At 43.1% G+C, this 103111-nt stretch overlaps 1 protein-coding gene across 3 annotated transcripts; it reads left to right on the top strand.

The window, feature by feature from the left end:
- Window positions 1-30758: 30758 nt before the first annotated feature.
- Window positions 30759-98017, top strand: morc3a (MORC family CW-type zinc finger 3a). Of its 3 annotated transcripts, XR_013499921.1 has the most exons (20): window positions 30759-30986; window positions 32284-32356; window positions 47815-47947; window positions 50051-50265; window positions 51145-51289; window positions 53357-53510; window positions 54705-54833; window positions 56258-56377; window positions 56494-56591; window positions 58109-58216; window positions 61310-61438; window positions 63983-64057; window positions 66779-66833; window positions 67278-67343; window positions 68330-68428; window positions 71794-72020; window positions 78437-79319; window positions 82831-82955; window positions 87313-87555; window positions 97395-98017. XR_013499921.1 is itself a non-coding variant. In XM_078232770.1 (19 exons), exons 1-19 carry the CDS (start codon window positions 30879-30881, stop codon window positions 87452-87454), a joined length of 3084 nt encoding a protein of 1027 aa, XP_078088896.1. In that variant the 5' UTR covers window positions 30759-30878; the 3' UTR covers window positions 87455-88522. The 3 variants fall into 3 exon arrangements, 2 of the variants coding, with proteins under 2 accessions (XP_078088896.1, XP_078088897.1); XM_078232770.1 differs by lacking the exon at window positions 97395-98017 and having other exon boundaries at window positions 87313-88522; XM_078232771.1 differs by lacking the exon at window positions 97395-98017 and having other exon boundaries at window positions 30771-30986; window positions 50051-50278; window positions 51158-51289; window positions 87313-88522.
- The last annotated feature ends 5094 nt before the right edge of the window (window positions 98018-103111 follow it).

The following is a 103111-nucleotide window of genomic DNA, read 5'->3' as shown; positions in this document are numbered from 1 at the left end:
TTTCCCAGTAAAACAATCTATGTTGTTGTGGGAAATCACCACTCGGAGTCCAACTTAAAGATTCAACATGCAGTTTATTGGACAAAGCTTTGGGAGAAGCGCTTGGCACTCCGCAGTGCACGCAGCCAACTTCTCAATTTGGAGTGGCGGCTAACCGTTTTTTATACACTTTAATCATAGACATCAGTGGTTATCTCGTCATTAGCTTTGGGTGGTTACATGCATTAGCCAATTGGGCTCCCTAGCAACAATTAGCTTCCAATCACATTCCTTTTAAAACAACCATTAACAAAAGGGGAACTTATTGTTTCGGTTCCGCTTTTTCTTAAGCTAAGCTGACCATCTGGATCTCAAAGTCTGTTTTTTTGTCGTTCAGTCGTTTTTTGATACACTACCAGGATGTTCTTTGCTAACCACAACATAAGTGCTGGGTGCAGCTAGCCCTGCACGTATTAACTCTCAAAGGTCACAGTTCCAATTTTTACTCCAACAGTCCCAAAGGTCACAGTCTTAATCTTTAGCAGTCCCATCACTCAGGCTGACGTCCGCCCGACAATAGGTCAAAGTTAAAGGCATGACCCCAAACCATAATAATCTTGTAAATGTCACAATTGTCTGCATTAACATTGAATAATATGAGGACTTGTTAAAAGGTGAGACTACAAAAGAGCGTGCAGAAGGAATTAAGCTCCATGAAATGGGCTCACCATTTGAGGTCCAGTTTTGAAAAAGCTTAATTTTGGAGCATATTTTAATTCCTTTGTAGGGAATTTAAGAGGAAGTTCTCCTCCACGTGTATTTTGGCATGCTCTCTCTAACAAACCTTTTTAAGCTAAGCAGAAAAGACCATTTGTAAACATGCATATGCTTTGGCTAAATTTTAAATGTATTTAGATTATAAATGGTGGCCAATATTTTTTTTAAATGGCCCTCAGTTTACAACCATATGGGCCAGTCCAAATCCCTACTGAATTTTTTTTAACCCTGTGCACTGGATGTGTTTGGTGCAGTGGAACATGGGAACAAGACTGTGCCATTCAGCCCTTCAACGTCTTCTGCAATTCAATTAACTACTAGCTCATCTGTGTTTTGACTCCGATTACTCACATGGATAAGTTTAAGTTTATTTATTAGTCACAAGTAAGCTTACATTCAACACTGCAATGAAGTTACTGTGAAAATCCCCTAGTTGCCACATTCTGGTGTCTGTTGCGGTACACTGAGGGAGAATTTAGCATGGCCAGTGCACCTAACCAGCACATCTTTCGGACTGTGGGAGAAAACTGGAGTACCCGGAGAAAACCCATGCAGACATGGAGAGAATGTGCAGACTCCACACAGACAGTGACCCACACCGGGAATCTAATCCGGGCCCCTGGCGCTGTGAGGCAGCAGTGCTAACCACTGTGCCACCGCGCCGCTCCCATTTCATATCTTTTGGCTCACCTAACAAAAATATTTTAGAATTTCAACTGACCTGACCTCAACAGGCTTTTGGGAGATTCCATTATTCTTGGTGTGAAGATGTGCTTCCTAACATCTGTCCTGAGTGGCCTAGTTCGAATTTATCTTTGCTCAGGACTTGCCCAGAAGAGAGAATAGATTTTTGCTATCGACCATATCAAATACTTGTAATTATCTTAAATTCTTTAATTACACCAATCCAGAAACCAGAAAATTGCCAGCAATATTCAGCAGGTTTGGCAGCGTCTGCAGAGAGAGAAACAAGAGTTAACGTTTCAGGTCTGTGTCTTTTCATCAGAACTGAGAAAAGTTAAGAGATGTGATGCGTAGAAACTAGAAGCGGGAGTGGGCCTTTAAGCCTGCTCCGCCATTCATTTTGATTATGGCTGATCATATTCATTATTCTGATACCCCCTCCCTCCCATATCCCTTGATCTCGTTAGCCCCAAGAACTATATCTAATTTCTTCTTGAATTCTCACATTTTGGCCTCAACTACTTTGTGGAAGTGAATTCCACAACTTCGCCACTCTCTGGGTGAAGAAATTTCTTGTCACCTCAGTCCTAAAAGATTTACTCCTTATCCTCAATTTATGACCCCTGGTTCTGAACTCCGCCACCAGTGGGAACATTCTTTCTGAACCTACCCTGTCTAATCCTGTTAAAATTTTATAAGTTTCTATGAAATCCCCCCCTCACTCTTCTAAATTCCAGTGAATATAATCCTAACTGTCTCTCCTCATATGACAGACCTGCCATCCCAGGAATCATTCTGGTAAACCTTTGCTGTACTCCCTCTATAGCGAGGACATCCTTCCTCAGATAAGGACACTGAAACTGCGCACAATAGTCCAGGTGTGGTCTCACCAATGGTCTATACAATTGCAGTAAAACATCCCTATTTCTAAACTCAAATCCTCATGCTATCAAGGTCAGCATACCATTTGCCGCCTTTAATAAAAGCAAAATACTGCGGATGCTGGAATCTGAAACAAAAACACAAAATGCAGGAAAATCTCAGCAGGTCAGACAGCACCTGTGGAGAGAGAATAGAGCCAATGTTTCGATTCTGGATGACTCTTCATCAGAGCCAAGAGCGGAAGGTTGGCTCCACCACTCTCTCCAGCTTCACACTGAATCGGTACAATTCATTGCTAATAATTACGTGACATTTAGTCTTAGCTTTTAAGAACTTGCAAATTGCATTGTTTGAAAATTGATTAAAGGGAAGCCACACTTAATTCCAGGCAAAAAATCATGCCAGTGAAAGAGAATGCAGCAACTGCAGCTGCAGAGAACACCGGTCTTTCTGCAAGCCAAACCGCTGGAAATACTCAGCAAATTGGGCAACATCTGTAAAGAGAAACAGTCAACACTTCAATGAAGTGCACGTGCGCAACTCCATTGAGAGGGCTCACCCTTGGGCCCAGACTCTAGGGTGCCCACTGGAGAGGAAACTACAAGTAAGGACTGCCTGAGGAAGCACGTAACTTCCAAAGCTTAGAGCTTGAAACAGATTTGGATCTGATGTTTTGCTCTGTAGTCAGCGAGGATCGGGAGCTACTTTCAGGTGGCCTGATCAATAGCAGCAGCTGCTGCCTGGGAAGACAATGTACATGCTCTGGAGCAACATGCTTCAACAGGCCCTGCCTTGGGCTCCAAGAATAGGAGGCCAGAACTGGGCCTGCCTGTGTAAACACTGGCATATTGTTGCTGTTTGTGTACCTATTACTTGCCTTGTGTAGCCTGGAGGCAAGCACTCATACCTTTAAAAGTGTGTTGCGTTGCCTCTCTGGCCACTTGAAAGTAGACCCTGTTTCTTGGTGTCTCCCAAATGAGGCCTCAGTACACATTTGAGAGTTCCCTAAGTTAGTGACGAACGTCCCCTTTCATCTCCTTCCCAACCCCCCTCATAACGAGGAAAGTAATGTCCAGTGCAGACATACAGCAGTGCATACCACCTACAAGATGCAGTGCAGCAACTTGCCAAACCTCCTTTGACAGCACCTTCCAAACTTGCTGTATCTACCACCTGGAAAGGCAAGGGTCTCGGATCATGGGACCAGCAAATTCCCTGCCAGTCACTCACCATCCTTGTGGAAAACTACATTATGATTCCTTCACTGTCACTAGATCATAATCCTGGAACTTCCTCCCAAATAACACTGCATGCTACCTGCACCCCATGTGGCACGGAGGCACACTGGTCATGGGGTGGCACGGTGACACAGTGGTTAGCACTGTTGCCTCACAGCGCCAGGGACGTGGGTTCGATTCCCGGCTTGGGTCACTGTGTGGAGTTTGCACCTTCTCACCGTGTCCGCGTGGGTTTCCTCCGGGTGCTCTGGTTTCCTCCCACGGTCTGAAAGACATGCTGGTTAGGTGCATTGACCCGAACAGGTGCCGGAGTGTGGCGACTAGAGGAATTTCACAGTAACCTCATTGCAGTGTTAATGTAAGCCTTACTTGTGACTAAGAAATAAATAAACTTTTACTTTACTTAAGCACTGCAGATGTTAAAGAAGGTGGCTCATTTCATCACCAGCTTCTCAAAGGCAATTATGTTCGGCCAACAAATATTGGCCTTGGGAGCACATCTCGCGTACCGTGAAAAAAAATAGATTCAGCAGATGGACAAACTAAAATCAAGAAAAGTGCTGATTATCTTAATATTTTAATTGGATATACCATACAGGATGATATATCTGGAACAGTTTGAGACTAAGAAAATAAAGCTAAGCAAACAAAAGCCATTTATGTTCTGTGGTTCTGCAGAGTTAAAAATGGAGGGAAGGATAAAAATTTTAAAAGAAGAAATGATGGAGCTGAATAGAGCCAGACTGAATGTGAGAAAAGAGGAGTGCAGATGTCAATTGAAAGCTTTCACTTCCAGCTCACCAATTTAATTTCAATTTTAGAAAACCAAACAGCACATATGAACTTAGCAACAACACAAGCGTCAGAGCAGGATCGACAGGAGTGTCATGGAAAGGAGCTGAAAAGGGAAATAGACAATTTAAAACCACAGTTAGAAGATGCAAGAGATTCTCCGAGGAAGAGTAAGAAAGGAATGTCAGGGGCAGGGAGGAATCCTTGGGTGGTCACTTGGGTGGAAGAATGTTTATGAACAAGAAAGAATTTATATAGCACCTTTCATGGCCATAGTGGGTTAGAAAATGTTGTGCAACCAGTGAAGTACATTCGATATTGTCAGAAATGTGGCAGCCAAGCTACAAAGAGCAATGTGACGATAACCAGATAATCTATTTTTTATAATCACAGAATCCCTACAGTACAGAAGGAGGCCATTCAGCCCATCAAGCCTGCACCGAAACAATCTCATCCAGGCCCTATCACCCTAACCCCACGTATTTACCCTGCTAATCCCCCTGACACTAAGGGGCAATTTAGCATAGCCAATCAACCTAACTTGCATATCTCTGGACTGTGGGAGGAAACCAACACAGACATGGGGAGAATGTCCACACAGTCAACCAAGGCCAGAATTGAACCCTGGTGTTGTGAACCAGCAGTGCTAACCATTGTATCACCGTGCTGCCCACTAATAATGGTTGAGGGATAAATATTAGCCAGGACTTGGGGATTCAATCTTCAGCTTGTCTTCAATATAGTGCTGTGAAACCTTTCACATCTATTGACAGTTTCTCAGTTTAATATTTCATCCGGAAGAAGCATGTGTGACAATATAGTGCAGGAGTGTCAGCGCTGATCTTGGCGCTTAAGTCCTGGGTGGAATTTGAGCCTGCAACCTTGCGGCTGGTGTTGAGGCACAGCTGACACAAAAGGCAGTAGTGGCAGTAACTTGAAGAAGTTGTGGTTTTGAAGATGATGAGACTAGGGAACATTAAGAGGTTGCTGTGTATCCCTACCGAATGATCCTCTGAAGAGAACACAGAAACAGATAGGTGTTACTGGACAGTCGAGACTAATTGGCAATCTCTCACCCAGTGTCACAATTTCTTATATCATATTATCCTTCCTCATCAGGGTGGGCCTGATACTTGGTACAGCACAACAGCCCTGTTGACCACCCGGTCCATGTCCACTAACCCCTTTAGGGTACCCCCTTGACAAGTTGTTAAGATGTGTAACTCGAGGTGATGGCATGAGAGGTGAAGTTGGAGATTAGGAGGGACACATTAGAGCTTACTCACACATTCAGTATCTTTATTCAGTCTCATCCTGTGATGATATTGTGCCTTTACGAAATAAATTTGTGTCATGTTTCTTGCGAGAGGACTGTTTTATATTTCAGCTCTGATTCCTTAAGTTTATTTTTGTGGTACAAATAAGCTTACATTAACACTGCAATGAAGTTACTGTGAAAATCCCCTGGTCGCCACTCTCCGGGGCCTGTTCAGGTACACTGAGGGAAACATTAGCATAACCAATTCACCTAACCAGCACGTCTTTCAAACTGTAGGAGGAAACCAGGGCAACCGGAAGAAACCCATGCAGACACGGAGAGAACGTGCAGACTCCACATAGATTCCGGTGCTGACTATCTGAAAACAGCAAGCCATATGCTGAGCATGCAGAAGAATAATTCTCCTGATTATTGGGGTGTTTGATTTAATCTAAATTGATGCAGTTTTGTTACTTTTAGGGTTGTCCCCTGGAGTTTCAGAGTGGGGTTTAATTAGGTTAATTGACAAGAGGGAGTTACATGAATCGGTGGAAGAAGGCTTACAGAGAGACAAACAGATAGTTGCTGTTTGAATTTGATCGGCACTGCTCTTTTTCTCTCTAACTCTCTCTGGAAACTGAAGTCTGGGACCTGCTAGAAAATCAATATCTCTCTGCAGAAGTCTGCAAAAGGCAGGAGGTATTTTCTCCCTCTCTCTGGAGTTCTGCTGTCTGAAGACAGGTCTTTCTCTGGAGGCTGCTGTTTAAGAGTCAGAAGACTGGTATCTCTCTCTATCTCTGTCCCGAGTTGTTAAAAGGCTGGAGGACTAGCAATTCATGTAAGCCTGTGTGTTTTACTGACTGATTCTGAGAGGAGTTTATGTCTGTGGGGAATATTGCTTAAATTGGAACTAATAGAGATGGCCAGCAGTTAAGAATTGTACCTTGTGATGTTTAAGCATTTCAATTGGCAAAGGTTATGCTAATTATTTTTGTTATAGTTAAACTGTATTGTTAAATAAAGTTTATTTTAATAAAAGCTTCCTAATGAGTCAATAGAATCACACCCGGAGCGAAACACCTTAGGCTCACCCTAATCCCAAAATCAAAAACAGCCGGGGTCCGGGCTAACTTCATTATATACCATGGAGTTTCTAATCTGATCCCTAACAATCCTAAACTTGGAGATCCAGATCTTAAGTGCATACCATTGTATAAGTTTTAAGTTAAAGTTTTAGTTTATTTATTAGTGTCACAAGTAGGCTTACATTAACACTGCAATGAAGTTACTGTAAAAATCCCATAGTCGCCACACTCCGGTGCCTGTTCGGGTACACTGAGGGGAATTTAGCATGGCCAATGCACCTAATCAGCACGTCTTTCATCTGTGGGGGAAAACCAGAGATCCCAGAGGAAACCCATATAGACACTGGGAGAACGAGCAGACTCCGCACAGACAGTGACCCAAGCCTGGAATTGAACCCAGGTCCCTGGCATTGTGAGGCAGCAGTGCGAACCACTGTGCCGCCCCCAAATCCCAGAATTCAATTTCCAGAGAGAGAGAGAGAAAAAGAACTGCTCCGATCAAATTCAAACAGCAACTATCTGGTGGTGTGGTATGAGTCTGCCATTCAGAGCCTGGTTGGAACCAGTGGCCTTCACCACCATCACTAATTCTCAATCTGTGAAGAATGCCATTTTTGTAGTGCTGGAAATCAGTCAGATAGATGTTTATGATGTGAGCAAAAGCAACAAGAGAATCCACAGACATTCAAGCAAGGATTGCATGGACTAGTTGGTATTTCCCACCCACTGGGCCCAGTAGGGACTAATCATGGCAGTCAGGAGAAATTTAAGAAGTTCTCTCTTTCTAAGTTTAGCTTAAAAGTTAATACCATCCTGGGAGTAGCTGTAATATAAACAGTACTTGGGCCACAATCATAGCTGCTGTACATTAGGTACACCAGAATGTACAAGCCTTTTGGACCTGGACGGGGGAACATCAAGTCCCTATGGCCAAGGGTCTGTTCTTTAATGGGGTTAGTAGGCGTGGCAGGGGACAGGATAGTCAGCAGGGCTATGGCGCTGCACCACGGAACAGAAATCACCCTGGTGATATTGGATTTTAACTGTGCGAAACTCTGACACTAGGTTGATAGACTGCCAAAGTGCACTTGCTTGATCGAGGATCAAAGGTGGTTCTGGACTGCAGTTCAACCCTTCTTCCGGCTACCTTACACATTAGTCCCTGGCAAGTCAAAAATTGGACCCTGTAGTATCGTAAATTAAAGGCTTCACGTGACCTAAATGAAGGTTTACCAGCTAGCCAGCAGGTCCAGAAGCCATAATTATGAGCATGGTTAGGCTGACTCATTCTATCCAGTGGGATGATGAAGGGATACCCAATGTGTTGTCTCCAGGTCACACACACAGGAACTTTGGTATGGTACACATGGGAGAAGCCCTTTCTAAGCTTCCCTTCCATTTGTATAAAAGACAAATAAGGGAGAACATTTAAGCTTTCTATAACTATTAGAATGCCATGGTTCACCAGTGCAAGCTGCTCCAGTACAGCTACGACCTGGCATCTACCTGGCAATGTGAAAAGTTGCCCAGGAATGTCCTGTACACAAAAAGCAGGAGAAATTCAACCCAACCAATTGCTGCCCCTTCAGTAAAATCATGGAAGGAGTCATCAACAGTGCTATCAAGCAGCACTTGCTTAACAATAACCTACTTACTGAAGCTCAATTTGTGTTCTGCTCAGGTCACTTAGCTCCTGACCTCATTATAACCTTGGTTCAAACATGTACAAAAGAGCTGAACTCTGAGAGTGACTGCCTTTGATATCAAGGCAGTACTGGACCAAGTGTGGTACCAAGGAGCACCAGCAAACCTGGGTCAATGGGAACCAGGGGGAAAACTCTCCACTGATTGGAATCATACTTGGTGTAAGATGTTTGTGGTGGTTGAAGGTCAATCATCTCAGTTCCAGGACATCACTGCAGGAGTTCCTCAGGTTAGTGTCTTAGGCCCAAACATCTTCAGCTTCTTCACCAATGACTTTCCTTCCATCATAAGGTCAGAAGTGGAGATGTTTACTGATGATTGCACAATGTTCAGCATATGCGGCTCCTCAGATGCTGAAGCAGTCCATGACTGAATGCAGCAAGGCCTAGACAATATTCAGGTTTGGGCTGACAAGTGGCAAGTAACATTCATGCTACACAATGTGTCAGGCAATGACCATATCTAACAAGAGAGAATATAACCATCACTCCTTGACATTCAATCGCATTAGCATCGCTTAATCTCCTGCCATCAACAGCCTGGAAGTTACCATTGACCTGAAGCTGAACTGGACGAGCCATCTAAATATTGTGGCTACACGAGCAGGTCAGAGGCTCAGAATCCTGTGGCGAGTAACTCACCTCCTGACTCCCTAAAGCCTGTCCACCATCTACAAGGCACAAGTCAGGAGTGTGATGGTATATTCTCCACTTAGCTGGACGAACGCAGCTCTAGCAGCTCTTAAAAAGATCACCATCCAGAATAAAGCAGCCCACTTGACTGGTATCCCTTCCACAAACATTCACACCCTCCAACACCAATGGTGACAGTAGTGTGTTGATGCGCGATTGATTCACACGGGAGGCTAGGACGTACCCGGGAATAAAGGCTTTTATTCACAACAAGATTGGAGCACACCACTTAACAATACTATCCCAGACTAAGGGCTACTAGGAAGTAGCAGTGACCTTTATACTCCTGTAAGAAGGCGGAGCCGAACGGAGTGTACCACATAAACAATGATAACAGGTGGAACACCCCAACCCTAACCCCAACAGTAACAAGAGTAACATATGTACAAGTACCCATAGTGATAACCATCTATGGTTCACCACATGTGTACCATCCACAAGAAGCAATGCAGGAACTCACCAAGGCTCCTTAGGCAGCACCTTCCATGCCCACAACCACTACCATCTGGAAGGACAAGGGCAGCAGACACATGGGAATGCCACTACTGCCACTCTAAGTCACTCATTGTTCTGATTTGGAAATATATTACTATTCCTTCATTGTTGCTGGGTTAAAATCCTGGAACTCCATTCCCAACAGCACTATACCTACACCACAAGTACTGCAGAAGTTGAAGAAGGCAGTTCATCACCACCTTCTCAAGGGCAAATAGGGATTAGCCAGCAACCTCAATACCCCATAAATGAATTTAAAAAAGCATAATCGCAAGTCCTGAATGACAAGTTCTGAACTAACAAATTCTTAAAGTCTTATTGTTAAGTTCATTTTCAGGAGACTTCTTACGTTCTTGATACAAAGGCAAACACCAACTGTTGTCCGATTCAAAAGTACTTTATTTGTCTTACATGCAAGCTGGCAAACCTTTGCTATGTAACTTCCACTCAGTGTTGGGAGTCAGCTAGCAAAAGTGCCCCGAAGCAGGGACAGTCCCCTTTTTATACCATTCGTGTGTTTATGACATTCTTTATTAATGCATAATTCGGGGCGTGATTAACAATTCCGCCAACTAGCCAATTAGGTTCCGCAGCAACACTTAGCCACAATTAGCTTCCAATCACATTCTTTCCAAACAGCCGTTAACTAAGCCCATTACTCATAGTTTTTTGTTCCTCTTTTCTTAACCGACCTCAGACTATCTGTATGTGAGGTCATAGCTTGCAGACCTGGGGTGGTTAACCACAAAAGTGGACTTAGGTAGAATGTTTGTAAGATTTTGTTTAATATAGCATTGTTTCACCTTAAAGCAGAAGTGGGGTTCACCGCATTTTTCGAGCCAAGAATAAGCATGCTTGTTTCATACCATGTTGCAAAGTCAGCTTGCCCTGAAAGATTTTGCTTAAGCCTGCAGATTTTCCAAGACCCTCAGAGTCGGCCTGCAATAGTAACATTTTAATATCTCATTATGATATCATCTTGCTGGGAAGGACCAGATAGTTCATATTCCTCAGAACAAATTCCTGGTCATGTTCATTTGAGCTCAACCATGTATTTAATCAAATACAGATGGGTTAATTCCAGCTGTACTGGCTTTTGCAACTGGAAATTATTTCCCGTTGTTGTAAATCTGAAGAATCTACACTTGGGACGTTTATTTACTAAAGGTTCACTAGTTGGAAGAGAGTAGCTTTGTCATCTATTTTATATATAACAATTTTGAGGTTGAATTGACCCACTAGGTATGTTATAAGTAGCTATCGGGTACTAATCATTATTTTTAGCGAATGGAACGTCCCTAAGTCAAGCAATTTCTTCTGGTCTTACTGTATTGAGGATGGATTGAATTCCCCTGAGTCTGTGGATTGGACACTCCTCTATGATGTGGTGCACAGTTTGCTCTCTCCTACAGGGACATAGGGAGCTGGCACTAATGCCCCATCTGTGGAGGTTGGCCAAGCAGTGACTTGAGCCTGTTGATGGTGGACCACTCTTTCCTTGGAAGGTTGAAACCAAGCAGCTGTTGGGTTGGGTTGATGACCAGGTACTTAGTTGTTGTATCCAATGATTCCCATTCATTTCTCCAGGCGGAATTTGTGGTGAAGTCCTGTGTGGGAGGGTTTTTCTAGACCGACCTTCTTGATGGAGTCACACCTTGGGTGGGCTAAATAGATGAGTATAAAGTGTCAGGTTGGGGACATTGCAAACTCCTATCATTTTGTTGCAAGTCAGCAGATATGTGAAGGAGTGATGTTTGCCAGGACAGGGAGCCATGGGTGTGGTGTTGAGAAAAGTGTTCCAGTATTGATACATATGATGGCATTCAGCTGGGTATCAGCTCTGTGAGTGTGCAATGATTTTGACTGAACTATGAGAGCACAAGTACTCAGGTTTGGAGGGTGGTAGCAGCAAGTCACGTTGAGCCGGCTAGTTTGGCAATAAAGTTGTTTCCAGACTTTACCTTGGCTGTAGTTGTGTTTGGATGTTCCTGAAAAGTCAATGTTCTCTCTAAGGTCACTCCGAGGTATGTTGGAGTTGGCTGGTGCTTTAACTTCTAGCCATTTGGAATCAGCATTCATGCTTCACCCCCCCCCCCACCAGCCCCCCCGCCCCGTCCCCCCACTCCCAGGGGGGAGCTAATGATCCGACCAGCTGACTAAATTCCAAAGGGTGCCTCATGAGAAGAGTCCACACAAGGAATCCTCGTGAAAGTCCCAAAGCTGAAGGAAACTAATCATTGATCCAATTTATATAATACAAACAGAACAATACTGGAAATACTCGGCAGGTCATGTTCTTTGGAGAGAGGAAAACAATGTTTTGCTGTCAGCCATGGCTCACTTGACAATACTCTCGTTTCTGTGTCAGAGGGCTCTGGGGTCAAGTCCTAATCCTGTGATTGTGTACAACAATTCATGCTGATTCTCCAGAGTCAGTACTGAGGGATTGCTTCACTGTCAAAGCTTATCATCATTCAGATGAGACGTGAAACTGAGGCCCCATTGTCTGTTCAAGTGAACGTGGAAGATCACATGGAACTATTTTGAAGAACAACAGTGGGGTTATCCCTGGTTTCCTTGCCAATATTTATCCCTCAATCACCATCATGTAAAACAACAGATCAGCTGGTCATTGTCATGTTGCTGATTGTGGGAGTTTGCTGAGTGTAAAATCGACTGCCATGTTTCCTACATTACAGCAATAACTACACTTCAGTAAAAAGTACTTCATTGGATGCCAATAACTCATGAAAAATGCTCATAAATGCAAGTCTTTTTTTAACCTTTCCAGCCAGTGTGTCTTTCGGCACGGTGGACAGCTTCTCTGCCTCTGAGTCAGAAGCTCTGTGTTCGGGTCCCACTCCAGGATTTGGTGGCATTAGAAGATGCATTCATACAGTGGTCAGCTGGTTATCAGCCTGTATATCATTCCAATATGCCAATGGCAGGCAGTAAAAACGGGAGACTTTCCTGGTCAGCCATCCTTGATGCAGAGTTAAAGTTAAAGTTTATTTAAAGTTGATTTATTAGTCACAAGTAGGTTTACAATCACACTGCAATGAAGTTACTATGAAATTCCCCTTGAGTGGCGGCCCTCCAGTTCTTCCAGGAAAAGGAAACCAGCCGTGTTAACAGACATAAGTGTGTGCTTTGTCTGCCTCATGTGCTACTAAACATGGGTGTAGACTGGTTGGTCACATGGATGCTGGGATGACGTGGGTACATAAGGGGTCATGTGTCGGCAGTGCAAGCATTCTCCCTGGAGCGCGGGCAGGCACACAGCTTTTAAGAGCTGCTTAAAGTTAACAATAAACCTTTATTGATCTAAGACCTTGGTCGCCAGTCATTGCAACCCAGTATTTCTACACTGGGTCAGGAGTTGGCAGAATGGTACAGGAACTTTGCCACATTTGCCTCTTGTGTTCGATGAAAACATCGAGGACAATTGGACAACGTTTGAGAAAGAGTGGCATATCTACCGCGATGCCAGTCTACGAAATAAGTCCAAGAAGGTACTTTGTTAAACTTGGCGGGCCAGAGGTTTTTGAGAAATTTGCATCTTTTGTTTTTCAGGTGGAGGAAGAGAAGGAGGACCCCGAGATATTGCTAAAAAGGTTTGGTTACGGAAGCATGCCAATAAAGAACAGACACCACCAACCAAAAATATAATACCACCAAAGTTTAATACCACCAACCAAAAAGTTGATGAATCAATTCAGTCCTACAAAGCAACTCTAAAAATCCAGGCAAAGCAATGTGTGGTTGGGACCCTCACTGACGAGCTTGTGCAAGATCACATTGCGTTTGGGTCCATGGTGATGTGTCTGCAAGCAGCTCCTTCACCAGAAAGATCTAGTGTTGCAATCAGCCATCAGCATCTTTATGCTGAATGAGCAATCAGAGAAAAGCAGCAAGGTGTTCGGACAGGAAACGGAGGTGTTTGCAGGACAGGACACGCCCTGCCCCAACTGCGGTGGCTATCATTCACAGAACAGAACTGCATGTTTGGCAAAATGTGACAAATGAAATCATTTTGTGAGACGCTGCAGGTCTATGCCATCAGTCACATTGCTGCCAGCCACCTTACCAAGGTTCAAAATCATAGAATTCCTACAGTGCAGGAGGAGGCCATTTGGCCCATCAGGTTTACACTTGACTCTTTGAAAGAGCATCTAACCAGCACCACCACACACATACACCCCCCCCCCCCCCCCCCCCCCACCCAACCCCGTTCCCTGGTCTGGTGTTGTACAATGTAATAACACGATGCATGTCTTTGTTTAGTCCTTGACAGTTAAAGCTCAACCCTGATAAATGCCGATTCAGGGTCAACAAAGTTCTCTTCATGGTCACTTGCCCATAGCTGATGGTATGAAGCCAGATCCAGGTGGTGGTTATACGACAAGATATCCATTCCTGTGCACAAGCATGCCTTGCAGTGCTTTCTTGGTATAACAAATTATCAATCCAAGTTCATTCCATGCCACGGTTAGGTTCCCGGGTCCCTTTGTCAGTTCCTCACCCAAGATGTCAAATGGTGTTGACAGGAGCACCATACTGCTGCGTTCAGCAATCTCAAACAGGCACACTCAGCCCCACAATAATTCAATGTTCGAGCACATGTACTCCTATCAGATGCCTGATAGATGCAGCAGATGCCTCCCATCACGGGCTCGGCGCAGACTGCATCCAGAATGGCAGACCAGTATTCTTTACATTAAAGGCCCTCACTGACACTGAGGCTCAGATTATCTCAAGGGATTATCTCTCCTCAAGGGAGCTTCCCCACAAACTTCACACATTCTTCACCATGAGAGATGAACTAACCGTACTATGACGCACTGATAATGTGTGGGCGGCAATTCGTCATCCCCATCTCTCTGCAGAGGAACCTGTAGCCTAATGGGTATTCATAACTCATGTTATACCCAGATTGAGAAGGAACTCTGGCTTAGTTTTCACTTGTCAGAAATCCCATGACTTCATATATAGTTGGCCCAGAAGTGTTGAAACTGATCATCAGCCACTCATAACTATTGTCAAAAAGCCTCTTCACAATGTGTCTGCACAGCTGCAGCACACGATGCTCAAGCTGCAGTGATTACAACCTCAGTGACGTCTACAAACGTGGTAAGGAGCTGTACCTGGCTAATGCCCTTTTTCCAGAGCTTTCTAGCCCACCACTGTCCAGGCAGATCGCGAGGAGAACATTGACATCATGACTAGAGAGGTACTTTCCCCTTGTCAAAGTCAGGAACTCAAAGATGTTCCACAGGCAGATCTCACATGCAGATAGCTTCTCGATGTCATCATGAAAAGCTGACCTGAGTCCTCAAGGGAGCTTCCTCACAAGCTTCGCACGTTCTTCTCCCTGAGAGATGAACTAACCATACAAGACGGACTGATACAGTATGGCCGGCTAGTCGTCATCCCTACCTCTCTGCAGAGGTACCTGTAGTCTGATGGATATTCGTAAAGACACCAGCAAAGTGAAGACACCAGCAAAGCCTGATGGTCAAAAGGGCTAACTCTGTATCAGGCTAAGGACTGTGGGAGCAGCAAAGAACAGGATGTGCAGCTATGGAACAAACACAAAAATCGACTGGACATTGGCTATGACTTCAGCAGTGATTGTCGTGTTCCTGATAGAATTATGACCTCTGACAGAGGCACGACTCTTCAGTATTCGTGACCAAAAAGACAGTGATTAATTAGTCCCTGTCCTGTGAGTACGTGACTGGAAGCATGATCAGCGATAGCAAGATCGGTGTAAGAAGACGAAACAAAGAGGCATCAGCAGCAGTAACCTGGGATCAACCACTGTAGGAGCAGCAAGACCCTGAGTCTGGGACTCAGAGACATCAAAACAAAGCCCTCGGGAGCGAATCTGATCAGTTTGTCTTGCCACGGGTAGTATCTTTAAGTCCAAGTCATGAGTTTGGATATTTCGTGAAGTTTTGATACCTTTCGAATACTTTGTGTACAACAAAGTAGGTCAGAGGTTAGTTACCAAAAGAGAAAATGCTGGAAAATCTCAGCAGGTCTGGCAGCATCTGTAAGGAGAGAAAAGAGCTGACGTTTCGAGTCCAGATGATCCTTTGTCAAAGCTAAAAGGCATAGAAAGTGGGAGATATTTATACTGCAGGGTGAGGGAATGAAAGATGAGTCATAGCCACAGAATCCAGGGGAAAAGACTGCTAATGGCAGTCCACAGAGAGAACAAGGGGTGTGAATGGCCAAACGGCTGAGATGCTAAAATCAGAAGGTAAGCGGCGGCAGATGAAGATGTTGTTTGGGGGGGAGGGGGGTGGAATGGATGGGACAGAGGTAAAATTTAGAAAAGGGGGAGAAAAGGTAAGGGAAGGGGGATAAAATAGGGGGAAAGAATGGGGGGGGGAAGAAAAATGAAGAAAGACAATAAAGAAATAAAAGGTCGAGAACAGTAAAAAATTAAGTAAAATAGGATGAAAACAAAGGGGTCGAGGTGGCGTAGAGCTGATCATCTGAAGTTGTTGAATTTGATGTTGAGACTGGAAGGCTGTAAAGTGCCCAGCCGGAAGATGAGATGTTGTTCCTCCAGTCCAGCAGCCACAGTAATCTGTTTTTATTCAGAGGTTAGTTACTTTGTGTATAACAAAGTAAGCCAGAGGTTAAATACTATGTCATGGACTAATCTACAAGTGGTCTTCGTTTATAAAAAAGTTGGGGGAGGGAGAAGGGGACACAATGGGAAATTCATCAGCTAAAACAGCCGTGTTTAGCACAATCTTCTCAGCCTTTTGGCCAAGATCAAGTGTACTATTGACATTCTGCACTTGGTTGAAGTCATAAAGTTACATTGTGGCTTCGTTTGAAGCAATTTTTAAAAGCGGCATCTCAGCCTTTTGGCTAAGATGCAAATGAGATCAAACCTTAGAACATAGAACATAGAACATTACAGCGCAGAACAGGCCCTTCGGCCCACGATGTTGCACCGACCAGTTAAAAAAAAAACTGTGACCCTCCAACCTAAACCAATTTCTTTTCGTCCATGAACCTATCTACGGATCTCTTAAACGCCCCCAAACTAGGCGCATTTACTACTGATGCTGGCAGGGCATTCCAATCCCTCACCACCCTCTGGGTAAAGAACCTACCCCTGACATCGGTTCTATAACTACCCCCCCTCAATTTAAAGCCATGCCCCCTCGTGCTGGATTTCTCCATCAGAGGAAAAAGGCTATCACTATCCACCCTATCTAAACCTCTAATCATCTTATATGTTTCAATAAGATCCCCTCTTAGCCGCCGCCTTTCCAGCGAAAACAATCCCAAATCCCTCAGCCTCTCCTCATAGGATCTCCCCTCCATACCAGGCAACATCCTGGTAAACCTCCTCTGCACCCTCTCCAAAGCCTCCACATCCTTCCTGTAATGTGGGGACCAGAACTGCACACAGTACTCCAAGTGCGGCCGCACCAGAGTTGTGTACAGTTGCAACATAACGCTACGACTCCTAAATTCAATCCCCCTACCAATAAACGCCAAGACACCATATGCCTTCTTAACAACCTTATCTACTTGATTCCCAACTTTCAGGGATCTATGCACACATACACCTAGATCCCTCTGCTCCTCCACACTATTCAAAGTCCTCCCGTTAGCCCTATACTCAACACATCTGTTATTCCTACCAAAGTGAATTACCTCACACTTCTCCGCATTAAACTCCATCCGCCACCTCTCGGCCCAACTTTGCAACCTGTCTAAGTCTTCCTGCAAACTACGACACCCTTCCTCACTGTCTACCACACCACCGACTTTGGTGTCATCAGCAAATTTGCTAATCCACCCAACTATACCCTCATCCAGATCATTAATACCATTAATTGGAAAAGGTGCAATGCCTGCTCCATTCAGCTTGGATCATGTAGATCAAGCCCAAGACAGGAGGTGAGAGGCCTGTCTTGTCAGCTTGGATCTGGAATGTCTCACTTGATGAGACTCTGAATTGGACTTTGATTGGATTGAATTGGATATATAAACAAAAAAAAACAATGTAAGTAGAAGCCTGATCAATTTTGATGTTCTAAATAGTTTGCATCCAAGTGACTGTTCTCGCACACTGTTACACCTCAGTATTATACCTTTTTAATTATTTTATGTGATGGGCTGGGTTGGCCTACATTTATTGCCCATCTCTAATTGCCCTGCAGGCCATTTCAGAAGGCATTTGAGAGTCAACCATATTGCTGTGGCTCTGGAGTCACAGGTAGGCCAGACCAGGTAAAGACGGCAGATTTGCTTCCCGAAAGGACATTAGTGAACCAGATGGGTTTTTGCGACAATTGACAATGGTTTCATGGTCATCATTAGATTCTAATTCCAGATTTTCATTGAGATCAAATTTCAACATCTGCCGTGGGATGATTTGAATCAGCGTCCCCAAAATATTACCCTGGGTCGCTGTATTACAAGTCCAGTGACAAAACCACTATGCCATTGCCTTTCTCAACTTCCAATTGTCTCAACTTAAATGAGGAAAATGGGGTGGGCAGCGCGGTGGCACAGTGGTTAGCACTGCTACCTCACAGCGCCAGGGACCTGGGTTTGATTCCTGGCTTGGGTCACTTCTGAGTGGAGTTTGCACGTTCTCCCTGTGTCTGCATGGGTTTCCTCCGGGTGCTCCGGTTTCCTCCCACAGTCTGAAAGACGTGCTGGTTAGGTGCATTGACCCGAACAAGTGCCAAAGTGTGGCGACTAGGGGAATTTCACAGTAACTTCATTGCAATGTTAATGTAAGCCTTACTTGTTACTAATAAACTTAAAAAAATTTACTTTGAATATGTGGAACAGGTGGAAACATAAATGCTGGGATAAAAAGGAAACACAAGGTGGTTAGCACTCAGAGCGTCAGGGACTCAGGTTCAAATCCCGCCTCAGGTCACTGTCTGTGTGGAGTTCGCACATTCTCCCCTTGTCTGCGTGGGTTTCCTCTGGTACCCCAGTTTCCTCCCACTGTCCAAAGATGTGGAGGTTAGGTTGATTTGCCCCTTAGTTTCAGAGGGACTAACTGGGTAAATATGTGAGGTTATGGGGATGGGACCTGAGTGGGATTGTTGTTGCTGCAGACTTGATGGGCCGAATGGCCTTCTTCTGTAGGTATTGTAAGGGAAATTGTACTGGATATTGTATGAGTTAGGTATGGAATTCAGATTCATAGGTCTTAGTGAAATGATAAAGTAGATTTAGGTCTTAGTGAAATGATAAAGCAGATTTAGGTGAGTAGTGAGATGGGTATGTAACCAATGTAACCTAAAGTAACCTCGTGTGACCTAACGTAATCAAACCTAGAATGGATGACCTAATGTAATCAAGTATAGTTGATATGATCAAAGCAGAGGAAGCAGAGAAGTAGTATAGCAGTCACTAATTAACGAAAGCAAACAATAGTCACTTGGGAGAACAATGAATACTGCTCAGTGGTTCAACTTAATGTTGGTCCATAACAAAAAGAGAGAATAAAGTGAGCATGTTTTTTCTAACACATTCGGCCTAAGTCAGCAAAACCACGATTATTGTACAAGCAGAGAAGTTTACATAAGGGCAAGAATTATAACCACCATGGTTTAAGAAACAAAGAGAGGAAACAGGGGGCGACCAATCGCGAATAAAACAGATAAAGAGTCAACTAAAAACAATGGTGGCCAAAGGAAGGTCAGGCTGTAAAGTAAGATAAGATTCAAGGTCGGGCTGTAAAAGTAAGATAAGAATCTTGAGATATGGAGCTGAAATGTACATAAAAAGACTGTAAGCCTGAGGGCTCGTCGGATTGTTCCGGACATCCCGACTTTATTCTGTTGTGCTGGGAAATAAAGTCTACTGCTTGGAAGATCGCTGCTCAGACTCTCTGTTTTAATCGATGTGAATAAATTGTCGTCCTGGGGAACCACGACAAAATTGGTGCTGCGAGCAGGGTTGGTGAGAGATCGCCCAGAAAAGCATCTGGAAGGAGTGGCGGAGACGGTGGTCCGACCGGAACCGAGAAGTCCCCAGCCGGCCTTCTGTCAACAAGGTAAGCAGACTTGCATGCATGTAAATCCTTGTTGTCAGAAAGGGGTTTCCTCGAGGCCCGGTGCGCCCGGCTCTCTGCTGGTCCTGGATCTCCCCAACCCAAAAAGATATCCTGCACAGGTAAAACCAAATTGTGTAAAAATTTTGAGAGACTGAGTCTGATCCGAAGAGCAGAATTTTTGCATGCAAAAGCGCGCTGCGAATACTGTATTGTCTGTGAATGGGTAAAAAGTGAGACGGGAAAAAGGCTGAAAGCTGAAGTAATGCAATTAGGTTAAGTCGAGCAGTCCAAACCTACCCAGGACCTCGGGTAAGGGACGTCAACCGAGAGGGAGAGAGATCAGCGAGAGATCGCTCCAGGACCTAATACAGTAGCCAAAAGCACAGGAGTGGATTTTAACCACAGGAAAGGGGAGTAGCAGCTAGAATAGAGGAAGTAAAAGACCAATTTGAACAAACTGGTCTGAGACAACAGCGTGAAGGACAGAAATAAGAGAGAGAGTCGGAATATAGGTAGGGTAATAACTAACAACTTGAAAAATTACCCTGACAAAACTGCCTGGTGACAAGATTGAAAATAACTAATCTTTGAATAATAACAAAAACGGAAGCAACACTGGATTAGAAAAAGATTACACACATAATTAACTTAGAGGAGATAAAGAATGAGTGGCCGTATGTAAATTGGGAAAGAGTAGTCGATAGGAATTGGATAGACGAAATAAAATTGGAAACCCTAGAGAAATTAATAAAGGGATCTGACCAATACAGGATTCTTATACGCATAGACGAGCAAGTGAAAACCTACTACCCTCTGGCCCGGGAAAGGAAGATAGTGCCGGGACAGGGGACTACGGGGAAGTGGATATCAGGACCCCGGTTAGAATTACAGATATTGGCAAAAGAAATCCAAAGAAAAGGTAAACAGGAGATTGAGCACGGAAAAACAATACAGCAAGTAATAATCACTGTAATACCTAACTCTGACAGACTAAGTGACAAAAATTGTGACAGTGATCCAAAAAGACGAGTAATGGCGCACCAAGTTAAGACACCAGTGGAGATATTAGGGGATAAGTTCCCAGCCCTTAGGGGAGATATAGAACACGTCTCTAAAAAGTGGGCCAAAAGAACAAGTAAGACCAATACACAGTGGCCGGAGGAAGGCACATGGAGCATAGAGAGGTGTGAGGACCAGAAGGGAATGATAAAGAACTATAAAATTAAGGATAGATCGAGCAAAAGAAGGGAGAAGCGAGAAAAGGAGTTAGAGATATTAGCACTATTCAAACAAGAAGGGAAAGAGAGAAGAGGGGTATGGAGGGGAGATAGGATGCAGATGCCAGTGCAACTTCAGGAAAAAGCAAAATTGGAAGATCCAAACGTAGCCCCACCCCCATACTTAGAGAAACAGAGCTCCACGGGACTGTACCCAGTTATATCAGGCACAATGAATTTTGAGGGAGAATATGACATAGAACAGATGACGAAGGAGGAAAGGGCACAAAGGGAGAGAGAAAAGAAACAAGATATAGAGGAAGCGGCTAGGAAAATAGAAGAGGATTTGGATGGGCTGAGCCAAAAGAAAAAGGAGTTGGAGGAAGAAGTAAATGTGGTAGAACTTTTGGAATGGGCAAAGAAGGTAATGAAAAAGGAAAAAGAACGAGAAGAGGGAGGAAAGAATGTTAGAAAAGAATATGAGGGGAAAACAGGAGATGATCCTCACGAGTGTGGAAGTGAGACATCACAGGGAAAAGTAGAAGAAAAGAGAGTCAGAGTGAGCAGAGAGGAAAGAGAAAGGAGCGGAGAAGGAATATGCTGGGAAGTGTGCAGAGAGCCAGACAGACAACAATGGGGGAAAGGGTGGAGGTGGACGCACCCAGAGAAAAGTAGGATGGAAGAAGAAAGTAGTGAAGACGAAGAGAGCCAATCGGTGTTAGGGGAGCAAAGAAAATCAATGCGGGAAAGGCACCCACCCGTAAAATTTCCAGCTATAAATAGGAAAGGGAAAAGGGTATTCCCGGTGATTCTGAAGGGTGGCAGACCGCAGTATATCCCTTGGTCAGGTCAGGATTTGCCCAATTTAATTAATGAATTACCCAATATTTTGGATGGAGCCGGAAGGTGGATTGGACAGTTGGAGGCAGGAATGGTGGGAAAAAGGATGGCACTGGGCGACGTCAAAGCTCTCCTGACACAGGTGCTAGGGATGGACCAAATGGCAGAAGTAATGAGACGTGCTCGTATCCCGACCGCAGCTTATGACCCAGCGGTGGATGGGATACTAATGGACCAGTACCGCCAAGACATCTGGCAGGCACTGCGGGATATGTACCCCAATCGAATGGATGTAAAAACCCTAAAGGGAGAGCCACTGGGTGAGGAGGAGAATGCAGCTGTGTATGTGGAGAATCAATTAAAAAGGTGGAGAAGGGACACGGAGAGGGACATTCTAACAGACCCACTGACCAACTCCATGTTCCGGGCTGCAATCCTAGAGGGCTTGCCAGCCCCAGCTAAGACAAGGCTGGAGGAAGTGGTGGGCTTGGACTCAAAAAATTACCGAGAATTTGTGGATTATGTTGCCCATGCAGTAGAGAGACATCGCAAAGATGAAAAGAATGCAGACAAACAGCTGAAGGAGGTACAACGTAAACTCCTTCAGGCACAGTTGGAGGAGATCAAAAGCAAGGATAAACTGAAGGCAAAAGAGGATCTCGCACCCAGAAAAATAGCACCAATGATGGTGGAGCAAAAGCCAGAGGAAATACCTGCACTAATCAAAGGGGGGAGCGGAGATGGAGGCCAGCCCGTCATAACCTATAACATTTCTGCTTTCCCACTGTCCATGAATCCAGGAGCCTATAGCCTAAATTATCAAAACCCATACACCCTGCAAAGTCAGACTGACTGGAATAAAAATGGGAAAGGACAGGGAGGTGGTAGGCCACCCTATCAGAATCAGAGAGGACAGGGACAGGTCAATTATCAGACTCCGAGACAGGGACCATTGCCTGGCCCTTCAGGTGGGTGTTGGGGGTGCGGGGAGGCAGGGCACATAAAAAGGAATTGCCCGCGAAATTTTCCCAGACAGGGAGAAAACCAGCAGCAGACAGGCCAACAACTGATCCAAGGGTCGCCAAACAGCATCCCGATGTTTCAGGGGCCGGTAAACCATCAGAATTCCCCATAGGGAGGCCCAGAGAACCCCGAAATGGTAGGACAGTACGTACAAATAACAGAAACTGCAGAGCAGGAACCTATAGTTAACGTTAGAGTAGGAGGGATCGAGGTCCCCATGATGATAGACACCGGCGCCACATGTACGTGCATACAAACGAAATATGCGGATCACTTACCATTGTCAAACCAGTTTGTAAAAACTGTGGGGTTCTCGGGGAAAGTAACATTAGCTCGAATGACGATGCCGGTGCCTGTTACCATTGGAAATAAGACAACCCATGTACCTATTTTAGTATGTGATAAAACTCCTTTAAATCTATTGGGAAGGGATGCAATCCTAGGTTTAGGACTGAAATTAGAATGCACTGAACAAGGAATTGATTTGATGGGAATGTATCCACTTGAAATACCAGGAAAGGAAGGGGTTAATGTATATTGGTTGGGAGATATAGAGGAACAAGTTAAAAAACAGATATGGGAAGTTTGGGGAAAACTTATAAACACCTGGGTTCCACAAGCCAAATGGCCAAGAACAGAATTACACAGTACAATGATATTTGATGAAGGACAGGAACCTGAGATACAGGAGAAATGGGAAAGGGAGGCGGGACGAGAACAGGAAATAAAGTCAGGAAGTATTTTAATCGGACTAGAGGGAGTGGCCCTCACAATTGTTAGGAACGAATGGGTTAACAAATGGTTCTCTGTATCTGGGGCGGAGCCATATGTCACATTGAAAGTGAATCCGGGATATAGATCAAAAGACCTAGGACCAATGGTGTTGAGAGCACAAGACTTAGAATTTGTCCAGACAGACAATGTAGATATTTGGACGTCCAGCAATGGACAAATGACGAAAATAATTTCGGATGTTAGGATGCTTGGGAAACCAAAGCAGATAACAATAGGAGTGCAAATTGAGAAACAGGAACTGGAGTGGAGAGAGAGGTTAGAGCAGGATTTGAACTCCCTCCCGCAGGAGTTGTGGTCCAGACAGGACACGGATGTAGGGAGGGTCAAAAACGCTAATCCAGTTGAAGTCAGATTAAAGACAGGACGCCAGGGGCCGTATAGGCCGCAATACCCAATCAAGACAGAAGCAATTGAAGGAATTAGAGGAACGATTAAGGGATTGATAGAAGCAGGGGTATTAAAGGAAACCCGGAGCAGGTGTAATACACCGCTACTACCAGTAAAAAAGGCGGACGGAGAAAAATGGAGATTGGTGCATGACCTAAGGGCAATTAATGAGGTAGTGGAAGATATGCCGGTAGAAGTTCCAAACCCTTATACCTTGTTGACAAATATACCACCTGAAAGTAGATGGTTTACTGTAATAGACCTATGTTCGGCATTTTTTAGTGTGCCACTAGCTCAAGAAAGTCAGTATCTCTTTGCATTTACGTTCGAGGGGAAACAATACACATACAATAGGATGCCCCAAGGATTTAAACATTCCCCACATGTATTCAATCAGGTGTTGAGAGCAGATTTAGAAGGAATACAGTTGGAAGGAACACTGATACAATATGTGGATGATTTATTATTATGCACAGAAACACAAGAACAGTGCAGGAAGGATAGTTTAAAACTATTGGAAAGACTAGCAGAAGGGGGCCATAAAGTTTCCAGGAAAAAGCTGCAGCTGTGCCAGAAAAAGGTAGAATACTTGGGAAGAGAAATATCAGCAGGACAGAAGGAGATAGCTTCACAGCAAATAGAAGCAGTACTGCAAGTTCCGAAACCACGGACGGTGGGACAAATGATGACATTTTTGGGAATGACAGGATTCAGTTCAGAATGGGTGGAAAGCTATGCCGAAAAAACGCAGGCACTACGAAAGATAATGAAGGAGGCAGGGTGTGACGAATTAAAAGCCAAACTAAAATGGGATAAAGATGCCTCAGACGCATTTGAAAACGTGAAAAGAGAAATGGCACAGGCACCAGCCTTGGCTTTACCGACCTATGACAAGCCCTTTGACTTATTTGTGAGTAACAGAGAAGCCGGATTTGCTACAGCAATGTTAATGCAGGAAAATTGCAAGGGTAGACGAAGGCAGGCTGTAGCATATTACAGTACCAAGCTAGACGACGTAGCGATGGGATACCCTCCGTGCTATCAAGGCCTGGCAGCAGCTTGGTGGGCGTACGAAAAGGCAGCCACGGTCACAATGGGATATCCGATAAACATACATGTATACCATAAGGTAGCGGAATTGATTGAGCAAGGAAAATTTGTGCTGACACCTGCTAGGATCCATCATTATCGAATGCTAACCACATTTCCAGATATCACGATAATAAAATGCAACAGAGTAAATCCAGCTGATTACATGCCATTACCTCATGAAGGAGAAGAACATGAATGCTTAAGAGAAGCAAAAACATTTATGAAACTGAGAAAAGATTTAAGAGCAGAGGGACTAGTGACAGAAGGGAAAAGGATACTGTATGTAGATGGCTCATGTTACAGGGATCACTTAGGAAACCACGCAGGCTATGCCATAGTCGAACAAAGACCAGGAGGACTTGAAGTTATAGAAGCAGAGAAATGTGAACAGCCCTGTTCGACCCAATTAGCAGAGCTTAAAGCATTGACCAGAGCATGTGAGCTAGCAAACGGGGAAGCAGTGGAAATTTATACTGATTCGGCCTATGCCCACGGGGTCTGCCATCTGTTCGGGGCAATATGGAAGCAAAGGGGATTTATGAAAAGCGGAGGAGGACCAATACAACACGAAGGTCAAATCAGGGCTTTAATAAGGGCCATGATGGGTCCAAGGGAATTAGCAATAATTAAGTGTCAGGCGCATAAAAAGGGAGCAGACAGCGTCACACAGGGAAACACCAAAGCCGACAAGGCAGCTAAAAAAGCGTCAGGATGCATTGAGGCTACGATAGCCCCAGTAGAAATAGCAAGGCCACACCCAGGGCCAGGTACGGGGGATATCGAACCTCATATCACATTAGAAGATGTGGCACAGTTACAGGAGGAAACCTCTGTAGCTGAAAAGGCAGTGTGGAAAGATAGAGGAGCACTACGGGGACAACAGGACAGGATATGGAGAAATGGGGAGGGATTAGTCATAGCACCCACATCATTACTAACCGTACTAATTAGCGAAGCGCATGGAGTGGACCACTGTGCAAGAGGAGAAGTGGCGAGAAAGATCAAGAAGGAAGGATTCTGGTCACCATACCTGCAAAACTCGATTGACTACATACTAAGTCAGTGTGAGGTGTGTGCTCAGAATAACATCAGGAAGGGCATTACTGCCCCAATAGGGCATATACCCATTCCTGAAGGACCATTTAAACATCTATGCATGGACTATGTGGATATGGGAAAGGTGGTGAGGGGGAAAAGATACATGTTAGTGATTATTGATAGATTCAGCAGATGGATAGAAGCAACGCCATCCAAAGATCAAGGATCTGGAACGGTGATTAACTTCCTGTCAAAAGAAATTATCCCAAGATTTGGCATACCCACGCAATTAAGTTCAGACAATGGATCTGCTTTTATAGGAAGGGCACTGAGAGAGACACTCTCGGCACTCCGAATAAAGCAGAAGTTTGGATGCGTATATCATCCTCAATCCCAAGGAATGGTGGAGAGAGCAAACGGGACCCTTAAGGCTAAAATAAGCAAAATTTGCAGCGAGACAGGGAAAAACTGGATAGATGCTCTGCCATTGGCTCTAATGCAATACAGAAGTCAGGAAAACAGAATCACACATTTGAGCCCACATGAAATGATGACAGGAAGAGTAATGCCGGTACCTAAGATCAGGGGATCAGGAGGTCCTACGCTAGAATGTTTAGATCAAAGCACAAAAGAATATATGCAACAATTAACTGTTATACATAGAACTATATTTGAACAGGAAAAAGCCAAGGAGGAGGAGAATCCGGTAACAGAACATCAGATCAAGCCTGGAGATCGAGTATACATCAGAAAGTTCCGGAGACGTTGGAACGAACCGAGACGAGAAGGACCGTTTGAAGTCACCAAAGTGTCTCCCACGGCGTCGCAAGTAGAAGGCAGTACACTGTGGTATCACTTGAACCATTGTACCAGAACGGTACCAGGGGTGGGGGAGAGAAGGGAAATTGAAGAAGTACACAGAGTGGATAGAAGTGATAGCGAGGAAGAAATAGAAATACACGGGGAGAATCGTGGGGAGGAGGAACAGAGCCAAGGAAGAACAAAAAGAATAGAGGATGATGAAAGTAGTTCTGTACATGAGCTGGCTGATGATACAAATGCCCAGCCTGAGCCTATTAGTCAAGGTGCCGAGGGAGGTGAGGACAGGGAAGGGGCCCCATTCCCCACCTGGGACTTGGAAACTATTTCCCTTAGGGACTTCCGTGACCCATAGAAAAGGAGAATGGGATACAGAAGACATGAGGGTGCAGAATCAGGAAGATAGAGTATTAAGACGAACAAAACGTGAGCGACTAGTGAGCACAAATACTATTTGGGAGAAAGCGCAGAAAAACAAATGGTGGAAATGGGCTGAGTATACAGGTCGGAGAAACAGTGATGGGAAAGAGTGTGTGGTATGTGCATCAGAGAAACCTAACACCCAAGTAACCGATATACCATGGGGATCAGGAGACTGTGGAACCAGGCAACAAAGCTGGAGAAAGGAAAATTGCCGTCCATATACCACATATATACGGAATTATACGATAGGGAATCGGAACTACTCGTATGAGAAGATAAACTGTTCCGGATCCGCATGTGCTAACCTTTGTAAAGGTGAGCCGCCGTTGTGTCAATACCACTGCATCCTGTTTGCTGGGGTAAAAAGAGACATCCAAGAAGCCATCTACAATGTAACCCACAAATGTCCAAAGTGGCCAAAAACGGCAATGGACGCTGTCCCAAAGGAATGGAGGGTAGAGCCCGACTTACGAATCCAAGATTGCTATTGGAGGAGAAGCAGAACAGGAATTAGTATGGGAGAATACGCAGGGGAGTGTGTAAGGATTTGGAATACAACCGACATCCGTAGGCTGATCATGCCAATCAAAGGGGGAACGCCACCCCCTCCTTATGTATTAGACTTTCAAGTAGAACAACTGGCCGATCTCTGGTGGCTTTGTGGCCCGGAGAAAGGACTATTGGCAAAATTACCACAGAATTGGAAGGGACTATGTGCCCGAGTTATGCTTGCCCAGAGCACTGTGATACTACCGGTGGAAAGAGAAATTAAATCACAAAGAATTAAGAGGGCATATACCCCTGACCCTACGATAAAATTGGACGCAATCGGACAGCCCCGCGGCATCCCGAATGAGTTCAAAGCTAGGAACGAAATAGCTGCAGGGTTTGAATCCCTCTTTGTTTGGATCACACCCAGCAAGAATACTGAGTGGATCAATTACATCTATTATAATCAGCAGAGGTTTATTAATTATACGAATGATGCCCTGGAGGCCTTAGGAGAGCAGTTGGATGCGACCAGCAAAATGGCGTGGCAAAATCGACAGGCGTTAGATTGGCTCCTGGCAGAGAAAGGAGGAGTGTGTGTTATGTTTGGGGATCAGTGTTGCACATTTATCCCTAATAACACTAATCCAGAAGGGTCATTTACACAAGCCATGAATAAGTTGAAGAATCTTAGGAAAGAAGTGAAAGAAAATGCTGGGTTTGGGCATGAGGTATGGAGTTGGCTGGACAGAATGTTAGGAAGATGGGGGGCATGGTTTGCCAAAGCTGGAGCTGTAGCAATCACAACAATGATCATTCTGGGATTGATATTTTGTTGTTTTCTACCCGCCCTGAGATCCTTCCTTACCAGAGTGGCAGCGCGGCAGATGGTGACACGGGTGATAAGCAGCTCACGCTCAAGAGAAAAAACAGAGGAATGGGAAAACCTTGAGCCGCCCCCGCTGAGTGGATTTACAATGACCTTGGTCGAAGTTGAAACTCGTCACTCTGTAAAATAACTACAATAGTGGAAGATCGCCTTGTGACAACGATAGCACCTTGCTGAAGTCCGCGGGAGACCAGGAGAACTTAGTCTGTACACAGGAATCAGTCTTTTTCCCTTCCCTAGACAAGGGTGGGAAGGTTTTTGGCTGATGACTGTCAGGAGCAGGCAATCTGGAGGAGCGACCCAAGAATCAGAACCTGGATAGACAAATTATGATAAAGTTAGAATAGGGACATTGATCCCTGACCAAAATATTCGGCTCCTCCACATCTCCTGCAAAGAGTGATTAAAATAAAATGCAAATGGGATCGAGCGAGGGGATTATTTGAGCTTGATAATTGGGATGAGGCTAGGGGATAGCCTCAAAGGGGGGACATGTAAGGGAAATTGTACTGGATATTGTATGAGTTAGGTATGGAATTCAGATTCATAGGTCTTAGTGAAATGATAAAGTAGATTTAGGTCTTAGTGAAATGATAAAGCAGATTTAGGTGAGTAGTGAGATGGGTATGTAACCAATGTAACCTAAAGTAACCTCGTGTGACCTAACGTAATCAAACCTAGAATGGATGACCTAATGTAATCAAGTATAGTTGATATGATCAAAGCAGAGGAAGCAGAGAAGTAGTATAGCAGTCACTAATTAACGAAAGCAAACAATAGTCACTTGGGAGAACAATGAATACTGCTCAGTGGTTCAACTTAATGTTGGTCCATAACAAAAAGAGAGAATAAAGTGAGCATGTTTTTTCTAACACATTCGGCCTAAGTCAGCAAAACCACGATTATTGTACAAGCAGAGAAGTTTACATAAGGGCAAGAATTATAACCACCATGGTTTAAGAAACAAAGAGAGGAAACAGGGGGCGACCAATCGCGAATAAAACAGATAAAGAGTCAACTAAAAACAATGGTGGCCAAAGGAAGGTCAGGCTGTAAAGTAAGATAAGATTCAAGGTCGGGCTGTAAAAGTAAGATAAGAATCTTGAGATATGGAGCTGAAATGTACATAAAAAGACTGTAAGCCTGAGGGCTCGTCGGATTGTTCCGGACATCCCGACTTTATTCTGTTGTGCTGGGAAATAAAGTCTACTGCTTGGAAGATCGCTGCTCAGACTCTCTGTTTTAATCGATGTGAATAAATTGTCGTCCTGGGGAACCACGACAGTATTCTATGATAAGTGGTCAGAAGCGTGGGAGTTCACCCCTTTAGAGCGCGGGCAGAAACACAATGTGCAAGAGTTCTCAGAATTAACAAACCTTTATTGTTCTCTAGATTCTTGGTTGCCTGTTAATGATACCCAGTACTTCTACAATGGAAATTTAAGTCAAATACCTGTGCGGCACGGTGGCACAGTGGTTAGCATTACTGCCTCACAGCGCCAGGGATCTAGGTTTTATTCCCGGCTTGGGTCACTGTCTGTGTGGAGTCTGCACATTCTCCCCGTGTTTGCGTGGGTTTCCTCCAGGTGCTCCAGTTTCTTCCCACAAGACGTGCTGGTTAGGTCCATTGGCCGTGCTAAATTCTCCCTCAGTGTACCCGAACAGGTGCCGCAGTGTGGTGACTAGGGGATTTTCACCGTAACTTCATTGCAGTGTTAATGTAAGCCTACTTATAATAAAACTTAAACCCAAATATTGTGCCTGCTCTGTCCAGGGCATCCACAATTAAAAAAATAACCTATAGTGAACCACAGGAGAGATGTTTTTTTCTCCCAAATATGTTGAATCTGGAGGATTATTACCCTGATGCTGACACACAGCACTGCACAGTAAGAAGTCCTACAACACCAGGTTAAAGTCCAACAGGTTTATTTGGTAGCAAATGCCATGACACCGGAAGTTGCCGGCGGACTGAGCAACTGGGGAGACCGACAGGAAGTTGCCGGGGGACTGAGCAATTGGGGAGACCGACAAGAAGTTGCCGGGGGACTGAGCAGCCGGTGGACCGGAATTAGCCGGGGAATCACACAGCTGGTGGGCGTGGCTAGTGCCGGAAGTGCGTCACGGGCGGGCGGGCTGAGTGTGGGTTGAGGCTGAGCGGGGGGAGCTGGAGATTGTAAACAGTGCGGGGCGGGGTGTTCGCCCCGTCTCCACAGCAGCGACAAGATGGCCTCGCTCTCTCTGCGGAGCGGCAGCGCGAGCAGCAGCGCGGGGCTGGGGCTCGGACTGGGACTGGGACTCGGACTGGGAATGCAGGAGATCCCTCTGAGCGCGGTGAGTATGTCGCTGGCGCCGGAGGGGGAACCTCACCCAGCCGGACTGAGGGGGACAGGGTTAGTGTCTGAGGGGGACTGGAGGGACAGGGTTAATGTCTGAGGGGGACTGGAGGGACAGGGTTAATGTCTGAGGGAGGGGGACTGGAGGGACAGGGTTAGTGTCTGAGGGAGGGGGACTGGAGGGACAGGGTTAGTGTCTGAGGGAGGGGAGAGGGACAGGGTTAGTCTGAGGGAGGGGGACTGGAGGGACAGGGTTAGTGTCTGAGGGAGGGGGACTGGAGGGACAGGGTTAGTGTCTGAGGGAGGGGGACTGGAGGGACAGGGTTAGTGTCTGAGTGAGGGGGACTGGAGGGAGGAGGGTCAGTGTCTGAGGGGGACTGGAGGGACTGGGTTAATGTCTGAGTGAGGGGGACTGGAGGGAGGAGGGTCAGTGTCTGAGTGAGGGGGACTGGAGGGAGGAGGGTCAGTGTCTGAGTGAGGGGGACTGGTTACTTTGAGTGTGGGGCACTGGATTTGAGGAGGATTAGTATCCTGAGTGAAGGGTCTGAAGTTTGCATCCTGTGTGGGCAATGGGTGGGAGGAAGGTTATTGTTCTGAGTGAGGTGTTGAAGTGGAAACTTTCCTGCTTCTTGACTGTGATAGAAAAACTCAACAAAGTTTGTTCCGACAAAACAGCTAGTATTTATTTACGAAAGACTGCATGCAGTTTTAGCTGAAAACTTGAGTTCAGAGAGCAGCTGGTACAACTTGCTAATTCCTCCTCAAGCTCATAGAAAGAAACAGTTCAGTATTTATCCATAATCATTATCAGTTTGCGTGACCAGAGCTTATTCAGGAATTCGATCAGTAATACAATCATAAGCAATGTCATTAATCATGGCGCAACTTGCTGACCCCCTAGAACTCTTTGTCTCAACATTCATACCCTTATCTTGTCCTTTGATGTATCAGAAAAGGGTTGGTGACTCCTTCATCCCTGACTATATCTTGTCTTACTCATACAGCCCTCTGGTATGAGGAGTCAATCTTATCAGGCCTTAGAGGTCAGGCATTTTGGAATAGCTTGGTCAGCCGTTCTTGTATTGTACCAAATAGTTGACCAATTTTCCCATCATGCTATTCCTTAGTTCGTACAACTTCACAGAGGGGGCTGGAGGAGCAGGGTTATATCCTGAATGAGGGGGGCTGGAGTGGGTAGGGAAGTGATATTTTAGGGATTTGTTGATTACACTGTCTGCAGTTTGATGATCTTGTGCAGCTCAGTAGCTCACTCTATTATTTTCATTTGCACACAGATGAGCCCCAAGTTCCTGCATACCAACTCCACCAGTCACACTTGGCCTTTCAGTGCAATGGCAGAGCTGATAGGTAAGTGTGCTGGGTCCCAGTCACTTGTATTTCACGCATGTTTGTGTTTGTTCCGTTTTATCTTGAACAACTGATTTTAAAAAAATATTATACTCTCTGTTCAAGTTCTCTCAAATGCTAATGTATGAGGATCAGGGTCTCTTCGAAATGAGCAGCTTGCTTTTTTAAACCTCTGGATTTTTATCATTTATTTTATACACTTGACCTTGTCTTGTAAATGGAAATTCAAGTGATAGGTGTGGTAATTAACAATATTAAGAGCAGCAGCAAGTATTTAAATCAGTTTGATGGTTACATATTGCCAAGCTTGAGTTCAAACTGCTTGGATTGCGGTAGGGAGAGGTAGCTTTTCCTATAAGTGAGTTGTCAAGATTTATCTTGCAGAATGCAAGTTACAGCAACTTTTCACTATGTAGTAGATTCCACAGCTCTGATGCTGATTTTCCATTTTATTTCTGATTCGACTTTCAGTTTCATTTCTGATTCTATGCTTGTTAACTCATGCCTGCTGATCTCTGACCTTGTGGGTTTCAATTGATGGAGAACCCCTCCCTTAAACACCTGCTCTCTGAAAGGGATTATGCCGAATTCAAAGGCACAATATTCATACACTATGTATGCAGTGCATTTCAGCAGCATGTGTTTTAATGTTTTGAGCACAAAAAGTACTTTTAACTGTATATCTCAGGGATGACCTAAGGGTTGATTTGACACTAGTTTGCAAATAGTTGCTTGGTAATATAGAACAGAATAGAGACGTACTGTTGAAGTTTTTTATTTTGCTTTGATCAGGACAGATGCAAGATTGTCAAATTTCAAAGGGAGTGACAATCTATACTGTATGAGAAAAGGATGCTGATTGGTTGGCAAGTCAATTCCGATTGGTCAGAGAGTTGCCATGGCAAATGCACCAGGGAACTATTGCTCCTTTGTTTTATTTAATTCAATAGGGGTGCAATGCCTGGACATGTTTGCCTGCAGGGAACAGATCCTTATCTAAGGTTCCTAGTTGTAATCTTATGAAACTGGACAAACAACCCACAGTGTTCTGTTCATGAAGGGGTGATTTCTCAGGATGTGCAGCTACATTTTGCTAGATGTACTCCTTAGCTTGTTGCTGAACCCAAGAATTTGGAGTAGGAGTACACCGTTCGCTCCTCGTGTCTGCGCTGCCATTTGATAAGATCACAACTGATCTGACTGTGGCTTCCAGTACACCTTCCTGTCTGCCCCCATAACCTTTACCTTGCTTGCTGATCCAACTCATCAATGACCACAGACTGAGAGAAATCTAACTCCCCCTCCTCCCCCACAAAAACAGACACACACACGCACTAATCTCCAATGCGTACAGGCCCAACCTGCAAATCATGACTGTACGTTCTCTAAACTGCTTCTAATGCCCTTTTCTACTTCTATTCTCCATTCCTCTTGCAATAAACGGCAACATTGCACTTGCCTTCCCAATTATTGCTTCATTCATTTACGGGATGTGGGGGTTGCTGGCTCGGCCAGCATTTATTACCCATCTCTAGTTGCCTTTGAGAAGGTGGTGTTGAACTGCCTTGCTGCACCGTCATCCCATGTTTTATGATTCAGATACTGGGACACCCAGATCCCTTTGTGCCATGGAGTTCTGAAGTAATTCCAATATACTGCTTTTCTATTCCTGTGGAATTGGATAAGTTTGCGTTTTCCCACTCAATAATACATCTGCCTTTGCCCACTCATTTAAGCTATCTGAGTCCCTCAAGCCGTCCTCAACCGACCGTCATCTATTAACGATGAGGCGATAGACAGGATTCTCCAGGTCGATATCAACAGTGCCATGAATGACCCACCGGTAGTAGCTGAAGTCACGAAAGCTGTTAGTCAGCTATCTAGTGGCAAAGCCCCAGGTACAGACGTCATACCTGCAGAGATCTACAAAGCTGCTGGTCCTGGTACTTATCGAGAAGCTCACCGAGTTGTTCCAGTCCTTTAGGAAGCAAGGATCCATTCCTCAGGAACTTAAAGATGCTTCCATCGTACACCTCTATAAGAGGAAGGGCAATCGGCAAGTATGCGACAACCATCGAGGAATCTCGCTGCTCTCCATCGCAGGAAAAACCTTTGCAAGAGTCCTGCTAAATTGTCTGGTCACTCATCTGGAGCTGGGCCTGCTTCCAGAATCACAGTGTGGCTTCCGCAAAGGTCGCGGGACTATTGACATGATTTTTGCCGCCGGCCAACTTCAGGAGAAGTGTCAGGAGCAGAATTGCGAGCTCTACACAATCTTTGTTGACCTCGCAAAAGCCTTCGACACTGTCAGCCGACAAGGCCTGTGGAGGATCATGTCAAAGTTCGGTTGCCCCCCCAAATTCATTCAGATGGTACGCCAGTTCCATGATGGCCAGAGTACTGGACGGCGGAGAATCCTCTGAGGCATTCCCAGTCACCAATGGTGTCAAACAGGGCTGTGTGCTCGCACCCACACTGTTCAGCATGATGTTTACTGCCATGCTGAATGATGCCTTCCAGGACAGTGTTGCTGGAATCAGCCTTAAGTACAGAGTGGATGGGAAGCTCTTCAACTTGAGGAGACTTCAAGCTATTACCCAAGTGAAGGAGACTGTTCTGAGAGACTTCCTCTTTGCTGATGACTGCGCCCTGTATACTGGCTCAGAGCCAGAGATGCAAGTCGATATGGACAAATTTTCCACAGCTTGTGACAACTTTGGACTCACCATCAACATTAAAAAGACCGAAGTCGTGCACCAGCCTGCTCCTCGTGCACCAGCCTGCTCCTCGTGCACCAGCCTGCTCCTCGTGCACCAGCCTGCTCCTCGTGCACCAGCCTGCTCCTCGTGCACCAGCCTGCTCCTCGTGCACCAGCCTGCTCCTCGTGCACCAGCCTGCTCCTCGTGCACCAGCCTGCTCCTCGTGCACCAGCCTGCTCCTCGTGCACCAGCCTGCTCCTCGTGCACCAGCCTGCTCCTCGTGCACCGGCCTGCTCCTCGTGCACCGGCCTGCTCCTCGTGCACCGGCCTGCTCCTCGTGCACCGGCCTGCTCCTCGTGCACCGGCCTGCTCCTCGTGCACCGGCCTGCTCCTCGTGCACCGGCCTGCTCCTCGTGCACCGGCCTGCTCCTCGTGCACCGGCCTGCTCCTCGTGCACCGGCCTGCTCCTCGTGCACCGGCCTGCTCCTCGTGCACCGGCCTGCTCCTCGTGCACCGGCCTGCTCCTCGTGCACCGGCCTGCTCCTCGTGCACCGGCCTGCTCCTCGTGCACCGGCCTGCTCCTCGTGCACCGGCCTGCTCCTCGTGCACCGGCCTGCTCCTCGTGCACCGGCCTGCTCCTCGTGCACCGGCCTGCTCCTCGTGCACCGGCCTGCTCCTCGTGCACCGGCCTGCTCCTCGTGCACCGGCCTGCTCCTCGTGCACCGGCCTGCTCCTCGTGCACCGGCCTGCTCCTCGTGCACCGGCCTGCTCCTCGTGCACCGGCCTGCTCCTCGTGCACCGGCCTGCTCCTCGTGCACCGGCCTGCTCCTCGTGCACCGGCCTGCTCCCCGTGCACCGGCCTGCTCCCCGTGCACCGGCCTGCTCCCCGTGCACCGGCCTGCTCCCCGTGCACCGGCCTGCTCCCCGTGCACCGGCCTGCTCCCCGTGCACCGGCCTGCTCCCCGTGCACCGGCCTGCTCCCCGTGCACCGGCCTGCTCCCCGTGCACCGGCCTGCTCCCCGTGCACCGGCCTGCTCCCCGTGCACCGGCCTGCTCCCCGTGCACCGGCCTGCTCCCCGTGCACCGGCCTGCTCCCCGTGCACCGGCCTGCTCCCCGTGCACCGGCCTGCTCCCCGTGCACCGGCCTGCTCCCCGTGCACCGGCCTGCTCCCCGTGCACCGGCCTGCTCCCCGTGCACCGGCCTGCTCCCCGTGCACCGGCCTGCTCCCCGTGCACCGTACACAGAACCCATAATCACAATCAAAGGGCAGAAACTACAGGCAGTGGACCAGTTCACTTATCTTGGCAGTACCCCCTCCCGAGCAGTGACTATTGATACAGAAGTTAACTGCAGAATAGCAAAGGCGAGCTCTGCTTTCAGTAGACTGCGTTCCACTGTATGGGAACGTCGAGGAATCAGTCCAGCAACAAAACTGAAGGTCTACAGCGCCGTGGTACTTACTACCCTCCTGTACCCCTGTGAAACGTGGACTGTGTATCGAAGGCATGCAAGACAACTCAATCATTTCCACATGACTTGTCTTCGCAGAATATTACGCATCAAATGGCAAGACAAAGTACCAGACACTGAAGTTCTCTCTAGAGCAAGTCTACCATCAGTCCACACACTGCTGATGAGAGCACAGACCCGGTGGGCAGGTCATGTCATCCGTATGCGGGACCCAAGCAGTTCCTTTTTGGGGAACTCTCTGCTGGAAGACGCTCGCATGGAGGGCAGAAGAAACGTTATAAAGACACACTCGAGGCCTCCCTGAAGTCGCTTGACATAGACACGGCCATCTGGGAAATGCTGGCACAAAACCGCCCTACCTGGCGCTGCATCATCCACAAGGGCTGTCAAGCTTATGAAGCAAGGTGCAATGCTGAAGCACAACCTAAGCGCGAGCTGCACAAGTCCAGAGCCACCAGCGCAACAACTACAGCGCCTACACAAGTTTGCCCAATATGTGCCAGGACATTCCGTGCCCGAATTGGCCTGATCAGTCACCTTCGGACACCGCATCCAGCCTCATAATGACTAATGGTGTCGAGGTCCTCATCGACGACGATGAACGAACAATAAGCTATCTGAGTCCCTCTGTAGACTCGATATTCTCACGACCGCTTAGTATTATCGGTAAATTTAGTTATCATACCATCAGCCTTTCATCCTAGTCATTGAGAAAGACAGTAAACAGCTGAGGCCCAGCACTGATCCCTATGGTATTCCACTAGTTACAGCTTTTCAACCTAAAATTGATCCATTTGTCCCTACTCTCTGCTTCTTGTTAGCTAACCAATCCTCTGTTCATGCTAATAAGTGACCCCCAACACCATGAGCTTCTATTTTGTAAAGTAGCCTTTGATGTGACACCTTGTCGCATGTCTTTTGGAAATCCAAACGTGCAGTATTTCCAGCTTCCCGTTCCACCTTGCTTGTTACTTTCTTGATATTCGGCAAACATGATTTCCCTTTCTCAAAACCGTGTTTTCTCTGCCAGATTGTATTTTGATTTTCTAAGTGTCCTGCTTCTAGCCTTTTCCTAACTTCCCTCATTAACACAGGATTGCAGAATCGTCTTTTGAATAATGCCCTAAACATGACACTTGACTTTGAAACCCTGGAGGTTTAGGCGGGAGGGCATGAGCTATGGAAGTTACAGTGTAGTGGATGGCCAAGTGCAGCAGAAAATAGGTTTCTTCTTGCAGAAATTGCCGTGGAAATTAGAGAGGGATTTCCAATGATTGATTCTCAAACTTTGAGCCTTGATTGGAGCGTGGATCACTTGGACACCAGATACCCCTTTGGAGAAAACCGGTCATTATGGAATCCCTACAGTGCAGAAGGGGGCCATTCGGCCCATTGAGTCTGCACTGACAGCAATCCCACCCAGGCCTTATCCCCATAACACCACATTTTTACCCCGCATCCCAGGACACTAAGGGGCAATTTAGCATGACCAATGAACCTAACCCACACATCTTTGGACTGTGGGAGGAAACCGGAGCTCCTGGAGGAAACTCACGCAGACATGGGGAGAACGTGCAAACTCCACACAGACAGCGGCCCAAGCCGGGAATCGAACCCATGTCCCTGGCGCTGTGAGGCAGCAGTGCTAACCACTGTGCCACCTTGCCACCCCAGTCATGAGCTGGGTTGCTACCATCAAGGATTTCAGGTTGTTCAGATGCTTTTGTTGACTGAGACCCCCTCTCCAGTCGATTGACAGACGCAACACTTATTCTTGAATCAAATCACTTTATTGAACAAAATAGAATATCCCAATGCCTATCACTATACTCTGTTTAAAAAACACAAAATTTTACCACCTCCTGCTACCACTGCAAATTCCTCATTATAGGTTTAAACAAACAATACTTACCTAATGACTTGTAGTGAAGTTGTGGAGACATCACAATCTAATTGTGCCCGCCAGGTATGAACGGGGAAAGAACTCCTCCTTTAAGCCCAACTGCTTGAGGCTATGTTCTTCCACGATGGTTTTCTATAGGTTGTCTCTGATTTTGCTAAGCCTGTGACAATACTTGTATCTTTCTTGGGACTGTCTGTTTGCAATTCTTTGTTCCTTCAGATCACTTCAGATGTCCAGTTAATGGCTTCCTATCCATTATGATAACTATTCCTTACTTCAAGTGTGACAGGTGATTGTTTACAACCATTTTGCTAATCTCACATACATCCCTGGCACTTAAACTGTTAAAACTCACCTTTTGAAGTCCAGACCTCCTGCTGTCCTGTACCCTGTGGCAGATTCCTTATGATTCCTTGAAGAGTCTTTTTGGCCACATTTCCCATCAATCACTAGTGTCTCTAATTTAGCCAAGTTTCCAGCAATATTTGGCCAGGACCACACTTTGAATTCTTTTTGGAATTAGTAAGGAAGCAGCTGTATTGCACATTTGAAATAAGGCGATAATTTTGGATGACAATCTTGTCTTATGAAGAGAGAGTGAGCAGATTAGGCCTATACTCGCTGGAGTTTAGATGAATGAGAGATCTTATTGAGGTATATAAGATTGTAAAGGAGATTGACAGGACAGATGTAGAGTGGACATTTCCCCTTCAGAGTTCCTCAGAAGACTTGGGAGTTGGAACTGGAGTTCAGCCAATTGCAGGTACAATAACTTGGCCTCGCCTAGCTGTGTCATATTAGGAGAAACATACATGCAATGTGATTCATTGCTGGTAATGAATAGAAAATTCAAGTCTGATGCAGGAAAGTGTGGCACAAGCAGAAAGGGCATGATCCACATCAAAATGTCTAATTTTTAAAAAATGTATTCATAAAATGCGAGCCTCCCCAGCAAAGTCAGAATTTGTTTCCTATTCATTATTACCCTGGCGAAGATGTTGGTGAGCATGCAATGGCTGCTGTCCAAGCGGTGTAAGTGCATTCTCAGCACTGTTAGGGAGGGAGTGCCAAGAAATTGACCCCGCGTTGATGAATGGCGATTATATTTAAAAGTCAGAATGCCATGTGACCTGGAGGGAGCCCCTATCTGTCTGCTGCTCTTGTTCTTTTGGATGGTAGAGGTTGCAGATTTGGATGTTGCTGTCAAAGGCAGCTTGCAAAGTTGCTGCATTGTATCTTGTAGGTGGTGCGCACTGCTGCCACTTGTGTATCGGTGGTGGAACAAGTGAATATTTAACTTGGTGGATAGGGTGTTGATCATCCAGGCCAGTGAGGGCTTTGGAGGTACACTCATCAAGCAAATGGAGACATAATGTAAGCACTAGGAGCAGGAGTAGGCAATTCCACCCCTCGCGCCTGCTCTGCCATTCAATACAACCATGGCTGATCTGATCTTAGCCTCATTACCGCCTTCCTGTTCACTCCCCATAAACTTTCATCCTGCTACTCATTTAAAACCTATCTATCTCCTCAAATTTGGTTAGCGTTCCGGCATCCACCACAGTCTGGGATAGAGAATTACACAGATTCTCGACTCTTTGAAGTAATTCCTCCTCTGTGTTTTAAATCTGCCACACCTTGGCCTAAAACTAGTTCTAGAATGTCCAATGAGGGGAAACATCCATCCTGTCAATCTCCGTTAGAATCTTCTATACCTCAATTAGATCTGTTATTCATTTAAACTCCAGTGAGTTATAGGCTTAAATCGCTCAATCTCTCTTCATAAGACAAGTCCTTCATCCCTGGAATCAATCGAGTGAACCACCTCTGAACTGACTCTGATGCATTTACGCTCCTCCTCGTGTAAGGAGACCAAAACTGTGCGCCGTATTCCAGGGCGGTCTCACCAATGCCCTGCACAGTTGCAGCAGCACTTCCCTATTTAGCAATGAATGTTAAAATTCCATTTGCCTTCCTTATTACCTGATGCATCTGCATACTAACTTTCTGTGACTTATGCATGAGGAGACCCAGATTGCTCATGCATTTTGAAGTTTCTCTACATTTAGATTTTCCTTATTCTTCCGACCGAAATGCTTATCCATGTTGAATTCTATCTGCCAAATTTTGGCTCGCTCAGCTAACATATCCATATCCATTTGTAAATTATTTCCTCATTGCAACTTGCTTTCCTAACTATTTTAGTGCCATCTGCAAACTTGTGCTAGTTAGGTGCATTGACCCTAACAGGCGCTGTGGTGTGGCGACTAGGGGAATTTCACAGTAACTTCATTGCAGTGTTAATGTATGCCTTACTTGTGACGAATAAATAAACTTTATACATTCTTTTTTAAAAAGTTTATTTATTAGCCACAAGTAAGGGTTGCATTAACACTGCAATGAAGTTACTGTGAAATTCCGTAGTCGCCCCTGTTCAGGTACACTGAATTTAGCATGGCCAATGGATCTATCCCTGCATCCAAGACTGTTCTATCACACTCTGGCTTGTGCCTTGTGAATAGTGGATAGGCTTTGAGGGGTTGGGAGGTGAGTTACTGGAGAATTATCAGCCTCCCGACATACTCTTGAAGCCACAGTATTTATGTTCAGCGATGGTAATGCCATCGGACATCAAGAGGAGGTGGGTACATTCTTCCTTGTTGGGGATGATCTTAACTTGGTCCTTGTGTGAGACGCTACTTGCCATTTATCAACCCAAATCTGAGTGCTGTCCAGTTCTTGCTGCTTGTAGACTTGAACTGCTTTGTTTTCTGAGGAGTTGAAAATGGTCTTGTCCACTGCAATCATCAGTTAAGCATCTCACTTCTGAGCTTATGATGAAGGGAAGGTCATGAAGCAGTTTAAGACGGTTGGGCATGGGCATTACCATGAAGAACTCTAGGCGTGGTGTCATGGGGCTAAGATCATAGAATTCCGACAGTACAGAAGGAGGTCATTCGGCCCATCGTGCCTGTACTGACCACAATCCCACCCAGGCCTTATTTCTGTAACCCCATGCACTTCCCCAGCTAATCTCCCTGACACTAGGGACAATTTAGCATGGCCAATGAACCTAACCCACACATCTTTGGACTGTGGGAGGAAACTGGAGCACCCGGAGGAAACCCATGCAGACACGGGGAGAAAGTGCAAACTCCGCACAGTGATCAGAGGCCAGAGGCCAGAATTGAACCTGAGGCAGCAGTGCTAGCCACTGTGCCACCGTGCTGCCCAATAATCTCCAATAACCACGGCCACCATGATTTGTGCTAGGTATGACTTCCAATCGATGGAGAGTTTTCCCATAGAACACTTTGATGCCACACCCCATATAAATGCTGCCTTATTGTCAATGATTTGTCCTTTGTGAACAGGTCCTTTGTGAACAGGCCTATGTAAGCAATACTTCACATTATCGGGAGTGCTGGTCTTATAGCTGTACTGGAACAGCTTGGTTACACAATGAAATGATGTTTGTTTGGCCTTTTATACATTTTTGTATAAAATGTATATATTTTCATGTATTTTTATTCTTTATGTATACATATAAGTAGATATCCTTTTGTGTGGAACCTCGGGCTCCAAAGGAGCTTAAGGTTACTTACTTAGCTCTTAAAGCTGCTTTTACTAAGCAGAATAGACCAGAATGGAATGTAAAGGCCTCCAAGAGATAAGACCCTGAAGTCTTGAAATAAGGGAGGTAACAAGGATAGATGCAAGTAGTCTTCATGTGAATTGTATTTGGCTGGTCAGAAAAGGCATGTCAGTGCATGATCAATGACAGGGTAGGGTGTGATTAAGGAGAGAGGGGGGGCTAATTAGATGAGTATGGTCCTGATCAGGTTTGCCAGATGGAGAAAAAGAACATCACCAAAGGCAGCCTCCTCGTGGCACAAGAACTGCTAGCAAGTTAGGAGAAAGCAATGTCTGATCCCAGACTGTGTTTCCCATTTGTGGTTGAAACGACTTGTCTAAACCTGTTAACCACTCCCTAGTAATCGTTCCGATTTGTGACATTGAATTTACCTCCCTGTCTACCTTTTTGTCCGGCAAAAGTATAGTCAATCTTAGGTTCTGAAACACACAGATCTGTTGCATAAGTGGAATTTTAAAAAGATGTGTGATAAAGTATTCACTAGACTTGTTGGTAAATTCAAAACCCATGATTTAAAGAGACAGACAGCACAAATTCACAATTGTCTAAGGAACTGGTGAAATGGTCAAACACGGCAGAAAATGTGGACTTATGTACTTGCATAGCATTTACAATACAGGAACAGGCCATTCAGCCCAACAGCTCTATCTGTACCAATGTTTATGCTCCACTTGAGCTGCCTCCCACCCTACTTCATCGCGCCTGTCAACATATCTTTCTCTTCTGTTCTTCCTCATTTGCTAATCTAGTTTCTTGAGTGCGTCTATGCTATATGCTATTTTCTAAATTTCTTGCTGGGTTTATTGGTGACCATTTTATATTTATGGCCCTCAGTTTTGGACTTCACAAGTGGGAACAGTGAAATCTATCCTAATGAAAAGTTTTATTTATTGGTCACCAAGTAAGGCTTACATTAACACTGCAATGAAGTTGCTGTGAAATTCCCCTAGTCGCCACAGTCCGGCGCTTGTTCGGGTCAATGCACCTAACCAGCACGTCTTCTAGAATGTGGGTGGGAACCAGAGCACCCGGAGGAAGCCCTTGCAGACACGGGGAGAACGTGCAAACTCCACGCAGACAGTAACCCAAGTTGGGAATCAAACCCGGGTCCCTGGTGCTGTGAGGCAGCAGTGCTAACCATTGTGCTACTGTGCTGTCCTTTCATAATCCCATTAGTTCACCCCTCAGCCTTCTCCCCAGAGGAGAGTCCTGCTTGCACAGTCTTTCCTAATGGCTATAACTACTTGGTAGGTTTTTTTTTCTATCTGTCATAAACATGCAATTATCCGACTGTTTCAAGTGCACTTAGTGCAATAGCCCACAGTGTCATATGGAAAGCTGACAATATCACTGCAAGAAACTGCCAACTAATGTAGGGCCTGGCAAACCACTCTGTGCAGAGTCAGAGAATCCTTAGGGAAATGGACTGGCTCCCAAGTAGGAAGCCATCTGATTTGAAGCAGAACAGAATTAATGGGGTGTTAATATCCAAGGATGGTTCAATCAACACTATATCAAGTCCTCAAGCCCTAACTGTATGCACAATGAGGAGAGGCAGCAGACACCCACTTGTGATTCAAAATGAAGAGAGGCAATATGAACTAAAGGGGGATGCAAGGACAGATACCTGGGAGTGTTTGAAGGTGAAAGGGCCAGTTTCGAAGGCTTTTTAAAGAAAAAGCATAAGGGATCCTTGCTTTAGTTAATAGAGTACAAAGTAAGGAAGCTATGCTGAAGCCATATAAACACTGGTCAGGCTTCATCTGGAGTACTGTCTAACTATGGACACCGCACTTTAGGAATAGTGTCAAGACCTTGGAGTTGCTGCAGAAGAGATTTTCTGGATGGTCAGGGGATGAGGGACTTCAGTTATCTGGAGGAAACTCAAAGCTGTTCACCATAAAGCAGGGAGCATTAAGAGGCAATTTGATGAGTGTTCACAATACCCAGCTTTGAAAGAGAGTGATTCTAGCGGCCGACTGATCGGCAAGCAGAGGGTACAGATTTCAAGTGAAAAGAACTAGAGGTGATGAAGGGAAATTATTTTTTTTTATCAAAGTGAGCTGTTGTAACATGTAATGCAATCTGGTTTAGAATTAGTAATACTGGAAAGAGATTTTGGATGGATACTTGGAAGGGGAAATGTTTACAGGGTGATAGAGAAAGAGCGAGTGAGTGAATTGATTCAGTAGGGCCTAGCAAAGAGCGACATGGGCATGAAGAGTCAAATGACTGACAGCTGTATCATTTGACATACCTTGTCGTCATGTTTTTTTCTGCTCAATTGCTTTGATTTGGAGATTATAAATATCAATGTTAGTGGACAACTATCACTGCCAATTTTTTTCACAGGTCTACACGATCTCTGCTACTGTTGTGGTTACTATAGTGAACACTTTTCACTGCAATCACCATCAGGTTTTATTTTCTCTTTTTTTTCTAAATAATGTATATTTTATACATTAGTAGATTTCATTTGAAATTGCTTATTACAAATCAGAGGGTAGGTTCTCTGATCACTTGGTTGTTTCCTCTCCTGTCTTGTTGTCTTGTCACCTCTACTTCTCCTTCGCTTTTGTGGTTCACCCTTTTCCTGTTTGTGTTTTTATTTCTCGGCGCTGGCTGTCATACTTGGCCGTGGTTTGCCTTGGCTGACGTAATGAGATTTGGTTCTATCGTTGTTCCTTCATGACCACATGACAGCTCAGCAATCTAACACAATTGAATTAGTTAGACTAATCAAGCTACCATGATTGAATGAGAGTTACATTAATGTTTGCAACTTTGTGGACTCCCTGGTTTTTGTTGACCTTTCTTATCTCTGCTATTGTTCTTAGTTGTTCCAACTTGTAATTAAGCAAAGATCTAAAGTAGAAACACAGAATATTTTTAAGGCAGAAATAGGTAGATTTTTAAGGCAGAAATAGGTAGATTCCTGATAAAAAGAGGGTGATAGGTTATTGGGGTTAGGCAGGAGGTTGCAATCAGATTAGCCACAATCTTATTGAATGACAGAGAAGGCTTGAGGGGCCAATTGGCCACCTGCTCCTAATTCATATGTTTGCATGCAAATGTGCAAAATGGTGTAAACAATAATTACATGCTGGCATCTTTTTGAACTTTGGAGGAAATAATAGCAAATTGGATTATTATGGAAAAATGGAAAAAGATTACAACATGCTACTGTGCAAAGGGACCTGGGGGTCCTTGTGCATGAGACGCAAAAACCCAGTCTGCAGGTGCAACAAGTGATCAAGAAGGCAAATGGGATGTTAGAAACCCTACTGTGCAGAAGGAGGCCATTCGGCCCATCGAGTCTGCACCGACCACAATCCCACCCAGGCCCTACCCCCAGATATTTACCCACTAATCCCTTTAACCTACGCATCCCAGGACACTAAGGGGCAATTTTAGCATGGCCAATCAACCTAACCTGCACATCTTTGGACTGTGGGAGGAAACCGGAGCACCCGGAGGAAACCCACGCAGACACGAGGAGAATGTGCAAACTCCACACAGACAGTGACCCGAGCCGGGAATCGAACCCGGGACCCTGGAGCTGTGAAGCAGCAGTGCTAACCACTGTGCTACCGTGCCGCCCATGTTGGCCTATATCGCAAGGGGGATAGAATATAAAAGCAGAGATGTCTCGCTGCATCTGTACAGGGCATTGGTGAGGCCGCAGCTGGAATACTGTGTGCAGTATTGGTCCCCTTATTTGCGAAGGATATATTGGCCTTGGAGGGAGTGCAGAGAAGGTTCACCAGGTTGACACCAGGGATGAAGGGTGTTGATTATGAGGAGAGACTGAGCAGATTGGGTTTGTACTCGTTGGAATTTAGAAGGCTGAGGGGGGATCTTATAGAGACCTATAAAATAATGAAGGGGCTGGATAGGGTAGAGGTGGAGAGATTCTTTCCACTTAGAAAGGAAGCTAGAACTAGAGGGCACAGCCTCAAAATAAAGGGGGGTCAGTTTAGGACAGAGTTGAGGAGGAACTTCTTCTCGCAGAGGGTGGTGAATCTCTGGAATTCTCTGCCCACTGAAGTGGTGGAGGCTACCTCGTTGAATATGTTTAAATCACGGATAGATGGATTCCTGATCGGTAAGGGAATTAGGGGTCATAGGGATCAGGCGGGTAAGTGGAACTGATCCACTTCAGATCAGCCACGATCTTATTGAATGGCGGGGCAGGCTCGAGGGGTTAGATGGCCTACTCCTGCTCCTATTTCTTATGTTCTTAACAAGGTTGACAATCATTCTTTAAAAATTATTATTGTCACAAGAGGCTTACATTAGCACTGCAATGAAGTTACTGTGAAAATTCCCTAGTTGCCACACTCCTGCACCAGTTCGGTTACACAGAAAATTTAGCATGGCCAATGCATCTTGGCTTTGCCACTACAATTTCAGACAAAATGAGCGTTGTAAAATTACTCAAACATGTCAACACATTGAATATGACATGGTTTCTCTCCATCGATGCTGCCTGAGTATTGCCAGGTTTTTGGTCACCTGACCTTGTATCTCCTTGTATGACTCGGTGTCAAATCTTATTTCAAAGTTGTATGGAATGCCTTGGGAAGTTTGACTAGATAAATGTCCGGATTATAAATACAAATTGTTTATTAAACTATTAAGATTGTTAGCTGATGATGCACTCATAACACCTTTAGGACTACCCCCTGTTTCCCAGCATTGGATTTGGGGGATTCAGAGATGTGCTGGGGAATCCTTCTTGGAAGTTTCCACATAAGGGTTTAGGCAGCGATTATCCAGCAGGGCCAACTTCCCTTGGACAATTGCTCTGGGCTGGGAACCATCCAAAGTGGTTTTAAATAATTAACTTCGGACGGTTCAGCTGGTTTTGCACTCATAGATACCCTGAAAGAGATAGAAATTGGGATATCCTAATGTGCTTCCAATGTATTACTTTTCTGGTATAGTCACTATTGTAGACGAATGTGACAGCTAGTCTGCATGCTGCAATGTTCTACAAACATCAGTGAATTGAATAATCTGCTTGTGCAGATGTTGGTTGAATGGTAAATATTGGCCCAGGACACAGGAAAATTACTACCATTCCAGTGCACTGAGATGAGAGCAGTTAGGATTTTGGTTTCATGCATCATTGGAAACACAGCAATTATCACAGCATAATATTGCAAGTACTATGCTTGATACCTGATGACTTGTGTAACTGTTTTGGCAATGGATGATTGCAACCTTGTAAAATGTCTGGTGTGCTTGTCCAGAACTTTCACTTCTTGGCCTCCGTGTTGAGAAACTATGGAAGTAGATGGTCTTTAGTGTATAAAGAGTAGACCTCTTCATTATCTGAGGTTGCCAACAGCAATCCAGTAAAACAAAGGTGTGCATTTACCCTGTAGTGCTGCTTTTACCCATTGGATTCACTGGCATAATTTAAAATGTTGTCTCCTCTACTTTGTGCACATATAGTTTAATGGAAAACATTTTTAGGTTTGAGAAACCAGAATGGTTCTCACTGTCATGGATCCTTCTTTCAAATATATAATCTTTTTTAAACAAATTAACTGAAAAGTTACTGTGATTGATTTTCTCCTGAAGGGTGTAATGTCCTGCAACTTACTATGCAAAGGAAGTGGTTTGCTAAATAATATGCTTTTTGTTTAATAGTATCTAAAATGGGTTTACTTAAATAATAATCATGTTTTGTTCTATTATTTGACTTTTGTTTTACTTTTCCAGATAATGCATATGATCCGGATGTAAATGCAAAGCAGATGTGGATTGATAAAACCCTCATAAAAAACAGGATTTGCTTGATATTTGCTGACAATGGACAGGGGATGAATCAAAACAAGTTGCACAAAATGTTGAGGTAAGTTGTTGCTTTTGTTATAAATTAACTAAAAGACTATCACTGAGGTACATTCTATTCACGATAATTCAAAGCTCTTATGCTTAAAATTAACCAGGAATTTGAGTGGAACAACTTTGAAGTATGAACAGTAGACAATTCCTTGATATACTGGTAGCTTTTCTGGTTGAATTTTACATGAGATCACATCATGTTGGTGCAAGCAACAGCTTAAAGTAATTGGTCATAGCTCCGATTGCACAATTATGGGACTCTGTTTGAAAGCTGCAATTAGCGCTATTTGGTTGTCTTATAGACTGTAAACTGCCGTTTTGGGGATCAACTGGAAACTACTGAGAGACTGAAACTAGTCCAAGATACATATTTCAGTGATTCTGAATCCCTTTAGAATGAAGAAAGCACCTGACAATATAACCACTCCTTTTTGGAAAAAGTCATCAGACCAGTGTGTATAGACTAAAGTTTGTACAATTATAAGGACACCCACATGTTCACTGGTGAGAGTGAAAAGGCTTGAAATGATTCAGCAACTGCACTTGTTTGTACTTGTATAGCACCTTTTAACATAAAACATCCCAGGAGCCTTCACAGGAATGTTAAAAAGCAAATTTGACACAACTTATTCGGAGATAATGGGGTAGATGACTACAAGCTTGGTCAAAGACGTAGGTTTTAAGGAGTGTCATCAAGGAGGAAAGAAAGGTTGAGAGGTGAAAATGTTTAGGGAGAGAATTCCTGAGTTATTGGGCTTGGCAACTGAAGGTTGGATGCTCAAGAGGCCAGAATTGGAGGAGCACTGATCTCTTCACAGCTGTGGGGCTGGAGGAAATAACTGAGGTTGCATGGAGCAAGCTCGTGGAGGGATATGAAATCAAGGCATTGCTTAACTAGAAGCTAGTGTAGGTCAGTGAGCATGGGATAATGGGTGAATGGGACCTGGTGTGAGTAATTACATAGACAACAGAGTTTCAGATGACTTCAAGTTTATGAAAGGTTGAATATGGGAGGCTGGCGAGGAATGCTTTGGAATAGCCAAGTCTAGAGGTAACAAAGGCATGGATGTGGGATTTCAACAGCAGTTAAGCTAAGGCAATAGCATTATCTAGAAGTGGAAGTAGACAGCCTTAGTGATGGCACAATTGTGATCAGTAGCTCAGGATCAAATATGACACCAAGATTGCCAACCGTTTGGTTCAGCCCCAGACAGTTGCCAGGGAGCGGGATGGAGTTGGTGGTTTAGGAATGGGGATTGTGGTGACCCAAGATAAATGACCCAAGATAAAAGCTTCAGTATTCTTGATATGTAATTGGAGGAAATTGACGGATTTTGTAACTATATTCTGAGGATCTAGAGACAGTGGAGGAGTCAGCAGATTTAGTAATGAGTTTCGAGCTGGATGTCATACATGTGCAGACTGATACTGTTTTCAAAGGTATTGTGGGGGGGGGGAACACACGTAAATAATAGGAGACCAAGGGCAGGTCCTCGCGGGACACCAGACATAATGGTGCAATATCAAGAAGAGAAACCGTTGCAGGTGATTTTCTGGCTACGATTAAGCAAAAATGAATGAAATCGGACTGTTTGGCATTGGAGAGGCCTTGGAGGAGAATGGTGTGGTCAGCTTCCTTGAAGGCTGCAGACAAGTTGAGAACAATGAGGATGGATAAGTTTTGTTACAGTAAGATCTGGTTTTGATAGCCATTTTGATACGATGGCCATAATAGGAGAGATTTAAAAATGCTTCACAAGCATAAGACTGAGTTTAAGGACTTGAGAGGATTGAAGGTTGGGGATTGAGCAGTAGTTTGCAAGAGAAATGGACTTGGGTTGGTTTTGGAGGAGATGGGTGATAATGGCAGATTCCTGCGCAGTTGGGGTGTTCAAAACATTTGGCTGTCATTTAAGATTAATATATTTTGTAATCCAGATTTTTTAACTTCTCATTCCAGCACTGCAATACTAAATTATTTGTTTGTATATATATATTATATTTTGGGATTTTGCAAGTTTGTTTCTTCAAGTTTGAAAAGTGAGGTACTATTTTAGTTTGAAACGTTTAAAATTTATCTTAATGCAAGTTTATTTCTCGTTCCTCCCAGCTTTGGATTCAGTGACAAAGTGGCAATAAATGGTCATGCTCCTGTTGGCCTTTATGGCAATGGTTTCAAGTCTGGATCTATGCGGCTGGGAAAAGATGCAATGGTTTTTACAAAAAATGGAGAAACGTGCAGTGTGGGCTTCTTGTCTCAGACGTACCTTGAAGCAATAAAAGCCGAAAACGTGATTGTACCAATTATTACATTTAACCAGAACAATATCCTTTTTTGGTTGAAGATAATTGTTTAAGACACTACATTATCTGCCCGTCCTTTTCTCCAGCATAAGCATGTTTGTGACTGGGATTGTCGATGTTCAACTTAGTTGCCAGGGGATGTGGAACATTTCCTATTGAAAAGTGACTAGTGTATACTTGGCATACCCATATGTTGTTTTGTTTGAGTAGCTGAACACAATGTTCCGTGTTGTGTTACAGAATTCTCATTCAATTGTTCCCTGGCATAGCATATTAGTACTCTGCAGGGTTTTTTCTTCATTTGTGTGATGTGGGTGTCGCTGGCAGTATTTGTTGCCAATTCCTAATTGCCCTTGAAGCTGATGGTGAGTCGCCTTCTTGAACCACTACAGCCCATCTGGTTTAATATTCCATGATATTGGGGCCATAGGCAATGGTGAACATTGCCTGGAAATGCCAACGCGTGATTTGGTCATGGGGTGGACCTGGTGCCTGATACTGTCCCTGCTGCAAAAGTGATCAGCAACAGGCAATTTGGCCTTTTTGTTTATTTACCCTACGTCAAGGACACTGTTGTTCCTTTTTGCTGCCACAGCTATGACCCGGAACTGACTGCAGGAAACTCTGAATTGAATCAGCAAATCTGTGGTTAAATGAGGACTATATGGGGAAGATAAGTATTTTCTTCTTAGCTACCACTAGAAGTATTTCCTTGAAATGTTTCTATATCTTGAGTCTGAGAGGTCTACCTTATCTGTGTGTGTGTGTGGGCCTTGTATATTCACAATATTCTTTGAAAGTTTGGTTAAAATTCATGGCAATCAGAAATGTTGACGTGCTGTTGAGTTACAAGCTGTTGCATATTGAATATATGCTTGTATTCCTTAATACCAGTCTTACAAAAGCTTGTCAGTGAGGACATGCAGTCCAGTTTGAAAGCAATTTTACAGCATTCTTTATTCAGTACGGAAAAGGAGCTCCTGGCAGAACTGGATGCTATTTGTGGAAAACGAGGAACAAGGATTATCATTTGGAATGTAAGAATGTAAGTTAAACTCAGTTAATTAGTACCTTAAGAATATAAAAGTTATGATAGAAAGGGGGGAATCGTAGTGGGCCGGGGGCGGACCACACAAAGGTTCATTGGCCTCGGGCGGGATTCTCCGGTTTTGGCTGGAGAATCCCACCCCTTATTGTAATGCTCAGACTAGATGGGAGGTGCAGTAGCTCTCACTGATTTATAGACTTTTTAAAAAAATTATATTTTGAACTGCTCATTTCCTGGTGTCTGATATGGTCGTGGCATTATAAAATTTTGCAGAACAGATTGAGGCACTTTAGCTCACCACATTTGAGCTGGCTCTCTGGAAGAGCAGCCTACTTAGTCCCAGTTCCCTACTCTTCCCTACTTAGTCCCATTCCCCTGGTCTTCCCTCATACCTGTTGTGAAGGGCACAGCGGATCATCGATAGATCTCCCCGTGGGATTCGTGGATATGAGCTTCCTTATTGACTGCAGGGGCTTGTCTAATGACAAGAGGTTCACAGGGTCTTTTAAAACCTGCTGCTCACCCCAGACCAGCTTTGTAGGTCCCGAGGTGTAGACTGTCTCGTTGTAAGCCATGGGTACGGCCCTTTGTTTGGTACATGATAAAGGGTCTTTCGTGATGGCAAACTGGCATTTTGATTTGATTTATTATTGTCACGTGTATTAGCATACAGTGAAAAGTATTGTTTCTTGCGCGCTATACAGACACAGCATACCATTCATCGAGAATGAAACAAGAGAGTGCAGAATGTAGTGTTACATTATAGCCAGGGTCTAGAGAAAGATCAACTTAATGCAAGGTAGGTCCATTCAAAAGTCTGATGGCAGCAGGGAAGAAGCTGTTGTTGAGTTGGTTAGTACGTGACCTCAGACTTTTGTATCTTTTTCCCGATGGAAGAAGGTGGAGAGAGAATGTCTGGGGTGCGTGGTGTCCTTAATTATGCTGGCTGCTTTGCCGAGGCAGTGGGAAGTGTAGACAGAGTCAATGGATAGGAGGTTGGTTTGTGTGATGGATTGGACTACATTCATGACCTTTTGTAGTTCCTTGCGGTCTTGGTCAGAGCAGGAGCCATACCAAGCTGTGATACAACCAGAAAGAATGCTTTCTATGGTGCATCTGTAAAAGTAGACAGGGACATGTTCTCCACTACACTTCCTGAAGTCGATGACAATCTCCTTCATTTTGTTGACATTGAGGGAGAGATTATTATCACCGCATCAGTTCACCAGATTCTCTATCTCATTCCTGTACACTCTCGTCATTGTTTGAGATCCGATCCATTATGGTGGTGTCAGCAAACTTGAAAATCGAGTTGGAGGGGAATTTGGCTACACAGGCGTATAAGGAGTATAGTAAGGGGGTGAGGACATGAGGACACAGCCTTGTGGGGCACTGCTGTTGAGGATGATCATGGAGGAAGTGTTGTTGCCCGTCCTTACTGATTATGGTCTGTGAGTTAGGAAGTTCAGGATCCAGTCGCAGAGGGAGGAGCTGAGGCCCAGGCCACGGAGTTTGAAGCTGAGTTTCGTAGGAATAATGGTGTTGAAGGCTCAGCTGTAGTCAATAAATAGGAGTTTTGACATAGGTGTCTTTGTTATCTGGGTGTTCCAGTGTTGAGAGTAGGGCCAGGGAGAAGGCGTCTGCTGTGGACCTGTTGCGGTGGTAGGTGAACTGCAGTGGATCCAGGCATTTGGCTCAATTACTATAATACCCCTTTAAAAAGTTTCTTTTGCAAACTTTGATTCAGTTCCCGCGTGGATCCACTTCCACCTCTGTTCCTTGGGTTATTCCATGTCCTAATGTAAACCTTTCCATGTATTTGGTGATGATCTTGAACAGATACACTCTAATTACTGACGCAGTAACCAATGGAATTCTGTTTCTTATCAAAACCCCATGATGTTTGAACACCTCAGTTAGATCTTCTCTAATCTCTTTTGCTCCAGTAAGAACACCAGTTATAATAGCCATGATTGTCATTTGAAGGAGTTTAGTTTAATTTCTGGAGCTAAATTTTATGGATTAAAATAAGCCACGGATTTAATAGTCTTATTTTGTTTCAAGGACCAAGGATGGAAGGCCAGAGTTCGACTTTGAATCTGATAAGCAAGATATCAGAATCCCTGGAGATATTTTGGATGATGACACAGGAAAGAGAAAATACAAAAGGCAGGAAAGGATGGACCAAATTGTACCTGAAAGTGATTATTCATTAAGGGTAAGTTTGATATGACGATTTTCTAGCGAGCTTAGAAATTGCTTATTATTCTGCTAATTTGGGAGCTCAGGCAGTTTGTGATTGAAGTTTGTGTCTAACAAAAACCCTTAGTTACCACTGAATTGCTTTATTTCTGATCATGTTGTGCGATTTCAATTTTTCCTGGTTTGACAATTTTAAAAGGTGAGCGTGAGCAAAGATATGGCATTGTGAGGAGATTCTTCTTCGTGAGTTCACTGCCTGAAAGTGGGTCTGATGAATAGCGCCACAATCTTCACGGGTACTGCAAGGAGGCAGGTTCCAAATCCACCTCAGCAGGAATAGGGGTCAAAACCAGTGCATGCTATAGCCTGGAGCTATGAATAGTGATGGTTGAAGCTCCAATATCTTTCCATCACATAGCTGACCAGGAATCAGCTTTTCACAGAGAAAGGCCTGGATAGTGTGAATGTGGGAAAGATATTTCCTTTAGTAGGCATGACTAGGATCCGAGGGCACAACCTCAGAATAAAAGGATGACCCTTTAAGCACCGAAATGAGGAGGGATTTCTTCAGCCAGAAGGTGGTGAATCTCTGGAATTCATTGCCACAGAAGGTTGTGGAGGTCAGGTCATTGAGTATATTTAAGACAGAGATAGGTTCTTTATTGGGAAGGGGATCAAAGGTTATGGGGAAAAGGCAGGAGAACGCGGTTGAGAAACCTATCAGCCATGATTGAATGGTGGAGCAGACTCAATGGGCCGAATGGCCTAATTCTGCTTCTATATCTTATGGTCTTATGAATCTCTTCCACTCTTACCACTTGACATTGGCATATGTTGGAAGGAGTTGCAAATTGATATTCAAACTGCTTGACTATGTTATAAACACATCTTCCTTGACCATGAAATCCGGCAGTGTCTTGAGCCTGGAGTTTCAGACACCAAGACCTCTATAAAGGGATTGCTCATTGTTAAATTACTATTAATTGAAGTTAGTGCATTTGACAAAATTTTATTTTGACATTCCATTTTAATATAGACTAAGGGCAAAAATGAAAAACTGTTTAATCTGAAAATTTGAAATTGAATTTTAAAATTGACATGTATTTGTTCCCAAGCAATGACATTCATGAGGTAATCTCGGAATATTTGAAGAATATTTCTGCACTATAGTCAGTCCACTTGATGCTTACAGCTTATGTTTTATTTTCAGGCGTATTGTAGTATTCTGTATCTGAAGCCACGGATGCAAATTATTCTCCTGGGAATGAAAGTCAAAACTCAACTTATTTCTAAAAGTCTTGCTCACATTGAACATGACATATACAGACCAAGCTTTATTGTATCCTTTTAAAGTTAATTTAAATAAAATATTGTTATGGCCAGACTTGTGTGGTATAAAATATGTTTTTAGGAAGTGTACATCTCTTGTGGTGAAACACTGACCAGAATGGGAATTTTGAATAGTGCACTGTACTGTACGGTAGGACAAAAGTTCACAGCCATATGTTGAGATCCTAATCCAGGCGAAGATAAGTGAACAATTGATTTTGGTTCCTGAAAAGAAAAAAAGGTTAGATGGTAATATGCTTTACAACCTTACCATTTTTCCTTATTATTTATTTTGGAACTGGATTGTTAGTGAAAAAGATGCACCGCACCTGCCCGTGCTCTTTTTAAGCTTACAATGTTACAACTAAATAAGAGAAAGTAAATTGAAAAATTATTGATTTTCACAATTAATTTCCACAATAACTTTATCGGGGGAAAGTTAATAGTTGAATAGTGCATCTCACACACTCAAGACATCCCAAAGCATATCAGTTTTAAAATCTTTTCATGCATAGTCACTGGTCTGTAGGTTTGGAGGCAAAAATCTGTCTTTACGCTTGAGGGGACCCTCCATCTCATTATAGAATCCCTAAAGTGCAGAAGACCACCATTCGGCCCATCAAGGTGGCCATTCCACCCATTTGACAATTACTGTACCAACAACAATCCTCAAACTTTCATAATTTCTTTTCTTCAGATTTAAGACAGTTTCAGAATAAACTCTTACTTATCGCATTCAAACGTGATGCACTCTTCTATCATATTAGGGTCACTATTCCAAAGGCTCCTCTACAGTAAGGTTATTAATTAGCTTTCTTATTATGTGACACTAATTTTAAAATAGCCCGCTGCCGAGTTTACTCCTCAAGTGTTTGGAGATGTTGTTGACAGTCCTGTCGTGTGGCATTCAGCATTAACCTGTTTACCGATGCTCAGTCTGGATTCCACCAGAGGGGGAGATGACTGTCCAGACAGTTGAAAGTAGCACAACACAAGTTGATTATGGCTGTTGGAGACAAATCATCTCAGCCCCAGGATATTATTGCAGGAGCTCCTTAAAGTAGTGTCCTAAATGCAGCCGTCTTCAGCTGTTTCATGAGTGAGTCCTCTGTCATCTTTTAGGTTGGTAAAGAATTTTATTTTAAGCATTATATATCTTTAGTATTGAGGGAATAACGCAAGATATGTAATTTGCATGGTATTTAAATTCACTTGTCCATATTTAGGCAACATTCTACTATTACCACTTCATATTGGTGGAGAAGACTGGTCTGTTCAATTCCATTCCTTAATGCCAGGAAGTCAGTGTAACATAAAACATTAAGGTTTTTTATTTACTACGTGTTTGAGAAGCCACATTAAAACCATAGCTGCTCATTGTTTAATTTCCATTATTGTGATGGCTGTAGTGTAATTTCCTTAATGCTCTTTAAGAACAAAAACATAAAAATAACCTTTGGCTTTAACTGGAGAAACAAAGAGCATTTTGGGATAATGATGTATCATAAAAACAGACTTATTAAATCTTACGAAAAGGTTGGCTGTCAGCTCAGAGTAAGTACTTTTATAAATTAAGATCAATCATGGTTTGAAATTAGAATTAAAATTAGAATTTACATTTGGCGTCTGAACCTACAATAACATGAATCCATTCTATCATTTCCTTTCAGGCAAACAACATGGGAGTGGGTGTCATTGGAGTTATCGAGTGCAACTTTCTCAAGCCCACACATAACAAACAGGACTTTGATTATACGAATGAGTATAGGTAAAATAAGGTTTCAGGGAAACTATCTTATCCTCAGTACAATACACTTGCAGTACTTTAAGTTCCAGCTACATCTCTTAAAGTATGCACTCACCTTAATTTCTTTGCATTTTTATACCCTTTTTATAGAAGAAAGGAAGTTTACAATTGTCATACTTCATGATCTCTCTAGAAATAATGTGTCATTTTAAATGGTTTTGCACCACTGTAGTTTTTCATGCTTTCCTGGTAACTTGAGTTTTAATTTGACTTTGGATATGTGGGTTTTCTTTTACTGTGAACCAAAATAGGCTTTGTTGGCCCAAGGTCAGTTTGCTGATTATTTTCAGTTTTCCAACCAGGATAAAGTTATTCTGATAAAGTGCACAAGTAGCTTTCACGCCAGCCATGGAGGCTTGAGGTTCAGCAAGTGAATAATGTTAACTTGCTCACAAAATAATTGGCAATTAAACTGCCTAACCCAGCACAGGAAAGAGCACTGAGCCAGATATCTCCAGTCTCAACATACTTTTAATTTGTCCCTTGTATTGTTTTTCAAAAATATATGATGCTCTATCCATGTGTTTGCAATCAAAGCAGGAATGTGACATCAGGTACATATAAAGTACACTTAACACTACTGCAAATTCATAGTATATATGGTGAGAATCAGGGACAGTGTAAATGTCGTCTTAATAGTGATGAAGCAGAAAGTCCCATAGCACTGACAAACACAATCATTTCAGCCGTTGCATTTACGTTTAACGTTTGTGCTAACCAGTTTTGGCTGTGCACAGCTTCTAAGCATTTGGAGTGCGAATGCTTTAAAATAGCTGTCCTTGCATTTCAGAGCAATGTGTTCTGCTCATTCTACGGCCGGGCAACATGTCTATTAGTCGACACTAATCACAAAGGTTTGAAACCTAGTGAGCCAACTAAAGAATTAGTCTTGGTGAGACAGCACTGGGCCTATGTGCTGTTTGTTGCTCTTTTATTTTAGTAATAATCAGACATTGTCAGTTGCCCATTACATGGAGCACTTTGAGGGTGGAAATGGGCACAGTATTGTAGCATTACATCTCCTGCCAAGAATATTGCAGAATGACGTTATTGATTGAAGAAACTAAAAGTAAGGTTGCAGTCAGCATACACGATGCTTGGAGAACCGCAAATTCCAATCTTATTCTTTGTGCAGCTATTTTCCCTTTTTGAAAATTTTTTAATGGCTGTATTTAGTCAGGTGCTCGTACAGAGCACAACTGAGCCTGTCTCTAAGTCTGGTTCACGGTAACATCTTTACACCACTTCCTTTTATCTCCCATTTTTGTGTTTATGGGGATTTGCTTGCATGAATTATATGCTATGACATTTTAGCTTTTGGTTTTGCTTAGCAAGTTTAATCAATGTTGAAGGACCTGCTAAACCATCTCCTTTAATTGTCCATCAAGCGTTTTTTCAGTGGTAGCCTGTTTTAGCAACAGTGTCTGAATTCAAGTTTGGAACATACCTTTTATGAACTTTTGTTTCCTGAATTAAAGACTGACGATTCAAGCACTGGGACTGAAACTGAATGATTACTGGAATGAGAAAAAGAATAAAAGAAATCGAGAGGATCCGCAGAATGTTGTACCAGTCGAAGATTCACAGTAAGTGTTTGTATTACTGGAGAAAAAAGCATACAAGCAACTTGTCTTTCATGCGGTAATGTTTCAATTCTCATGGTGCTTTTGTGATGTGTGTGCAATTCATCCTTGTGTACAGAAATTTAATGCAGTGTATTCTTTGTTCTTTCTATCACAAATATGGATGGGCATGGGTCTGAATTGTCTGAGATGCTATTTCTTAAGTTATGTTTCTGTTACATCTTCAATGAATTCCAATATGAGACATGACTTCACTGTTGGGTGTAGGGTGCTTGTACTCGGAGAATAATTTTTCAAAGATCCGATAAGTTAAATGGTCTCAAATGGTTGATAGCAGTGGGTTTAAAATAATTCACTGAAGGACCAGCAGGGAATTTGCAAAGGTTTATGAAGATCACACTACCTGAGACAGTGTAGGAATTAGATTTTCATTGGAACTTTTAAAAGGGAATTCAATATGTACTTGAAAAGGGCTAGTTTGCAAGGTTATGGGAAAAATCAACTGAATCGCTGAACTAAATTGGACAACTCTTTCAAAAGGGCTAGCACAGATATTACGATTCCAGTTGTTGTTACTACTGGATGGGAGATCTCGGAATGGAACCCTGGCTCAGAAGACCCTCGTTTTCTAAAATGAAATGTTGAGGAACAGTCACAGGTGTCAATTAGCTGTTAACAAAAAAAAATTATTAAACATGAAAATTTTTCTTGCAATACTCCTCTGCTCCCCCCCCTTGGCTTCACAAAAGTACGCAGATTTCACGGATAACAGCCGACTCTGAAACCACTCAATGGATCTTCCGTGGATTTCTCCCCCACTTACCCCCAGATCATTGTTGCAAATGTTTACAAACACCACTCTCAAAAAGGCACTCTTTAAAATCTTCTTTCAGACCATGCTTTCCCTCAGCTGTTTTCATCAAGGATCTTGCCTTCAGGTTTTCCAACTCTTGTTTCAAGCAAGACTTTCTCTCCACTGTTGTAACAAACCTGCCTCCAGGTTTTCTAACTCTCCTTTCAGGATTCCTTTGTCTTGAATGCTTTTACACAAACTCAGAGATCCAGCCACTGATTGCTCCACAATTATTTCCCCTAACACTCCACTGTGTGGTTAGATATCGCAAACCTTAGAACCACTTCAGATATCTTTCTGGTGCCTCACTAGCCAACTCCTTCTCAGCTCTGTCTGTGGCTTTATTTAACAGGTATTTTGTTCCAGTTTCCTCTGTTCGTTTAAATTAAGACTTCCTGGAAACCTCTCTTCCTTTCTCTAGTTTCCTTGATGAGTTCTTTAGATTTCTGGCACTTGCTTCCTTGCTACATTGTTTGGCTTTTCTTTTAGCAGAACTGAGATATTGGACTACTATTTAAATGGTATAAAATTGCAGCGTGCTGCTGTGCAGAGGGACCTAGGTGTCCTTGTGCATGAATCACAAAAAGTTGATTTGCAGGTGCAGCAGGTAATTAAGAAGGCAAATGGAATTTTGTCCTTCATTGCTAGAGGGATGGAGTTTAAAAGCAGGGAAGTTATGCTACAGCTGGAGTATTGTGTACAGTTTTGGTCTCTTTACTTGAGAAAGGATATACTGGAGAGGGTGCAGAGGAGATTCATTAGGTTGATTCCGGAGTTGAGGGTTAGCTTATGTAGCGAGACTGAGTAGACTGGGACTATACTCATTGGAATTTATAAGAATGAGGGGAATTCCTGCCGAATAAAGCAGTTGAGGGCTACCTGGTTGAATGTTTTTAAAGCAAATATAGATTTTGAACAGTGAAGGAATTAAGGGTTATGGTGAGTGGGTGGGTCAGTGGAGCCGAGTCCACAAAAAGATTACCCATGATCTTATTGAATGGTGGAGCATGCTTGAGGGACCAAATGGCCTATTGCTGTTCCTTGTTCTCGTGTTCTTATTCCCCCTCTAGCTGCAAAATTCTTTTCCCTCCGAGTTCCATTCAAAACTAAACTCAAAAAGATCTCCCCAAAAGTGCCCCTGGTTGCTAAGCAACATCTCATTCCTCCTCCAAGCTCACGTTTTACGTTTCCCATTGTAAACACACTCGGCACAATACAATCGGCACAACAGAAACACGATTTGAACTGAAACCCAAAACCCTCATGCAAAACCCTTTGTTCAGCATGAATCTAACTAGAATTTCCTACACTAAACCACTAAATTAATCCCACTTAAAATTACATCTTTTTTCTCATCCTTAACAAGTTAAATATCGCTCATTCAAAATCCTCTGTTTTCCTCACATCGATGTGACAGACTGAATCACCTCCTCTGTTGTAAAGTGAAACTGTCTGACCATGATTTTGTCCAGGATGATGCAAGCTGCAGAATTCTGACACTCTTCTAGAATCTGAAAGTTGCAAAAATCAATTTTATTAGAAATCTTACATTTATGAGCACTTGCTGTCTACATAAAAGTGCTTTTGTCACTCTTCTGCATTTGAAATTTAATGTCAATTGTCTCCAGTCACTGTACAATTAAAAGCTTTAATCATTCATTAAGTGCTGTATTATCTTCCACAAATTGCTCAAATACTTTGAAATGCTTTCTAATGGGCAAAATAAACAAAAGAAAATCAATAAAAAGCTCATAACCCTGGAATTTGTTAACTGATTTTGAAGAGGGGTTTTCAGTCTGCAAGAGGAATATTGTTTGAATTGGAACTCGTAGGGATAGGTTAGCAATTAAATATCTTGTCATGTTCAAATATTGTTCAATTGGCAAATGTTAAGCTAATTCATTTGTTATAGTTAAATTGTGTCATTCACTAAAGTTTTTGTTAAAAGCTTCCTAGTTTGTCAGTAGAATCACACCTGGAGTGAAACACCTTATCCTCACATTCATGCCAAAATAGCAAATAGTTGGGGTCTAGTCTAATTTCGTAATATACCTTGAGGTTTCTAATCTCGCACCTCGCACCAGCACCCTTGAGGTGTCACCCTTTGGTATATCAGTGGTTCACGAGAGTGAACTCCATAGGATATCTCACAAATAAAGCCGAATGTATTTGATTTGCAATTTCTTTCCTCATTTTTGAATTAATAAGTTGTAGACTGTCCATACTTCAACTTTTTTTTTCAGAAAACTTCCTGATCAGGTTTGGGCTCAGTGCGATGGCTGTTTAAAATGGCGAAAGCTTTCTGATGGCATAGATCCAGATAAGCTGCCTGATAAATGGTTCTGTAGCATGAATCCAGATCCACGGTTTAGGTAAGGAAATGCATGTACTACTACCCATGCATTATTGGTTTCACCTGTTTATGTTCTACACACGTTATTTCATGTTGTGTCTGAAGTGAGGGCCAAGCCTCATAGTGCACTATATCAAGAAGATTAAAAAGACCACGAGAAAACACTGGGTAAAACAAGAAGTAACGATAATGGGATGTAAAGCTTGGATATTAAAAAAGTAAAGTTCAAGTTTATTTATTAGTCACAAGTAAGGCTTACATTAACACTGCAATGAAGTCACATCCCAGCGCCAATTTGGGTCAGTGCACCTAACCACGTCTTTCAGACTATGGGAGGAAACCGGAGTACCCGGAGGAAACCCACGCAGACACGGGGAGAACGTGCAAACTCCACACAGACAGTGACCCAAGCCGGGAATCGAACCCAGGTCCCCGGCGCTGTGAAGCAGCAGTGCTAACCTCTGTGCCATCGTGGTGCCCCTTGCTTGTAAACTTTAGATTTTTCTTGCTTTGGACATAGGTGCAGCCCTTTCCCAGTCAACACACCAGCCTATTCAGCTCTATAATGCCCACAGATGTTTAAATTTAATCATAGCAACTGACTTTTGTTTCGTACAAGGACGCAACTGCAATTTCCCCTGAAATAAGTTGAGTTTAAAATGTGTTACCGCACCTTGGAAAATTGTAAATTCCATATTTAGTTTTTTTTCACTGGAGAGGTGTACTGTTATCCATTACTTCTGTCATTGTCTGGAGAGCTATATATAAATGTCAGGCTAAAGGAATGTTTATTCTCTACTCCATTCTCCGATGTTGATAAAAGCTGAGGAAGCGGAAAATCCTTCATTCCCTCTTTACTAAGGCACATCTGAGATTTTACCTTCCAGCACAAATATAGGGATGTATGATGTTTGTTTAGGCTCTCAGATGGTGCTATGTCGAACGCAGTATGGATCAATCAATTGATTACCATCGAGATGTTGAGAGTGAATTAACGAAGGAGGAAGCAAGGCCGCAATATGTTAGGAAATTTCCTCTTGCTGTCTTGAATAGTGACGATAGGCTTACGGAAAATGGTAGTAGAGAAACTTATAAATAGGGCCCGAGCCATTTGTTCACCATGCAAGCTTGATGCCGAAATAGGGCACATAGATACTAACATAAATTTGCTTGAGGCTACGCAGGGCTGAATCTTCTGTGGACTGGCAATCACCCTCTGAAGTTGTGGAGGGTGAGGTGAGGGTTGTAGTATAGTTACCCAGAGTTTACAACTGGTTTTAATCCATCCAACTTTTCCAGGGCAACTATTTTGCTAAGGGAATCGGAACCATCTATAAAATGTTTGACTTTAAATCGGAGTTTCAGAGGACTCCAAACGCAGTTATTGCCCAACGGAAATAGAAACTTCCTGGACAATTCCTGTTCAGTCCTTTCATGGGGCCATCCAAGGAGTTCCCCAGCGCATCTTCCTGGGTACCTCCTGGGTGCAAGCCTCTGGAGAATGGAAGATGTAGGCCACATATTCGCATGCAATGCTCAGTCCTCTACAAACAGAGAATATATCCAGGTATTGCACCTTTTTTAATTAAACAAATGTTGGGGGACAACAGTTCCCTGATGCATTCCTCATGGCAGCACCTCGACCACTCAGTACCCTTACCTTTCTTGAATTTAAGCAGATGCTTGGGGATGACTGTTCCCTGGTGCATTTTTTCTGACGCCTCAACCAATCAGAGCCCATTTGCCGACCAATTAGCACCCTTTTCTCGTGCAGTATGAATTGTTTGCTTTGAAATTTGGTATTCTTACAAATCTATGTTGATGAGTACAAGATGAAAAGCTTCGGCAGCATGTCTTTTTTTTAAGCAGTGCTTCAGATCATTTCTCCAATGGCATTGTTCAGGTAATTTATTGTTCCTACAATTTGTGTGTGTTTAGAGCCCTAAATTGTTGAATAACACACCACAGCTCCATTGCTCTGATTCCCATTATCAGGAAACTAGCATTTTAAAGAAAAGTCTGCACATTTTGCGATGACCTGTTTTGCGTAGAGAACTAGGCTGCGGGTGCAGAAGAGTCACATGAGGTGGTTTTGATAAAACGAATGTATTTGTGTGCATAATAAGTGCACCTTCCAAATAACATTGCTTGCTATAATGGCTCTATTCCCTTATTTCAGATTTGATTGATGTGCGCTTTTAGGCTGGTGTTTGAGTGATTATATGCAAATTATAATGTGAGAGTCATTGAAGGATGCTGAGTGCAATTTTAATGCTCTCATCTGTGCTAACCTCAAATGAAAAGCAGGTCCCATCTTCAGGTGTTAGAGCTGTTGTGAAAACTACAGGTGTTGAAAATCTGACAAACGGAATTTATTGGCAATGTCTGGCAGTTAGCATCTGAAAGAAAAAGGCAGGTCAATGCTTAATGTGAAACACCAAATCGTGAAGGACCCCACAAAACGTGAACTTGCTGTTCTCTTGGACTTTTGTGCATTGCTGATATTTTCTTTCTGCATCCATAGTCAAATTGGTTTTAAATAACTATTTGTTCTCTTCACTAGGAGCTGCAGTGTTCCAGAAGAACCAGAAGATATTGCTGAAGTTACTCCCAGTTATGAGAAAACATATAAAAAACAGTGAGTTTCTATTATTGTTGTTAAATTAATTTGTTAAAACTCTTTTTTATTCATTTGTGGGACATGGGCGTCGCTGGCTGGCCAGCGTTTATTGCCCATCCCTAGTTGCCCAAGGGCAGTTCAGAGTCAACCACATTGCAGTGGGTCTGGAGTCGCACGTAGGCCAGACTGGTTAAGAACAAAAGATTTCCTTCCCTAAAGGACATTAGTGAACCAGATAGGTTTTTCCGATAATCGACAATGGTTTCATGGCCATCAATAGATTCTTAATTCCAGATTTTTTTAAAATGAATTTAAATTCCACCATCTGCCGAGGTGGGAGTCTAACCCGGATTCCCAGACCATTAGCTGAGTTTCTGGATTAATAGCCTAGCAATCATACAACTGGGTCATCACCTTCCCATATTATGAACCATAAGATCCTGTGCATACCATATCTTTTCTACCGTAATGCATTTTTAAATATGTAACTAAATGAAGAGTTTAAAAGTGCGTTTCAAACATTCGGCCAGGTAAATGAGAACAGCCTACATTTTGAAAATTCCTCATGCTGTGCATCAGTGATTTCAGTGGTATTTCTGTACATCCAATGCTCCTATGTTTGCACTTGCCTTGTCAGTAAAGTGGGTGAATAGGTGTCATAATAGAAGACAAATTACTGAGCATACAAAGCACATTCCAAGTGTGGATAGTGGTTCACAGAGTCAGGAGAAGAAAAAGTTGTCCATATTTGTCTTCTGTTAGTGAATCGGTAATGGAGCGTACATTCAAGTTGCTTGCATTATCAACTGGAACAGAGCAGGTTGAGGAAATTCGAGGTTTTTAAAATCCGAACGAGTTTTAACATGATGAAAAAGGCAACGCTGTTTTCTCTGGGATGATGGTATCAAGGGGTTATCATATTAAAATAGTGTAAATAATGTTCAGGGAAATTTCTTCACACACGATTGTTTCACTGGAAAAGGTCATGAAAACACTGATCTTCCCATTCACAAAGACTTGATTGAAAAATCTGCCATGGCATGAGAATTCTGGGAAACAACTCGTATTTCTGCAGCTGGCTGCAACTTGCCATTCAGATGAACGGAATTGAGAAATGCACACTGCGTTAAAAACCAAGATCTCATCACTGGCCCAACTGCAGAGGTCCCTGGCTTTGATTTTCCTTGAAGGCGATGGACTGTACCCACTTGAGTTCACACAGGGCATGAACAATGCGACCATCTGCTCTACAAGTGGGAGGTGCAGGACAACCTGAAGTTGACCACAAGTCCCAGACACACTTATGTTCGTATTAGAAATGTGTTGAAGTGTGATGGAGAATGGGCAGGAAAGTGGAGTTGAGATTGAGACAAAGTCAGCCATGATCATATTGAATGGCGGAGCAGGTTCGAAGTTCTTATGATCTTATCAACTACTAGTCCATGAAATGTTGCGAAAGCTCATTTCCCTACTCGGCATCTCAAGCAGCCACTGAATGGATAGACAATTTAGACGTCCCATTATAAGCATTTCTAGTCGTACAGCCGAATCTGAGATTCCTTTGTCATGGGGAATGGATTGAATTTGATTTATTACTGTCACGTATTAGCATACAGTGAAAAGTATTGTTTCTTGGGTGCTATACAGTCAAAGCATACCGTTCATAGAGAAGAGAGTGCAGAACGTAGTCTTACCATCATAGCTAGGGTGCAGAAAAAGATTAACTTAATGCAAGGTAGGTCTATTCTAAAAAAAAGATGGAAGAGAGTATATCCAGGGTGCATGGGGTCCTTGAATATGCTGGCTGCTTTTCCGAGGCAATGGGAAGTGTACACAGTCAGTAGATGGGAGACTGGTTTGTTTGATGAGCGTGGCTTCGTTCACGGCCCTTGATAGTTTTATGCAGTCTTAGACAGAGCAGGAGCCATGTGGTGCATCTGTAAAAGTTGGTTGCAAAGAGAAGATTGGATAAATATTTGAAACGTGGGTTAATTATATGGCTATGGAGAGAATAATTGGATTGCTCAAACCAAGAGCCTGTATAGACAGTGGGCTGACTGACCCCATCTATTGTGTGGAACTCTGTGATTTTTGATTAGTGCTGGGCCCATTAGAAGATTATAAATTTCTTTTCATAAAGGGGTGCTGGAATGTAGCATAAATACAAAGATGTAATTAAACTATTGAACAAAAATACTGAAGGGTATGTGAAAAGAGCTGTCAAATGGGATTATAATCATTTCAGGGACAGCAGACTCATTGGGTCAAATAGCCTGTTTCTGTGCTAAGTTTCTAACTTCTGTGGTTCGCCATTGCTATCTAGTTGCCTCTGCCGGAAGTACATGTGTGTTTGGGTAAGATGGGATTTCGTGTGATGACTCCCATGGTTGTTTAATCTGCACAAGCTCATTATCCAGGCAGGCCCGTGAAGGGTGTCCATTTGGGTGAGGTATCAGAGAGCAGCTGTCACATGCGAAACATGTAATATAAGTTAGGAAAGGTGAGCGAGGAAATTTGGGCGGGAAAAAGGTCAATTTCCGTGGTAAAAATCCACAGAAAAAATTAAACCTGCTGAGTAACTTTGCAACTGTTTTACCGTGGCAACTGGTTTCTAGGAACTTGTGTGATCATAGACGGTGAAATTTGTGCACATCTTAAAAAATGTTCGTAGTTTACAGGTGACAGGGCAGTTTCATGGATCTTTTCCTATCAGTATAACATACTTGTGGGTTATTTTAGAGAACAAAGAAATCGTGAGAAGAATCGGCAGCGATTGATGGAACAAAACAAAGAGGTAAGATATCTTATTGTGGCACCAAAAGCATACTCGTGTCAACTTTTAGCTCCTGTTTAATGTTGAAGAATGAATGTAAAATTGTTAGTGTAATGCCCTTTGGCTGTTTAAAGATTTCCACCTTCTACCCTCTCCATTGAATCTTTGTGTACAGAGTGATTTGAGGTAACATCTAACTGATTATTCTCCTCGTGGAAAATACCTGCTTTCTGTTTTAAATGTCTCTTGGCATGAATGGGGGCTCGTTGTGCAGACCTGATTCTTGTCTCTCTGTTAGTCCTGCTCTTAAAAGATTGTAGAGAAAATCTGGAATATGCATCTTTTGGCTTTAATCGTTATTTTGTCAGAGTGCCACAATTTCAAAGATGAGCCTTGAAAAGCATAATGATGAATCATTGAGTTCAGTTCAGCACTTGAGTTCTGATCTGTACGTTCTCTCAACAGAAATACTTGGAAGAACAGCTTAAGCGTAAAGAAGAAGAACTTCGGGAGGAGAAAAAGAAGCGACGGGTAACAATTTTGGGGGCGGGAAGTTTTGGGATATTCTTCTTGAATGCCTTGTAGAATATGGTCAAAGTCTTAAGATTAGCCTTTATTCATGACTTGATTTAGAATAAAGAGTGGAGTTTACGCTTCAATGTAATCAGCAATCTGGCCACATTTTCTACCAGTTTTCTGAATTGAATTTGTTTCTCAAGTTTCTCAAGTTTTTATGCACTCTTGCAGTAAAAATTATAATTTGATATTTGAGTGACAACTTGGTCCAGTTTTATTAATGCAATTGCAATTAAGTTTATTACAAAAAGTATTTTTAATTAGTGTTTAACCCACCAGAGTACTCTGTTTTTAAATAACTAAATGGCTCCAAATTAGACAGCATAATATACTAGCTGGTGTACATCAGTCTTTTTAAAATAAATTAACTATTTTGTTTTTTAAATGTGCCTGTTGGTACTCATGAGCCTAAAAAGTACATGTTTTACTTATAGAGCTCCAGTGAAATGCTGCAAAAGGAACCAATTTCAGAAATGTGTCATGTTGATTCAGTCTGTAGTCCTAACAGGATTTATGGATGGGGCCAGCTTCCAATGTGATCATTTCCCAAATAAGTTTGGTTTGCACTATTTAAATGTCTAGAGTATTTCTGCGTGTTCAGCTGATTTCAGATGAATTGCACCAGTGCAATTCAAAACCAAAAAAATTTCGATGTCACTCAGTCATCCTAAAACTACAAGGATGTTGATTTCTAGCCAAAGCTTCAAATGACTAATTTTCGTAATACTTGAATCTATGTCTCAGTTATCATGCTCTTATTGATAAAGATATCTCAATGATATTCTTGATGAGGTGTTAAATATGAAGCCTGTGAAACCGTTAACCTTGGGAAAGGAAAAAAAGATGTGAACAGCAATGAGTAAGATGTAACCAAAATAATTTGAGGCTAGGTATAAAGAGACCAAATATGAGATGACCCTTCATGCCTCTTTGATTCACAGCAAAGTGCAGACCTGCAGAACATCATCCAGAAATATAGCAAGGAAGCTGATGCTCTTCGAAAGGAACAGGCAATATTGCAACAAATGCTACAGAAAAAGGTACAGTTACTGAATATCTCACATGCAGCTCAGATTCACATTGTGGTAATTTGCATGTACTGGAGCTACTATATTTTTAAAAGAAAAATCCACAGCCCTATTCTTTGCAGACAGAAAGGACAGGTACATGCATTGCACCTATTTCAGCTAAACAAAATAAATGATAGCCAATCACTGGTTCATTCCTCAGGTCAATGCCATGACTAATCAAGTGAGGTGGTGGTGCAGTGGTATTGTTGCTGCACAAGTAACCCAGGGTAATACCCATCAGGAAAAAAACCCATCAGGTTCACTAATGTCCTGAAGGGATGGAAATCTGTCGTTCCTTACATGGTCTGGCTACACATGACTGCAGACCCACAGAAATGTGGTCGACTCTTAAATGCCTTCTGAAATGGCCAAGCAAGCTACTCGGTTGTATTCAACCACTTCAAAGAGAACAAAACAGAAAAAAACCAAATGGACCACATGGCATCAACCTAGGCACAGGAGGTGACAACGGCAAACCCAGCCGTGTCGACCCTGCAAAATCCTTCCTACTAATCTGAGGGCTTACCAAGATTGGGAGAGCTACATCACAGACGAGTCAAGCAGCAGTCTGGCATAGTCATACTCTCAGAATTGTACCTTACAGATAATAATAGCCCAGACACCACCATCACCATTCCTGGGTATGTTCTGTCCCACCACAGGATAGACCCAGCAGAGGTGGAAGCAGGGTGGTATACCGTCAGGACAGAGTTGCTTGCCCTGGGAATCCTCAATATCAACTCATGGCATCAGGTCACACATGGGCAAAGCAGCCTCCTGCTGATCATCACGTACCATCCTCCCTCAGCTGATGAATCCGTACTCTTCCATGTTGAATGTTACCTGAAGGAAACACTGGAAGTGTGCAGTATGTACTCTGGGGTGGGGGACTTGAATGGTCATCACCAAAGCTGGCTTGGTAGTACTACCACAGACCAAGCTGCTAGACAGGGACGACAGTAGGTAGTAAGGGAAGCAACAAGAGGGAAGCATTGGCGTGCCTGCCGCAGATACATCTGTCCATTGTGGTATCAGTAGGAGACCTTGTGGACACAATGTTCTGCTTTCATGTTTTCTACCTGGATCAAGTTGCACTGTGAACAGTCAAACAAAGAAAAGTACAGCACAGGAACAGGCCCTTCGGCCCTCCAAGCCTATGCTGATCATGATGCCCTAACTAAACTTAAAAAAAATCTTCTGCCCTTACTTGGTCCATATTCCTCTCTTTCCTCCCTATTCGTGTACCCATCCAGGTGCCTCTTAAATCTTGCTAACGTGCCAGCTTCCACCACTTCCTCTAGCAGCAACAGACACCCACCACTCTGCGTGTAAAACATCCCCCTTAACACCCCCCCCCCTTGAACCTGTGCTCCCTTGTATTCGACGCTTACACCCTCTCTCAACGTGTAGGCTTAGGCATGTGCCAGTGTGCAACACTCAGTTGGGGGTAACTTGGCACTGGAAAGCCATCAAGTCTTAGGCAGTCCAAAATAGCATATTTCACCAAGTTGATGATCCTCTAGAGGTCACCCACCACCCTGATCTGGAAATATGTTACCCTTCCTTTGCTGTCACTGGATCAAAATCCTGAAATTCCCCCCTAACAGCACTGTCCATGTAGCTACACCTTGGGGACTGCAGCATTTCAAGAAGAGTTTTAACAACACCAGGTTAAAGTCCAACAGGTTTATTTGGTAGCAAATACCATTAGCTTTCGGAGCGCTGCTCCTTCGTCAGATGGAGTGGAAATATGCTCCGAAAGCTTATGGTATTTGCTACCAAATAAACCTGTTGGACTTTAACCTGGTGTTGTTAAAACTCTTACTGTGTTCACCCCAGTCCAACGCCGGCATCTCCACAGCATTTCAAGAAGACAGCTCACGATCATCTTTTCAAGGACAATTGGGGATGGGCAATAAATGCTGCCCTAACAAATGACACCCATGTCCGTAAGAATTGAAAATATTTGCCTGGTTTAAATTTTCAAGCAAAAACTGGCAATTAACTGTCAGTCGTCATTGACTGATTCGTTCTCCATGGCAACGCCTCTACCAATCAGAGTCCACCTGTCAACCAATCAGCACTCTCTTAGAGTATTAAGTGATTATTTTCCCTGACAGTGATGTACTTTCAATTGTCCTGAAGCAGGTAAGAGGAAGAACTTTGACAAAATGTCTATTTTCAGCAAATCAGTTACTGATTTCAAGGGTCACTTGATTGAATCAATGATTATCAATCCTGAATGTGGGATACACTTATTCCTAATCTTTTGTGAGATGGTTTTGCTGTGTTGACTTGTTAACACAAATATCGAGGAATAAACAGGGTGAGAGCGATTCTCCCAAAAAAGTTCTAAGTGCTGAATCTGCAGGAAAACTGGTGTAAATCACTAGTGTTTTTCAGTGGGAGTTCAGACTGTGCACGGCAGAGGTCACAATCATGAATATCATTTAAAACTCAGGGACGGGGCCTATTCATGCTGAAGTCTGACAGTTCCAGGCCCCGGGTTTGCTGGCCAGCTCAATTGTGAACAGCTCCGACCCCCACCCCCTGTCCAGGAGCATCCACAGCCCACCCTGATCACTGGACTCCCTCCAATCCCGATCGATCCTGTCTGCATAGTGGCAGCGGGACCCCCACCTCACCGATCGCCCCCTTGGCAGTGCCTAAGCTCAGTGGGCACTTTGCCCCTTGGGCAATGTCTGGGGCACAGGTTGGCACTGCCAATGTGCCCATGTCCAGGAGGCACCAATCCCCCACCACCTGAACCCCTAGGGGTCCCTGAATGCCCCTCTTCACTCCAGTGGGGTCTCCCGCTAGTTCCCCAAAAGTGGGGAGCTACTTTAAACTGTGCCGGAGTAAAATTGTACTGGCGGGGTGGGAGATGCTATTGGGCCTGGAGAATTCAGTCCCGGGTCCAATAATTGCAATAGAATCACATTAAAATAAGATTAAACTTACTTACCTGCTGTTCCCACCGGTTTCCAGTGTGGTCCTGACCGTGCTGGATATCCTTGTTGGGAGATGCGTGCACGTTGGGAACACGTGCGCGAATCGGTGCGCACGCAAATCTCCCGGCTCAACCCGCCAAAAAATTAGTGGGTCGGAATGTATTTTTAACACTGTGTGACACCTTTGCTGTACGAGCTTTGTTTGTGAAATAATGATGGAATTCAAGATTTCCTTTCACCTGGCCAACTTGATGTTTTTCCTGCAAGGGTACAATTGAGATTTGAAAGTAATTGTTTTTTCAGGGTTGTTTTTGCCTGTCAGTTTAAACGTAGAATATATAATGGCCTAGAACTAAGTTGAGAATACACAATTTTCTATTGCAGAGCTTGCAGGCTACGTTGCCAAGGCAGCCAGATTCGCATGAAGCTACACAAGTAACTCCAAGTACCCAGAGCCTCACTAAATGGGTGGTCAATGGCGATAATACATTGAACATATCACCCAGCCTGGAACCAGCTTTATCTCCTGATTTAACCTCTCCTGTGACTAATCTTCAAATTGTGGAAGTCAAGTCGCTGTCATCTCCACAACCGCCTACTAATGGCCAAAGGTCAGTAACCTTTTGCATGTTATTCATCTAACCGTAGTATACTTGATAATTGTATAGTGGACCTCAAACACTGGTTTTAATGGGATCTCTCTGATCCTGGTTATTAATAACTTTTCTGAAAATGGTTTGCTTGGTTTAAAAGTTATAAAACCGTAGGAGCAATTTACCAACTGCAGTGGGTGAGACACCAGTTTTGGTTGTTCCCTTTCCAGCCCTCCATCAGTCACCTTGACAAGGTTCTTGCATCATGAAATAGAGCCTCTAACCATCACCATTGAGTTTAATTCACAATAGCAGTGTAAATCTAGCAATCTCAAGATAACACATGAGGAGGTTGCAAGCTCCTGTTTTTGTGAGGCCAACAGTGGGGCGACGCAAATTGTCCAGCGACCTCTGGCGAACAAGGCATGCAGAATGGGATGTGAATTGCCAGAAATTATTGCGTTAATAACAACTTGTGCTATGAACTTGCTGCTATTTTTCCAGCAAATTCCGAGTTGGTGGCATGTTTGACAGGGAACACTGTCTCATTGATGGAGAATTCCCCACCAATGGTTAAATGCAGGGCTAACTGCACTGGTATCAAGTCATAAGGCCAGTCTTTCAATGTCATTTGCATGATTTGTTTGTCTTATTCTACATTCCTGACAAACTTTATTGTAATTAAATTTGTAAAGTAACAACTCTTTAAATACAGGCATATTTCTCCATATGAACCTTACTGTTGTTACTGTGCCCTTATATTAACCAGCCCTGTTCTCACCATTGCACCTGGCACAAGGGAACTTCTGTTAAGTAATTATAAACAATCTTCACCTATTTTGAGCACTTTATTCAACAAAGACGTGTTTTATATGAACATTATAAAAAGCACAGGATGACAGAGTGGTGTCTGTTAGTTTTCTTTTGCAAGGAAACCCTGCAAAACCTTCTCAAACCGTGAGAAAGTTTGAGCTGCCTGTCAGTTCAGAAATAAAATTGCCCAGTTGCATATTTTAGAGGCATGTCACGGGTATCAAAATTGATAATTTGAGTACTTTTTGAAATTAAAGTTCTCGTCAATCACAAACGTGGCGCCATATGTTCAAATATGTTATAATTCAGGTCAGAAACTCTTAAGATGTTTTATGAAGCCCACCTGGATCATAAGTTTTACACTTTGAATTTGGCTAGGATAAGCATATGTTTCACCTCGGGTATGAATCAAATGACCCACTTAGGGAGCTTTTATCCAACAAAGTTTATTTAAGAATATAGTTAACATGTATAGAAAGAAAATTAGCAATAACCTTTGTCAATTAGAAAAAAACAAAACCATATTAATGTGTAGCCTTTAGCAAATATATCTAAAATGTTCCAATCAAGAAAACTTCCCATAGACAAAACCCTTTCCGCAGGCTTAACACAGCAAAGACTAATGCTCACATGATACTGGAACTGAGTCCTTTGGTTGGATGCTCCAATTCTCTTGGGACTCACAAACGAGTTTGGAGTCAGAACAGCTTCATTTCCTTGGTTGGAGAATTGAAACCCTGACTTCTCGACCTTGTAACTTCTAGCAGCCCTCTGGATACCCCCAGAACAGTTTGACATCAGAACAGTGTCTCAAAACACCAGGGAGAGAAACTCTCCAGGCAAGCGAGCCACCATCAGCAGATTTTCTATTCCAGGAAGACAAGAAGTCTTGCTTTCAGCTAACTAGAAATTACAAAACCAGGGAGTGAGAAACATTTCTTTTGAACTTGATGTCCCTTATAAACTCAAACCGCAGCCAGCCAAACAGAAAATGAAACCTTAAATTCACTCGGAAGGGAAAAATAAACTGTCCAGAACACATGACCTGCCAACCAGTTTTCCTCCGAACAATTCAGGGTCATAAAAGATCCCAGAGTAAAAATAAACACAACCCCATTTAAACCACTGAAGGAGCAATAAAAGGACCCTATAGGCAACTCAATTTCAATTAAATAAGCTGAGGCTGAGAGCTGCAGAGAATATGATTTTAAAAAGAAATAACATTTCTTAAAGGTACATTAACATCACAAATATGACTGGGTGAGTTTGTATTTGTGTTTGTTACTATACAGGGACCTGAAATCATTTATTCAATAAATGAGGTTTTAGCTCTGTGCTGCACATAATGAACTTTTCATCCAAAACTTAGAAGTTCCCACCTGCCTGTGTGTTGTGTGAACAAATACACGAAAATGCCCAGAATTTCAGACCAAAGGATGGTTATGCACAGGGTTGAGAGACAACTGAAGCCTTTATACCCCATGCCTTGTGCATATTCAATGTGACTTTTGAAAGCAAGCCTCCTTGATTTTGTACTATGTTTGACTAACAGTTGCAAGCTTTTGTGGGCTTAAATGAAGAGGATTATTTATTTGTTGACGCTGAAAGTTTAAACACAATGTCAATCACACGTGTGTAGCACACAGGCAATTGTGAGCACACAAAGTTTCAGAGAATGGGACATTTTGACAAGTTGTAACCAAAAAAAATAGTTGATTGTTCATGTGTTTTGACTTGTAAAGATTGCTGCAGACCAGTTAAAGAAAGGAATCTTTTCATCCCTGAATTGTGTTTCAGATGAATTCAAACATCTGGAGTCAATTATTAGGATTATTGCAGATTTCCTTGAAGCGATGCTTTCTCAGCAGATCATAGAGTCAGTTCCTCGTGGCTCCCTTACCATGAGGTCAAGTTTTGTACTGGCAAACTTTTGAGAGAAAAGGAATCTGGCTGAATGACTTTTAAGATTTCACAGGCTCCACATTTTTAAAAGACAAAGACCACACTGCCTTTTTACTGCTACTGTTCTGAAGTTTTGGCTGTTCTCTGCAGACTGCCCCAAAAGCTTTTTTTTCAAAAGGCTGACCATCATGGTTACTTACCATGTGGCGCTGTCCCAAAGATAATGCTGGAGTTTGGTTAGTCAACTACAACCTGCATTATGTTAAAAAGTGTTCCACAGCAACACTCGCAGGCAACGTTTGACAAAAAGCCACATAGCCCGACACTCTGGACACCTGACTCACTGTTGGGCCATGCGGTCGGGGCAGCTGAACCAGCACCAAGGGGGAGCCACACTATCCTGGGAGAGATTCACCTTTTTAGGCTTCATTTGCCTTTTAATGCAACAGTGCAGAAGGACACAGTTGTTGGCTTCACTTACCAACCATGTTGCTTAAATATGATGATTTCTCCGGAGTCAGATAGACTTGGAAATTAGGGTCCCAGTTTCTGAGAATTCTACCTTGTTGCTCAAATAATATAAGCAGCCAAGGGGCCCAAGTCCTTCTAATCGAGGATTAGCCTGTGGAAGGTCAGATTGACTTTGAAATGGTGAAGATCCCAGTCTGAGAATTTCATGCAAAACTATGGCATTGGACAGTAAATTGCATTGCATGTGTAAAGTATGAATATGTCTTAGGATGTTACATAGATTATGTACTTAAATCACAGAAACTAGCCTTTTGATATAACTGACCCGTGCTGGGGTTTTTACTTCATGTGCCTCCTCCCTCCTTGTTTCATCTAACCCCTATTGACCTATCGTTCTTTTCGTTTCTCTCATGAATTGTGATCTTGATCTGGGATGTGTTTCCTGCAGTGTGCTGTGAAAGCAGATTCAGTGGTAACTTTCAGAAGGAAATGGTTAAATATTTAAAGGGGAAGAAAGTTACAGGACTGTGGGGAAAGAGCAGGAGGGGAGTGTAGCTTTAACAAAGAACTAACGGACTGAATAACTTCACACTCTGCTGCATTATCGTTCTGTGTAATGGGAGAACAGATCCTCCTTTTTACCTGTGGGGATTATTTTGAATTTTTAAAAATATCTTGCAAAACATTTTCAAATGCATTAATGTCTTTTGTAAAAAAAAAACGGAACTGTTGAAGATTAAGTAAGACACCAGGTTTATAAACTATCAACCTAGATTGGTTTATGTTTATAAAAAATACAAGTCATAATTTTTATGCTGAATCTCATGATTTTTAAGTTTGGCTTGACTCATGCGACAGTGTGGTTGGAATGTCGGCTATGTTAAGCAGGTTTTGCACATTTCTGAATGTCCATTTCAGAACAGTAGTAAATCATAGAATCCCTACTGTGAAGTTGTACGAACTAAGGAATAGCATGATGGGAAAATTGGTCAGCTATTTGGTACAAAATAAGCAAGGCTGACTCCCCATAACTTTAAGACTATATGAGTAAATAAAACAAAATAAGGTCAGGGATGACAGAGTCACTGACCTTCTGTTACATCAAAGGACAAGATAAGGGTATGAATGATGAGACAAAGGGTTCTAGGAGGTCAGCAAGTTGTGCCATGATTAATGATATTGCTTATGATTCTATTACTGATTGAATTCCTGAATATGCTCTGGTCATGCAAACTGATAATGATTATGTATAAATACTGAACTGATTCTTTGTGTAATTGCGGACTTGAGGAGGAATTAGCAAGTTGTACTAACTGCTCCCTCAACTCAAGTTTCAAGCCAATACTGCATGCAGTCTTTCAAAAATAAAGACTAAGTTATTTAGTCGAAACAAATTTTGTTGAGTCTTTCTATTACAGTCAAGAAGCAGGAAAGTTTCCACTTCAACACTACAGTGCTAAAGGAGGCCATTCAGCCCATCGCATCTGCACCAACATTTCAGCCAAGCCCACTCGCGCCCTATCCCCGTAACCCCGTGCATTTTACCCCGCTAATCCCCTAATCTGGGCAATTTAGCATGGCCAATCCACCTAACCGGCACATATTTGGATTGTGGGAGGAAACTGGAGCACCCAGAGGAAACCCATGCAGAGACGTGAGAACGCGCAATCTCCACACAGTCATCCAAGGCTGGAATCGAACCTGGGTCCCTAGCGCTGAGAGACAGCAGTGCTAACCACTGTGCTTTCCATGAGTCCTTTTTCTGTTTCCCTGACTGGAGTTGGTATGTGCCCAGGGAAGGGTTACAAGATTACCCATTTTAAAAGGTCAGAGCATGAAACACCCAACAAATAGGGTAATTATATTCAATGAACTACATGGAAGAGAACAATATAAAGACTTTAGAGACCGCATGCGTCATCCCAATATAATTTGGATACTGTTTGGTGTGGGTTCAATAAGTTGCATTGCTTGGGATAACTCTGACTAGAAATATAGTTGAAAATAATTTGCGGCCAATTCATCACCAATTGTAGAATTTCCAATTTGTACTCTGTGACTCTGAATAGAGACATCATTCGGTCAGACCAAAGTTCAGTCCCTCTGTTCACAATTGCTATCTTATCGGGTGTCATCCATGGCTCAGTTGGTAGCTCTTTTGTATCTTAGTCAGAAGGTTCTGGGTTCCAATTTTCCTCCAAGACTGACATTCCAGTGCAATATTGAGGGTGTGTTACACTGCTGAAAAGTTAAATTGAAGCTTAATCTGTTCTGGGCAGATGTAAAAGATCCTATGGCACTGCCTTTCATGGCACTTCTGTATCCCTGGCCAACTGCTCCACTCAATTGCCAAAAGCACATTAACTGGTCATTATCACATTGTTGTTTGTGGGAGCTTGATGTGTGCAAATTAACTGCAGTCTTTCCTTCATTCAGTATCCACACTTCAGAAGTATTTCATTAGCTTTAAAACAATTTGGAACATCCGTCCTGTGGTCATGAAGTGCTATATAGTTTCACTGCCACAATCCACATTTCCTATTCCTGACCAGTGACCTTGGTTAAAGAATGTGCATTGGGTAGGGACTTGTTTGAGTTTGGTTGTGAACTGTTCTGTATCCCATTAACACTGGCTGTTCAAACTCCCGCAGGTAAGGTGCCAAAAGGTAGCTGTGGAACAACACTTACGCAGCTACATGAGAAGAAAATTAGAATAACTTGCAACTTGAATAAATCATACGAAGGGTGATTGGATAAAGTATGTGCATGTAAAATTGGCCTTATGGATACTTGTGGTGGCACAGTGGTTAGCACTGCCGCCTCACAGCGCCAAGGACCCAGGTTCAATTCCAGCCTCGGTCACTGTCTGTGTAGAAATTGCACTTTCTTTCCCGTGTCTGCGCGGGTTCCCTCCGGGCGCTCCGGTTTCCTCCCACACTCCAAAGATACGTGGGTTCGGTTGATTAGCCATGCTAAATTGACCCTAGTGTCAGAGGGACTAGCGGGGTAAATGTGTGGGGTACGGGAATAGGGCCTGGATGGGATTGTGGTTGGTACAGACTCGATGGGCCAAATGGCGGCCTCCTGTACTGTAGGCTTCTATGATTCTGCTGTGACTTCTGAAAACGAGAATTTGCTTTCATTTCCATCCCAATTATTTATATCCTACAAATACTGGGGAAGTGATTAAAAATTCCTTAAAGCTGCAGTTGCTATGCGTATTAAAGTTAACACTTTGTGTTTTTTAGTGCTAAACGAATACTTAACTATGAGGATGCAAGTCCAAATCCAAAACGATCAAAATTAGATGAAGGAGCGACTCTTAACAACGGGGAGACCATTAGTGATGCAACATTGGATGACGATATCATCCTTATTGAAGAAAAAAGCACACCAAGACCTTGTCTAACGTTTGACTTGTCAAAAGTAAAACATGAGCACAGAACAAGTACAGATATGACTGACTCTTGCAATGATGACGTGTTGCTCACCACCAATGAAGGAAAAACTGCAGGTACACAAACTGTGAGCCCAGCAATTTCTGTCAAGGAAGAGGACACTCCGTCTGAAAAGCAGAGCGTTGACAGTGGCACCAGTGATCAGAGAGAACAAATTGAGCAGCCTTGTGGTGACATGCTTCAAAGCTTGCCAGGTACCAAGGAAAACATAACTGAAATCAATGAAGAAGGCAGCAGCCAGAATGACTTGCTGAAAGCCATGACTGAAGAGAAGGACCACTATAAAACAAAATACGAACAGTTAGAAAAGGAGCTTGAAGATTTGCGAAAAAAGCAATTTGAAGAAAATGGGCACGATGCCAAAAAAGAGGTCTGCCATCAGTGGACACAGTCTGACTTTATTATTGGGGACAAGGCAGAGACCATAGAAGATTTCTGCAAACTTACAAATGAGGAAAAGGCATCCCAATATGACCTGGCACTGAAGGAAATGGACAAATTAAAGCGACAGTGCCAGACATTGGAGAATTTGAAGTTTGAATGTTTCACTTGTAATCTTAAAGAAAATGATCATTTGGCAAAGAAGGAGGAAGATGAGCTACTCCTGCAGTTGGACAGTATGTTCCGACAGTTAGACAGTTGCAAGTCTGAACGAGATCAGTACAAGGAGGAAGTAAGTAACAAAAATATACAAATGTTTTCAAATTTTAGCATGACGGAAAAATGTTTGTACATTGATCACTTTACTTTGTTCATAACTGTGTAATCAGATGTGGAACGCTTTGCATAAGGAGCGGTTACTCATTTCGTTGAAAGTAAAAACTACGGCTATTTCTTTGTAAATTTCAATTTATTTATCTAACTTACAATGCAGAAGAACCACTGTTTGGTACTTTGTATATCCATCTATTGCAGCTAAGTTCATTTTTTTCTTGTATCTTTTACCTTTTTTCCTTGTTTGTTAATGTCATCTGTAAATGTTGGGATTGTTTCAGATTTAACAGCCATTTCAGGCAAAACCTTCAACGTCACAACCTAGTACAAGAGCAATTTCTTGCAACCTCCTCTTGTGATGCTAGTGCTAATTCTCTATTTATGGTTTCTTGTTACTGATTCACTGTTCAATGCAGAGACATAATCCGACTTTACACTGTCAATTTAAAAAAAAATTTCATTGGATCTGGGCATCGTTGAAAGTTGAGTGTTTTATTGGCCGTACTTTATTGCTTTTGAGCAAGTGGACTGCCCTGAACTGTTGCCGGTGCTCCCACAGTACTAAGAAATTAGGGATGTCAGGAATTTGGCATATTTGCAATGTATTTCCAAGTGAGGATGCTATGATGCAGCTAGTGTTGTTCCCATACTTCTGCTACCCTTATCCTTTTAGGTGATGGAGGTACTAGTGGAGGAGATTGCTGTAGTACATCTCGTAGATGGACATGCTGCAGTTCTGTGCGCTGGTGATGGAGGGAGTGAATGTAATGTGGAGGACAGGGTACCAATTACACAGATTGCTTTATCCAGGATGGTATCAAACCTCTTGATCTATATACATCCAGGCAAAGGGGTGGCACAGTGGTTAGCACTGCTTCCTCAGTGTCAGGTTCAGTTCTGGCCTTGGGTGACTGTGGAGTTTGCATGTTCTCCTTGTGCGTCGGTTTCCTCAGTGCTCCTACTTCCTCCCTAACTCCAAAAATGTGCAGGGTAGGTTGATTGACCATGCTAATTAGTAGCCTAAGAGGTTATAGGGGTTAGCAGGATAAACATGTGGCATTACAGGGATAGGGTCTGGGTAAGACGCTTTGTCGGAGAAGTCGTGCAGACTCGATGGGCCAAATGGCCGGCTTCCGCACTGTAGGGATTCTATGAAGTGAGGAGAATTCTATCACGTTCCTTACTTGCGCCTTGTCGATGGAGAAAGGCTTTGAGAGTTAGGTGGTGAGTTATTTAGCGTAGAATACCAGGCTCTGACTTGCTGTTATGGTTAAAGTATTTACATGGCTGGTCTAGTTAATTTTATCATCAGTGGTGACTCCTAGAGTGTTGACGTGGATGATTCAGCAATGGTAATACCATTGAGTATGATGGAGTGGTAGCTCAGCTGATGACCTGGGCTGAAGCGATTGACCTCCAAAAACCACAACTTCCTTCCTTTGTGCTTGATATTACTCCAGTCAGTGAGAGTTCTCTCAAATGCTGCCTCAATTTCAAGAGCAGTCACACTCCCCTCACCATTGGAATTCTACTCTTCTGTGCTTGCTTGGACAAAGACTACAGTGCGATTTGGAGCTGCATGATCCTGGCAGATTCTAAGCTTAAATTTTGTGAGCGGTTTATTGCTAAGTAGGTGCCATTTGGCACCTCCTTCCATCATTTTGACAACTGAGAGCTGATAGGGCAGCAATAGGCCAGATTCTTCTTTTAGTGAATGTAACATAGCTGGCAATTTTTCATGTTCTGGGTAGGTGCCAGTGTTGTAGCTGTACTGGAACAATATGGCTCAGGGTGCAGTTGGTTTTTGGAGTGGAAGTCTTTAGCACTACAGTCTGTATATGTTCCATATGCTCAGATCACGTTTCTTGATGTTTCAAACTTACAAAGGACTAATCGCAGAGTGGATTAAAACGGCTTTCTTTACCTTGAGATTATGGATTTGAATGCATGACAGGACGTGATCAATCAACCTTGCTCACCCACAAACTCTTATTTTTTGGTCTCCATCTTGTTTCCTCACCATCTTGATTTGATTTATTATTGTCACATGTATTAGCATACATGAAAAATATTGTTTCTTGCGCACGATACAGACAAAGCATACCGTTCATAGAGAAGGAAATGAGAGGGTGAAGAATGTAGTGCTACAGTCATAGCTAAGATGTAGAGAAAGATCAGCTTAATGCAAGGTAGGCCATTCAAAAGTCTGACGGTAGCAGGGAAGAAGCTGTTCTTGAGTCGGTTGGTACGTGACCTCAGACTTTTGTATCTTTTTCCCGATGGAAGAAGGTGGAAGAGAGAATGTCCGAGGTGCTGGCTGCTTTGCTGAGGCAGCGGGAAGTGTAGACAGTTGATGGAAGGGAGGATGGTTTGCGTGATGGATTGGGTTACATTCACAATCTTTGTAGTTTCTTGCGGTCTTGGGCAGAGCAGGAGCCATACCAAGCTGTGATACAACCAGAAAGGATGCTTTCTATAGTGCATTTGTAAAAGTTGGTGAGAGTCGTAGCTGACATGCCAAATTTCCTTAGTCTTCTGAGAAAGTAGAGGCATTGGTGGGCTTTGTTAACTATAGTGTCGGCATGGGGGGGACCAGGACAGGTTGTTCGTGATCTGGATACCTAAGAACTTGAAGCTCTCGACCCTTTCTACTTCATCCGCTTTTTAAAGCTCAGTTTTTTTCCGGTTTGTTCTTGGATGCTTGTCCAAAATGTGTACACTCACCACTGCCGTTCAATTGGCAATCTCATTTTGTATTCACATTGTGCTAACCTTGGTTGAAATGATATTTCCTCCAGCTGCACCAATGATACATGTTCAGAGTGACACAATTCCAGCAATTGAATAGGTTGCATTTGTTTCAGTGAAGACGGTGCAGGTTCATCAAATGGTTATACTGAAACCGGAAGCGTGCTGCTCTGCCATTCAACCTATAATTATTGCTGCAATCCAGATGCAAACACATTTAATTGTGATGGTAGCATCCAGCTTAATACAGTGTAACAAGCATCAGGGAGACTAAGTGGTTGTGTAGGGAAATGGGAGTAGTTTATTCTTCAGGATGTCAGGCTGATGCATGTGAAGGTTCCGCTTCCAGCACTATTACACCAAGTCTGTACGTGCTTGAGGCCAATGCTTATTGTAATTCGTAAGGCATTGATTCAGTTATTTTGTCTTTTTATGACATATTGACTGTCTTCTACTTAGAATTTCTCGTTAAGATTTCTTAGCATTTAATGTTGCCAGACTGTCCTCCAGCAGCATAGTCTCACTTGCTGAAAAGTTGGGTGTGCTGATCCTCTTGTCTGATTTCCCAATCTCCCTGTCGAACAACTCAATGTCGGGACTTTTTCGCTGCACTGCATGTACTGGCTATAGCGATCTGTTCCAGAAATTAGCGTTAGTGTATGGATGCATTTGGAAGGATTCTTTACAAAGTATATTTTTTCTCCCTTCCCTTCTCGACAAAGGCTGAACGGTTGCAAAGTGAAAATGATGCAGTCAAGTTCAAATGGGCAAATCTTTCTAAAGAAGTGGAATGTTTAAAGCGGGAAGCCACTGAAGCACAACAGAGTAACCTTCCAGATAACACCAGGTAAAACATTGAGTTTTTTGGGGTAAGGAAAATTAAACTGTTTAAAATCTTTACATTAGACTTGCAACGATCTGGAAGTTGGAAAAATCCCTGCCCAACTTCAAATTGAAATGAAGGGCTGAGTGTTTCTTGTATGCGATGGATCGTGACTGGAGGGAATTGAGGGTGGAGATTTGACACTGAAGAATGGGATGTCAGTAAAACTGAACAAGGCAAGGTGGATGTACAGTGCTTCCTGTCAGACCACCGGCTATGGAATTATGAATTAACTGGGGAAGGGGGATCAGGGGTGCACTTTACAAATTGATCTCGAGCAGTGAATTGGCAGTAATGGGCAGCACAGTGGTTAGCACTGCTGCCTCACAGCGCTTAGGGACCCGGGTTCGATTCCTGGCTTGGGTCACTGTCTGTGTGGAGTTTGCACATTCTCCCCGTGTCTGAGAGAGGTTTCCTCCGGGTGCTCCGGTTTCCTCCCACAGTCCAAAGATGTGCAGATTAGATGAATTGGCCATGCTAAGTTCTCCCTCCGTGTACAGGAGTGTACCGCCACACACCAAACAGGCGCTGGAGTGTGGCAACTAGGGGACTTTCTCAGTAACTTCATTACAGTTTGAATATAAGCCTACTTGTGTCACTAATAAATAAACTTTTTTTTAAAAAGTCTGTTTTGCTCCCAACTTCAATGGGAAAGAATATTTGACAGGTGTTAAATACATTATCGACTTGTGGGTACCCATTTTACATTGGCTTGAAACCAGTGACAAACGCCGGTTTTTATGAAAGTGGGAGTTCTGGTTTCAGCAGCAGGCAGCAATAGGAATGTTGAAGAGTTATTTATAGTTTTGTTCAATAATATTACAGAACTCTTGCATTTTACAAAATAGTTTTCAAAATTATTTCTCTCACTGCTGATCATATTTGAGAAATAACATCATTTTAAATGTTCTTAATGCAGGGACTGGGGGGAGAATCTTTTAGGAAATTCACAAAAGTCAACATTGACTTCTTGATCTAATTGCGCAAATCATAAAGCAATGGCTGTAGTGGCAGAGGAGCTGTGATTACTGCATGGGGTGATCTAGAGGGTGGTGGATTGGTGCCTGGACGGGGTGTCAATTGAGCCCCAGCACCGCAGCTCATCCAGCTGTCCAGTGGGACACCACCTCAGTGGCTCAGCATTCCGAGGATGAGGGTGGAGCTTTTGGAGGGCACCACTTTCCTTTTGAGTACTAGACCCCTCAGCTTCATCAGCTAGCCAGGTCCAAGTGAGGGCACCGACCCCTGCAGGTTGTCCACTCTTGAGGTAGGGCCCCCAGCAGGTCCCTGGACAACAAAGCCACCTCCACAACACACAGAGAATATATCCAGGGAATTGAGCAGCCTGCCTCCATCTCCTCTGTGGCAAAAGGGGGAACGCCATCACAAAGGATTTCACTGAGATGAGTAATCCAGAGACCCGGACTAATGCTCTGGCAACACAGGTTCAAATCCCACCATGGCAGGTAGTGAAATTTCATTTCAATTAATAAAATCTGGAATATAAAGCTAATGGTGACCATAAAATTATAATCGGATGTCATATCCATCAAGTTCAATAATATAATTTGGAGAAGCAAATCTGCTATCCTTGCCTGACCTACATATCATTCCAAACCTACAGCAATGTGGGTAACTCTTGACTGGTCTCAAGGAATGGGCAACAAATGTTGACTTTACCAGTAATGCCCAATCCAACAAACAATAGAAAATAAACATCATGGAGGTGTCCAAAGGCTGAGGGCGCACTGTCATTTGCTGCACTAATGGTTCAGTGTGGTATTTTAGATACGTTCAGTTGTATTAAGTAAGAAAAAGGATGTGTAAGTATAGCAAGCAAAAACCTTTACCTTTTAATAATGACTGTGAGCAATAAATATACAGAGTTTAAAATGTGTCTGTGCTGTACAATGTCTTTATTATCTTAGCCAACTTGAGCTGTGTATCCATGTGATTCATCAATCCTTCTCCAGCTTGGATCGCAGGGTCTTTCCTTTGCTGTAACCAGCCAGCTACTCTAATCTCCTGGTCAGCTTTCAACCTTGTGGCATGGTCCTATAATGTGAACTGCGTTTGTGTGAGAAGGTTTCTGGTGATGATGGTATCCTTTAGGGACTCTTCATAGTGTGTTCAGGGGCAACCCCTCCTTCATCTCGGGGCATTGCTGTTGGCCTTCCGCTGCCCCCCCGCCCCCCCCCCCCCCCCCCATGGGTGTGCAATTCTTCCTCCTCGTCTGAGGAAGAACTGTATTTCTCCTCATCTTCTGAGTCCAGAACCAACCCCCTCAATGCTAGATTGTGAAGCATGCAGCAGATCACAATCCTTCTGAAGACTCTTTAAGGCACATATTGTAGCGAACCCCCTGAGTGGTCCAGGCACCTAAACCTCATCTTTAGGAGGCCAATTGCCTGTTCTTGTTCGAAGGTGGCTCTCATTGTACCTTTACTGGGGTTGGTTCTGATGATGTCGCGGGGGTACCTCTTATCCCAGAGCATCCAGCCATGCACCAGGGTCTGGATTGAAAGATTCTTCACAACCCAAAGTCCCTGAAGACGGAAGAATCATGGCAACTTTCATGATGGTCCAGGCACAGACATGTAAAAAGCTTTGTGTTTGCAGATGATTTGGATGTTCAGGGAGTGGTAGCCCTTTGTCCCTCTCAGCATTCACGTCACAGTGCCCTTATTGCCACTTGTGTGCGGTCTATAACCCTACTACACAAACCTGAGACTGAAGCAAATTCTCTCTCCCTCTGTGTCTGCACTGCATCATCATCAGTGACGTAGGAGATGCAATCATCCACCCTGGTGCAAAGGACATTGGTAACCTGATGAATGGAGCTGTGTGCTGAGGACTGTGCGATCTCACAGAAATCAAATACGGAGCTTTGGAAAGAGCTGGTCACAGAAGTTAAGGGTCACCATCACCTTCGGGTCATGCCTTTGCTTTTCTCTATGGTTAGAGGTCTTTTCTCAAAAGGTTGCAAAACTCAAGACCAGATGCATCCTCCTCCAATACTGCCACTTGGTCACATTAAGATAACTGACCCTATTCCGTGCAGCCTCGCTGGTGGGTAGTTTCTCAGTATTGTAGTCCTCCTACTCATAGGCACTCAGCATTGTGGTTCCTCCTTGCCTTGGAGCTATCTGTGGCTTGCGAGCGGTTTCTAATCTCTGCCTCTATGTAGTGCAGATGGGCTGGGGCTACTCCCATTGTGGTTAAAGTGCTTTACTGAATACTCAGGGTAATGATGTTGAAGGCATCTTTTGATGGAATTCAGTGCCACTTGCCTCTCCCTGTCAGGTGCTAAACTTAACTTGCAGGCTGTGTCTAGTGCTTCAAGAGTAGCAGCAAAATAATAAGGTAAGTTTGATTTCTGTTTCTTTAGCATCTCTGGCCTGCTGGATTTCTCCACAAATTGGCAGTGGGGATGCAGGCTTAATGGAGTTGGAAACCATGCGGTCCCAACAAAAATGGGGGAGAGGTTAGTAAGAGCAATTCTAGTCTTTCCTCTTAAAATGGGAGATCTGCCGTTAGCAGCAACGGGTTGGTGTTCCCCACATCTCTGACACTCGAACAAGGCTGACCGGAATGCTGAGGGGAAAATCTCATTTTCCCAGGAAAGAAAACCAAGGTGTAGCCATTCCTGAACTGCAACACTCTGAACACCGGCAAAACTTCAGCCCACTGTGTGCCTCAACTGTTGAAATAAGTAACTACTTGTATATTTGCAATTTCATGATTATAAATAGATGCTGATCTTTCCATACTGTTGATCTTTAACGTAGCTCATATTGTCATGAGAATCACTGGGAAGTTTAATACACACTACTCTGAAATCTTTCTGGTGAAGTTTGCTACTTTTTGGTTAGATATCACTAAAAATAAATTGAAAACGTTATGTTATGCAGCTTTTGCCATTTTGCAACACTAAACTAGATTATATATTTTTTTAAATGATCCCGGAAGACTAAAGAATTTTGTAGTAGCATGTTTCCAGATGATGTGTGTTGGCAAATTCCTTCTGTTAATTTTTTTTAATAGTGTCACAAGTAAGGCTTACATTAACACTGCAATGAAGTTACTGTGAAAATCCCCTAGTTGCCACACTCTGGCGCCTGTTCGGGTACATTGAGGGAGAATTTAGCATGGCCAATGCACCTAACCAGCACGTCTTTAGGACGGCGGGAAGAAACCGGTCTGCAGGAATCTGCAAATAAAAATCTGCAAAGACAATCTTATCTGCTATCATTGCACTAAGCTTGACTGAACTGTTGAACAAAGCCCAGTTGTTAATGTGTGACCATTTCATGTCTTACAGCGTGAAACTCCGGTCTCTGCGGATTGGCGTTGCGCAGCTTCTGGTTAATATTATACCTGAACTGGACTTGGCACAAATAAACTATGAAAGTGATGTTGTTGATGAGATTTTGGACCAAGTGTTGTCTGCCAATGCGTCATGAAGACCATCAACTGTTTTATAACATGGATTTATCATGAAGATATCCAATGGATTATGTAACCATATCAAATAGACTTTTGATAAAAAAAACAGAGCTTACAAGTAAGCGAATTATGCACTTCTGTGATGTTTTCTAATAATTATTCAATAGACCAAAAGTGGTGTTGTTTTTTAAGTTGCTATCCTTTAGTCAGTTTACTCCAGCATTGGTGCACAACAGCAATATATTGCAGGCTGACTGAGCATAATTGGACAGTTGAAAGCAGAAGAGTTCAGTCACAGTAAACAGTTCAAACTAGTATTGTTCATTTCTTGACGATTGTGTAAAGTTGATGCATCCTTTTTGATGTATTCATCCAGTTCTTTTGCTCTTGAGGCTAAGACGTTGACTGCTCAACTTTCCAATACGAATTGGGATTAGTAGAATGGGAAGGTATTATGTCGTTTGGTCAATTAGGCATAATTTTCTATCAAAATGAAAAATACAATGACCTTGAAAGAAATTTTGATATTCCTGCAGGCAGTGATTTCATGTGCATTTTGTGGGTCTCTTGGCGAAATAAACACTAATCCCGTATTAATTTCTGTAAATAAGTGTTACATCGCTAACATTTGCAGCACAGAAACATGCTTTCAACCCATGGTAAATTAATTATAATTAGCTCTTCAAGTGTAAATGAATTTTCACCGCTGCTCATGCAGGTTCTACCGTATATCCCAAATTATTTTTGTACTGAAAAAAATGTAGTTTATGTGGTGCAGAACTTGCCTTTCCTTTCCTGGCGATTGGGAAAAAGTGGGACAGTGAAGAGCCAAGGTCCACTCCTAGGAGATAGGTGTGTGTGTGTATAGGTATTTTATAGTTCAAAAAAAAAATTGAGAGAATTTCAATTGTTTGACTTTGAAATGTGCAATTGAGTTGAAGGATTGCCCAAAGCTGTTTTGTTTCTAACCCTATTATTTTTGATATTCTGCAGAAATTTATTTTGTTCCATTTTTCTACGTGAACATTTCTGTATCGGGTGTAACTTAACAATTCAGATGTTCATCTAAAGGCTAAATTCACTGCTCTGTTATTGCCTTTATTTGTCAACATATGTTTTATTTCAAACTTCACTTCTCCAGTTACTCTTTTCAATTGTTAAGAGAAAAAGGGAAAAATTTATAATTGTGTTCAGCGTGGAGAAATTCTACAGTTCTGTGGTGAGGACATGCCTGTTTAAAAAACCTCTTTGATTTATTTGTGCTGCTATCTCTCTTTAGACTCTCGTAACGAGTTCCTTTGGTCCCTATCGTTTCTAATCTTGACCTAATTGGCCATTCGACAAGTGCAAGCCTACAGTTTTACCAGGCAATTCAGTTGCAAAGGGTATCACATCTAAGCCAGTTCCTTTTCTAATGGGATGAACGTGTACTTTTCAGCCTCCTTCTGATTAGTGATTAAGGTTTGAGAAGCTAGCTTTTCATTCTTTCCCGTATAGCCTGCAGGTACTGAAGTTGCTATTCTCAACCATGGCAGCAATGGGGTGCTGCAATCTGCCTCATAAAGCCCCGGCTTGGGCCTTCATTGCATGTGGAGAATTTGGTGAGGGTTGAATCAGTCTTTAATATGATGCCCACTGCGATGCTTGTTGTTCAGGCATACTGATAGGTAACTTCTGCAGTGCCAGAGGCCAGCCATTGTGCGTGTGGAATCCAGTACTCATCCAGAAATCAACGTAATCATAAAGAAAGAGACAGGAGATATATTCCCTGTGACATTCGTTGAAATAAATCCAGCGTCGCTTCATTTGATTGATTGTGGCAGGCTTTGGGGGATGCCCTCACACATTATCACAGGAATTGCATGAAATATAAATAGAATAACCAGTCTGACTTAAATGCAGTAGAACTATGGTTTGGTACCTTCATCAATTCGATATGTTGCTGCACACCAGGTCACAGAAGTCTAGGGCACTTTTTTTCCCCCTGCTTCCTTTGCATGTAAGGACATTTGTTGAGTGCTTCCTGCTAATATCAAACTGGAAATTTTGTGTCGAGGTTACGGTGTATATTTCAATTGTTTTGCTGATAGAATATTGAATTGGATTTTAACAAAAACATGGGGCATTCTTGAAATACTTAACATTCAGTCAACAAATTGGTATGATTTGTTATCAGTACATATTGATGTCCCTTGGAAGATTTAAGTTAAAAACAATTTATTTTTTTAAACTATGTATCATTGGGTCAGAACTCCTAAGAGAGAATTTCTGTAATATTCAAAATTTTAATTCGTGAAAATATACAGTTGTACTGTCACACCACTCTCAATCTCTGACTTAATGTACACGTTCAAAGATATTCTATACCCAGCATTCCTAATATGCCTCTTGATGCACAACAGGCAGTATATGCAATGTGGACATGTATACTTCTACCTTCTTCAGTTAGTTTTTTGTGTTCTTGGGATGTGGATGCCACTAACAAGGCTGCATGTATTATTCATAGTAAGAAGTCTCACAACACCAGATTGAAGTCCAACAGGTTTATTTGGTAGCACAAGCTTTCGGAGTGTTGCTCCTTCTTCTGAAGGAGTGACACTCCGAAAGCTTGTGCTACCAAGTAAACCTGTTGGACTTTAACTTGGTGTTGTGAGACTTCTTACTGTGCTTACCCCACTCCAACGCTGGCATCTCCACATCACATATTATTCATCCCAGTTGCGCTGAGAAGATGGCTATGGGTCATCTCTTTGAACAGTCGTTCTAGGAATAAAACTCCCAATGCATGTTCGATAGGGAAACCCAGGAGTGGTCATGTGTACCTACATCAGAATAGTATGTGACTTGAGAGAGGAACTTGAGATAAGGGTGTTCCCAGAACACTGCTTTTGTCCTTCTCGAGGCCACAGGTGAGGTTATGGTCAACTTATGAACCCAGGTGAGCTTTTTCAGTACATACTATCGATCATACATGCTAAAGTCACTGTGCTAGAAGTGGAGGGGTTGGTTATTGAATCGAGTGGCGGAGGCATTACTCAGGAAAATGGCTATGCCCTGAATGGTGTTGAGAATAAACAGTCGGAGTAGGCTGTATTGTCCCTTGAGCCTGCTCTGCCATTGTGGTATGACGGTCGATCTGATCTTGGTCTCCACTGCACTTTCCTGCCTAGTTGCTGTCACCCTTTCAATGGTAACTCTTGTCATATAGTCAGTGTCTCCTCCACTGCTCTCTGGGGTAAATTAATGCTCCAAATGAAAGTGGAAACTTTAATCACATGCAGGTTCCTTCAGGCTGAAATGATGCCAGGACCCTCGGAGAAGAAATTCCTTCTCTACATCTTACATGTGCCACCCCTTACTTTGAAACACTCACCCCTAGTTCTAGATTCCCCAATGAGGGAAACATCCTCTCAGTACCTACCCTGTCAGCACCACCCCCCCTCCACCCCCCCCCCCCCCCCTCTCTCTCTCTCTCCAGGGCCAATTTGCTCAACCTTTCTTCAAGGCAGCCCCTTTATCTCTGGAATCAGCTTTGAGTGTTGTGTTTGCACTATTTGCAAGAGTGGTGCCTATTCCATTACAGTGCTGACTCTAACTGGGGGGTGGAGAAGCCTTGAGGATCAAAAGGTGAGCAGAGTTCCCAGGATTTGCCCATCTTCTTATAGCCGTTGTGTTGATGTGAATGCCCTAGTTCAGTTTCTGGTCAATAGTCGCATCCAGAATGTATTTCAGCAGTGCAGCTGAAAGTCATGAATAGCTCTCTTTTGTTCAGGGTGGTCATAAATGCCATTCATGTGGTGCCAATGTCACTTCAGATTCAGTTCTCCAATAGGCTGGCAGGCCTGCTTCATTATTCATTATACTATGGTGTAACTTTAGGCATTTTAAGCAAGTCTACTGTACAAAGAAATCTTTTTCACTTTGAAACTATATCTACTCTTATCCCTTGCTGTGCAATATATCACCCTGTCAAGTTAAAAACATAGAAAATATGAACAGGCACAGGCCATTCGGCCCTTCGAGCCTGCTGCACCATTCAACATGATCCTGGCTGATATCTCAATGCCATACTCCAGCCCCTTGATGCCTTTACAGTCTAGATATCCATCTGTTTCCTCAAATATATTCAGTTACTTGGCCTCCACAGCCTTCTGTAGAGAATTCCACAGGTTCACCATCCTCTGAGTGAAGAAGATTCTCCTCATCTCAGTCCTGAATGGCCTACTCCGTGTCCTGAGACTGTGACCCTTTTGTTCTAGACCCTCCAGCCAGAGGAAACAACACTCTGTCCAGCACTGTCAGAATCTTATACGTTTCAATTAGAACCCCTTTGATTCTTCTAAATTCCTGCTGACCCAATCACTCCTCATATGACAACCCTGCCATCCGGGAATCAGACCGGTGAACCTTGGCTGCACTCCCTTTATGGCAAGTATATTCTTGGATGAGGGGAGCAAAGATGCACACAAGATTCCACACGTGGTTTCACCAAGGTCCTGTGCAGCTGCAGTATGACATCCTTACTCCTATACTCAAGTCCTGTTGCAATGAAGGCTGGCATACCATTTGCCTTTCTAACTGCTTGCTATACTTGCATGCTTGCTTTCAGTGGTTGTGTATGAGGACACCCAGGTTCCTTTGTATGTCAACGTTCCCCATCTATCACCATTGATCCCAGCCCATTGCTTGTGCTGTTTATTAACCAACTAGTAGGCAGTTATCAGGGCGGCACAGTGGTTAACACTGTTGCCTCACAGCACCAGGGACCCAGGTTCGATTTCCAGCTTGGGTCCCTGTTTGTGTGGAGTTTGCACATTCTCCTTGTGTCTGCATGGGTTTCCTCCCACAGTCCAAAAGATGTGCAGGTTAGGTGAATTGGCCATGCTAAATTCTTCCTCAGTGTACCCCAACAGGCGCCGGAGTGTGGTGACTAGGGGATTTTCACAGTAATGCAGTGTTAATGTAAGCCTACTTGTGACTAATAAATAAACTTTAACTTTAGGTGTCTTCATTTTTTTGTGAAGTTCAGTTGCCGGGGTGTGGATATGCTGGAAATGTCAGTATTTCTTGCCCATACCTAGTTGCCCTTGAGAAAGTACAAATGGGCTGCTTTGAACTGCTGTAGTCTATATGAGCATCCAAATTAGGAGCAGAAGTAGGCCATTCAATGAAGTCATGGCTGGCCTGATTGTAACCTCAACTCATTCCTATGCACTCCAATACGCACCCGCAATAACCTTTCACCCCTTTGTGGATCAAGAATCTATCTACCTCGACTTCAAATAAAATAAGACTTGACTTCCACTGCTTTTTGAGGAAGCGAGTTCCAAAGGGACTCAAAGAAAAGACCTCTCCTCAACTCTGTCCTAAATGGGTGACCCCTTATTTTTAAAAGGCAACCTCGATATGGTGAAGGTGCTTCAACTTTCTGTTCGGCCAGGAATTCCTGGTTTTTTTTTACCAGCAATAATGAAGCGGCGACTGTATGTCCAAGTCGGGTTATGTGAAACTCGGAGGGAGTTTAAGGTGGCAGTGTTCCTGTACACCTGGTCCCTGTGTCCTTCTCAGGTGGTTGAGGCCCTGGGTTTCTGAGTGCTGCCAAAAATAGTTTGACAAGTTGAGGGTGTGCACAGTGCACACTACAGCCATGGTATGCTGAGGGTGTGATTTGGTCATTGAAGAGGAGGAGGAAAATGGATCAACCAAAATTAAATAAATGATTTTAAACGGTGTCAGAAATAGCAGATAACAGCACTGAAACTATCATGGGGAAAATATAAGGCCATTTCTTTATGAAGTTGAAGTTGGCCTGTCCCATGCTTTTAATTAATTTAATATATTTCTAGGATTTGATGGACTATCGTCCTGAAACCTATCTGAACTTGGGCCTCAGAGTATGTTTGTTTACTTTTTTTCACCAACTTTTGAGTATTAGCAGAAAAAAATGAAGCATAAATTGTATTGACGCATTGCATGTTTTTCGCATTCGACAAGAAATCGCTGACTGGCCTGGTTCTAGTTTGTATTTCTCAATATATTGTAAATTGTATGCATTTTGCGATTTATTGGCAGTTGCACTGTCTCTCCTGAGTATCAGATTCATATGTTTTGAGAACAGTTTTACTTTCTCCCATTATAGATATACTGTTTACTAAAGTTCATGATCTTGTGTTAAGGTTTTACAATCCACTGGCCTCTGCGCCCTTTGGTCAAAATATTGTTTATATTGAATATAGCTGATGTAAATAAATGTAGAAACTTCAAGTGCTTGCTGGTTTTGCTTAGTCAGACCACACAGTGCATATCTCATCTTTACAGGGCTTTCCATTACAGTACTGTTCTTCTAAAATTCAGCTGCTGGCTTAATTTGACTTGTAATCATTGCCTGCTTGTTATCTGACATTTACAGTATACCACAAAAGCTGATCTCTTGGAGAATATCTTCCACTGATGGTCAAATGAAATGTGGGCCGTGTCCCTCATTTTTAAATGATGAAAATTTACTGCTTTCTCCTCTGAATTTGTCTGATCCCAGGTTTACAGTTTCAGACGTTCACTTTGTATTTGCAAGCTATGCACATAGTTGGCTGCCCTGTTTTTAGATTGCAGACGTGTACAGTAGTTCATGACCTTCCGAAAACAGTCTGTTAATTTAAAAAGTTAACTGAAAAGTGGAAATCATGTGCACAGCCCTGTGACTTTGTTAAATGAATGTCAGTGCTGCTACGTCCAAACATTTCATCCATGGATTCCACAGCTTTCAAATGCATCCTAATGTTTTAAGAATAAGTTCAAGATATAGTCCATTAACTCAAAATCTGATCCCTTTAGTAGTGTTTCTACCTTGCCTGGAAGCACAATCCAAATATTTATCATCTTTTGAAGATTTACCATTTTAAATTTACAATTCGCAAAGTTAAATTACTTGTTGCTCATCTGACTGGCTTCAAAGTGATCTGGTTTTACCTGAACCTTGCCTGAGTGATGACACCCATTAATCTTTTTTCTTTCTATGTTGTAGAGTTTGAGCTTTCATAATATTTTCTCCCTCCTAACTACTCCTTGATTCTTGTTAACACTCCACATCTTTTGCAATTAATATACATTGTTCATCTGGTCTGATCAGAACCGAGTATTATATTTCAGTCTGATTAATCTATTGGAAAGCCAAACTTTACATCAACGTTAGGTAATATAATGAAACTAATTGAAATGCACTTTGGGCATTACCTGTGTGGTAAGCTAATGAACAGCAGCCAGCATAGATTGGGGAAGAAAAGTATCCTGGTTGTTCAACCCCCCTGACGTTATTGATGGGGCAAGTTGCTCAGGTACTTTTAACAAAAGTTCTGGACAAAAGGGATGCTCAACCTTCAAGGTTTTGTAGGTCTGCCTGAATACTTGGGTATCAGTGAGGCAGCCAAGGCAAGTCCCTACTTCCACCGATAAACCTTCAACTGCCAGCCACCCATTTCCCAGGTGAGAGGTGGGCAGCCAGGAGTTGGAAAATTACCCCAAATATCCAATCGCCTGGAGTAACAATTAACAAAGCAACTAGAAAGGTAGGGTGCAAGTTGAGGAAATTATGTAGTGCTGAGTGTACCGACGTGAATGTATAAGAAAGAAAATAAGCATAATGCAAAGCAGCCCTCTCGGCATCTGACTCTGCAGTTAGTGTGCACTCTATATTTATTTGATGTTCTGATCCTTTGGGAGTAGCTTGGGTGATCGGAATACAACAGTTTCAGCCTGTTGATGCCACCCAAACTTATAATAAATAAATTGGGAGGGAGAAAGATATGAAAATCAGAAGGCTTCTTGTCACCCGTCTTTCAAACTAATGAGTTGACATACATAGAAACCCCACAGTGCAGAAGGAGGCCATTCAGCCCATCGAGTCTGCACCGACAACAATCCCACCCCAGGCCCTACCCTCACAACCCCCACATGTTTACCCCTTAATCCCTCTAACGTACACATCCTGGGACACTTGGGGGCAATTTAGCATGGCCAATCAACCTAACCCACACATCTTTGGACTTTGGGAGGAAACCGGAGCACCCGGAGGAAACCCATGCAGACACGGAGAATGTACAAACTCCATACAGACAGTGACCCAAGTCGGGAATCGAACCCAGGTCTCTGGAGCTGTGAGGCAGCAGTGCCGTCCCTTGCAAAAGTTTGAAGGCTATTTTTGGTCTTGAGTGAAGAAACAAAGAATTAGGTTCTTATCAATCAGCATCCCTTTTACACAGCCTTTTGTTTTTGTTTTCCACTGACGATGGCTACTGTTTACCTTTTTCCACTTTCATTTTTACTGAAGGCAGACAGATTCCAGCACCGACCCTCCACCCCATGCTGTCCACCAGCCTTGTCCATATTAACTTTAGTTTGCGGCTTTTTGAGGTGCTTTTTCATCAGGAAGGCGATGGCCGAGTGGGATTATCGCTAGACCATTAATCCAGAAACTCGGCTATTGTTCTGGGAATCTGGGTTCGAATCCCACCTCCGCAGATGGTGGAATTTGAATTCAATTAAGAAAAATATATATCTGGTATTAAGAATCTACTCGTGACCATAAAATCATTGTCGATTGTCAGCAAAACCCATCTGGTTCACCAATGTCCTTGAGGGAAGGAAATCTGCCGTCCTTACCTGGTCTGACCTACATGTGACTCCAGAGCCACAGCAAGGTGGTTGACTCTCAACTGCTCTCCAAGGGCAACTAGGGATGTGCAATAAATGCTGGCCAGCCAGCGACGCCCATGTTGAGCAAATAAATAAAATAAATGTGAAAATTTAACCTGACAGTCTATTTCCATATTCAGCTCTCTTTTTAAGTGTGGGGCTGTTAAGTACTGATGCCTGCAAGCCTCCACTCGCCACTCTCTCCAAGTCTAATTCTCACCACTTAGTGCATCTGGCTGAATTTTGCAGATTTTTATATCTACCATACCCAATTTGTTGCTCTAATTTGCTTTCCAATGTCTTCTGGATCAGCGTTTTTCCATGAATGACTTTGTCAAGTCCAAAAAGAATTTGGAGGTAGTTCCATTAGTACCATCTTCAAAGAGGTGCTTTCTTTCGGACTCCATGCTGGTTGATATATTTTGATCTTTGCATATTAATTCAAATTACTATAATTGCTTAACTGAGGCAAAATGTATGTAAAACAACCTTCTGCTTTTTATGATGGGTGCTACTCAAATGCAACGAATCAACCAACTTGGGCTGCTTTAATTTTAGGTGCAAATTTTAGACTTTGAATAGTCTAAAACATTATTTCTTTCATTTTTGTGCTAGAAATGAACAGTGTAGTTTCCTTGAAGTAATTTGTTTGTGCAAAAACAGCATTAATTGCTGAAGAAAAAAACTAGGTATGTGACAACATAAATTTTCATAGAATCATGGAAACCTTACAGTGCAGAAGGAGGCCATTCAGCCCATCGAGGCTGCACCGACAACAATCCTATCCCAGATTCTATCCCCCACAAATCAACACATTTACCTAGCTAATCCCCCTAATCTACCTGGGACACTAAGGGGCAATTTAGGATGGCCAATCCACCTAACCAGCACATTTTGGGAGAAAAACTTCAATTTCTAAGAGAATAAAGGTTTGTGTGGAAAAGAGGTGCAGCAGTAATTAAGTAGAGAGGTCTTAATTAGTTTCAACAAATGCTAAATCATGGAGATTACTCGTGTTAAATTATTTCTGTACTACTCTTCCATAGGTGGAAAATAAATGAAATATTGGAAGATTTTGAGGAGCAAACACAATAGCTTTAAGTTTAATTTAAAGATGTATAAAAGTGGCTGAGGAGTGCATATTAAATATTAGCACATACTGACTCACTATTTCTCAAGGTATTTTGACAGAACAGTATCATCCACAATGCTCAAACAGACTCGTGGAGTAGCTCTCCCAATCTAATCTTCTGCATTTTATTTTCATAGATTTCATAGAATCCTACAGGGCAGAAGGAGGCCACGCGGCCCTTCGAGTCTGCACCGACCACAATCCCACCCCGGCCCCACCCCCACAACCCCATGCATTTACCCGAGCTACTCGGGTAAATGCAGACTACCCCTGACACTAAGGGGCAATTTAGCATGGCCAATCCACCTAACCCACGCATCTTTGGACCGTGGGAGAAAACCGGAGCACCCGGAGGAAACCCATGCAGACACGGTTTTGTCGCAAGTGACGTGTCACAAGGTGCTTTGAATGTATTTTTCTCTTGTTCTCTGTTGATCTGTTATCTGTAGTTCATCTTCCTGAAAGAGAAAAAGATTAGCAAAACACTTCATAAAGAAAATGCAGCAGGCTAGTATTAATAGTGTTCTCAAAATGTTAATATATCTCGTTAAGAGTTAATGGTTTAATTCAGGGGAAATTGTGTGATATGTTTGGTTGCCTCATAGTATATGAAAGATTGTAATATTCCGTGCAGATTTTAATGAGAATTTATGAATGTATTGGAATATTTGTAAACCAAGAATTTTCCATTAAAAATCTTTAAAGTATCTGTACTTAAGCATTTTATACCTTGTCTTGCTCATTAAATTTCAATTTTTGCAAAGGCTGCAGTTTAATTATTTAAACATTTTTGGGGGACTGTGATGGAGGGAAAGTTGTAATATTTTGGAGTTAAACATAACCATTTCATTTTCTCGGTGTTGTCCTGATGGTGCAGAACTAGCTTAACTGTGAGCACTGATAGGGACCTGGTACTTGAGCAGTGATGTGATTTGGACAAACAGTGTAGATGCACAGCAGCATGAAATAATGACTAAATAAATCTATTGCTGATTGAGGGATAAATGTAAGCCGCAGTACTGGAGGGATCCTCTGCTCCTTGTTGAATAAAGATATGAGATCTCACCCGTGAGCATATCTGCCCCAAAATGGCACCTCTGACAATGCAGCATTGAAGAGTTAGCATAGACTTGGTGTTCAAGTCACAGGAGTGGAGCTAAAGTTTTAAACTTTATTTATTAGTGTCACAAGTAAGCTTACATTAACACTGCAATGAAGTTAGTGAAAAATCCCCCAGAGTATCATAGAATCCCTCCAATGCAGAAGGTGGCCATTTGGCCCATTGAGTCTGCACTGTCCACAATCCCACCCAGGCCCTATCCCCATAACCCCACTTATTTACCTGATACTGAGGAGCAATTTAGCATGGCCAATCAACCTAACCCGCACATCTTTGGAGTGTGGGAGGAAACCGGAGCATCCAGAGGAAACCCATGCAGATATGGGGAGAATGTATAAGCTTCACACAGACAGTGACCCAAGGCCGGAATTGAACCCAGGCCTTTGGTGTTGTGAGGCAGCAATGCTAACCACTGTGCCACCATATACTTATGCTGTGAGTGCAGCAACTGAGCCACATTAACATCATAGTTGATCTGGAGGATATGATGTGTTATAGATCATTGGAAGGCCAAGTTGCTGTGGTAGCATGCACATTGTAGACTAGAGCTAAGGATAATGATTTATTTCCTTGTGTGGCTGACCAGAAATCTTTCCCATCCTTACCATCGACGTGTGTTATGAATATATCATCTTTGACAAGTCCTGGGGTGGCACTCAAACCTGGAACTTCTGTTGGAGGAGGGATACTACCCACTGTACCACAAAACCACCAATTGTTGCTGTTTAGTGAACTGGGTTTCTCTTCTATCTGATGAATGCTGAGGGTGGGTGTTGTAGAAGAGGAAGAAGCAAAATAAAAACTTACCAATGTCTGGCCAAGATTGAATTGTCTTCATAAAATATTGGCTCGATGAAATTTGTCAGTATTTGGAGGTTGTTTTTATTGTGCAGAGAGAGTTGTAATGGTTAAATGATAAGCTTACACTCAATCATTTTTGAATCTTGTCACCCAGTAATATTTGAGAAATTTTTAGGACAGATTTATTTTCAGTTGTTGGTAAAATGGCATCTCATATGAAGACCTAGTAGTTTACTATTTTTTCATCAGTGATCTTTTGAGTTGAGTAGATCGGAAAATAGCCCAGAACATAGGAATTAGGACCAGAAGTAGGCAAATTCAGCCTTTTGAGCCTGTTCCACCATTCAATCAGATCATGGCTGATCTCTCCCTGGTCTCAAATCTACCTCCCCACCTGTTCCCCATTTCTCCTTATCCCTTTTTTAAATTAGAAATATAGCTATCTATTTCTTGAAACAATTCCAATCATTTCTTGAAGCCATTCCAAACCCAATCCATCACGCAAACCAGCCTCCCATCCATTGACTCTGTCTACACTTCCCACTGCCTCAGCAAAGCAGCCAGCATAATTAAGGTCCCCACGCACCCCGGACATTCTCTCTTCCACCTTCCTTCAGGAAAAAGATACAAAAGTCTGAGGTCACGTACCAACTGACTCAAGAACAGCTTCTTCCCTGCTGCTGAGAGACTTTTGAATGGACCTACCTTGCATTAAGCTGATCTTTCTCTGCATCCTAGCTATGACTGTAACACTACATTCTGCACTCTCGTTTCCTTCTCTGAACAGTATGTTTTGTCTGTATAGCGCGCAAGAAACAATACTTTTCACTGTTAATAAATGTAAATTCAATGGTTCAGATTCCACCATGCTATGGGCAAAAGAGGCACTGTGATCTTAAGGATCAGTTGTTTGATCCTTGCATTGTATCTGTAGCTTATAATGGGATGGTGCTTTCTTTTAGTTCATAAAGTAGGGGGACCTCATGAAAGAATTGCAAACCATTTCTTTGGAAGAGTTCTGAAAGAAGGAGCAGGCAGGGTTAAAGAAGTCACATACAGCTCCAGTGACTTTAGTATGTAAATTCAATGCACATAATTAGAAAGGAGATCTCAGATTAAGGATGAAAGGATATTTAAGTAAATAATTGTAAGGCAGTCTGATTACCAGATCACAATGACCACTTTAGTCAGGGAAGAGCATGGGGTATTTTTATTTTGAATCTAGTAAATTACCTACTATAGTTCTGAAGATTGATAGTGAAACTTGGTTTAAGAATCGATTGTACAAGTTGGCATTCATCGAATCATTCAGTGCAGAATGAGGCTATTCGGCCCATCGTCTGCACCAACCACAATCCCATCCAGGCCCTATCCCCGTAACCCCATGCATTTACCCTAGCTAGTACCCCTGATGCTAAGGCTTAACCCGCACATCTTTGGACTGCGGGAGGAAACCGGAGCACCTGGAGGAAACCCATGCAGTCACGGGGAGAACGTGCAAACTCCACACAGAGTGACCCAAGCCAGGAATCGAACCTGGGTCCCAGGCGCTGTGAGGCAGCTGTGCTAATCACTGTGCTATCGTGCTGCCCATTAATGAGCATAAAGAACTATGTGGCTTTTTGGATAGAATTGGGAAATGAATAAAATTCCCAGTTGAATAATAAAGGATGGTATAATTGTAATTAAAGCTTTCTAATCATTGATTATTGAGAGCATTAATTTGTTTAATTTTACGTTTGGAAAAATGCTGAATATATTACATTTCCATGTGTTCAAGATTGTGATAATCAAGGTGGAACAGTGGCATCTACCCAGCTGTAGACATAAAGCAGGACAAAACCAACCCAACCAATTACCCCATCATCACTACTCTTGGTCATTAGTAAAGTGATGAAAGGGCTCATCAGCAGTGCAATGAAGCAGCACTTGCTTAGCAATAACCTGCTCACTGGCACTTTTTGGGTTCAGTCAGGGTCTCCTAATTCCTGCTGTCCATTAGATTCTTGGTTCAAACATGGATAAAAGAGCTAAATGCCAGAGGTGAGATTGACTGTGTTTGGCCTCAAGGCTGCACTTGACTGCATGTGGCATCAAGGAGCTCTAGCAAAACTGGAGTCAATGGGGATTGGGGAAAACCCTCGATTGATTGGAGTCATACCTAGCACAAAGGGAGATGTTTGTGGTTGTTGGTCAATCAGCTCGGCTCCAGGACGTCACTGCATGAGTTCCTCAGGCCTAACCATCTTCAGCTGCTTCATCAATGACCTTCCATCATAAGGTCAGAAGTGGGGATGTTTGTTGCTGATTGCATAACATTCAGCACCAGTCAAGAGTCAATTACTGAAGCAGTCCATGTCCAAATGCAGCAAGATCTGGACAACATCCAGGCTTGGACTGACTAGTGGCAAGTGAGGTTCTCAATGAGAGAACTGTTTGTCCCTTGACATTCAATGGCATTCACATTGCTGAGTCCCCCACTGCCAGCTTCACAGAACTGGTCTAGCCATACAAATACTGTGCCTACAAGAGCAGGTCATAGGCTAGGAATCCTGCGATGGGAAACTCTCCTGACTCCCCAGTGCCTATACGTTCTACAGGCACAAGTCAGGAGTGTGATGGAATACATCCCACTTGCCTTGATGGGTGCAACTCCAAGCAACACTGAAAGCTTGTCGCCATCCAGGACAAAGCAGCTTGCTTGATTGGCACTCTCCACGACCATTAAATCTCTCCACCACTGACGCACAGTAACAGCAATGTACACCACCTACAAGCGCTGCAGGAACTCATTAAGGCTCCTTAGAGAATGGCTTTCCAGATGGTGGTAATCATGGGTTTGGAAGGTAAGGGCAGCAGACACATGGGAACATCACCACCTACAAGTTCCCCTCCAAGCCACTCACCATCCTGACTTGGAAATATATCGCCGTTCCTGGCACTTCCTCCCTAACAGCACTGTGGGTGTATCTACACCACATGTCCATCCCTGGTCTATGCAGTGATTCAAGAACGCAGCTTGTCAAGGACAGTTAAGAATGGGCAATGAGTGCTGGCCTAGCCAGCGAAGCCCACATCTCTTCAGTTATTTTTTAAAAATGAATGACAATGTTAAAGGAGATATCTTCCATTAAACAGAAAATAAGCAGGAAAATGTTTCATCCAGGCCTTTATCCCAATAGCATGAAGTACAGCATGTTTTGAACTAAATCTGCTCCCAAGTTAGAAAAAAAAACAAACTGGTTATTTTCAGAAAGCTCACCAGACTGGCTGGTTTGAAAAAGCAACCGTTAGAATGAGCACACAGAATTGTGGTCACATTCAAAGATTGCAGATCAATGGTCTCTCTGTGTGTTTCTCCTCTACAAAATATTTTTCAGATTGTTCTCGAGCCTGCCTCTCCTATCTCCTGGGTAGAAATACATGTGTGGGGTTACGGGGATAGGGGGTGGGAATTTTGTTCAGTACAGATTTGATGGGTCTCCTTTTGAAGGGATTCGATGATTCTGTGACATGGCTGTTCCAACATTGAAATAGGCCAACCGATCCAACCAGCCTATCAACGCTCCGTCTACATGAGCCCCAGACATAATTGCGATCCATGTTTCAACATCCCTTCACCCATTTACCCAATTGAATCTTGAACGTTGACATTGTTTCCTCACGAACTTGAATGAATTCCAAAGCGTCAAATCTGTGTAAAGTGTTTCTGCCTGTTTTTCAAATCCCTGTCACATCTATAAAGCCACTCACTGACCTTAACTGCTGTTTGATAGGCTATCAATGCTGCACTGTCCTTCCACAGTTTTAAACTTTGACCCAAATAGAAAGAAAATTAAAGTTCCAGAAAGAACAAAGGTTGATCAATAAACAGGATGTAACCTTTCTAACCATCAAACATGCACAGGTTTTGTCAACATAAATTTGGTGTGT

Source organism: Mustelus asterias, chromosome 17 (genome assembly GCF_964213995.1).
Source record: "Mustelus asterias chromosome 17, sMusAst1.hap1.1, whole genome shotgun sequence".
NCBI classification, from domain to species: domain Eukaryota; kingdom Metazoa; phylum Chordata; class Chondrichthyes; order Carcharhiniformes; family Triakidae; genus Mustelus; species Mustelus asterias.
Note: the sequence above shows the minus strand (reverse complement) of the source record. Positions and strands in the feature narration are given on the sequence as shown.

Bases quoted from the DNA above. Each gene is read 5' to 3' on its own strand.
- morc3a (XM_078232770.1), top strand. From the start codon at position 30,879: ATGGCCTCGCTCTCTCTGCGGAGCGGCAGCGCGAGCAGCAGCGCGGGG. The intron at 58,217-61,309 runs GTAAGTGTTTGT...TTTTTTTTTCAG, and splicing joins GTACCAGTCGAAGATTCACA to AAAACTTCCTGATCAGGTTT. The intron at 82,956-87,312 runs GTAAAACATTGA...CATGTCTTACAG, and splicing joins AACCTTCCAGATAACACCAG to CGTGAAACTCCGGTCTCTGC.